The sequence below is a fragment of the Podarcis tiliguerta genome (assembly GCF_965153285.1).
Source record: "Podarcis tiliguerta genome assembly, chromosome: 4".
In the NCBI taxonomy this organism is placed as follows: Eukaryota; Metazoa; Chordata; class Lepidosauria; order Squamata; family Lacertidae; genus Podarcis; species Podarcis tiliguerta.
The window spans coordinates 39,433,128-39,553,713 of record NC_139537.1 but is presented as its reverse complement, the minus strand read 5'-3'; the positions used below and the strand labels follow the sequence as shown (position 1 = coordinate 39,553,713).

The 120,586-nt window shown below is 42.2% G+C and overlaps 4 protein-coding genes and 2 long non-coding RNA genes across 12 annotated transcripts in view; 3 read left to right on the top strand and 3 right to left on the bottom strand.

Annotated features, from left to right (window-relative positions):
* Positions 1–3,161: 3,161 nt before the first annotated feature.
* On the top strand, positions 3,162–18,762 carry MAEL (maelstrom spermatogenic transposon silencer). Of its 3 annotated transcripts, none has more exons than XM_083438550.1 (12): positions 3,162–3,851; positions 5,461–5,544; positions 7,358–7,463; positions 10,950–11,105; positions 11,553–11,594; positions 12,553–12,680; positions 13,248–13,302; positions 13,389–13,530; positions 14,617–14,679; positions 15,616–15,748; positions 16,078–16,159; positions 17,926–18,762. In XM_083438550.1, exons 2-12 carry the CDS (start codon positions 5,461–5,463, stop codon positions 18,027–18,029), a joined length of 1,095 nt encoding a protein of 364 aa, XP_083294676.1. In that variant the 5' UTR covers positions 3,162–3,851; the 3' UTR covers positions 18,030–18,762. The 3 variants fall into 3 exon arrangements, with proteins under 3 accessions (XP_083294676.1, XP_083294674.1, XP_083294675.1); XM_083438548.1 differs by lacking the exon at positions 3,162–3,851 and adding an exon at positions 4,033–4,315; XM_083438549.1 differs by lacking the exon at positions 3,162–3,851 and adding an exon at positions 4,114–4,543.
* Positions 18,763–24,961: 6,199 nt separating this feature from the next.
* Positions 24,962–45,633, bottom strand: GPA33 (glycoprotein A33). Of its 2 annotated transcripts, none has more exons than XM_083439093.1 (7): positions 45,344–45,633; positions 35,224–35,378; positions 33,952–34,165; positions 32,474–32,638; positions 28,311–28,421; positions 26,982–27,105; positions 24,962–25,497 (listed from the first exon to the last, which is right to left on the bottom strand). In XM_083439093.1, exons 1-7 carry the CDS (start codon positions 45,384–45,386, stop codon positions 25,356–25,358), a joined length of 954 nt encoding a protein of 317 aa, XP_083295219.1. In that variant the 5' UTR covers positions 45,387–45,633; the 3' UTR covers positions 24,962–25,355. The 2 variants fall into 2 exon arrangements, with proteins under 2 accessions (XP_083295219.1, XP_083295220.1); XM_083439094.1 differs by having other exon boundaries at positions 34,105–34,165; positions 45,344–45,571.
* Positions 45,634–47,660: 2,027 nt separating this feature from the next.
* STYXL2 (serine/threonine/tyrosine interacting like 2) lies at positions 47,661–62,964 on the top strand. The gene is made up of 6 exons (XM_083438843.1): positions 47,661–47,896; positions 49,625–49,749; positions 53,803–53,897; positions 56,046–56,277; positions 58,239–58,456; positions 59,241–62,964. Exons 2-6 carry the CDS (start codon positions 49,643–49,645, stop codon positions 62,117–62,119), a joined length of 3,531 nt encoding a protein of 1,176 aa, XP_083294969.1. The 5' UTR covers positions 47,661–47,896; positions 49,625–49,642; the 3' UTR covers positions 62,120–62,964.
* LOC310676730 lies at positions 61,995–71,043 on the bottom strand. Its single transcript, XR_014510704.1, has 2 exons — positions 66,165–71,043; positions 61,995–65,972 (listed from the first exon to the last, which is right to left on the bottom strand). It is a non-coding gene; the product is annotated as an uncharacterized lncRNA (long non-coding RNA).
* Positions 71,044–95,562: 24,519 nt separating this feature from the next.
* The window catches only part of POU2F1 (POU class 2 homeobox 1), a 99,452-nt gene continuing 74,428 nt past the window's right edge, over positions 95,563–120,586 (top strand). For 2 of the 4 annotated variants that reach the window (XM_083439245.1, XM_083439239.1), the window contains exon 1: positions 95,900–96,053. In XM_083439245.1, the coding sequence (XP_083295371.1) occupies positions 95,996–96,053 (58 nt within the window). In that variant the 5' untranslated portion in view covers positions 95,900–95,995. Of the gene's footprint in view, positions 96,054–120,586 lie in introns of all 4 variants that reach the window. The other 2 variants (XM_083439236.1, XM_083439244.1) reach the window with 2 other exon arrangements.
* Positions 116,508–120,586, bottom strand: part of LOC310677047 — a 63,363-nt gene continuing 59,284 nt past the window's right edge. The window contains exon 3 of the long non-coding RNA XR_014510895.1: positions 116,508–116,610. This is a non-coding gene — a long non-coding RNA (uncharacterized lncRNA). The remainder of the gene's footprint in view (positions 116,611–120,586) is intronic.

Below are 120,586 nucleotides of genomic sequence, written 5' to 3'. Positions count from 1 at the left end.
TAGTGCAAAACTTCTGGAGGCCTCCAAGCTGGTGAAGGTTGTCTTAGAATGAGTTGAGAAAGAATATCACACTAAATTCAATACCAAAACAAAACTGGGACTTCTGTGAACAAATGGTTTTGAACTGGTGATGCCCTTTTTGTAATAGTGTTCTAGCAATCCGCAAGAGCAAAAGTAATACAGTGCTATCAAAGTGATGCTGCAGACCATAAAAGCTGTTCTTCTGCCCAGTTATTCTTCCTTTCCCCCTAATTTACCAGCTTTAATCTCTATCACTAATTTCTTCTCACTATAGTCATGTTTTTCTCTCCCCCCCCAACATACTGCTGACTCCTGACATCTTTACATGGACACCCGCTATCTGCATAATCAGGCTTCCATATAAGCTGTCTCCATATGTTGCACTTTCCTTTTCTAAAGTTCCCACATGGCAGGAAGCTAAAAAGAAGGATGCAAGGCATCTAAGAATGCGATTCAAAATGTGGGGGAATGATGGCACAGGGTGGCCCAGCATCAACACTTCACCTGCATGTCTGCATAGGGGCATAGGGGCACAAGCAACTTGTCCTTGGCTACGCTCTGTCAGGTATAAGAAAATGGCAGCTTGAGCTGCAAGAAAATGGTAGGGTATACATCCCCTTACTTAAAATCTTCCCCTTGAATCTTTATTTGATTCACTATTTCTTTGTCTTTGTCTGCACATCCCTACAGCTCACACTCTGGATTTACCTTGTAGCAATTTCCATAGAAACTGTGATTTCTATAGCTTTTTGAGACGTGAGGCAGCATTCAACAAATAGTTGCTGCTAAATTGCTTCATTATATTTGCTAAAGGCCAGCATGTCACAAAAAGCACCATTTAATACTGCAGTGACTTCATATTGTTCAGTCAGTTTCTTTAAGACTGCCATACACTATAAAAGCTTTCCTCTGCCAGCACTCCACATTGGAATCTCTCTTTCATCACTAGCACATTCACAACAAATTGCTGCTGAAGCACTTACGGTACTTACTTTGCCTCATGACAAATATTTTTGTTCTTGGCTGAATCTAGTCAATTTATAGTCTGAAGCCTTTCCTTTCCATAAGGCTCAGGAAAGTGGGTACAATCTGTCTGCATGTGTTCATGTGTGCCTGCATGTCTTTTTCCTTCAGGGTTCTTAACATGCTGCTGAGGTAATGAGTCGCAGAGGTGCTTCTGCTTAATGCTGACTACCATGTACTGGTGCAATCCAGGGCTCAGTGGTAGCCATTCTGAGAGCATGGATAGCATCCTTCTCCTGGCAGAGATGCACAGCCTGACAATATTTTCAGAATAGCTGCCGCTGTTACGAAGGGCACAGCAAGCTTTCGAATTTAGATTATCTATTTTAACACCACAATATACAGGATAGGGTTGTAAGTGTTCAATCTCTGCTCCTATCTATCATCAACATATCTGGTTTTGTTATACTTGTATTGATAAGGCACCATCAATGTACACTGCACTTTACAGACCTATTAACAGTAGGTCCTGCCTCCAGAATATTGCAGTCTAAATATAAGTAATACAGTATAGGGTATGATGGGAAACAGCAGAGAAAGAGAAGAGCGGGAGGGATGTGTTGGAATAATAAGGTATAAACTTGAGCAAATGCAGCCCACTATGCATTCTTGGACTTCATTTAATTTAGGGGTGAGTCCTACTGTGCCCAATTCGAATGGGAAACTGCAAAGATATGCACTGGGGGCACTATGTATGACAATTACATTGGCAAATGATGACAAATTAAGAAAACTCATCTGTAACATACCAAGCATAGGTTTTGCATGATGGCCAAAAATATCCTTAGTAAGTGACTCATACCCGGTCTTGCCTCTGTTGTACTTTGTTCTACATAACAGCTTTGTATGATGCCATTACATTGCACCTAACAATTATGGCTTCAGCTTGCACTTTTCTGATGCGCTGAGGCAACTAGCAATGCTAATGCACAACAAGAGATTCTGCAGCATTGGTACAGCTTGAGCCCAACTTGTTAACATTCACCATAAAAAACTGCTGGAAATTCTGACTACGGTGTTCACTATGCAAAGCCCATCTGTACTGTGTGGGTACCGGGTTACAGATAAAAATAAAAACAAGAGTCAGACTAACAGATGTATTGCTGCATAAATTTGCACTGACTAGACTTCCTCCTCACCAGAGACATGAAAGGTTACTTATATAGATATAGATATACTGTAGATATACAGATACACACACACACACACCATAGCTTCCAAGTGTCCCTTATTTGAAGGGACAGTCCCTTATTCCAGCGCCATGTCCCGCTGCTGTCCCTTATTGATGGATGTCCCTTAAATGATGTCCCTTAAATTTCAAAGGAAGCAGCTCCTCTCCCTCCCTCCCTGCCAGCCAGGGAGGAGGGAGGCTCCAACTGTGTTGCTTGGCTGTGTTGCTCACCCAATAAGAAGTCTAAGAACGACTGGGGGGGTGGAGCTTGCATGCCTTGTGTGTGGCTAGTTAATGCAAGCTGAGGGGGTTTTTGAATGCTGGACGCCATTTTGTTGCACGTGCTGCTGCAAAGTTTGCAGTGCAAAGCCAGGCCGGGGAGCCATCTTAAGTTGAGGCTGCATAGGCCTTGTGGTGCATGTGATTCAGATTCTATTCAGTTGAACCTCTGTTTACAAAGTTGGTTGGACAGTGTTCTCGAAGCTACCAGCATGAAGTTTGACCAGACTGCAGGAGGGCAGGAAGATTGGAGTGCCTGGAACAGGTGAGGCTGCAGGTCCCTTATTTTGGCTGCTGGTCCCTTATTTTCAAGGCTGCTGGCCCCTTATTTTCAAATCTGTAAGTTGACAGCTATGACACACACACACACACACACACACACACACGGCTAAAGAACGGAGGAGACGAGTGTAACTAATGGGGCCAAACAGTCTGAAATTCAAGAGTCTGGAGCATTTATGCACAGAGCCAAAACAACAAAATGACCAATGCACAGCAGTAGACCCAGGTAATACTACACTTTGTTTTTCCTGTCTGCGGTTCGCTAAGTGAATATCTATACAGAGTCCCAATTAAAACCAAACTGAATATACTCAAGTTGGACTTTCTGTTACTGTTGAAGTGTGGTTCAAACAAAAGATAACATTGAAGCTCCATTGGCGATCCCGACAGCTTTTTCTTTCTTAAAGAGTAGCCATGGGATCCCCAGTTTGGATCAGGGATTCAAATATTCCCTCCCTGAAGCTATTAGCCACAGAATAGGAAAATCTTCCCCACACCATGGCTGACTGCAGCTTCAGGAGGGAGGCAATAAACATTATTTGCACAGGGGCAAAGAACTAAACTCCCATTCTGGTATCTAAATGTTCTTGAACCACAATCTAACAGACAGCTATTTAATTTTATCCAGCAGAGATGAACTGATAAGAAAAGTTTGTCCAGTTAAAAGTACAAGGAGCCCTCTCAGAAAACAGGGTTGCGATCTTGAAATACAGTTTGCAGGTTCAAACCCAATGAGCCAAGATGACTGAAATAAGAAAGGGTGGGAGGTTACCCTCCAATACCAATAATTCATTCCAGGGACTGTGAATGCATCAGCCCAAATGCATACCTCTCCCTTTTTTTGTATGTTTAATCTTTATTTGGATGGGGATGTATTCTTACTTTTCATTTGACCTCCCCCACCACCCCCACTTGCCAATTTCATAATATGTTTCGATCAAAATAAATATATAGCAGGGCATGCCAGGTCAAACTTAGCAAGCCAAGAAGGTGAACTTGAAGAATTCCATGACTCGCTTGGAGAAATTCACAAGAGGCAAACCTTTGAGGAGCAAACAAGCTCCGAGGCACCGTGGTGAGTATAGGCCTCAGATTATTAGAAAAGCATTTCACCCAACAGCCCCATGAAAACACTCTGCAACTTCCCTGCGAATTAATCTCAAAGACGTGAAAAAAGAAGAATGCGCTTGGCTAACTTCGGGTCACTTTATTTTTTTATCATTCTCATTCCCCTCAGCGAATCCCGGCTTTCCCTCGCCGCCAGCCGCGCGCACGTGGAGGCTCCGTCGTCTGTGCGGCGGGGCCCAAAGGGCGGCGCGGCGTTCGGCCTCTCCTTTATAAGAGGGGAGAAGGGGAAGGAGGCGGACGTGCTGCTCCTCTCTCCTTCGGCCGTTTGCTCCGAGCGCGATGCCTAACCGCAAAGGCGCGCGCAACGCTTATTATTTCTTCGTGCTGGAGAAGCTCCCGGAGCTGAAGCGGCGGGGCCTGGCCGTGACGGGCGTGCGGGATGCTATCCCGTTCTGTTCCGACGACTGGGCGGTGAGCGGGGCGAGCCGAGGCGGGCCTCCTCTCTCTCGCCCTTCTTGGTCGGCGTGGGGAGCCGTGTTAGACCCTCCATGGAGTTGGATAACGTGTTTTTGATTCTCAAGGAGGGAGGGGGACAAGTTGTCGATAGTGGTTACGTATAAGCTGTTTGGGGAATTTAAACCCCCCCATACACACCCCAGCTGAAGAATGAATGCTGTAAAATACTTTAAAAAACCAAATGTGAGGAAAACATTTTCATTAATTAGACCCTTTTTACCTCACTTTTCCTATCAAAGACTCATGGTGGCTTAGAATGAGCAACTTAAAAAAAAAAAAAAAATTGATGCTGACTTCAGTGGAGAGTGACTGGCTACCCTACCACTTAGGTTTGGTTTCAGCCCTCTTTTTAAAAAATGCCTGTTTGTAAAGAAATGGTGGACTCTTGTAAGGTGCATTTCCCAAATGGGTCTTTTTTCCACTGCTAGTCATATGCACAAAGAGGCATCTGCCAAGGTTTGAAAAAGTAGTCATGCCATGCTATTCGCAATAATCCAATAGGTGAAAGATTGGAGAAACTAGAAAGATGACTAAAGTCAGTGCATAGAAATATACAGACTGCAGGTTGCAGATATACAGGTCGCAGACTTCCCAAATCCTTTGAATTCTTGGTATGTGAACAGGGTTTACACCCTTTAGGTACAACAGTCTTGCTTCAGGTTATGCTACAAGCACCCTGGGATATATCCAACTAAGTTGTACTCAGATTAGACCTTTTGGAATCAATGGATTGACATTTCTTAACTGTTGTCCAAGTCTGCTCTGAGTATGGCTAATATCGGATACCACTCATTTACTGGTGTGTGAACCACATTGAATTCTGTAGGCTAGGGCTGTCCTCTAGGCAAGCTTGCAAAGTTCTGAGTGGTGGGAAAGTTGCTGAGCACAATCAACCCAAAGTTAATCACTTTTTAAAGTTAGGCTGACTTCTATGAGAGTTAAGATTGTTCTTAACTTTCCCAGTGGAAGTACTGAGGCTTAAAAGCCTTAACTGACTTCATCGTGTTCAGTATCTTGGTGGTGTAGTGATGGGGGGAATTGCTTTAATTATGGTAGTGAAATAATGGCAAGCCCTTATGTTACACTGGTTTTACTTCAAGATGCTGACTGAGGAACAAAAAGAAAAGTATGCAGAAATGGCTCGTCAACGGAAAGCTAAGAAATCAGAAGTAGCAACAAAAGAGGTGAATGAATGAATCTGGAATAGGGAAAATCAGTTTTATATTTTCAGAGGCAAGTTAGTAATTATATAATTATAGTATAAATTGGAAGAAAATCCCATTATAGTCTGTGGGAACAAAAGAAAAGTAACTTTGATGTGTTTGAAAGAAGGTTCTGAGTGAGCTGGTCAGTCACAGGTGTTGTGATTATAATGAGCCCTTCCAAACAAGCCAGGTAGGTTTTTATGTTGCAGCTGTTCCTGAAATAGGAGGGTTGAATCCTTTGACAAAGTTCACATCCACACTATATATTTGAGACACGTGAGTTCCAGCAAGGAATCCTGAAAATTGTAGCTCTGTGAGGAGTAAAGTACAGTTCCCAGGATTCTTTGGCGGAAATAAATGTGTGGTGTGGATGTGACCTAATAAGCAAACGTAACAATAGAATGCAGGGCTCAACATTTATAATTCAAAAACGTGAGCCTTAAAACTGGTGATTGTGTTGTATGTTACTTTTTCTTCCTTCTTGTAAAAATAGATGGGAAGTCTGAATTGTAAACTTTCTAGTCTTGAAAATTGTGAGTTAATATTTAAATTAGATATATCACAGTGTAACTGAGTTTCAACTATAGATAATCCACAAGAAGATTGTTTTTAGCATATGATGGCGTCCAGTGATGCCTATTTGTTTGCACAACTGAAATCTGCTTGTGAAATAGGACTTCCACTTGTTCTTCTTCCCATTCCCCACAGAACCTGCTCTGGAAAGGTCCAAAATCCAGAGCAGATTTGCACTACACTAACTCCCACCCATACGTTACAATGGAAGGTCTATAGGTGAGGTCAGTTCTTTTTATCTAAAAAAAAAAAAAGTTTAGGGATACTCTCATTTTCAGTCAAGAAAATGACCATTTTATAGTTCAAATTGAGGAAAATAAATACAGTCATACCTCGGGTTAAAGATGCTTCCAGTTAATCTTTTCAGGTTGCGTCCTGCGGCGACCCGGAAGTAACAGAACGGGTTACTTCCAGGTTTCACCACATGAACAGGCGCTCAGAATGACATCACACACAATCGCGGCACGCACAGACGCAGGTTGCATTCTGCTCATGATGTGAACAGGGCTCCAGAACGGATCCCGTTTGCATCCAGAGGTACCACTGTACAGTAAATGGACAGAAGTACAAAGATTCACAGAATATTTAGAGGTCTGTGTCCCCCCCAGCAAAAAAAGTCCTGGGTGAGGTTTCATTCCATCCTACTTGAGAATATATAAGGTTGCTGCTAGGATTGTGTCAAGGTGCCATTTTTGTGAGGGGCAAACTTCATTAGTATTCCATTGTGGTAATTTGGACCCCTGCCGCTGGTGTGGCTGCACATCACCTATGTGAAAGTGGGAGTTCATACAGATGTCACCTCGGTGTAAGCCCAGTACAGTGATACCTCAGGTTAAGTACTTAATTCGTTCTGGAGGTCCATTCTTAACCCGAAACTGTTCCTAACCTGCAGCACCACTTTAGCTAATGGGGCCTCCTGTTGCTGCCGCGCCACCGGAGCCCGATTTCTGTTCTTAACCTGAAGCAAAGTTCTTAACCTGAAGCACTTTTTCTGGGTTAGCGGAGTCTGTAACCTGAAGCATATGTAACCCGAGGTACCACTGTAATGAGGTGACTTCATGGCAGGGGGGTGTATGTTATGTGATTGGCTCATAGTTTGCAGTTCTACAGGGCTAGGAGAGGAAAAGATTAGTCTTAGCAGTTTTAATTGGTTACTACTGTAGTTGCTTTCCCTTCATTCATATATGATTAACTGATGGATTGTCTACACTTTTCATAGCCACCCAGCCAAGTCCCACCACCTCTTCCCACATTTCCTTCCTCACAAACTGAGAAGAGAGTTTCTGCTGCAAACCTCATTGGTCCACTTGGGAAGAGTGATAAAGGTAAATGATAGTTATATTAGTTCACCTGATCTGCCCAACCGCAATGTGTTCATTGTGACTGGAGACTGTACTAGCAGGTCTGCTTTTTTGTTGCTTCCAGGAAAGTGAGTGGTAATTGGGGGGGGGGGGCAAGATATAAGTTGACTACTTATCTCAAGAACCGCCTGTTTCCATGTGAACCTACTTGGATCCTGAGATCATCTTCTAAGGTCCTTCTTTGTCTGTCCTCTCCGTAAGTCCGGAAGGTGGCAACACAAGAGCAAGCCTGTTCTGCAGTGGCTCCCTGTTTATGGAATACTCTCACCAGGGTTGTTCAGCTGGCACCTATATACACCTTTAGGCGTCAGGCAAAAATGTTCCTCTTCAACCATGCCATTGGCTAATCAATGTCCGATACCCTTTTAAATGTGGTGGGGGCTTGGGGAGGATTATTGGTTTGTCATTGTTCTTATTTTTATTGTGTATTTTGTGTTTTTTATATTGTAATTTTGGGACGCGGGTGGCGCTGTGGGTTAAAGCCTCAGTGCCTAGGGCTTGCCGATCGGAAGGTCGGCGGTTTGAATCCCCGCGGCGGGGTGCGCTCCCGGTGTTCGGTCCCAGCGCCTGCCAACCTAGCAGTTTGAAAGCACCCCCGGGTGCAAGTAGATAAATAGGGACCGCTTACTAGCGGGAAGGTAAACGGCGTTTCCGTGTGCGGCTCTGGCTCGCCAGAGCAGCGATGTCACGCTGGCCACGTGACCCGGAAGTGTCTTCGGACAGCGCTGGCCCTTGGCCTCTTTGAGTGAGATGGGCGCACAACCCTAGAGTCTGTCAAGACTGGCCCGTACGGGCAGGGGTACCTTTACCTTTATATTGTAATTTTATGTTGTGAACTGCTCAGATCTATGAATAAAGGGTGGTATGCAGATTCCGTTTTTACTTTTGTAATTAATATTATAATCAGGAGTGTGGAAGTGGGGGAATTGGTCACCAGCTCAGGGGAGGCAAGAATGAATTATAATTATTATCCTTATTATTTATATGCCACCCATGTGACTGGGTTACCCCAGCCATTCTGGGTGGCTTCCAACAAATTATAAAACCATAGGAAAACATACATTAAAAACTTCCCTATACAGGGCGGCCTTCAGATGTCTACTAGTTGTCAGGTAGTTGTTTATTTCCTTGACATCTGATGGGAGGGTGTTCCATAGGGCGGGTGCCACTACTGAGAAGGCCATCAGCCTGGTTCCCTGTAACCTCACTTCTCGCAGTGAGGGAACCGCCAGAAGGTCCTCAGCGCTGGACCTCAGTGTCCAGGCTGAACGATGGGGGCGGAAACATACCAAACCATACAGGACCAAAGCCTGAGTGCAGGACAGAGTTCAAATAAGGAGGAGGTGAAAGTACTGAACCTGGTGGAATAGAGGCAGTGGGTGATAGAGCATTGAGAGTGGGGACTCCAAATAAGAAACTAAAGCTGCTACAGGATTTGATGTTGAAATAAGAAGTTATTGAAGCCCAATGCAATCCTTAAGAGTTGTTGTCTACATGCCTTGATCAAAAAGTTCATTGGAACATTCAGGAGCAGCATTTTGTGTCCATGACATTTTGGTCCTTCTGATGCTTATGGTACAAGCAATTTGCTTTGGTTTGATGGTTATGGTGACCCATGAAGTATCTAGTGGAGCTCTTAACATGGGCAGGTAGTTCTAGTTCTCCCAGATATTCCAAGATATGCATTGTTTTTTAGTGACACTCAACTGCAGCATATTTGTGACAAGGCTCATCATTTTACAAGTAATGTTGCAGTTACTGGCACATGGTGCTGCTTTTAAATCATCCGTTCTTCCCTCTCCAAATGTATAAAACATCCAAAATCTCCTGGTGACTTCTCTGGTAATGCCTGAATGGCTGTCTGCAAGGCACTTTTTTGGTAGTGATTTGTAAGCCACTTTGGAGGATTTCTTTGACTACAGAGCAGGATAAAACATCATTCAGTAACTAAGGGAGTAGCTGAAAGTTTGCTAAGCAGGTTTAGAAGGATTCACCCCCTGTGACTAGCCACCAGTTGATATGTAAAGATGGTATGATTTTGGTTTTTTTGCACTTTTGCAAACTCAGGCTTTCCTCAAGCCTGTGATACTTCTCCTAGTGCATTGGTGGTATAATGTGGGATGCGTAGGGATCCATACAGAACAAATTTAACAGAATGAGTTTTCTTGTATTACATAGGATTCACTGACACATTTAAAGCAATAGATCTAAGATGACACTTTCCAATTCTCTTGATGTCAGCAGTGGCTTTGCGAGTTCTGAGGTTGCATCCCAACATCCCAGACAAGTTTCTCTGATGTTTTTAGGCTCAACTCAGGGGAAATGTAGTCTCTGATCTACCAGAAAACTATCTTTTGAGATGGCCTCCATTGTTACTCAACTGCCAAAAAACATACGTAATTAAACAGATAATGTCTACTACTTTGTGGGGAGTGGACCACTATTGACCACTTTTTCAGTGTAGACACTGTCTTATCTGAGGTTTCTTAACCACTTTTGTATTATAAAGAATGATATTAGCCTTGGTTTTATGATATGAGATTGCTGCATTGTTATAAGCAGACTGTTGTGGCTGTAGCAGGTTGGGGATGGAACACCACATGACAATTCAAAACTTGGCTACATTACCTCTTTAAATCCCGTTTCCCCTCTCAAGGACACTAGTTTGCTACAAGATGCTGGGAATTATAACTCTGTGAGAGATAAACTACAGTGCCCAGAATTCTTTGAGAGGGGAAATGTGCTTCAAAGTTATAATGTGCATGCAGTCCTAGTCCGGTTGAGGGCTGCCTGGAAATTGGAGTTGCAGGTAAGTGACTTAGTTTCATAATTTTTTTTCAGTGCTACAGGTGTACATTTTACTCCAACTACCGTATTTTTCGCCCTATAGGACGCACTTTTTCCCCTCCAAAAATGAAGGGGAAATCTGGGTGCATCCTATGGGGCGAATGCAGGCTTCGCGGACCTCTCCGCAAACAGCAGGAGCGCTCCCGCTGCTTGCGGAGAGGTGCCTGCATGCTGAAGCCTGCGCGCGCTGAGCTCAGTGCGTCCAGGCTTCGCGGACCTCTCCGCTAGCAGCGGGAGCACTCCCGCTGCTGGCGGAGAGCAGCGGAGAGGTGCCTGCATGCTGAAGCCAGCGCGCGCGCTGAGCTCAGCGTGTCCAGTCTTCGCGGACCTCTCCGCTAGCAGCGGGAGCCAGCACTGGGCTCCCACGGCTTGCAGAGAGCTGCCTGTTTGGGGGCTGGGGTCGGGGGAAGCTCGGGCTTCCCCAACCCCGCGCCTGGGGGGGAAATAATTTTTTTCCTTTATTTCCCCCCCAAAAAACTAGGTGCGCCTTATGGGACGGTGCGTCCTATAGGGCGAAAAATACGGTATTTTACTTTTTTGTTATAGTAATAATAAAAAACAAATACTCTCCACTAATATTCTTAATACAAAATCTTGTTTCAGTTGTACTTGAAACCACATTCTTCTACCTGAATATCTTCAGCCATGGAGTTCTACCCTCTCATTGCAAACAACGTTTCCTTCCTTGCGAAATTGGATGTGTGAAGTATTCACTAAAAGACGGCATAATTGCAGAGTTTCATCATTTTTTAGATCCTGGTGAGCTTTTGGAATCAGAAGAGCTGAAATTTGTCTTTCATCTGTGCGGGGGTGGGGGGAGGGAGAAGATATGCAGGATTCTGTTTGTCCAGGACAGTTAATTTGTATGCATTCTTGCACTATGAAAAAATAAAAATGGCTTCATATAGAGGACAAAACCACATTGACAGCATTACTTAATGAAGAAATGAAACTTAACTGGAAACATTCCTTGTGTCAGCAGAAGACATGAACTGTCCAAATCAATATGTTCGTATGTTGTGCATTTTTAATCTCTGTGTTACGAAAGATACATTATAAAGAAATAAAATTGTACTTCTAGACAATTATTTGGACACTGATTTACTATTCTGTAGGAAAGCAGAAAATGGTGTGTTATAGCCATGAAATCCTACAGACAGCTTGGTATTGCATAATAAAGCCTGTGTTCTTTTTGGTTTTTTGCAGGAGAGGTGCCAAGGGGATTTCGCTTTCATTGCCAGACAGCAAGTAGGTATTGGGCAAGAGATGTGGAACCTTTGGATTGGCAGCATTTTTTTATGACCCACATATAGACTTCCAATTATTTTTTAATTATTTTAAAGAACAGTTCTTATGCCAGATATCCTATGGCATTTTATTTGTATCTTGTTTATTATTATTTATACAAAATATTTTTATATCACCCTCATAAAATATCAGAGCAATTTACAACAGTATAAAAACACAAACTATTAAAAGAAAGGCGAAGCAATCTTTAAAAGGACTGGCTACTCATTAAAAAAATTAAAGATTGTATGGGCCTGTTTCCATAACAAAGCTTAGTATGTCTTCCCAAGTAACATGTTGAAGTTATGCTCTTAACCAGACTCATACTCATGCATTCATTTAGGTTTCAGTCATTCGCTTGTGTTTCCAGATAATAAGGGTTAGACATTGCATACACCACCTTGCCCAAATCGTTGGGGATGGAAGATGAAATTAAAGTATCTGGACTGCAGTGTTAGTGGTGTTTGCTGTCTGGTTTGCCCTAATCTCTGGTTCAGTAATATTTTACACAAAGTAGTTCAATTCTTGAATATTAGGCAGTATATTAGCTGCCTTGGGACTGCTGGTAAATGACAGGCATGTAAATAAATAGGATCCTTGGGTAATCATTTACCTTTCTAGACAGCTAGTGAAGTTCAACCATTGACAGGCCTTGACTGACCTGCACTTGGTTCAACCAGACATCTTGGGTCTAACAATCTTCCTTTACATTGGTGATAAACCCTATCCCACAGGGTTGTTGCAATGTTAAAATGCTTGAAAAAAACACAGACAAGTTCTTGAATGATATATTTAGGGGTTTTTAGTAAAACTGATATATTAATCCTGCGAACTGTAACTAAAGTTAAAAGTACAAATGCTTGTGAAATAAGGTGTTTCTTCTGAAAAGCCCTGACAAGGCACTTTGATTTTCTCTTAGGTGATGCTACACATAGGATTCCCCTATCTGGCTTTGAGCTTGTAACTGCAAATCATTCTGTTGTGTTACGTGAGCTATACTCATTTATTCAGCCACGGTGGGGCGCCTGGCCACCTGTGTATTGTAAGGTATAATGTAACATTTTTAGACTTTAATGGCTCTCTGCTTTTCAGAAGAGGTCAGAACAAAAATCTCTACCCACATGCTTCAGTTAGCCTTTTCCCTGGTTAGCTGTGGTGTGGGTGTATAAAAATATAGGTGACCTCACCTCAAGTAAGGTTCGAGTACACAGATGTTTTAACTTTTAAGCTGTCCATTGACAATCTCTATAGCATAAGGGCTTCACATAAAGATTTCCAGTTTTGAGGCCTTTCCTTAAGGATATTTCGTTGGTACAAAGTGGTGTCTACATTCAACCTAAAAGAGCGTATAGTTGTATTCCTGAATTGTTGTTCTCCAAGGCAGACCAAATACCTATGGAGAGTTCTTTTGGCTTTCGTCAGATTATGTATCAAACAGCTGTAGACAGGAAAAATTCCTGTTTCGGTGTTGGAGCAGATACCCTTATCAAGAATAAGTTTTCTCACATATCAGGAAACCTTAGCCATAGAGGTCTTATAATAAGAATATATAGTATAGATTTATTAATTCTGTTTATTTGATTGTATAATGTATACTTAAAACTTCTTTTGCAGTCTTCAGACCAATTTAGGGTCAACTGGTGCCTGCAGCATATGGCTAGAGAAGTGGGTAAGAAAATTTTCCTTTATAACAGGAAATAAGTTAATATTTAGATACAGTCTCTGCCCCTCCTAAAACTTACTTTTTTATAATAGGCACAGTTAATAATCTGGAGAGTCTCTGTGTGGAAGATCTTGTTGTGGAGCTGTATTATCAGAAGCTTCAAAAGGAGCCTTCTAAGGCATGGGTGTGTAACTCCCTGGATGCCTCCATGTGGGATTACTCCAGCAATACTAGGTATAATATATAGCTCTAAAAATCATAATAACTGCTGTACCTACCTGAATCACAGTGACTTGACTACTATGAGATGAGAGTCTGTTATGACCAGGAAAAAATGTGATTGACAGATTCTCCATAGTTGTACATTACACAAAACTATGGCTTAGTGTCTGGGGCAACCCAGTCAGATGGGTGGGGTACAAATAAATTATGGTGCTATAAGCGTGCATGTTGAATGCTAATCTAAAGCCTTGCACTCATTTCAGAAAAGAGTTTGAGACATTAAACTAAGGTTTAGACTCATTGAAATTGATGAATATGCTTGTGTTTGGTTCATTAATTTCCATAGGTCTGCTCTTGAGTAAAATTTAGTTGAAAACACCCATAGAGCTATTTTGAAGTATTTAGTAGTTTTTAAAGTCTAAACAGCCAGATTTTTCTACAATGAAGGTGGGTATCATTGAATGAGGTATTTGCTTCTATAGGCCAAGCAGGATTATGCGAGTTTCAACTGGAACCCTGTGTGGGATAGTGCCTCCACACATTCTAATCCTACCTAGCTTTGAGCAGCCGGCCTCAGAGTTCTACCAAATGTTTCACTTTGCCTATTTCTATTCTCTCTCGCCATGTAAGAAAAAGCTATTGAACATTCTTCACTACTCTCTTCCACAAACCCCCTAGATTGTCCTCTTAAAGCACTTTATCTTGTGATAGTGGGTTGGGAAAATTAATGTTTCTGTCTTGAAGAAGTTTCTAATGCCAAACAGTGGAGTAGATGAAAAAAAAGGTAAGTTGTTTATCTAGAACTTGAAAATGTCTTACTGTTGAAGCATATACAGTGGTACCTCGGGTTACATACACTTCAGGTTACAGACTCCGCTAACCCAGAAATAGTACCTCGGGTTAAGAACTTTGCTTCAGGATGAGAACAGAAATTGTGCTCCGGCGGCGCAGCAGGAGGCCCCATTAGCTAAAGTGGTGCTTCAGGTTAAGAACAATTTCAGGTTAACTACGGACCTCCGGAACGAATTAAGTACTTAACCCGAGGTACCACTGTATTTGAAACTCGACATTCATGATGAAAGTGTTATTTCTACTTAGGTGCAAGTGGCATGAAGAAAACGATGTAGTGTTCTGTGCTCTTGCTACTTGCAAGAAAATTGCGTGAGTATGAAAATACAGTGAATATGTTAGAATGTTTTTGCATCTTAAAACTATTTTGGACATTAGTTTCATATCCAATGTCTGGGGTCATCTTGTCTCTCTTTCAAGTATAACCTGTTGGTTCTTTTGGATATTCTTTAGTAAGCATTTTGTCGGCTCCATTTGAATGAAGGAGCAACTGATGTGATTTTGTGGCACTTCTGCTATTATAGGAAGAAAGGAATTTTAAAGATCCAAATAAAATAAAATATATTTCTTTCTGATTAAGTTTTCCAAGTGTCACTTACTAGACAGATCAGTTGGGAAAAACTTCAGGTTTGCATTGCCACCAAAAAGGTCTCTGAATTTTGAGTATCTTTCATGAGGAAGAATTTTTTTACCTTCCATTTGCAAACTTTGTTGTGGTTTATTTATTTTGGAGGAGGATGTGCCACACATATGCAGAGACCAGTTTTAACGCACACAGACACAAACACATCCAAACTGGTTGCCCGAGGCCTTAACTAGAAGGGGCTTGAGAAGCAGCAACTTGTCTCTGACAACTCAAAAGATCTTCCCCTTTCTGCTGTCTCTGATAGGCTGATACCTGCAGTTTAATAACCTGGGCCTGCAAGTAGTTCTTTGGGAGGTTATAGTCTCTGCTCATGGCAGAGGGGTTCTTCAGGTCCCAGTTTCTGTAGGCTCCTGCTGCTATTCTCTTGGAAGAAGTTGCTAAAAGGAACGGCTTTTTATTGCCTCCTGGCTAATTTTCCTTCTTTAGCTCACCCAAATTGGTTGCGCCCCCACAGTTCAACCACTGCCTCCTATCACAAATTATGTTCCTGTATCCATGGTCTTGGTGCAGTATATTGCCAGTAGTATGTAGTCTTTAAATTTCTGTTCAGCTTGTGGAAATGATAACACATCTTCATGTTGGTGTTTTCTTGTCCAATGTAGATACTGTATCAGCAATTCCTTAGCCAATATGTATTGTGTCCAGCTGACTGCATCTCACTTACCCTTGTGTGAGAAGGACTCCCAAAACGCAGCAAATCCTAAAATGGTGGTTCTGGATGCTGGACGTTTCCAGGTCAGCCTTGTTCATTTAACAGATTTGTTCTTCTATATCTTATCAGTAACATTTCTGGAGTGTACTTGGAAATGTAGGATGAAATCATGATATATGCTCAAAAATAATCATATAATTATTATTTTACAAACACTTTTATTTGACCAATATGTCTGTTTAATTATGTGCAGAATATTAATACATCCATCAATAGGCACATTAGGCAGATATTCCTTATGCACTATATCCATCTTTTCTTTGTATACAAGGGTGTCCTGAAAACCTGGTGAATGAGTCAGTGAAAGACTATCTCTGAATGTGTGGGTGATCTTGTCTTTTTTGCATTACAGAAAATGAGGGCTGCTGAGCGCACTGGAAATGAAAGGTACTTCCAATCTCTTAATGAGGAACAAGGTGCTGCCTCTTGTACTGGTGAGCGATTATCTATGTTGGAAAATTAAACATAATGAAAATGAGTTGCTGTTAGAATCATTACTAGTGTTTCACACCTGTATTTCTGTCAAAGAAAATGTGCCTGTATACTGATAAGTCCAAACACATTATTTGCTGATTCTTTTCTGGAGTTTTGAGTGTTCCTGCTCACTGTAGTCTACCACTAAAATATCTGCATAAAGGAAATGTAATGAAGCTTGTATGTTTAAACAGTCACAGAATTTCTCTGCAGTGATACTGGCTAAAATTTTAAGAAGGCATTCTCCTTGAGTGAGTTGCTCCTCCACTCACGTTATAACTTACTTTTATCATTTATATACTGTCCTTTGTAGACCTCATGTGAGCCAGTGTGGTGTAGTGGTTAAGAGCGGTGGTCTTGTAATCTGGGGAACCGGGTTCGCGTCTCCGCTCCTCCACATACAGCTGCTGGGTGACCTTGGGTCAGTCACACTTCTTTGAAGTCTCTCAGCCCCACTCACCTCACAGAGTGTTTGTTGTGGGGGAGGAAGGGAAAGGAGAATGTTAGCCACTTTGAGACTCCTTAAAAGGGAGTGAAAGGCGGGATATCAAATCCAAACCCTTCTTCTTCTTCTTCATGGCAGGTTCTGCATTGATTTTATTTAGTTGAATATTAAAATCAGTTAAACCATCAAGTTATTTACCTTCCTTGATAACAAGCATATTATGCATAAAGGGCCTGACAAAAGTTGGCATCTAAAACTGTAGGTTTGGCACCAAATGAATTTCCAAGGGAAGTGAATTTCAAAACTGGGGTGTTAAAACTGAGAAGTCTTGCTGTCAAGATACTAGGAGATCTCAAGTTACAGAATTGAGGAGGAAGATTGTCTTTCGGGTAACTTTGTCCTAGGCCTTAAAATTTGACTCAGTAGCTAATGCCAATGTTTAAAGACTGGTGTTACATGGTCCCAAGACCTTGTTGATCACCACAGCAGTTGCAACTTCAAAACTTTCTTCCTTCAAACTTATCAGTAGAGAAGCAAGGCTCTTTCTACCCCCATATTCACACACCCCAATTTTACCTGTTTAATTCTATAGTCTGTGCCATCTGGATACTTGTTGAATGCCATAGTGTACATTAAGTGCTCGACTTGTGGCAGCAAACTTCCTCCATTACGACCAACCACCGTGTAATCCTGTGGTCACAACTGCTGTCTTTTCTTCCTAAAGCAAGGAGCATAAAGTAGACAACTGCTCCCGTTGCCAGAGGCCTGTGAGATGAGCATTCCAAAACAGGTCCCCAAGTGCCAGCTAAGCAGTTGCACTCAATATCGGCACCCATTTCTGTTACAGATCTCTCTGCGGTGCTGCACCTTCAAGACATGGTTGCTTGTACTAGGGCAATCTCCTTTAGCCACATGAAAACACCCACCTTGGCTTAACCCACCTTGGTATCAATCTTGGCTTTAGTACCAAAGATGGAGATTACTAGATGTGGATCACTGTGCCAAGGCTATTTTGATAAAATTTTATCACTTCTCCATGATTATAAAGGCCTCAATCGAAAGCAAGAAACTGTAGGGTTTGCACAGAAGGTAGAGCAAAACCTTGTGATTCCACTTCCCTTACCAGTTTTATAGAAGCCACTTAAACTGTTGTGACTCTCCTGTGAACTTATTTTTTGAAATTTATGATAGAAAATATCTAGCTGTTGGTGTTGAGTGTAAATTAAGATTTAATTATCATGGCTTCTGTGTTATATATTGACATATGCATTGTTTGCTTAGGTCAGCATCCTTCAGGAGTGAAAACAACAGGTGAAACAACTACTAGGCGTGGAAGAGGAATTGCCCGGTTTCTGGAGAGCGTCTCAAAGCAGTCCAGCAGTTAGACATTTGCAGTACAGCGCCTCCCATTCAGAACAGCTCTGCATCTTTGGGAATATAAATACTTTATACCATCTTTGGGAATATAAATACTTTATATTTCCTTGGTCTGTCATGTGTTAAATATTATCTTTAAGTTTTTAAGATAACAAATGTTATTGTGAGTTGTGAAATATTATTTTTTTATGTAGGAATTATTAGGGGAAACTTGAAATAATGAAGTCAGTAGGTTAAGAGATTAGATAATGAAACCAGAAGGGCAACTTTGTGAAATGATGTCTGGATTTTTAAGTTCTGTTGTGCCTTTTCTTTAGAGCAAAGCCTATTTACACCTACTGGTACCTTACTGAAGTAAACCTTTGCTAAGGAACCAGTTGCAATTATGTTTTTTTAATTCTAGGATTTGTTATTCTAGGATTTGGTATGGTACCAATTATATATTGTTTTTGACAGAGGGGCAAGGTTTTGGTATAAAGCCCTTAAATTAGCCAACAATAGAAGCAACATACATTTTTTGGTAAAACTTGCAATCAGGTAATATCTCCCTCACAAAAGAAAAAAACCTATGAAGTTCTATAAAGGTACTACAATGATGTACTTTAAAAGTTGTTTTAAAACCATCTTTTTTCCTTTCTTTTGTGTTATACATACATTCAGTCATTTAGTACAGAAAGCTTCTAAATCTTAACCATGATAGACCAGCTTGTGTGTTTAATTAAACACTTGTTTCCAATTTGATTTGGCATGTTCTGTCTGTATTTTGTGGTTCCGAATGTATGGTATTGTCAAGTGCAGAAAAGGAAAACTCAAGTGCTAAAGTTATTTAAACTGAGATGAAAACAAATTTTAGATTGCATTGTTTGAAGGACTGTCATGCACTGAAGAAACATGTAACTAGAATATAGATCTGTAAAAGTAACTTAGGGGAAACTAGATGTATGAAATGCATCCTTGCTTCCTTGCTGTGATAAGGAATATGCTATTGGTCCAGTGGGAGTGGACATCAAATCCTCTCCCTCTGACCCCCATCCCAATTGCAGACACTGCAATTTCTGATGTCAGATTTGTGCCCTTTCGTTTGCATAGAAACCAGTCTGCTGTGTGTAAAAGGCAGTAGGACACTGTTGCTATAAAAATCACATTGGAAAATGCACAGGTGAATGAACCCCTGTTAATTGTAGAATAAATTACTAAGTTGTGTTGCAGAGTTGATATCTGGATCTGCCACAGAGTCAGGTTTCTGGATTTGCACCTTTTCTGGCTTTTTGCTGGAGATGAGGAGCAGTTTTAGGTTAGGGGGCCATCTGTAAGCCAGTACAGGCCTGCTTCCAAGGCCAGTGAGAGGGTGAGATGTAGATCATTGGTGATACATTTCAGTGATTTCAGCTGTGAACTACAAGCCACAAGAAGCGGTGGTCTGCCCTTTTCTGTTCTGCATCTGTCCTGTAGACCAGGCATGGAGAGCCTTTGGCCTTCTAGAAGTTGTTGAACTACAACTCCTGGTCATGCTTGCTGAGGCTGATGGGATTTGTAATTCCAACAACATCTGAAGGGCCGAACCTTCCCCACCCTTTCTGTAGACAACCATTGCTGGATACTAATTTGGCCTTGTTCAACTGCTGCTGGCTTTTTCTACTTCTCATGGATATTGTAGTTAGAGGACTGCCTGTTATAAATTCTTTCATTCTCACTGTCAAAGTCCAAACAGATGCAATTGCTTCTGTAACTTGTTAAGGTCACAGTTCTTGCAACCCATTCCATTCCTTGCTGCAGTGAGGTTTCCAATGCATTAAAGTGTTTTGGACTAAAGTGGGTGCTGCGGTGCACTCGTGGGTACAGAAATTGGCCTTATATTCTACTACTTTTATCTCTGCAGCACTTGAAGACAGAGTCTCAGGTATTTATTCATGCGCTATCTAGTCACCAGATATATATTTGCAGTATAGTTTCTTCCCTATGTTATCCTTCAGCCACCATGCTTGCTTTGTACTTTTGCTACAAAATGGGATATACAAAGAACAAGTTTGTTGAGGCCCTTTTCTATGAGAGAGAGAGAGAAACGGTAGACACCTGTAGCTTCCTAATTCTTACAGAAGAGTGTTGAATCAAACCAGTAGGGACCTGGCTGCAGTTGGGCATATGCTTGCAGCAGGTGAAGGCTGGTTCAGCTGGTCTCGAGGTATCATGCCACCTCCATTCTGTCATTAGTTGGCCTACACTCACAGCTGTGTAAATAGGGAACGAGGAAGATAATCAGAAACTCCCCTAGCAATCTCTTGAGCAGAAGGCATCATTGTCAGATGAATCTCTGAGGCACCTCACCTCAAAGGGATGTTCCACACAAGAGCTTATACTCCTACATGTATAGATGCCGCAAGCATATAGCAGCTTTTGCTCCAAGGGTTTGCTGTACCAAATGGCAGTCCCTACCACACTTCTTGTACCAGTACTGCTGCTGCTGCCACTACCTAGAAACATCTGGCTTGGGTTAGCTGGGAGGAAGGAAAAGTTAGCTGCCACTATTTTTTTGTGACTTTCTAGTATCAGTAGGGGGTAGGGGTGATATATGAAGCAGGCCTATGTATAGTCTCGATATTTAGCCCCATCACAACTTGTATGAAGTGCTGAGTTTGGGTATCTTCTCAAGTACTGTATCTGATAAGGAGCTTGGGGGGAAATGCTTAGTGTGCCAGCTGTGCCCATTCTTGGAGATTTCTGATCTGGCCACAGTGGCACATGCCTTAGTTACACTCCATTTAGATCACAGTAATGTCCCCTAAATGGGGCTGCCTTTGAAAAGTGCTCAGAAACTTCAACTGGCTCAAAGAGCTTCAGCCAGGGTGTTGACTGGCACTCATAGAGATCACAGTACTCCCTTGTTACAACAGCTGCACTGGCTACCAGTCTGTTTTTGGGCACAATTCAAAGTACTGGTTTTGACCTATAAAGCCCTGGATGACTTAGGTCTAGGCTATCTAAAGGAAACGGGGAGAGGGTTTTCGCAGTGGCTGCTGCCTAGAGAAGCTAGACTGGCTCCCTCCAGGCAAAGACTATTATTCCAGGAGGTCTTTGAGAATTGACTGTTTTTAAAGTGGTCTTGATAGTGTGCTGTACTGGGGGGGAGTGTAACCTGCAAATCAATAGGTTTTTTATATTTAAAAAAATTCCATATATAGCTTAATTACTTTTTTTAAAAAAACTTTAAATGTTAAGCTGTGTGTATCTTATATCTGTATTTGGTCTACTTTTTGTGACCTGCTTTGAGTCCCAGTTCTAGGGGAAAGGTGCAGAATGAATGAATGAATGCACACACATTGATTTCAGGATAAAAACTAGATGGAGCTGTAGTTTGTATCTTTAATAGTAGATACACTGTTTAATTTTTGGGGAACTTTGTCTGGAAACCTCTCCCTAATGCCCTGTGTGTAATGAGGTAAATGAGTCCTTTATCTGTTTTTATACATTCCAGGATTGAGCTGAGGCACAAATTAAGTCCTTGGGCAATAAGGCCTAAGGCCTAAAACGACTCAACTGGGCTGTGAACTAGTCTACGTTGCATAATTATCAGCAGCCAAATGTATAAATAAGCTGGTTCCATGTGCACCTGAAAGCAATTACAGGCAGCATCTTTGCAAACGAGGGAATTTTATTCCTAGCTGATAGCTGAGTGTGACAAACATAGAACTAACTAGCTTGTCATCTGAAGGAAGAGTCTTCTGTACAGCATGACAGCTGGAAACTTATTGAGAGGAGATCTGAGGAGGAAACTTTGGAAAGTGCTCATTTAGACTTTTGATTCAGTGGCTATTGCTTGCCTGCCTGCCTGCAAGGTATTGTCTGCGATATCCATGAAGCCCTGATATCCTGATAATACCCAAGCAGCTAATGAGAGTCGCTTTATAAACTTCTTTAAAGGAGTACAAAGAATGCTATTATTAACTTAACCTTGTATTATCTCTGTTCCCTCACTTTTCCCAAGCTCTGACTTAAACCCTCGCAAGCTATTGTAATTGCCACTTTCAGGCAATTCCACACCCCCAGGACAGCAGGTGAAGCCAGGATGTGAGTTTCTTCCAGATCTCCTTTTAGTGGAGCAGCATGTAGTACCAATTCTCCTGGTTTGTTGTTTTTGTGCATTCGTATGACCATCAAAGTTGTCTGCCCCAGAAAGTTCAAATGAAACAAGCACAATGTCTTTGGGCTGCAATAGAAACCTATTACAGACCAGAAACACACACACACATCCTATCTAGGGGTTGTCCATTTGTGAGGTGAATGCTTCAAAAATTCTGCAGATAATTGTTTGGATTCTTGTTTAATTTGTTTAGAATGCTTGCTTAGTTTATATCCTAACAGGAAACACTTCTGCTCTTCTGTTCTGAGAACTTGGGAGGGTCTCCAGAAGCAGGAAAGTGTGTGTGTCCTGTTTAGAGAGAGCTTCCTTAGTGTAAAAATTAACCTCCCATATCTCATCGGACACTGCCAGTATGACTAAGCTTCCTGGATTTTGTTGGCTAAAGTTGTGCATGAAATTGCGGGTGTGCAGGTACTAGATAACAACACTACGCAATGATGAAAAGGGGCAGAAGGTGTTGATTTTTTAAAAAGTGACTGTGATGAAATATGACAGAACTGCCTTAAATTTGGATCCTGTAAGTCTGGCAGCTTTCCAACTTGAATTCTCCATTGGCATGTCTGCAGCACTGGAAATTACTGTAGGGATATTGACCATGGTCATGTGATGAACTATAAACCATAACTGTCCCAGGGCTCAGTGTTACAAGTGAAGGTGCATTCCAGTTCCAAACCCATGTAATGGCAGCTCCTAAATAAATAATCAGGAATGGTCACTTGTCAGGTCTGAAATACACAGTGGAGGAATGGGTACAACAAGGAAACCTCCAGCCGAATTGTGACCCTAAAAGAAACGACAAGTTCATAAAGGGCAGGACTTTAAGGTGGGAGGGGAAGTTCATTGCCAGGAATTTAGAGGCCTTTCCTTCTCTCCATCTGATGCTACAGGATTGTGTCATCAGATTCTCTTTTCAGTAAGACCCACTTGCATATGTGTTACTGCTTCAGGAACATAAAGCGTTGACATTTTTATATTTGAAATGTTGATTTGGCAGATTTCCTTTTCAGCTTTGTCCAGGTTTTCATTCCTTTTACTGCCGCATGTCATAATAAAGGATTATAAAGTTAGTAAGTGCAGCATCCCGCCCCCCTTGGTATGATTCTGTAAGTCTGTTTTCTGAACTAGCGCTTGGGAAAGAGTGGAGCTAAAATGGAGCAGACAACAAGGCTTGTAATCTTTCTTAGCGACGGCAGGTCCTAAGCATCCTTTGTTGAAATGAAGTTAATGTTTCAGTGCCCCGTTGTGAGGTCTGCTCTTAATTTGTATTTGGCAATTAGGAAAAAAGCATAAATTTACTTACTAACCTGAATAACAAAGATAGCAGCTTTTTGCAGAATTGAGGTATTTAGGCAAGGCCGAGAATAGTGAAGGACTACAGGGAACGCATTGCAAAGCAAGCTGTATGTTGAGAACAGAGTTCTGCGGTAGATGCCAAAATCTATCCACCCACCCAGCCTTTCCAATCCTGACTCATTGCGTCTATTTCAAACTAGGTTAGTTGTTGATCAGATACTGCAATGATACACATCTAACCTCTATATAGCTTCAACTGTTCCTTGCCTAGACCCCACCTCTGTGTGGCCTACAGTTTAGTCACAGTGCACTCTGTTGTCTGCACTATGATGGTGGGACTGGGAGCTTTCCCTGTGTTGTACCTGGTGTGTACTAAAATAAAAAGACTTCTTGCTTTGGGAATTAAGTCCTCAAAGCACCAGAAGTACTGGCATGTTTTTAAAGATTTGCTGAATTTCCCCTCCTTGGCATCCAAAAACAACACACTTGTCACCGAAAAATAGGGTGACTATATTTTGAATATGTAATTTTCAGGATTTTAAAAACTGCTAGAGGATGCACTAGTAAACTAGATTATACATTATCCAGTATGGCTGCAATTATGTAGGCATGTTAACATAATGTAGACTGAGGGACAAGTACTGGACTAGAATGGGGTGGAGAGAAAGCAGCTTCATTCAATGTAATTACTGTTTCCATTTGAGTTCAGCTGTGATAACCAATGCTTTGAGTAGTGGTGAAGTGTCACTTTATTTTATTTTTTAAAAAAATGCAAGTTCAAAAACAGCAAATTTCAAAGAAAATGCATCATTAATAACACATGTACTGAAGATTTTCCAAGCAGCTGAAAATTAATTCCCCTCAGGTGATTTTTTTATTTTTTAAAAACTCGTTAGCAGTATAATTGCACCAGCAGTGACAGTGCTTGTAGCAAGAAATTTTTATATTTTTAAAAATACATTCCAAAATCAGGGGAAGTCTGATCCTTTCCTAACATGTGGGATGACTGCTTTTGTTAGACATTAAGAGTGCAGAGCCATTTTAAAATAAAATAATAGAGATGGGGCATGTGTATGCATTGTCCAAGAAATGTGCATGACAGTCGAATCAAACTCCATAGAGCAGAAACAATAATGCACTGACGGGAATTAGCAGCTTCTGGTTTGAATATTGAGGAAACTACCGTGGTACCTCAGGTTAAGTACTTAATTCGTTCCGGAGGTCCATACTTAACCTGAAACTGTTTTTAACCTGAGGTACCACTTTAGCTAATGGGGCCTCCTGCTGCCGCCGCACCGCCGGAGCACGATTTCTGTTCTCATCCTGAAGCAAAGTTCTTAACCTGAAGCACTATTTCTGGGTTAGCGGAGTCTGTAACCTGAAGTGTACGTAACCTGAGGTACCACTGTATAATATTCCGATAATAGCAACACAGTTATAATGGGTGTTATGTAGATGCTGCACAACAAATAAGTAACAGCTGGTGTCTTAAACTGCTCATCTAAAGGCTCTTGCATCGCAGTGGCCTACTTAGTGAAAAGTGAAATAAAAGATATCCCTGTTTTCCTATATACTGGAAAGTGTCAGTTCACAATAATTCAAATCGCAGCACGTGAAAACTTGAATGGAGTGTATATTGTCAATTTGGCAATATATCAGTTGTCCTGGAGTCCCCCTTCCTTTTCCATTTTAAGGCAACTCTGATGGGCAAATGGGAAAGGAGCTTATGAGTAGATATGCACCAAATGCATATAAGGAAACAAATCAGATTTTGCCTCCACAAACTTGCTGCCTATACTGTCTTGGAAAGCCACATGAGTTAAGGTGAAAGAGAAATATTTAACAACAGTCTTTCTTTTTTTCCTCCCTCAAATGGAAATGCTCATCTCTGGGCCACAGCTTCTTAAACCTCTGGAGACACTCTGGAAATGGGTGGCTGTACTGGGTGGTGCCTGTCTTCCTCTTCTTCCTCCTCGTCCTGAATCTCCTCTTCAGCAGGTCCCCGTATTTTTACCTCAGGTGGATGATAGCCATTTTCTGTCTCCCTAATAATTTGATGCAGAAGAAGATGGATTTTCAATTATTTGCATTTTAACTGATGACTCAGTATTATAGGAAAGAGATGGGGAGTGCAAGCCTGTTGGTTCTCCTTGACCTCTCAGTGGCTTTTGACACTGTCGCTCATGGCATCCTCCTGGAGGGGCCCAAGGAAGTGGGAGTTGCAGGGACCTCCAGAATTGCTACTAGAAAGTAATACTAGGAAATTACTACCCGGCCCCATGGCTTTTGAGGTTTCATGAGTCTCCCTGTGGAGATCTGTGTGCTACCACCATCATGTTATGCTTTGCCCATGTATGTAAAAACAGTAATTCATGAACAAACCTGAAAGTGAGGAGTGAATTGGTTCTTGTTAACAACTTAACTTCAGAGACAGTTGTTTAATAATTTAGTTTGGCAAAGAGGTGTCTCTGACCTACTGGGTAAATTTCCATTTGCTTAAGCTTTCTAGAGCCCCCTCACATATGTTGTTTGTTATGCATACTAAAAAGAGGACTAGCACGATGTAAATGCTAGACACTTTAACATTAAGTCGTGCTACAAATCTGTTTCTGAAGTCAATCTCAAAATATCCTTGTGTGGTTTCCGAGCCAGCTTTCTTTTATTTACTCTCACGATTGCCTAATCTCACAGGAATAACCTCCATTTGGAGAATTCATACGGTATAAATCTCCATTTGCAACATTTCCCCAGCATAATTTCAAAAATGGTAATATAAAATTGGGGCTTGCTGTTATGAAGCAGGAATTCACGAAGAAATGGTAAAGCCACATGCATTTAAACCTAATTGTTTATGTAGCTACCCTCAATGTTATAGTTGGTGGACCAAAAGAAAGTGTGTTTTAAACACCTCCCTGGTAGCAGGTAGGAATGGACATCTTGAGCTGATCCATTTTTCTTGCACACAAGTAGATCAGCAATTCCACTCCCATCAAGTATGTATGAATTTTTAAAGGGAAAACCACCCCCCCACAAAATCTGCAGATTGAAACTGCTTTGGAACTATTTACCAAGGGGTCCAAAGCCTTTCCTCATTCTTTTGTTTAAACCAGAGCTTTTCAAGCTGTGCGTCACAACATATTAATGTGTCGGCTGCAGCGTGTAGGTGTGTCACACAAATGTTCCCCACACTCCTCCTGGGGCTGAAAGGGGTTAGTTCAACCTCCAGTTTGCTAGTAAAATGAATTACTGTGTCACAAAATGATGCATGTTCAGAAAGTGCATCACCAACTTGAAAAGTTTGGAAAGCTCTGGTTTAAACCATTTCTACCTGCTGCTAGCAGCTAGAAACCTCAGCAGTTGCTGTGCTTGTTGGGGAAGTGTTGAGTACAAAGCGATTGGAAGTAGCAGTAACAGGGACATTGTAGGGGGGTAGAGAGAGACGGCTGCCTCAGAGGTGCATGCAGTATGTAATTTCTCCATGCTACTTTTATTCCACACACACCCCCACCTTCTAATGAAAGGCACTCACGTCATCTCATAGTCTTTTTCCTTCCCATTCCTGCAGCAACAACAGTAAGCCACAACAGCAATAATAATGACAACAGCAACAAGCCCACCAACGACTCCACCAAGTAGGGCAAAATTCATGGATGCTGTAGAAGAAAATACTAGCATTAGTCACCTCATAGTTGAGAAACAAAATCTCTTCCTTTGGGGAAGAGCTCTTACTACTGTTCTCCCTCTAGCCTGAGGGTGGCTCTGGCTAAATATAATATGACAAACGAGCAACTTGTGAATGACAAGCCAGGAAGGGGGCTCATCTAGGTTGAATTGGATGGTTTCTGTAGAACAGGATTAGGGAAACTGGCCCTCTTGCTACTGTTGGGGTCAAATGAATAACACAGAGTTATGTGGAAATGGTCACTCAAAACTCCACACACCCCAAGGAAAATTACCAGTTTCTCAGTGCTTCACTGGCAGTAGGGTAGTTTACTACTTAATTGGGGGGGGGGGTTAAACACGTTGGAAATGACAGCTGCCACAAAGAACAACAACAATGGGGGAGAATTGTCAGGGGGGAAATGCAGGGGGGGTTTCTAGGGGGTGAGTGAAAATTTTAAAGACATTTTCTCAGAAAAATGACTGCTCTACTTAAAAGCAGAATAAAAAGGAAGTTAACTTGCCTTTTGTCTAATAAACATGCTGATGAAATGGCACTGATAGAGAAATCTGGTCTTTTTTAAAAAATCATTTTTAAATTCACTGAAATTAATTTTATCTCAAATTCTATTGTATTAGTATCTGAATTACTTAAAATAGGTGGGAAGATGCAAGTTGAAAGGTCGCTTTAAAAGAAACACGGCTAAAATGTCATTTGGCCAGAAAAGTGATAAATAGTAAAGGAGGTGTGTGAGGTATAGATGAATGTCAGTAGACTTGTTTGATCAATATGCTATTACACACATCAAAACCAGGCCTTTTAGGGAAAATAGATAGCTGAGTTTTGATGATCTACCAATGTGGTGCTGTTTTGCTTTGTTTTCAAAAAAGGGGAAGAGCCTAGAGGAAATAGGGGGATGATTTGATGGTCCTATGTAGACACTCCCTAAAAAGGTAGCAAACGAAGCATGGCTATTAGGCAACAAATACCTAGGGTGGAAACATAATCAGAGCCGTACGTCATCACAAAGTCTTGGGCTTATTCTCAACTGCAGCCACATCTAAGCTTTGCAATTAAGCACAGTGAGACTAGTTCTTAAAATGGGACGTGGGGTTGTTTAGGGACTTAAATGCTTTGCCGATCAGACTACAATAGGCATGCTTTCTCCCCCCCCCCCCTTGCATGTTGCAATCTTACGTGGTGTGACATTAACAGTGATGTTGCATGAACTCTCTCCGATAGAGTTTTTGGCAAGGCAGATGTAGTAGCCAGTGTTGTCTATAGAGATGTTCTTCAGCATAAGCACTCCTGATGCAAAAGAGAAGATGCAAAGGGTCATCATTATTTAGCAAGTGCAAACAGAATCAGTGTCTTCAGCCATATTGCGGTTTTAAATCCACCTTATGTGAGGAGTCTTACGGACCCTGGATGATGGTTTCATAGTGACCAGAGCATTGCCCAGGAGCCTCAGCTCTGGCAAGGATCGATTGCAGAGAAGATGCAGGCAAGCCACACGTGTGGTTTTGCTTTACTGCATTTGTCACCATGTGTTCCCAAATGCAGTCCTTTATTCTGTTTTGGCGGACCAGTCAGTACAGGCGGCCATTGCTCCAATTTTATTCTTGCAACAATCCATGAGATGGGTTAAAATGAAAGAGATTGGCTAGCTCACTACTGAAGAGAGATTAGCATCCAGTTTAGTGCACAATGCTGGCTTTCTGATAATGCTTGTGACTGAGTTAGCAGTTCCACATTTCACACCACATAGAAACTAGGCGGGTCGACAGAACAACATGAAACCATGTTTTCATGTGACTGTACCACAATTTTCAATGTTTTATGTACTTTTTCCATGCAACTTGCATTAATCCTAACATGGACACAGATACATGCAAGACTATGCCAGGCCTATCCTCCGCCCTCCATTACGGGCTCCAATTGCAGCAATAACTGGACCCTGCTCTTTAAGTTGCACTTTTCTGATCGATCTTTGTAGATTTCTTGACTGACAATTTAATATATAAACATATGGGCCAGAGTTAAATCTTTATTCTGAAGCAAAATGAGAAAGAAAACAATAAACTAACCAATACCCCTAGAGATGGAGATTATGTCAGTATTTACAATGCCCGACTAGGATCCTATTTTCTGGTGTAGTGATGCCACCTATGGGCAAAACTGGTGAATAACAAGCATGTTTTGCACACATTTTGTTTGCAAATGATCTTGAGCTATTTTAAGGGCTTACTTAATTAGACAATCAAAAGGAAGCATGTTTTGGGGGGTGCAGTCTGCATCCACAAAGGCTAGCTGAAGAGCTATTGAGAAAAATATGTAGGCTACCTATAGCAGAGTACAAAATGAGATCAACAAAGCTTTTAAAAAAACCAAAGGCAGCTGAATTATATATATAAATTATATCACCACACTACCATCACCTCCCCATAAATGCACAACAGATATTACATGGTACACATAAAAGTGTAAGCAGCTGAATAGGCCCTCATGGGCAAGGTGACCCCTCAGTCAAGCTGGTCGCTGGCTGTTATGGACTTTATGTACTAACTGGGCAATTTTGAACTTGACCAAGTTACAAACCTGTAGACTGTGCAGATCTTTGAGGCAAGTATAATATGTGGACAAGATCTCGCTTCTGGTCCCCAATCATAGAGCCGCACCCGGCACCAAGAGCAGCTTCCCAATCAGGAGCAAGGGAAGCCTTATGTAGTGTATTGCAGTAATCCAGTCTTGAAGTTACCAATACCTGGACTATTGTGGCCAGGCCATCCCAGTCATGGAACAGGCAGCTGTCATATTTTAATGTAATTAAAATGGTTCAATTGTTTTGTAGGTTTTAGCTTTATTTGCAATTTTATTTGCACACCACTTAGCTCTTTGATTAAGTGGTTCAAAAATCATCTAAATAAATTAAATACGGTAAATAAATACCAGCTAAAGATGTTAAAATGTACCCCTTGCTACCAAGACCACTAAACCACCAGGGACAAACCTGGATCCAGGAACATGCCTAGGCTTGTTCCTTCAGAAATACAGCCCTCTTCAGAGCAGGTAGTTGGCCAGTTTCTCATGCACCAGAACCATAGATCCGTAGGGCCTCTGTCCTGTCAGAAATTAGGCTCAATTGATTTCCCCTCATCTAACTCATCACTGCATCCAGGTACCAGCTCAGCTCCTGTATAGCCTCTCCTGATTCGGATGTTATGGAGAAATAGAGCTGAATGTCATCAGCTTACTGACAGCATCCTGTCCTAAATTCCTTCGTGACCAGTCCTAATGGCTTCATATAGATCAGAAATAGCATTGGGAATAAAACAGCACCCTCCAGTGTCCTATGGCTTAACTGCCAGGGGCTGAAAAACCATCTGCCAATGCTATTCTTCGCTCTATAAATATGGCTAGAATACTGTAATACTGATACCCAGTATACAGTATATCCAGTATACTGTATACTGAATACTGTAATGTGCCTGATATCCAGGGTCAAAGGTATCAAAAGCCACACATAAATTGCAAAGGAAGCAAGGTCATACTCCCCTTGTCCCATTCTTGATAATGGTCATCCATCAGGCTGACCAAGGCTGATTCAGTCCCGTCCGTGGCCAGGTCTGAACTCAGACCAGAGCTTGATAATCTACCCCATTCAAGAATGACTGTAAGTGCCCCATCATAACCCTCTCGGCCACATTTCCTAAAAAGTAGGCATTAGCAATTGGTCAGTAGTTAGTCCAAAGCAACAGATGGGGACAAGGCTTCATTATGAGTGGCTGCAGGAACCATCCCCTAAAGCAATGAAGCATTAACCATGCTCCCAACCCAACAAGTCTGCTACACTTAATAAACCAAAAACTTCGTGACTTCTAAAGTAGCACTATATGCATTGGCAGCTAAGAAGATCAGGACAAAAGAACTAGATAAAATAATGGTCAATTGCAAAGGTGATTCGGACATTTAAGCTGGCGCATTCTACCTGAGAACCCCTTGCCTTTCTATCGTATGCAACAAATAATTTCTAGGAGATGTGACTGTGGTGCATTGTATTCACAGTGCCTTGTGTTTTTATGGTTATTGTTGCCTTTCTTTTTGTTTCCTTTGTAACTTGGCTAGTGCAATAAAGTTTATGATGATGATGAATAAACCAAGAGGGGCAGAGATCAAGGGGGGACAGAGGGTAGCAAGTATCTTACTGACATCATTAGGCTGCATAAACATCAAGTGATCTCACAGCATCTCATAGGGTAGTGGCGTTGCACACTTCAGCCAGCGCTACATCGGCGCCGGAATCAGCATCCCAACGGGAGCAGGTTTGGTTTGTGCAATGCTGTTCAACATCAAATGCAAACAAATGTTTGTGGTTTCACGTTAAGGAAACAGATATGTTGCCCTCTCTTTCAACAGTGATATAATCTGTTCCAAGACAGATGGGTGTGCTGCAACCTCCCACGTACCCAGCCTGACACATGTAGGCTTAAAAAGTCTGGATCTCTTAATTACTATATAGGAAACCTGGTTGTGTCAGTGCCACAAGGGAGAGCTTGGAACAGGTGCATCAGAGAACTGGAGAGGCCAGAGCATGATAGAGTCCTCCTTACCACCACTTGGCAGGAGGAGGAGAGAGAAGCAACTAGATTGCCCATTAATTACAAGCCCCACTGTGGTTAATGGCCTCATGGTGAACAATTGTCTATGTTCACCCTACATTAACTAATGTATGTTTTCGAAGTAATGATTTTAATCATTGTGAGAGAAGAACCAGGCAGTGAGCATGATTCTGGATTCATTGCAATCGAGCTAGCACTAATTTTCAAGGTCTGCTGGTAGAATTAGGGGCCTGCCTCTTGCTGAAATGAAGGTCACAAGAGTGCCACTTTTGCCTTGCTGCATCCAGAATTTATTACAGTAAACTCCCAATTTATGTGGGGGTTACGTTCCAAGGCACCACGCATTTAAGTGAAATTGTGTATATTTGAAGCACCATTGAAAAAGCCTGCAATTACCCCATTTTGCCCCCACCATGTTCCACTCCTTTTTGTTTTTGAGTCAATTCTGGGTTCAGTGCATGTGTGCGGTCACACACATGTGCCTAAAACGGTTGCTGCCGTTGAATGAAATCAGGAATGAAGAAAATGGCAGAGATGACCAGTGAGAGAAGGAAAACATTAGAATGGACAAGGGAAGATCGCATCTACACTGTGCTTGCTAGATAACACTTTAAGGACTAAATTAAAATGATGGTTTTTCATTCCTCTTTTTACATTAATAATCCTCAAAATATTTGCATGCGTTTAAAAACTGAATACAGAAAACTGGTTTTCACAAAGTACCGACATCTCACCGCTTACCTGGCATTACTGTTCCTACGAGTGCTCGTTGTTTGTTTTCTGGATTGTAGCTTTGCCAGGAATATTCGGGTTTGGGGAATCCTTCGATAGAATTGCAGGTCAAGTTAATGTTTTGTCCGTATTCTGTGGTCCCTATAATATTGCAGTCTGGCTTGGATGGAGACACTAGATAGGGGGAAAGAATAACTTGAGCAAATTCAGCAACATAAGAATGGAAGCTGTTGTGTTGAGGAGAGCCTAAAACATGTTCTGTCTTCAGATCCCATCACCAGCAGTAATGCATGCTGACCTTCACAAACAACACTGACCCGTTACAGTTTTATTCCAAAATCTGTACATCTTCACAATTTTCTTTAGGCACATAGACTGACTGGGTGGGGCAATAGCTTAGCAGAAGTGCACATGCGCTGCAGAAGGTATCAAGTTCATACCTCAACTACTTCAATTTAAGGATCAATAGCAAGGCATGAGAAATATAAAAATTATTATTTATTGAATTTATACAGTGCCCTTCATCCAATGATCATGGGTCAGTTTGCAACAAGATGAAATTAGACATTTGAATTCCTGGAGAAATGCTGTCAGAACACGTGGGTAGTGTTATCTGCTATAGAACAACTTCCAACCTTCCTCACTTCTTCATATTCCCATTGAGTGAAAACTTGGTTAAAATATACGGTTGTCTTCACCATTCTTTCCATTAGTACAGTGGAACCTCAATTTTTGAACATAATCCGTTCCGGGAGACTGTTCGACTTCTGAAACATTTGAAACGCAATACGGAAGCCTCAATACAAAAGGGAAACTCAAAACGGAAGCCATGTGGCATGTTCGGCTTCCGAAAATCATTCAAAAACTGAAGCAGTTACTTTCAGGTTTTTGACGTTCAAAAGCTGAAACGTTCAGCTTCCAAGACGATAAAAAACTGAGGTTCCACTGTAATGAATACTGACAGTGTTATTTTTATAGAAAAAGAGGTGCCAGAACTCACCATGAATGCCTCCCTTTTTCCCTTACAATAGCAATGGTGCCCACCTGAGAGGTGCCAGAACTGAGTTCTGGTGAGTTCCAGGTGGGGAAAAAAGCCATGAGTACCAAGTCTAAGATCATCTATGGCAGGTATCTTCAACCTTTTCAGAACCAGGATCCATTTTTAACATGCATTTGGGGACCCATTTCTTAATCTTTTACCATATATTTGCATGTGGCAGTGCTCCTATCATGACTCACCTTGGATTAGGCTACAGTCCACTAGTGGGTCGTGATCCACCAGCTGAAGACCAGTGATCTATGGCACAAACACTACATGATAGCATCATCTAGAACAAATGTGCATGGCTGCCTTATGTTGCAGTGGAGCACAGTTTTAGTGATCCGATTACGCCCTGATCGTTGCAAGCAGCACTTCCTGCTTGCTGTGCGCTGCTACTGAACTAAGGTGTGAGACTGGTATGCATACAAAGGGCAGAATGCCTTACCAAGGACCAAAAGTTCCATTGTTGAATGTGTCAAGGGAGGATCATCGCGAAGACGGACTGAGCATTTATAGGTACCATTGTCATTCAAGGTCACCTGACTGAGGATGATGCCAATGTCATGATTATTTGTATTGCTAGAGAAGTTCACCCGACCTTCATAACCAGCCCTAATCCATGTTCCACCATCATCAAGGTACCGGTTAATAAATTCTGCCTAACAATAAGAGAAGAGTATCAGTTTAAAAGACTTAATTACTGTGGCTCAAATCTTTTGTTTGTCACTATAGTATTTTTAACCACGAAATGAACCAACAAAACACAAGGAGGCCCAACCTATCCCTATCTCCTGAATTGTCTCATTGCTGAGGCAATTCAGTAGTAAAAATATATATTAAAAAATGCATTATAGTAGGGGAAGAAATCACTTTTAAGTGTATACATTAGTCAAGAGCTGCATACAAATATATGTTCATGATGATGAATTTTCATGAACAAAGCAAACACAAACTGTTGGAAAAATTTGGAGAACTGAATTTAAGATTGGAAAAAATGAGAAAGTGAGCAAACTGAAATTGACAGGTCCTTCCATCCCTACCTCTCAACCCTCAAGAAATACATTTTATGTACATGGTTGTCAGCAGCAGGGAAGATATGATCAGAAACTTATCTTCCATGAGCTTAAAGTTGTTTTAGGGGCCAAGACAATCTGCTGCATTGCCTCCAAACAATCAGTCAAACCAAATCCTTTCCTTTGGAGCCTTAAACATTAGTAGGCAATGCTCCCAGTGCACAATATTCTTATTCAGTGAGACTTGCCTCCATGTAGTCATGCACAGACCTGGGGTACTGGACGTTTAGTTGGGAGTTAACTCCGCTGAACACAGGCAGACTTGCTTTTGAACCATCTGAAGCAGTACTGCTCATCCTGCTCACAGTGAATTGAACTGGATAGGCCCTCGGGGATATGGGCCCCCATCTGGAGCCACCAGTTGCCATGCATGATTGGTGGCCTCTGTCAAGTGCTGGATCAAAGCCAAAGTGACAGCCTGATGTTATGTGACACAAGACTAAAGATCTGGAATTAAAACAAAATTCAGGCTACCATCTGGCCCCATCCTCTTGCAGCCAAGACCAAAGGAACCCTTGAAAGGCTGCTCACTGACAGAGGTCAAAGAGGCTCCTCTGGTGTCTTGGCGCACCTGTTTCTTAACAGAGTGCCATTTTCTCCCAGACACTCATGCGTATCATATGCCTTGCACCATGGCTGCCCACCTCTTCTGGCATTTTCATCCAAGCAACAACGTCCCCCTTAGCTGGAGTAACAACAGAGCTTTCGTAGGTACACGGTAGGGTGATATTATCTCCTTTCTTCACTCTTACTTGCTTCTGAGGTGTGTTTACGGAGAGGGCGTGAGCAGCTGCCACAACTAAAAAGAGAAAGAGAGGTCAGAAGGTCCACTGTTATCTTTGTCACTTTGACTGGAAAGCCAGTATGCATAAGTTAGGACTCCCTACTAAGATATTGCACACATCTGCATTCCACATCTGTATCTGCCTTCTGTAAGAAACGCGCTTTCTCGCCTGCTCTAGGACAGGGTTGGAGAAACATTTTCCAGCCCAAAGGCTGCATCCCCTTAGGACATAGGTAGGTAGGGCAATCAATGTGACCTTTGTACAGTAGGTTACCTTCCAGCTGCACAAAAACCAGAGCTTTCTACATCTACATCCACACCCACATTCCTCCATCCAGGCAAGGAAGAAGCATGAGTTCTTTCCAGTATTAATAGACTACAGACAATCACAAAGTGGTTTGCAGAACAATCAGTAAAACAATTAATAAAATAATAGTAGTCTGTGCATAGTGGCGCTGTGGGTTAAACCACAAAGCCTAGGATTTGCCGGCCGGAAGGTCGGCGGTTCAAATCCCCGCAACGGGGTGAGCTCCCATTGCTCTGTCCCAGCTCCTGCCAACCTAGCAGTTCGAAAGCACATCAAAGTGCAAGTAGATAAATAGGTACCGCTCCGGCGGGAAGGTAAATGGCATTTCCGTGCGCTGCTCTGGTTCGCCAGAAGCAGCTTAGTCATGCTGGCCACAGGACCCAGAAGCTGTACGCCAGCTCCCTCGGCCAATAAAGCAAGATGAGCGCCACAATCCTAGAGTCAGTCACGACTGGATCTAATGGTCAGGTGTTCCTTTACCTTTAGTCTGTGCATATCACATCAGTTTATACAGTAAAACACAACATGGGGTGAGAAAGGATCTGGCAGAGCATCTGTGACTTCTCAGATATCTTATTTGTCCCTCCCCCACCCCCACTGGCTTCCATGAGGCTGAGTTCTGTGACTCATTCAGGGATGTACAGGGGGACAAGGTCCTTTGAACATAAAGTTTTTATTGTCACCACACCCAGCTGACACATAATGCAGTTCCACTTTTTTTGCCTGCAACTAGTATGATAAGGGATGGCAGGTGGGGGGTTCCATCCACTGTCCCCCATAATTCAGTTTGCACACATAAAACTTATTGACAGTAAGAGCAGCTTGACAACAGCTTGACCACCACCTACCTCTGAATTTTCTGCAACGAGCAAGTGATTAAGCTAGATGGCCCATGAGGCTCCCTACAACTCTATGATTCTATCTATTTGCATATTATCTTATATCTTACATCCCTGAGGCACCTGTCCAACTTCCTGGACAGTCCTCCTATCTGTGGAAAAAGCTAGCTTGCTGTTGGTGGCCAGGGCTCTCAGATCCTCTCTCAGCTCAGGGAGCAAACAAGTGTGCCCACAAGGCTTTTTTTTCCCTGGCAGTGTACATTATTATGTTCTGAGGTAACTCAATTGTGCTGGAGAAACCGGTTCCTCCAGGGGTGGGTTCATAATCAGGTCATAAGACCAGCATTCAGAGAGAGAAAAGAGTAAGGCGGAGAGAAAAAGTGAGAGAGCCCAACCCTTTTAGAGAAACTGCAGAGGAATGTCTCACTCAGAAAATTCCGTCCCCCACACACTGAAATTTAAGTTGTTTCTATAAAAATTCATATATGCCAAGAACCTATTGGAAAGCTGTATTTGTTCTGTAACCAAGGTAACCTGGGAACCCCTTGAACTTCTCCCACCTAATGGGGGATTTAGCTGAGCTTAAAGAGAAGGGGCTCAAGGACTAAGGAATTACTCCCAGTGTTTTTATTTAAAGCACATTTAAAAGACACCCCTCCCCCCCAAAAAAAAAAAATCCTGGGGAAATGTAGTTTACCCCTCACAGAACTACAATTCCCAATACCCTTACATTACAGTTCCCAGAATTCTTTGGTTTAAATGTCTATGGCACTGGATTTTTCTCAAGTCTAGAGACCAGAAATTAAAACAAAACTAAGGCTACAATTCTACGTCCACCCCAGTTCCTCTCCAAATCTGCTGCCAGAGACAAGTGTCTAATGATAGGGCTGGCCCTGCTTCCATAGGATCCAAATCCCAATACAACACCGAGGATATATAAATCATGGTGGGAGAGCCATATGGAATCTGGGGAGTACCTGGTTTAAGGTAGCAGGTGATGAGAAAGGCCCCTGCCTGAGACCCTGGGGAACTGCTAACGGCCCATCACAATTCTATCTGGGCTAGATGGACAAATAGTCTGTCCTGGTTTACAGCCACTTCCAGTGTTTTTCTTGCGCTGTGAATAGGGATGTAGGAGAAATCAGATTCAGTTCTCATTTAAAGGCAAGCTTATCTAATTCACACTTTCTGAACGCAAACCAAACACAGCATCTTTTTTTAAAAAAAAACATAAGCATATTACAGTAAATGACGACACATTTGTAATACAGTTATCATTTGAATTTTGCAATGCAAATCAAGTAATGGGTAGAAAAATACATACACATAGACACACAATGTACACACACACACATATATGTATGTATGTATGTATGTATACACAGAGAGAAAGAGAAATGCATATATCAGTGAAAATAAAAAAATGAATTCTATTAGAAGAAATAGCTTTGCAACGAAGTGTATATATTAGGCAAAATTGCATAAAAATGTGTATAATAGGAGAAATTTAAATTAAATGCAGATGGATTTTCTTGAGGACTTAAAAAAAAAACTTCAAACTGATGTGGAAATGTGGAGCACTGATTGTAAAAATGAAAAACTGAGAGAAAGCAAAATTGACCCATTGCTAGGCATGAAGGCCTCACCCTCTGGTATCCCATTCCCCCCCCCCAAGCATTCTGCTTGACTTGAGGTAGCTTATTTTCAGGGAGAGAGAAAAGCTTTTCCTGGCAGAGCCATGGAGGGCTAGATTTAGACATTCATGGTTGCAATGGCAAAATATTAAAATGTTGTTGTGCTCTCTATCCTCAACTCATCTGTAACTGAGAGCTTTCTAAACTGCCTTCCCCCACTAAGCTCAGAACGTGAGTAGCTTAGGGCTCCAGCATGTAACTTGCATTACTACCTGGCAACTGTGACACCCTCTCCAGAGGGCTAGTTATTTAGCAGTGGGAATCTTTTTGGCACTTTATTTGTTTGCCATTCTTTTAGGCCACCCTTGATTAATTACATAGGAATTGCAGGGCAGTTTCCAGCATACATATAAAACAACATAGTATATCAGACAACCACACGATTTTGGTTATCCTATCGAGATGGGAAAATGGGGAAAACTATTGAAAACAGATTTAAAATTCACCATGTGCTATCTCATAAAAGAAAACTTTATGAAAATGATCCACAGATGGTACCTGACCCCAAGCAAATTAGCCAAAATAAATAAAAATAACAGTAATAAGTGTTGGAGATGTAAACAAAATGAAGGAACATTATTCCACATGTGGTGGACATGTCCACAAATGTAAAAATTTGGGGACATGATTTATGAAGAACTAAAGAAAATCCTAAAACATACATTTTTAAAGAAAGCTGAAGCTTTTCTATTAGGCATTTTAATTATAAGCATCTCAAATGAATATAAAAGAGTGTTTCTTTACGCGACAACAGCAGCTAGAATATCAATAGCAAAATACTGGAAAAGTGAGTTAATATCAACAAAATACAAGTGGCAATTGAAGTTGTGCAACTACCTTGAACTAGCCAAAATGACAGAACTAATAAGAAACCACTCAGGCGACAATGTAAAAAAAGGAATGGGTTTGCTTCAAAAACTACAGTACTTGACTAAATATGGTTCCAAAAATAATACTTGGTTGTGCTTATATTAATTTCACAGAAATAATGGGGGGAAATGATTTAAATAAAGGAATACAGATTATTGGTAACTAATGAGAAGTGTTGAAGCTGCAAAGGGATAGAGGGAAGTCAATTAACTTATCAGGGATTCAAACAAGTTTAATGGAACAGAAGGAAAGTGATTGTAAGGAAAGAAAGCAAAGAAGAAATATTAATGCAATTTATTTCTGGGAGCCTTTTGTATAGAATATTCAAATTACAGTTTGTATCCTTTGAACAATTGTGTGTATCTTTTTAATTCTTTTTTCCTTTTTTCTCTTATTTGTATTTTTTCTTTTATTTTTTTCTCTCTTTTTTCTTTTTGTGTATTTGGGTGTAACTTTTAATATATTATTTTCTCTGTAACTTTCAAAAATGCAATATTTTTTTATAAAAACAACAACATAGTATATCATATAATACAACACAATGCAATATTTAAACCATCGCCCGCAAAGAGGGGCAATTCAGAATATACCAGGCGTTGGAGGCACCCAGTGAGATTTATCCAGTGCTATTTTTCTAGAAAAAGAGGTGCTGAAACTCACCATGAATGCCTCCCTTTTTCTCTTATAATGGCAATGATGCCCACCAAAGAGGGGCCATAACTCAGTTTCGTCAAATTCTGGCTGAAAAAAGCCCTGAATTTATCCAAAAGCCTAAGAGAACAAGTGTGTTTTAACCATCCATTGGAACTACACTAAATTTGTGTCCATTGAGCCTCTAGCACAATGGTTCTCAACCTGTGGGTCCCCATATATTGTTGGACTACAACTCCCATCATCCGTGACCACTGGTCATGCTGGCTAGGAATTATGGGAGTTGTAATCCAACAACATCTGGGGACCCACAGGTTGAGAAACACTGCTCTAGTGGGAGGTTATTCTAGTCAGGGTGCCACTACAGAGAAGGCCCTTACACATCACTTCGGAAGACAGGCGAACTAATAATCATATACTGGATGATTCACCAGTGTTGAAGCAATGATAGTTCAACATCAACTTCGTTGGACTGGTCATGTTGTGCAGATGCCTGATTATCGTCTTCCAAAGAAGCTACTCTATTCCAAACTTAAAATTGGAAAGCGTAATGCTGGCGGTCAACAAAAGAGGTTTAAAGACTGTCTCAAGGCAAATCTAAAAAAATATAGTATAAACACCGACAACTGGGAAAACTGGCCTGCAAGCATACAGTTGGAGAACAGCCTTTACCAAAGGTGTCATGGACTTTGAAGACACTCGGACTCAGGACGCAAGGGAGAAACTTGCTAAGAGGAAGGCACGCTTGGCAAATCCACACCATGATCAACTCCCACCCGGGAACCAATGTCCCCACTGTGTAAGGACATGTGGATCCAGAATTGGCCTCCACTGTCACTTACGGACTCATTGTTAAAACTGTGTTTATGGAAGACAATCTTACTCAGCTGTGAGTGATCGCAGAAGAAGAAGAAGAAGAAGAAGAAGAAGAAGAAGAAGAAGAAGAAGACAGGGAAGGCCACACTGGAAGGAACAACAAGGAAGCAAAAGCCTACACAGAGTCTTGCAGTAATAAGTCCAAGCAGTCATCACAAGGGCACTCAACAGTTTGGAGTGGCAACAGTGAAGTTGGCAGCCCTTAATGAAGTCATGCATTTGACATAGCTGATGAGGTAATTGCCAGAAGCAACTTTTGATGAGGTGCTTTGGAAAGCCTGGGCTGCCCTGTGTTTTGTGAAAGGCTTTCCTAATCAGATTTCTATATCTAGTTTGCTTGGCAACAGGCAGGCAATGGGTTAATTTCCTAGGTGCCTTTTCTTTTATCTGTTCTGTTGTGCTGACACTCCCTGACTGGCTTGTAATCCAGTTTCAACATGGGAAGATCCTCGAGAACAAAGCATAATCGCTGCATTTTTCGCTGGGCTTTGACAACTCCCTGTTTTGTTCCATCCTGGCATGCTTCCTTCTGCATCCATTGTATTTCTTTCTCTTTTCTTCCTGTGATGTTCATCACATCGCTAACTGTCAATGCTTTTTTAAAAAAAATAAAAAGCCCTCCGTTGAACAAGCAAGTTAAAATAGGCTAAAAATATGAAATAAATTGGTTTTGGAAACTGATCAAATCGTTTTAAGACCAGCAAATGCAGATACAGAACTTTAACAAAATTCCACAAATATGGGGGGTGGGGGGTGCCCTATACAATTAAAAGCTTAAAATATTAAGCTTATTTTATAAATTCCCATGGATGGGTCTAGGGCAGGCATAGGCAAACTCCGGCCCTCCTGACCACTGGTCCTGTTAGCTAGGGACAATGGGAATTGTAGTGCCAAAACATCTGGAGGGGCGGAGTTTGCCTATGCCTGATCTAGGGATACCCAGGAAAAAGAGGACTGAAAAAAGGCTTTTTTGCTAGCATGATGAGTTATCAAGGCATTATGGACAAATAAAAGTAATGGAGCTCTAATATAATTCTTTTTAAAAGAAAAACAGTTTTTGGGAGGGAAGAGCAGGAAAGATGGGATGCTTAACCCTTTCCCTGCCTGCGTTATCTCTACTACAAATCCTCCCCACGTAGACTTCCTTATCCTGTCAGATGGGCGGGATACAATAAATAAAAATTATTATAACTATTATGTCTAGAACAGGTTTATATTTTTTTTCTTCTATTGAGGGTCACATTCCCTTGGGGATGTTCTTTTGGTCGCTACATGCTGGTGGCAGGTAGGAAAAGCCAAAAGGCAGGTGATGAGAGCCAAAAATGAGTGGAGTTTACTGCAGGATTGTATGGATCGTTTGCTCCCAGTGAGAAGCGGTCCAGAAAGCAAGAGTAGCCTCACCTGCAGCATCCAGAGAGCCCTGTGAAATGTGTGTGCCTGCTATAGGTAAAGGTAAAGGTACCCCTGCCCGTACGGGTCAGTCGTGTCCGACTCTGGGGTTGTGCGCTCATCTCACTTAAGAGGCCGGGAGCCAGCGCTGTCCGAAGACACTTCCGGGTCACGTGGCCAGCGTGACAAAGCTTCTCTGGCGAGCCAGCACCAGCGCAGCACACGGAAACGCCGTTTACCTTCCCGCTATAAAGCGGTACCTATTTATCTACTTGCACTTAGGGGTGCTTTCGAACTGCTAGGTGGGCAGGAGCTGGGACCGAAAGACAAGAGTTCACCCCACCACGGGGATTCGAACCGCCAACCATACAATCGGCAAGTCCTAGGCACTGAGGTTTTACCCACAGCGCCACCCGTGTCCCTGTGTGCCTGCTATAGTTTCCCCTATATGTCACCCACTCTCCTTGCCCTTCCAGTTTCTCTATTCAAAATCCTCTCCTCCCAGAGCTGTTCTTCTTTTGGAAGAAGGTCTTCACAACTTTGTTACATACCTTTGCACAAAATGCGAATTTGGGGCTATGATCGGGCAAGTGGAAGCATGCTCATATTCGTTTGAGGATCAGCAGGATGATACAAGAGAGAGAGAGCACTAGAAGTGTGTACCAGTCATAAACGGATGTCTTTCATGAGAACTTTAAACAGAAACTTTGTACTAATTTAAATATTTTTCCCCTGTAATTCTAGAAGGAAATCCATCATCAAGAGAGAGTCAATAGACAGTCAGAAACCGTGTGCCAGGAATCCAGGGAGGCATGTCCATTCAGGGGTGTTCTTTCTGCTCCCACTCTCCATCAGCTCTCTATCTGGCCCTTGGGATTCTCCCCAGACCATACCCCCCTTCCCAGCCACATCCCCTTTCATCAGACCACAACCCTTCTCTGAGTTCTTTCGTCTGGCTGAAACTAGGACAATTGATTCTTGTTTGCCTGGATAAACAAGAGCAGGGGTGTGGGAATGGGCATAGAAACTAGCCTACTGTACAAAGGTAACTTTCACGTTTGCTGCCATTCCCACTTTGGCCTTCCTCTGCCCACCACCGGCCTGTGGCTCTGAGAAGACTGCCCAGAAGGACTGTGATATTTGGGCTGAAAATAGTTCCCCACCCCTGGCATGGGACCTACAATGGAGGACCCTACAAAAGGCAGGGCCCTTGATCACACAGAGAATAGCCTGTATCATACACAGAAAGCTATTGCATGGATGTCTGTAGAGGCAGAGGCAGCAGGTACGGACAGTTTCTGGGTGGATGGGGCCACGTTGCTGCTGTGTAAGCATATGAACTTTGCTCTGTTTGCTTACGACATTTTTATGCTGCCCTTCCTGCAAGGAGATCAGAGCAGCATACGTGAATTCCTGCCCTCCATTTTGTTGCCTCAACAATACTATAAGGCAGGTTATGATGAGAAGGCTTGGCTCGCCAAAGCTCACTTGGCAAGCTTCGGGGGATTTATGCCAGCTCGCCCCTGTGTCAAACATCCAAACTGCTGCAGTAAGCTACCTATTTGACTCTTTCAAATCATCAGTTCAACAGTTTTAGTATCAGAGTTCAATGAGTAGTTTTTAAAAGTTACAACAGAACACAGGAGAAATACTTCAGCTAGTTGTTAAAACTCGAACAGAAAGAAAATGTTTAAAAAGTGAAAATGTGATTCAGTTTGGGGGGAAATGGTGTTTTATCACTTGATTATCGCAAGTTTCTCACATTCAGGTTATGGTGTTTGCTCCAATTATCACATAACTCAAGGGTTCGTGATCTACTTCTGTCTTACATTCTAGGTAAATCCACTCTTTGTGTCTTAAGAAGGCGCCCAGCAGGCACAAATCCCACAGTTAACATGGAGTTCATTTATTATGAAAGGTGTACCTGTTGAATTCTAAATTATCACAGTTTCTCTGTAACTTATTTTGTACTGTATGTCTTCATCCACGGATGGTGAGGCAAGCATTTCAAGCAAGAGTGCTCAAATATGCAAGCGCTCTGTTTGAATCAATGTGAGCAAAATCAACGCAAGCATATAACCTGCCTGAGTTCTGCCCCCTTCCCTCCCCACCCATCTGAACCAATCCACAAAGCAAAAAAAACAAAAATCCTACTTCGGGAGGAGATGGTGGCAGGACCTCACTCCCACCCCAGTTCCATGAGAAATATATTTTTCTACCAGGGGCAGTATAATCGTATCCCAAGATCTTTGGGAGGAAAAGATGCCCCATGCATTGCTGCTAGCTAGTCCATAGCCCCTTTCCCCAAGATAAGGGTTTTTCTGCCTTATCAGTAGCAGATTGCACAGAAAAGTGCTGTTCAGGTCATAGCCCATGTGCCGCCAAGGTATCTAATCCTGAATGAAATGAGAGTATGCAACACTGTCCCATCCATCACTTATTCTTTTCTCTCTCTTTTTAATGCTGATCACTTTTGTGACAAATAGCCACACAAAGAGGTGTGAGCTTGCATCCTGTATTACTGTGGATTCTTTTTAATCTATTCTACTGGGGAGCAGGGAATGGAGAAACAATGTTTGGCATCTCTGGATAAAGGATCTCGCGTACGGATTCTGAAGTCTTAGGGATCCTCTATGAATTAGAGCAATACAATACTGAGCTAAGTGGACCAATGTCCTCACTCTATATAAGGAAGCTTCATATGCTTAGGATTTCTCCACTTAACCTAAGTGGAGAGACTTCGTTCATTTAAGAAAACCATTTCAGAATGTTCCTTTCCTCATGTCAGTGCACTGCAAACAACTTAGGATAATTAAAATCTTGGCAGAGCAGTGTGCCAGGGCAGCCTTCCTGCTTCTGTGTTTCTGTTTTAATCCAATGCTAGATGAACAGTCTGGCACTGCTGTTGCATTCTGGTAGCCCACAGCATTAAGGGAATAATTTAAATGAAACATTAAAAAGTCAACATTTATAAACTGGTATGGTCCTAGGTCCTGTGCTGCTTAACCCTGGAAATATCACAAAGGTACCCATAACACTGCTTCTTCATCCATATTCTACGCAGCCGGGGACAAAATACATAGGGGTGCCAATGGGGGGGGGGGATAACATTTTCTCAACAGCAACAAAGAGTATGAGTACAGGGTCAGTGCAGTATCCCAGTATCAGAAAGACTTTATGGGAGACACTTAGATCCTGCACAACAGATTGGTATCTACTATAAATTTGTTGGACTGCAAGGCCTGAGATTTGTACGATGAAATATCCATGGGCACCAAATATCTACTGACAGAGTCACCCTTCTCCGTGTCCATCGCACTAGCATACCACTGGTAGGCAAAAAGCACTACTCACCTGCACTGAGTATAAACCATGTTACTTCCTTGTTCGCCATCATGGTGTGCTTTCTCCCTCACCCAAGCAAATATCCAGGTAATGAAAGATAGATCTGAAGTTTGAGGGAAGGACAACCTGCCTTCCTGGACTGTCTCCCCTCTTCTGTGCTGTATGTGCTGTTTCTGCTTCCTTCCCCTTTCACCCTTGCTCACCTTCCCGCCCCTTCAAACTAGGAGGGCAGGCTGTGTTCTTATCTTTTCCCTTTCAAGCTGAAGGAAACTACCCTGCCTGTTTAATTGACCCTATCCGCACCTAAGCAAACAACCTATCTTTCCTGATCCCTTCTGACAGACGGGTACACAAAGGAAGCAATAACGTATCACAAACGCCCAGGTGAAAGTGCCCATGCAAGTACCATGAGAAAAATATTGTGGTAAGAAGACCACACTGCTGCTGCTGCAGGCACTACAATTTTTATGGTGATTATTCAAGAGTGCTGCTTGCTTCAGCCATTAAAGACATCAAGACTAGATGTTATCTGTGGCAGCCTAGCCTAATTTCTATTCATTCTGCTAACCTGACAGATGTGCTACAATATTTTGTTTATTCAGCACTGTTTTCATGTTGTGTGCTGTTAAAACACTTTCCACTTTCTCCACCCACTGTGCTGCAATTTACTGTCTAGGGTACATTTATAGCTAAAGCTCAGAAAATCACTATTATGTTTCTGGCGTCCTGGCTTTCCTTAATTTTCCTCAGGCACCACCTGTAGTTGCCTGAAACAGGGGCCAAAGGGTTGTGTTACCTCTCACAAACCCTTGAGAGATCACTCTGTTGTTGCTATCATATATTTCTGCTTCACTCACATACAAGAGTACCAGAAATGTGTCCCTTTCACAATACATAGAAAGTTGAACTTTGGCGTAAGTTTGGAACACATTCTGTGTACACACAAGACATCACAGCTATTAGAAAATTCCGGGTATGGAGTATTTTTGTGTTCATTGTTTGAAACTGAGGGCACTTCCAAACTGTCTTTATTTTTAGGTAAGATTCTATCCATACAGAAAATTCAGGTTACAAAATTTAAGCAGGTTTGGAGTTCCTGCACCCATTTTACCATTACATCTTTGACTTCTTCGTCTTTTAGGTGCCAATATAATAATAATTTATACATTTTAGACAGATTTTTTATTATTAGAGAGGAGTACTTTATCTAGTTCAAAAATTATCTTGTCAAACCCATTTTCCATTTTATCTTGTTTAAAAATTCCATTGAGTTGATGATATTGCAGCCAACTTACACCAATATGTTTTAATGTGTCATAGTCCTTTAGTCTTAGTTGGTTATCTCATTCGTCTAAGACTGTACTTTTGGGATAAGGAAAGTGACATGTTCCAGTACCAACCCAGTAGGGTAGCCTAGTAAATCTGGTGTTCCCATCCTATTTCTGTCTCTCTCTGTTGCCCCCACCTACTAATGTGGCACCTAGGGCAAGGGGTGTGGGTAGGAATGGGTAGGAAATGGGTAGGAATTGGTAGGAAAAGCTTAGCAGAAATGACTATGCCTTGCTGTTGTAACTGACTGCATTGCAAAGAAAGAGGAAACTCGTGGTAATAAGTCAGGTTAAGAAATCACTGAGAGTAGCCGAAAGATAATGCCTTATAAGGTACTAGGAAGGTTTCTGGGTGACTTGGAATCACGAGGAAAAATGGAGAACAGTTAGAAAACTATTGAGCATGCTGAAAAGGGCTATGAATTTTGGTCAAACCACCCCTGGTGGAGCTACAGCTAATCAGCATGATCATGGGATGTATGTAATGGAGGGGGTACGTATCAAGGGGGAAATAAGAAATAGGCGGCCCGGGAAGTCTGTAAACTGCAGTCTCCTAACCAACAGGAGAATGTAGGAGGGAAATTCGGACTGACTATAGGGTATAAAGTACCTTTAATGTACTTTATGGGAGCCTCCCTCTTTACAGGACAAGCTGGGGAGTTGCACATGCAGCGCTGTTTTGATGATAAACATTTGGTTTTGCCTGATCTCGGTGTCAGACTCCTTCTTACCATGCAGCAATTGATTTCCTCTGGGGAAGATCCCTGGGGCAAATTTGTCCAAAAGGGAGAAAGGGATGGGGAAACGGGATGACAAGGACTAACTAAAATTCTGAGGCAAGGAGGAAGCTTCCTTTCTGACCTCTGAACAGACACGGCTTAGGCGCCCAATAAAAACAAATAGCATGATTGCCCTTCATATATTTGGCCTATTCCCCAGCCAAGTGAGGTCCCTCGATGGGTGGGGATAGAGTTAAAAAGCCCTGCACTTCTCTCTCGCCAACCTGACAGCCAGTGCCTGGAAGTGCTATTATTAGAAGGCTGATAAAATTTGAGGCTGACAGTTGTCCTGCCCCTTTGGGAAGAAATCACAGCGAGGGAAGGAGGGCAGCGGCCCTTGTCCTGACTGTGATCCCGGCGGCCTAATTCCCTGCTCTTTTTTTGACTGGGTGCTTCACTTTACTGCTAACAAGGAACATTAAACTGTCAGGAGACGTACCCTCCCAGCAGAACCGGTAAGTTGCTGTGGGGCTTTCATAGCTTCTTGCTTCGTTTGGTCTTGCTGGGTCATTGTGTGGTGTCAACAACTGCCACCGCCACCCTGCCTGCGGAGGCCTAGCTGCATTCCTGACATCTGAGACAAGCTGCAAGGGGGGCGAGAAAGGGGACTGTGTAAGGGAAGAGGCATCTTCCCTCGCGGCCTGAAATGGAGCAGGTATTTTTGTTGCACATGGATCACACATCTCCCCTGTATGGAGAAGCCTCAGGAAACAAGTGCTGCCTCTCTAGACTCCGTCCTAACAACCCAAGAGCAGGATCCCAGGGGTGCTGTGGGGTGGGGGACAAAGTGCGGTGGTAAGGCTTATAGGTCCACTCAGAAAATTGAATTGCAAAATAATAATAAAAAACCTCTAGCCCTACTTTATTCTGAGCTGCAATCTTAGTTGGGGGAGAGTCCCACTAAACACAACTGGAGTTACTTCTGAGTAGACATAGGGCTGCACTGTTAAGAGCATTTATTGTTATTTATTTTTATACTTCATAATAGCTATTACCTATGTGAACATTCACACTTTAAAAAAAAGCAAAAGGATTTTGCTTTTAGAAGGCACTTTTAATGCATATGCCTATTCCACTAATCAGGGACCATTGGTTTAGGGCTGGATGTGATGGCCCTCACTTACCCCTCTGTGTGTGTATTGGACCTGTGTATATCTTTGGGCCTACATGGCCCTGGATTGCTCTCCCCCGAGAGGCAGCCAGCTCAGTTTCGCCAAGTGGGGTGGAGGCAGGCAGACTGCTGGGGACTGTGAACCCAGGGATATTAACACAGACCTTCCAAATGTCCCTATTTTCCAGGGACGTACCTGGTTTAGAGAAGCCATCCCAGATTCTGATTTGGTCCTGGAATGTCTCACATTTCCTTAAGATGTCTCTATTTTCATTGGAGAAATGTTGGAGGGTATGGAGTTATCCGACCCCTGAGCTGTCCGAAGGCAATCCTGTACAGTGGTACCTCTGGATGTGAACAGGATCCGTTCCGGAGCCCCATTCACATCCTGAAGTGAATGCAACTCGCGTCTGCGCTTGCACGGGTCGCGATTCGCTGCTTCCATGCATGTGCGTGACATCATTTTGAGCGTCTGCACATGCATGAGTGGCAAAACCCGGAAGTAACGCGTTCTGTTACTTCCGGGTCGCCGCAGAGCGAAGCAACCTGAAGCAACTTCAACCCGAAGTATGACTGTATAGGGAAGTTTTCTTTAATGTTTGCTGTTTCGTTATGTTTTTATATATGTTGGAAGCTGCCCAGAGTGGGTGGGGCAACCCCGTAAGATGTGTGGGGTATATATAGAAAAATTATCATTCTGGATTGGGACATCCCCATTTTCATCAGAGAAATGTTGGAGGGTATGTTAACAGTTTCTCTAACTTCCATTAATATAGTGCTTCCAAAGCTTCTTGCCTCCTTTCCAGTGGGTGGTATTGCTTTATGGCAAACATCTCTTTGGAAGAGAGGCCTAGGGTTTAAAGTCGTGTGGAATCAAATGTTTGATCTCAATTGCTTGGGGTGGTTCGTCGTGGAAAGGAAACCTCTCATACTTCACATTCTCAGTAACACACAAACCCCCTTTCTGAACCACACTGATCTGCTTTTTGTAGCTTGGCAGATGGGTTTGCTCGATGTGCCTCTGCCTTTTAGTACGTTCTGAACCTCCTAATCCCACCCTCCCCAATTCCAGCGTGTTCCCACAGCAACTATGGCAAGTGGTATGGATTCAGATGGTGAGCAGGTGGTGCCCGATGGAGAAGGCCCTGATGTGAAAGCCGTGCAGGCCCACTATCTTCGCAGTCCCTCTCCCAGCCGGTGAGTCTTTTGCCAAGTAGGCCTCTATATCCCTCTGATCACACGGAACAAATGCCAGACATTTTCTAGCCTTCCCCCTTCCTTTTTAAAAATTACCTTACGCTAACCCTGTGCATTATCCAAACCCCGAGCAAGGCAGAATTTAAAGAGTTCTTTCTTATTTCTTTTAGAAGCCAGGGTGGAGAGCTCATGCATTATTTAGCTAATCTAATTGGGTCAACTGAGGTTTTCCACAAATTCAAGTGTTATTGGGGGAAAGCATTATCAAAGTTAAGTGAGGCAGCACAGAGGAAACAGAGCCCACCCAAGCTGCCATCATTTGCATCAGTCTTTTCACAGTTCTTTGATTTGTTTGGATTCAAGTGTTTGATTCAATTGATTGTACAAATTTGGAATCTTATGTGAAGCAGGATTTCTGGGTCTTGCATAGAGGCATGCCCAGTATTCCCAGTTAGAAAGCAATAGTCAGCCCCTATCTATTTTTGAGGTTTTCTTTATCAAGCATGTTTTAGTCTGCAAGAGAGAGCCTTTTTCAATGCCCCAAACCTGTGTGATCTTGCCTTTTTCTCATTCAAAGGCATCGCTCAGTAGATCTCGACCCAGTGTGTGGCAACTGTTGGTGCGGGGGGGGGGGAGAGTGAATTCCTTACTAGGGATCATTCATTAAGAAAGGAATTAAAAATACAGCTGTTGATACCATAATGCTGTTTTGCAAAGCTACGGCATGTCTGCACTTGAAATACTGTGTGCCGTTCTGGTCGCCTCACCTCAAAAAGGATATTGTAGAGCCATCAAAGGTTCAGAAAAGAGCAACCGAAGTGGTCGAGGGAATTTGAGCGAGTCCTCTAGGTGGAAAGGTTGCAGCATTTGGAATTTTTTAATCTCTGAGAAAGGAAGCAAGGAGGCCATGAGCAAAAGCATGGTCCAGTCTATATGAGCGTCTCAGTAGAGCCTATTAATGAACATTTGTACACTTAAAGACGTAGTCGCAAGTAACCCTCACCCTATGCATTCACTGAACATGTAAAAGGGGCTCCTGTTTTCTGGCGTGTTCTTAGTTCCATTCCTTAGGGATATTAAAGGATAAATCAGGCTCTGTAGGCTGATTCATTTTTTCTTTTATCTGTTTCTGTTCCCATGGCTGATGATGAGACTGAGTGCTGCTAGCCAAACCATCTGTCTTTCCTGTAGCTTAGATACACTTGGCCAAGTTCTGTTTTTTCTTTGCATATGGCTCATTTGCATGTACAGTGTTAGTATGCCCTAAACTTACTTGCAATTGCTTTTTTAAAAAAGTTCCATAGTGGTTTGAATATGTACGTGAGGGCAGTCACTTTGACGCTAGATGTTATTGGGGTGATCTGTGCTTTCTCTTTACCATGCTGCTAGATTATTCTTTGGGGAGGAGCAAAAGGGGGAAAGACCACCCACTCTCTTAGAGACACACAAATCTATTTTGTGATTAAACAACTTAACAGTTAAATTCTATTCATATCTACTCAGATTGTTGTGTTCAATGGAATTTACTCTCAGCCAGTTCAATATGCCTAAATCAGGGATGGGGAAAGTTTGGTCTTCCAACTGTTGCTGGATTACAACTTCCATCATTCCTGACCATTGATTATGATGACTGACGCTGATGGGAGGAGAGTCCCATAACATCTGAAGGGCTATATATTCCCTAAATTATTGTGCCTGGTTTTCAACAGGTGTTTTATTTTTCCTCCTGTAAAATATTGGAGGAATTCATGGTTTAAGCAACTCAAAATGCTTTTAACTAACATTTTTGTTGTTGTCAGCACAGAGAGGCTTTTTATACCAGCCTGTTGCTCTTCACTATGGATCCAGCAGTCCTCAATAGAGATGGAAGGGCTCTCTGTTTGTTTCTTCACTTGCTCCAATACAACAGAGCTTCCAAACCCAAAACTCCTGTTCTTAGTGTTGCCGCTTTTCCCCTGCCACTGGCTGTGTACACCATACCTTTAAAGCTCATTTGAGCCACATTCTTTCCTTCCAAAAATTCTGGGCACTAGTTTGTTAAGGGTTTCTGGGAATTGTTACTCTGTGAGGGGTAGACTACAGTGCCCAGAATGTGCTTTGATGTGCTTTAAAGATACACAGCCATTAAAGGTTTCATGCTTTCTACAAATGGCATGTCAATTAGGAATTTGCCAGAGATAGTTTTCATATCCTTCGGTTGTAGAACAACCTTTTCCAACCTGGTGCCCATCAGATGTTTTGGTCTACAACTCCCATCAGTGCCGACCGGCTTGATCATTGCAGAACGACAGCTTGGTGGCTTCCTTCACACATCCATGAGCAGAAAGCTAATTGGATTCTCTGCATCAACACCTCAAACAGGTGGCTTTGAAAGTAGCACTATCAGTGGAGCAAAACATTGTCTCTGCTTCAGTTTCAGCATACTCAAGAAGGCAAGGGATCTCTTATAAGTATGAGTGCTACTTGTATGTTTGCTTGTAATTCTGGCAGCACAACACTTTGCAGTCCCTTAATTACAGATCTTCGTTTAAGTTGAGGAGGCGTAACTCAAACTGACATTCTCTGGTGCTATAAAGAAAAAAGCATCTTTGTGCTGCAGGGTGTATTGTAGAGGATGGTGTGTCTAGATTTTAAGGGTGAAATTCAAAATTGCACTATGTTGATTGTTCTGCCAGGGCAAGCTATCCTGATGGAACAATCAAGTGCTGTTCTGGGGGTTCTCTTGACCATTCATAGCCAATTTTGGGGGACACAGAAGAAGGAGAGAGGGGAACCCTGTTGTACAAACTGAAGTCCTAACACTGGCTTCTGCTGCTGGGATGCATGAGTTGAATTCTGCCCAAAGTAATCGATTTCTAGGCAAAATGGCAGCCTTAACGTTAAAAGGGCTGAAGTGGGGGGGGGGGGACTTTGTTTACCTTTGACAGAGGCAATGAAAGGGCAATGCTCACACTTGCTACATAAACACCAGAGCTCCATTCCTGCTCTTTCCCCAGCCAGTCCCTCCAGCTTAATATGCATTAGCTAAAGCCCCAGCTCTCTAGTGCTTTGTACACTTGACCCCTAGACATCACAGGCTTCTCCTGGCCTTCTCCACTGCCACTGCCTTGGGAAGCTGGCTGCCCATATAACGTTTCATGGTCGGTTGCTATGGAGACCAATTTTGATTAATGCAGCTGTCAGGCAACCCTCTGTTTACAACAGTCGGAGACATCTGGACTATCATCCACCCTCTAGTGGAGGAAAAGGAAACATCTTCCTCTTCTGTAAAAAGAGACACAGGACTCCGTAACTTTACCACAGTGGTAACTAGAGTGTCACTAGAGGGCAGGGGGATTCGTGGCCTAATGCTTGGTCATTGCTCCTTGCTCTGTGCTCCCCTTTATCTCCAGGGGAGAGATGTGGGCTGATAAACCCCAGAGTCAAAGGGAGACAGCAGTGCATCATTTATTTGCCTCTGAGCTGCCTTTGAGCTGATACCGGGTTCAACAAGTTCCTCATCCCCACCTGCATTACTGGACATCAAAGAATGTTACAAGCATTATATTACAAAATCTGGGTATCACTACAGTATCTACTATGAGAGCATTCTTGCTCTTCATTTTGGAATAGGGAATGGGAGACAGTAGATTAGTTTATACAAACATTTTTTGTTTTTGCTGGGAAATGCTTTTCCCCCACCGATTACTCCAGTTTACAAATGTGCCTCCATATGGTAAAATCAACATACAACAAAGGGAAATGTAGCGCTAGTTTTCTGTAGATGAATTTTATGTTATAGTATCTTAATGCAGCACTTTTGGGAAGAGGAACACATTGATGAGAATGAATAATAAAAGAAGCATTATGGGGAAATTTAAACTTGTTTTGACATTTTTTCAATTGCTTGTGTGTATGCAAACATGGGCCATCTCCCAGCGTCACCCCCTTCCTGTTCTGTACAGTCTCCCCTCACCCTCAGGCTGCTCTGTTTTGAAATAGTTGTGGAGGCTGTCAAAGGTGAGTCAAATAACTTGTAGAAGCTTGCCTCACATCATTGTCATTTATTAACAGATATTCGTTGTTATCGGATACAGACACTGAGAGCATCTTCATGGAGCCCATCCATCTGTCATCTGCTGTGGCTGCTAAACAGATCATCAACGAAGGTAGGAGGCAGAAAGAAAAGGCAATGAAGACAGTGGGTTTATGAGTAAGGGGAGGCTGGTGAGTAGGTGCCCTCACTTTTGAATAGAGGAATAGACTAGATGATTTCTGGTCCCTCCCTCTCAACTCAATTATCTTATAATATCTGGAGACCATTTATAGAACCTCTGCTGATTAAGGTTACTTCCATGATCACAGTGTATTTTTTAACTGCTGTCCTTGTGCACTCACTTTTTACAGAGATTCCATATGACATCATCTTTATCATCATCATCATTACCACGCCTTCTTCCCTGACAGGGACTCAATCACAGATATCAATACTGATCACTATTCCATTTCTGTGTTTTCCTGTATTGTTCTCATATCTTTATTAATATGTTTTGGGTAGCGTTGTTTAATTTAAAACATTTGCCATTCCAGCCTATCTAGTGTGTGAACTGGCAAAGTGTCACTGAAGCTTCGCTGGGCTACTGTACCTTGAATTAGAAGGTTTCTTCACCTTTGCCTCTAAATGCTTCCTATTTAGCAGGACGATTGCCCCTTAATTAGTCATCTCCCATTCAGCTGGGGAGAGAGGACTTTAATTACTGGTTCCCTCTAATACAAAAAGAATAATGAATAAAGATCAATAATTAAACCTTCCTACCATAAGGTATAGGAGCCAGCTAGTGAAGAGGCAATGCATTAGTAATGCTACTGCCAAAATGAACAAGAAGCAATCGGAGGCAAAAGACGCAAGGATAAACCTTCCTAGTACAGTTGCTGAGGACCTTTGCTGAACAGCCCTTACTTCTAAGTTAAATATTGTAGAAGAACCCTGGCCATGGGGTTGGGTATTGTTGTATATTTAATGCTATACTAAGTAGCACATGGATTTACCATTTAAATTCTATTTGGTGAATTCTACTCATTGTTATAATCAAGTGCCTTAAGAAGGCTAAATGGCCTTGTATGAAAGCTACCCTAGTGCCACGCAACCCCTCTTGATATGTCTCTCTTTTACATTTTGCTAAACAAGACTCTAGGGGTTTTTCCTTTTGAATTCAGTAGTGGTGCATCACAGTGCACTCTGCAACTGTAGATGAAGTGTTTGCCCTAAAAGCTAGCCAGGCTGCTTTCTGCCTTCCATTCATTATTGGAATGAGATTCTACTTAACTCTATATTGAAATACTAATACAGTAGAATGCTATGATACAGTATTTTATTCATTCTATAACATTTGTATACCCATGTGACTGAGTTCTCTGGGCAGTTTATGGACTATTAAAAATACAAACTAAAGTTCAACATTTGCACGGCACTAAAACCAGTGATGAATGTATAAATAAACACCAATGTGGCAGCTAAAACAATGGGAAACCAGCAAAGGGAATAACTTGGCGAAAAGTTCTAAAAGCACAAAACAGGTGTCTCCATTATAATTAAAAGGTCCGGGAGAACAAAATATATGTCCAGCTGGTACCTAAAACACCATAGCATGGCATCAGGTGAGCCTCTTGTGGAAAGGCATTCCATACAGGAGGCAAAGTCACTGAAAATCCCTTTCCTTGTCTCACTTCATTAGGTGGGGAAATCTGGAGAAAGGTCTCAAATGAAGATCACAAGGCTTAGGCTTACCAAGATCCCATCAATATGATTTCAATATTCAATAGTCCATCAAGATTATAGCTTGAGCATTGATGTGCACATAGCTCAGATCAAGGGCCCAGGCACTTTGAGAAGATCCATACCATGCACATTCAATGCACATTTAAAGCACATGGCTTTCCACCAGAGAATCCTAAGAACTGTAGTTTCACCCTCACAGAGCTACAATTCCCAGCACAATTCCCTGCACAATGACAGTTTCCAGGATTCTTTGGGAGGAGCCACATGCTTTAAATGTGCACTGAATGTGCTTTAAATGAGTGGTGTGAATCTGCCCTTCGTTGAACACTCATTGCGAAGCATGTCAAAGGTAAAGGGGACCCCTGACTGTTAGGTCCAGTTGCAGAGGACTCTGGGGTTGCAGCACTCATCTCGCTTTACTGGCCGAGGGAGCCGGTGTACAGCTTCTGGATCATGTGGCCAGCATGACTAAGCTGCCTTACTATTGTCAAAGGTAAACAGGTGCAATTTTGAAAATGTAAGTGTTGTTTCATTCCAGAGTTGAAGACAAAGGAGGTGAAAGCAGATTCTGGGTGTCCAGGGATGCTCGAATCTGCAGAGCAGCTACTGGTGGAAGACTTGTACAATCGGGTTAAGGAAAAGATAGATGATACCAGCTTGTTCAACACACCATGTGTCATGGATTTGCAGAGGGCACTTGTGAAAGACCGTCTTGAGTCTCCAAAGGATGCCGTTGATGAAGTCTGGCCAAATGTCTTCATAGCAGAAAAGTGAGTAGGAAGACTGTTTAACTTTGATTATCATTCCTAGAGTTGGACTTCTCACACTTTATTGGAGAAGATCAATAATCCTAGGTGAAAAATTAAAATCTTTCAAATGTCCCATCCCAAGATAAACTTATGTAAAGAATACCACTATAAAGGCAGAAACTGTTATAGACATACCTCATGTTGTGTCTGCTTCAGGTTGCATGTTTTCGTCTTGTGTCCCGTGGCAACCCCGGAAGTACCAGAATGGGTTACTTCTGGGTTTTGCCGCATGCGCAGAAGCGCTAAATAGCGTCGTGCGTGTGTGCCGACGCAGCGCTTCAGCTTACGTCAGTTCCGTGTTATGAATGGGCCTCCAGAATGGATCCCATCCGTAATGCAAGGTTCCACTGTATAGGGTGAATATTATATCCTGATCTCCTTCCTGCATTCCTGCGAATGACACAACGCATTCTTGATTTGAATGCAGTCAAGGAGATTGTACATACACCAGTGGTGGGAGATCAAAAACCCCTAAACCAAATTAATGAGGGAAGTCAGTTTCTTAGTCAACTAGTTGATGCTGTTTCTATTGCATTGGGGAATTGGCATCTCACATAATTGCTGGAATCTGAAAGTTTAAATTGGACAAGTGAAGATTCCTTTCCCTCCATCAGGCCAGAATTGTACTTTGCAGCCAAGGTGCAGCTGCCACTGAAACAGGCTATCTGATGTCTCTTCCTTCTATCACCTTCATAACATTTAGTTATGCAGAACTTGTAACATGGCATTATGACTTTTCACTTCCTTTTTCCACCTAATTGGCTGCCATTTGCGGGGGTGGGAAAAAATATAACATGATGGCATCACACCACGCATTTTGCATTATTAAACGATGCCAGAGGAAAATGCACAGCCATTACTTTCAGAGGTCGAAAGGTGCTGACCATATTATGTAGTTCCAGCCTCCACTTGCCATGCCCTGATTCTCTCTGATTCATAGTATGAATAAAGCCTGCTTTAAGAAGAAGACCAGCCAATGTACAAATAGCAGCTGCTGTCAACGCTGTTTTAAACAAAAGAGCATGAATTATAAATAAGGTCTTCTAATTTCTGAGCCATTTTTGTTCATGAAAAAAGCTTTTCCCCCAATGGTTGCTTGTCACAGTTTCCAAATGTCAAATCACAGTGATTATGACACAATTTGGTATATGAGTCTTTTAACATTTGCAGCCATCATATTTCCTTAACCCAGTTATTTCAAAATCCTAGTACATATTGGAACGAAGGCCTTATGAGATATCTTGATGGTGTTGCACTGGGAGAATTATTTATGTGCCTTGCAGATGATTTGCTCCCTGAATTTGCCACAGTGCCCAGGGCAACAATAGTAAACATTTTAGCAGTGGCGCATTTATGATCACAGTGATGAAGTACAGCAACTTTCTAAATACCCTAACTGGTTGGTGGCTCAGCTACCCAGAAGGCAATCTCATTCCAAATGAGCATGGCCACTCATTACAGTCAGCAAGGGAGGCTCTCCTGTATGACCAATCAATGGTGGGGGCGTGGCTTGGTGAAACATTGGCGATGGCTGCTATAGTGTTCCCACCTAAATTATGTAACTTCCTTCCTCAAGAGGTCTGTTTATTTCCCTTTCTCTTGACTATCCATTGCCTGGTTGTGACATTAGCACCTATGGGTAAGGTGTTTGCACTGAGCAATGGTTTGTCTTAGCATTGCATGCAAATGTGGCCATTGTAACCTTTTGTGTTCGACCAGATAGTTAACACACATTGTGAACATGCTCGGCACTTACAATACTATTTTAATCACCTGTGGGGTAGATCATTCATATTGCCAGTCTGCACAATCTTGCAGAGTTCCTCATCAACTCAAGCCATTTTTCTATTGCTGGCCTTAGGCTAGTTTTCAAATACTCAAGAAAGTAGACAGAATCTAACCTCTCTTCCTTTGTCTTAAAGGAGTGTTGCAGTGAATAAAAGTCGCCTAAAGAGACTAGGAATTACTCATGTGCTTAATGCTGCTCATGGCACTGGTGTGTATACAGGACCAGACTTCTACAATGGCATGAACATCCAGTATTTAGGCATTGAGGTGGATGATTTCCCAGATATGGACATCTCTAAACATTTCCGTGAGGCTGCAGAGTTCCTTGATGAAGCACTACTAACCTACAGAGGTATGTAGGGCAAACTGCACAACTTCTCATTTTCAGCTTCTGTTGGTTCATATTATCATTTGAGAAGTAGATATTAGGGCCCCTCATACACACTAATGAAGTTCCTTCTGCTCTTCAGACTGTGTTTTTAGTGTTTCTACCATGGCAGTGTTAACCATTTAGGAAAATGAAAATAAATATGCACATTGGGTTGAAGCCAACTATGTCATCTCAGAGTGGGCTTGTTGAAAGCAACAGACATGACTAACTTAAGTCCATTTTAAAGTTTCTCCTCTGAGTATGGGTACCACCTTTATAATTTATATACATATAATAATGGAAAACATGTTTAATATGGTGAGGGGCAAATTCTTCCCAGGTTTTGGAGCATCGTTGTTCTTCTATGGATTTGCACCAAGCTTCACACCAAGTTTCACTGGTGTCACTTAACTGAGAGTAAGCCAGGCTGAGCTCAATAAGAATTGCTTTGGATTAGAATGGATTACAGCATATGTTTGCTGCTATGCTTAAAATGTTTTGAGATTTCTGTGATGAAATATATAAATTATTTATTTAACTTAATTTACAGTACCATGTTCCCAGTTTAGGTATTAATGATAAATTAAATCAAGACTAATGATGACACAACCCACCCACCCCCACCAATTATTTATTTGATCCAGAAACTGTTTCAGAAATAGACTATTGCATACTTCCCAAATCCAGTGTCCTCCAAATGCTGTTGAACGACAGTTCCCAGTATTCCTCTGGCAGTAGTTAACCACCTATATAATTTTACTTCTAGGAAAAGTCTTGGTCAGCAGTGAAATGGGAATCAGCCGCTCAGCAGTGCTGGTAGCTGCTTATCTGATGATCTTTCATCATATGACAATCTTAGAAGCCTTGATGACTATACGCAAGAAGCGCGCCATATATCCCAATGATGGCTTCCTGAAACAGCTTCGGGAGCTCAATGAAAAGCTATTGGAGGAACGAGAAGAGGAAGGTGAAGAGGATTCTGATGATGACACAACCAGTAGCCAGAGTTCTGTTGTCAGAGCTGGAAGCTCTTCCTTGATGTCTGGGAGAGAAGATTCTGGGAGTATCATGGGAGCCAAAGTCCACTCTATCATGGTGGAAGAAGAAGACACAACAAGCCTCCTGGGAAGTGTAATGAGTACCTCCTCTATGGGAAAATCGAGCTTGGTTTCCAAGCAGCCTACTCTTATCAGTGAAGAAGAAGAGGAACAACTCTATGAAGAATGGAGGAAGAAGCAAGGCTTGCCTGCAAAGGAACTTTCAAACAAGGATGGAGAAAGCAAACCCTCAGACCTTACGTTTCAGGTACAGGAGGAATCTGAGGCGGATATGAGTCAGATGATCCAAGAGTGGCAGTCCAAAAATGAAAAGTACCAAATGGAAAGCTACTTGTTTCCCAAGGAGGAGGATGGAGGTTCTAGAATGGGAGAAAGGCCATGCTCTGAAAATGATGTAAGTGAAACAGAAAGTGTGAGTAGCCAAGAGATCAGAATCTTGAAACAACAGCTAGAAGCAAGTGGCATTAACAGAATGAGGAGAGGGCGTACAGATTCCATGTCTACAGAAAGCAGCTGGGATATGTGGAATGAGAGGATGATGGAGATAGAGAAGGAAGCTTCTCGAAAATATCATTCCAAAACTAAATGTGGTCGTGAGAATCCAAGGCCTGACAATGGAAGAAATGGGAGGGATATGGATGAGGAAAGTATATTATCTGATACTAGCTCATTTTATAATTTCTGTCAAAAAAACAAAGACAAGCTTACTGCCTTAGAAAGGTGGAAAATCAAGAGAATTCAGTTTGGATTTCACAAAAGAGACTCAGAGGCCTCTGAGAAATCAAAGGATGAAGATGGCAGCCAACAAAATAAAGAGGCTATGGAAGAGGAGAAGAACTTGTCAGATATCAACCTGACAGCTTACCAAGCCTGGAAGGCTAAACATCAGAAGAAGGTAGGCAATGAGAATAAGGATGATATTGTGGAGCTTGCTAAAGGTGAAGATTCTGCTTCTTCCAGAAGAAAGCAGAGGCGAATGGAGTTACTTGAACACTCAAAGAAAGTTCTGGAAGAAAGTCAGTCTCTCTGCAGCTGGGAGGCAGAGAGTACAATGAGTGGAAGCATCCCTTTGTCGGCCTTTTTGCCATCAACAGCTTCCATAAATGGTGCACAGGATTCTGCCTCAGTATTGAGCATGCAGACCAATCGCTCATCTGTCTCTCAGGCTAGAGGCAGTAGTGGGGCAATGTCAAACCATTCAGTAGCTACAGGTATTCCCAACCTTCCTGTTGGCCCAGAAGACACTATATCTATAGCCAGTATTCAGAATTGGATTGCCAATGTTGTTAGTGAAACTATTGCTCAGAAACAAAATGAGATCCTAATGTTGTCCCGCCCATCATCGGTATTAGCTTCAAGTGTTAAATCAGTTGATGATGACAAGGCATCTCTGCTTGGTGCACAAAGTGGCTTATCACTACCTAGTTCACTATTTCACCAGCAGGGCAACCAATATGCTGACACTCAGTCCATGCTGTCTTGTAACACCTCAATGAGTGGAAGGACAGGAGGATCCAGCTCAAGCAGGAAAGTGACACAAACAAGCAAGCCTCTTTACAGCCTCTTTGCCGATGAGGTTGACTTGAAGAAACTTAACAGAAAGGAAAGGGAGATGCAAACAGAGATGAGAGAGAAAATGTCAGATTACCAGACCGAGAAGGTTATCAGTGACAATAAACGTAGCACTTTATTTAAGAAGAAGAAGATCAAGGAAGAGGATGAGGATGAGAAGGCAGAAAATTATGCAGAAAATGTAATTGGTGGCCTTAGGTACCCTTTAGAAGCTCACAACGACAGGAGTGACACAGCATCTTCTTTCTCAGGCCAGTTTGCCAGAGCAGGTGCTATAAGGTCGGAGGTAGAAAAGAATGTAAGTAAGTGGCTCAGTGGCTTGAAAACAGAAGAAAAGTCCTCATACCAGGACTTCTCTGATGCTAGTGGAGAAAAATACAGGAGATCATCATTCAGAGAGGTGGACACTGAGGCTTCAAGCTATAATTTTTCCAGATCTCAAAGAGAAGAAATTGATCGCTCTTCAACCTTTCAGTGCAAAGATGACTTGCAGAGAACCTCCTCACGATTTTCCTCTGCCTCTGCACAAGAAGATAAGGCAGCTCGCACATTTACACGGTCCAAATTCAGTGAGACAAGTTCCAGAGAAGAAAGTCCAGAGCCATGTTTTTTCAGGAGGACACCAGAACCATCCTGCAGCTCAGAATCGCCTGAACCACCCACCAGGAATCGGATCAGGTCACATCGCTTGGAAGAGCGCGAAGAGGAGTCAAGTTCAGACACGTCTGAGTTTGGAGCCAAGAGAAAGTTCACCCAGAGCTTTTCAAAGTCTGAGGATAATGCAGAGAAAGAAGAAAAGGTAGAAGAAAGAAAAGAGTGTTATGCATCAAGGCAGTTATTCAGACACAGGCAAAGCATGCGCAAGGAGGAGGAGGAAGAAATGGATGATGATGCCATAATTGCTGCCTGGAGGAATCGGCAAGAAGAAACTACGGCGAAGCTCCGCCGAAGAAGAGAGGAGCGGAGTGATAGAGAACAAAGTCATGCCAGCTCCATGTCTCCCCCTCCCATTTGAAAGAAAACTTCCACAGTCCCTACGAGAAACCAAGACTAAAATGCCCCTCAGTTTCATCAACCTCCATTGCATTTCCTATCACCCTTCCCAGAACAGAGCACTGCATTAATCCTACAGGTATTCTCTTATCTTCAATTCTCAACCTGAGATGAAGATACTAATGACAGCGGCTCTTCCCAAGAAAAAGGGATTGTGTCCATAGTCAATTATTGGTGTGCAGAAATGCATCAAGTTGTTTCTGAGACAATTTCTTCAACAAAACAGTAAACATAATTAACAATAATAATCAAAAGAAACAACAGAGGCTCAGCTAATTTGCTTCAGATATTCATTTGATTCTGTTTACTGCAATCATTGAAGAGTCACTCTGGGTTTTGTTTTTTTTCTTTCCACTTCATCATGATTAGAATTGGAACAAAATCAGCAGCCTTTGCCACTAGTTTGAAAACGTAGCTGCTCTTACAGCATATATGCCCTGTTCCCTTGTGGATAGTACAATTGAACTTATATTATTCCTTTCCTTCTAAATCCCAAACCACAGAGCCTTTTCTTTCTCTTGTGTGTATCAATAGAAGGGAAACTACTGAGAGAATAAATGTAATGTTTGTTCCCATGACAACTTGTAACTGAGCAAAATATCAATCATTGGTCACATGGGGAGATCTTGTTTAAAGGTTTTAATTTTGTTTGCTATAAAGGAGACTACACTAGATAGAACAAATTACCTGTAGAACAAAACATCAGGCCCAGCCTTAGAAAACATATGCTACAGTGGTGATTATCCCTTTTAAATGTAAATCCAGGATATATATTGGTGTGTGCACATTAAAGGGAAGAGAGTCACATCTGTTTGTTTGCCATGGATCATGGAATCATAGAATTGTAGTGTTGAAAGGGACCCCAAGGGTCATGTAGTCCAACCCCCTGCAATGCAGGAATCTCAGCTAAAGCGTCCACGACAGTTGGTCATTCAACCTCTGTTTAAAAACCTCCAAGGAAGGAGAGTCCACAACCTCAGGAAGGAGACCATTCCACTGTCAAACAGCTTTTACTGTCAGAAGGTTTCTCCTGATGTTTAGTCAGAATCTCCTCTCTTGTAACTTGAAGCCATTGGTTTGGGCCCCACCTTCTGTATCAGAAGAAAAAAAGCTTGCTCCGTCTTCCATGTGACAGGCCTTGAGATATTTGACGATGGCTACCATATCCTCTCAGTCTCCTCTTTTCCTGGCTAAACATACCCAACTCCCTCAACCATTCCTCATAAAGCTTGGTTTCCAGATGCTTGGTCATCTTGGTCGCCCTTCTCCTTGCCATAAATTCACCCCACCCAGCCTATTCTTTGTCCAGAATGTCCTTCTACTTCATCTTGCTCCTCAGACCTTCCCCCTACCCTGCATAAATCAGGAGCAGCCAGACCTGACACCATCTTCAGCTTCTTCTCTACATCCATAAGAATGAGCTGGTAATAAAGTAATAAAATGGCAGAGGCCTGAGGTGATAGAATTGACTGCATCATTTCAAATGTTGGGAGGGGAAGAGAAAAATATTTTTGAAAGCTCCTCTATATTAACAATGCACTGCAATCAGAAAACTGATGTGCTATGGGGCGGTATTTGCAGGAAGCTTAGTACATGGGAAAGCAATTTTTAAAGAATAGCATACCCCATCAGCAACCTAACGTAGGGTAGTCCAGGGCAGATTCAGATTTGATGGGGCTTTTGGCAACGTGGCCTCCCCAGGCCCCTGACTGCCGGCTTACCTGGCCACAGCAGGTGACTGTGGGCCTCTATTTAACATTCTCCACTATGCCCCTCACATAGCATTGTTCTGGGACATCATGGGAAATGGGAAGTGCTGGTTTGTCAATCAGGCAGGCTGGGCCAGCCCAGGAGGAATCCCTGCCACAGTGCTAGGGCACCAGCTTTTGGCATCAGGCCTGGTGCCATCCAAAATTACCTCAGGATTCTGTTACCTCAGGATTCTACTGCATGTGTAGACTAGACCTGAAATCCCAAGTCCAAAACGCCTTTGCTTTCCCCAGATAAAAATGGCACTCCTTTCCACCACCTATTTCTATCTAACCAGTGTTTTGAGTTGGTTTCAGGTAATTATGACTGTCCATCATTTTTAAAATAAGAGGCTTGTTTTTAGACAAAAGGGTGTTTGATTCTTTTTAAATGGGCAAAGTTGATTCAGCCGCATCTGCCTTTTTCGCGTGCTCTCACCTCCCTCTGCTCTCTTTAGAAACAAGGTTTAAGTCCATCTACTTTCATATTTTCAAACAAAACTCATGAAAGGGCCATAAATACCATGACTCGTTAAAATGAAAGCTGTTTTCTCTTCCTCCCATGAGACTGCTTCCTGCGAGAATGGTAGAGAGAGTTCAATTCTTTGAAGAATTCTTCTTCTGTTCAACTAGCTGCAACTGAAAGCTCTCTTCTGGGCTTTGTTCCTTGCATCATCTTGACCAGGCTTTGCCATAGCTCTTCTTTTTCTCTCTGTTGCTTCTGCAAGTGTGAAGGAGGATCAGCGCTGGATAAGGAAAATGGCTTCGTTTGCACATTCTCAGAAAGCTTTTACGGAGGGGTGGGTGGAGAGTGCCATATATGAAAGGCTTCCTCCCCTCTAATATAGAAAGTTGAAATTGCTATATCTTCTTTAGCATGCCAGAGGCACAAAATGAAGGTTAACGAACTCTGGGACAACCAACTAAAAGGTGTAATCAAGAGATGACATTTATTCCTGTCCTTAATTGGATATTGGCTCTGATAAGCTCCCTTCTTGCCTGGGTCATCCCAGGGATAAATCTTTGCAGGACCAAGGCCAGGTATTAGGGAGCGGGGCTTGCATTTTAAACTTACCTAATTCACAGTTTCCAAAACAATACATGAATTGATCCTTTGGAATCGGCAACTCTCCAAACTTTCCAGTGCAACCAATTGGCCCCAACCAATGTGCACACAAAAGGGAGAGGTGTACATAAAATGGTGAAAATAACATACAAAATGCATTATTTTGGGGAAAGGTCTGTGCAAAATGTGTATATTTTTCAAAATTGCATACAAAAATGTGTTTATTGGGAGAAATGTACACCAAAATGCCGACAAATTTCATAAAGATTTTTTAACAAAATTTTTGCAAACTGGTGCAGAGATGTGGCAAACTCAACATAAGATTAGAGAGATGAGAAAATGACAGATTTGTTCATCCCTACCAGAGACAGGTGGGACCATGCCCAAATCTACATAACTGCAAATATTATTGCACAGGTCTGGGTTTGATAGTGTCACAGTTGCTGGTGGTGAAGTCTTAAATGAATTCATTTTACCTTGGTAAAAATCAAATAAAACATGGGGTAGGGATGGAACTTTCCTGCTCTGGAGGACCTATGTGAATGGGCAGTAGGGGGCAGTACTTACTTTGCATCACCCTAAAAAAGGAGCTAGAGTTCTGGGCAGCAAAAAAAACCTTTTACCCACAAAAACAAGTCTTTTTGCATCAAAATAACAGACTGTCAACAAGCCTGAAGAGTCTTCCAGTGACTTTATGGGAAAGCCACTCATTCATTGAACAAATCCAAGAAGAGTAATTTTTCACCACCATTATATCAGCCCAATGATTGGTCTTTAAGGAATTAACTGATTGTAGCCCATGCTTCCTGTTTGCCTTATAAAAACCTCATTATCCAGTAACTGGGGATCTTTTCCCCCTTGAAGCAATAACCACTTGAAACCAAGATGAAGGTTAAAAGGCCTCACCTTTTTTGCCAGGATGAGACCTTAGTTCTCGCAACAAGCAGATGAGACCCTGGGGGAGAGGTTGCATCAGGTACAATCTGCTCCCATGCCGGTCACTTGAAACAAAAGAGGCAGGCAAGGGTGGAATAGGCAGCAGAGCCTCTGAAGTTGATCTTGAGTGAGGGATGGGGAACTTGTGGCCCTTCAGAGGTTAGACCCCATCTTCTATTAGCTTAGACAACATAGCCAATGGTAAGGAGTTGGGGTCTAATAACATCTGAAGGGTCACAGGTTTCCCCATCCCTCACTCAAGATCAGCTTCAGAAGCTCTGTTCTGCCCTTGTGTGTCATCCAACAGGTGCAATGAGACAGGGTCTTTTAGGTACTGATGCTGACATACTGGAAAATTATCCTTAGGGAGATCTGCCAGGCATCTCTCTCCTTGTTAAGTATCTGTTAGGATGCTTTACAGATTTACTGGGGAGTAAGACACCGTAAACACATTCGGCCTTGCTTCTAAGCAGACAGCCTTAGGACTGCTGAACTCTTTTTAACTGCAGCTTTCTACTGTTCTTCATGTCAGCTGTTTTAATATGTGCCTTTTAATATTGCTTTATTTGATGCATTTTTTGTTAATTTTGAATGCAGCTTTGAGTGTTTTAAAAAACAATAGAAGGGGAGGAAAAACTTAGAAGGGGAGTAAAATAACCAATCGTAAGTACAAGGCTTTTTCTTTCTTCTGCTGAAGTCTGACTTAAATACTCATTTTTGCTATTCTGACTGTGTATTTGTCATATATTGTCCTTTTTAATTGTAGTCCTGCTAATATTTTGTTTCTATTTGTCTGCACTAAAACAACATTCCTCATGATGCAGGAATGCCCTTTCATTACAGTTTAGAAAACAAGTAGCATGTAAAAACATCAACAAATTAATCAGATCAACAAATAACTAATATTTATTTATTGTATGCTATAAAACAGAGCATATACCGTAGTTTAAACTGGCTTGATTGTGATTTTGGTGGAGAAATGCCGCAAAGGATTACAGAGAAAACAGCCTGTTTTCACAGCGCTGTATGCCTTTCTCCAGCTGTTTAACATATTTTCAAAGCATTTGAGAAACAGCTTGAAGAGAGTCCGATAACACTAGCCACAGAAAGTAACCAAGTTCAAGGTTTTTTAGTGCAGCTGCTAACAGCAAAAATAGGGCTTCACAGAAATGTTTCATGCAGCACCAATTTTGTTTGGGCAAAATTTCAGTGTCAAAATGCATGACAAGGGGTCATGCCAACACTTTGGGAAGTGGAACAGTTTTTCCACTTGGTTTTTTGTTTTGTTTTTAAATTTCACAAAGCTTTCTAAATAGTACCCAGTGATCACAACACATATCCCTGTCGGTTTCAATGGGACTACAGAATATAAGGGATTTTATCCCTCTGTTTGTCAGAGCCAGGACTTGAACTTCTTTGTCTGCAACCGCAGACTGTGACTCAACCTTGACTTTATCCCACACTGGCGTATTATCATTGACACCATCAAAATTATTTATTTATTTAATATACCTCTATCCCTGAAGACACTTGCACCTTCACAGACAACAGAATTATCCCCAAGCTGCATACCTGATCCTTCAGGAGGTGTGCTGCTCTGTCCAATACATGTTGCAAACCTCTATGTAGTTCAGCTGTTTCCAGCTAACAGTACTTTAATCTTGTCTTAAGTTTCAGTTTCTGTTGGTTTGCCCTCATCCATCCTAAAATGGCCTCTGGGTGCCTGTTAAAAGTTTCCGTAGCCTAATTGGGATTAGTAGGTAGAAACAATGAATTGAGCTCGGTGTGCAGCTGTGTGCTGGTGAGACCTTGGCTTGTGGACGACATCTCCCAATACATTATTACATAATAATTCTATGCCCTGCATTATTTCCATGTGGCAGGAGGATGAGGAAAGATGCAGTATTCTTGGGGTCTCAGCCTGTGACAAGCAGCTGTCACTTGTGCATGTGAGAAACGTTATAGCAAGACAAGCAACCGCCATCAGATACAGATACCTTGTTCCATTATACTGCGCAGTCAATTTCATTCTTCTTTCCCAGTCAGCGCACTGACTGATGGGAAACAGAGGGATTTAGTTAAACTGCAATATCTCCATGCACCATAAGGGTATTTCTAAAATCTATTTTGACATAGCTATTGTAGTTAATTTCCAAATCGCTGGCTTTTCTCCTCTAATGATCCTTTCTGGCCAGAGTTCCCAAATGTGATTTGAAATCCCATCTCTGCGTGTCTAAGGAAAGATTGATTGTAAAACATTTATATGCCAGTTCTGTAAATCTCCAACACTGTGGAAGATACAAGCCCTGACGTGTGTTGCAGCGGCTAGGGCAGTGCACTCTGCCCTCTCCACCTTGGTGGATAAGCCCAGCTTGCAGAATAAAGTGCAAATTAGCTGGAGCCCAAAAATTTCTTCACTAGGTGGCTAGGCATCTCACAGAGTCATATGGAATCACCATATATGGAAGAAAGGGTGGGGATTCAGTGAAGAAGATAAATAACCCTTGGAGGCAGGGGGCAGCTGCCCCCCCCCATTAAGTAAATAAATAAAAATTCTTTCCCCCCCCCCAATAAATCCTAGCTACTCCCATGCTTGGAGGATTTCTTAATCCAGTCAGCCGATGGATATAGAAGGTCTACCTCAAAGTTCAGAAGGGCCTAAGTGGAATTCAGTTTTCTAAGATTTGTGATCTCCTTTTCCTGCTAGCTCAGTTGGTAGGACATGAGACTCTTAATCTCAAGGTCATGCGTTTGAGTTCCATGTTGGGCAAAAGGATTCCTGCATTTCAGGGGGTTGGACTAGATGACCCTTGTGGTCCCCTCCAACTCTACAATGCTATGATCCTGAAAGAGGAGAGAGAAATTTATCAGTCAAAATGATTCTGTACCAGTAACTGTCTCCCAGCATTGTCTTGAATGAATGAATTTTATTCTTTAGGTCACAGACCAGTTCCAGCCCACATGCAATATCAATACCAAGGAACTCATAAAACAAGACAGGGATACATTTGAATTTGCAATTAGGTGTAACGGGGACAATACAGATATAGCAACAGTTAAAAATATATAAATTAAAACTTAGTCATTGTTTTATAGCTCAGTTTGTGATGTGTTGTTGTTTAGAGACCTGTTTAGAGCAGCTGTCATTGTAATGCTATAGGCAGGGCCAGTTCCACTTCTGGGGTGGAGGGGGCTCAGCATATTGCCTTCAGAAGGCCCCTTCCTACATCAATGGGACTTCCCATGAGTCCTGGCTAGGTTCCTAGGCAGTGGCACAGCCAGCAGCAGTTCTGTGAATCTTAGAGCTCCCATTTATTTATTTTGTTATTACTAAACTGGGGTAATGTCAAAAACTGTCATGCTACCGTGGGGCTCATTAGAGGAAAGGGAAAGGGGGCTGCAGGAGCTGAGGCAGGTGCTGGGTCCCTGGCAGCTGCCCAAGAATATCAGGTGCTAAATCTGACCTGGCATATTGCTGCCCATATGATTCTATAATTGCTCTCAGCTTTAATATCCTACACTGCCTTTATTATGAACTCCTGAGAATGGATAAATCCAGTCAGCAGAAGGAAGCTGATGGGATTCTTTAGAGACTAGCAAGACATAACTGGAATTTTGTTTTATAAGAGTTGGTATCTCCTTTTCAGCTCTTTCTCATACCTCTCAACTGTCCCGATTTAACCAGGGCATCCTGTTTTGGGGGGCTGTGCGCTCACATAAAATCACAGTTCCAAAACACTGTGTTTTGGGGCACTGTGCTTTTGTACGGGTCACGTGACTCACGCTGGAGCGTGGCCCCAAAAGATGCACATCCTGGTTTTTCTCTGGGACATGTTGGAGGGTATGCTCTCTGTTATAAGAATGTTTAGGTCTTATATATATATAATAAATGTTCATATATGTACCAAGCAAACACATATATAAATATATGAAGCACATGTCTGAAACCCATGGGAAAAGTCCTAAAGCCATTTTGACTCTTTCAGTCACCTCAAATATTTCTTTGCAAGGTTGAAGGAAATGCAGAAACCTCCCCATTGTCTCTGTCCTCACAAATCCTGCCTTAAGAGCACATTTAAGGTGTGAATAGAGTAAGCCTATGACCTGGCTCAGTAATTAAGTATTATCATTACAAAAAAATGGCCAGACTCCCCAGGTAATCCAGTCAAGTGACCATAAACAGGTAACCTGGCAGACAGGGTAAAAACGCACTCAGATTTCTGTTGTAGACCACCTTTTCTGTGATGTAGGTATGATGTATCTGGGGGGTGGTCTTGGACTCTAGGGTGGGCAATTTAAAATGTCTATATAAAGGCAGGCACACCTTTGTACTGGGTCCTCCTCCTCTCTCCTGCGTGTGGGGAAGCACCCTGTTGCAACAGGCTTACTAGCTGCTTTGCTTCTCAATATTCTCTGGTTGGTCTCTGTTATTTTTTCCTACTGATAGAGAACCTACAAAGGACTCTAAATGGGCTCTTGGGTACCCCATAAGGGAAAAGGAGCAGTTTTTTTTACTTATATCACTCTCTATCAAGAAAGGCTAACTACAACAAAAGTAGCACCAAGTAGATGCATCTTGGGGAGAACCAATTTGTTTCTTCTGCTTGTTATATGAGCTGTAATGTGTTAGAAACATGTGCTGCAATAATATATTATTTAAACTCTGACAATATTAACTTACGTGCTACAGCTAGAGAGCGGGTTGCACAGTCTGATTGTCAACAATAATAAACATTTGTCGGTCTGTTTTAATTAGCCATACATTTAGTCATAAAACCTATCACATTTGTTTACATATGTTTTATTACCTGTTTTTGCACCACGGGGAATCAAACTGTCAAACAGATGAACCTTGCTCTGTTTGAGGTTGTTTTGGTAGTGTGATATTTGTGGAATCACAACAGTAAATGAGGAAGAACCACACATCACCTCCAAATCATTGGGCCCCAAACTGGAACAGATGCACCTGGTGGCTGAGGAAGACAGTTGGTTTGCTTCTTTTCTTCTGTTCTGTGACAATTATTTTTTAAAAAAAAAATACCTACCTGTTACTGGAATGGAATTTTGTAAGTATTATGATATAGATTGTTGTTGTTTAGTTGTTTAGTGGTGTCCGACTCTTCGTGACCCCATGGACCAGAGCACGCCAGGCCCTCCTGTCTTCCACTGCCTCCCGCAGTTTGGTCAAACTCATGCTGGTAGCTTCGAGAACACTATCCAACCATCCTGTCCTCTGTTGTCCCCTTCTCCTTGTGCCCTCCATCTTTCCCAACATCAGGGTCTTTTCCAGGGAGTCTTCTCTTCTCATGAGGTGGCCAAAGTATTGGAGCCTCAGCTTCATGATCTGTCCTTCCAGTGAGCACTCAGGTATATGGATACAGAACACTAAATTAGATTGATAGAGCAATGCTATATGTATATCTAATCAGAAGCAAGGCCCACTGAGCTCACTCCCAGGTAAGTATATAGGATTGCACTCTGTCAGCTAGTCCCTGTTGTGATTGATGAGGACTTGATTTGGACTTTGAGATAGGATTTTTAAAAAGACAGGCTACTGAGGCAAACATTGTCATTTATAACTATATTAGGTAGTGTACAGCTAGGATCATAAGAAAAAAACCAGAAAATTGCTATACCGATTTTAAATAGAGAGAGTCTTCCCCATATTGACATAGAAAAGATGTTTGCTGGCATTTCAGATGACAATTCTGGGGCAAGTCTATTGATTCTGAACTAAGTATTCTATTGGGCAGGTACAGTTTTTGCTTTCCCCAATCACCATGTATACTCTTACTACACCTTTTTTTACTATCCCTGAAGGAGTGCAAAAGGCACTAGTGGAACGTGTGGTAAAATCTAATGAGGAAACTGCCACTTACCTTCACACATCCTTCAGACTGAATGGCTTTTCATGTCATTCTTCAATTCCCAGTAGTGAGGTGGATTTTGAAACCTGGAAGCTGCTAATACAACAGCTACTGGTGGACTGAGAATTGCCATCAGTAAGAGGGCAAAAGAAAATTAATAGAAAGTCTTTCCCTTCCAGCTTTGAGTGTAGCCTTCAGTGAAGGGAAATGTGACGGCAGTAGACTGTTTGTCAGCACATAACTTTCTTTCCAGTGCTAATGAACAATGTGCCCAATTTCTACAGACATTCCAAAAGTCTGTGGAAAACCCCTTAGAGAATCTGAGGAGATTAAACAGTTGCCGGAGAAAAGTGTTAGAAAACGTACTTGTGGATGCCAGCAAATTCTGATGTGCAGCTGATAAAGCAATTTATTCATGGAGGTTTAGGTGATTGTGAAGCTCCATCTAAGACCTGCTCAGACAGTCATTCTGCTTCTAGGGTGTCATTTTCACACAGCTGCTCTATAAGCTTCTACAATATGAGGAAGGAAATGGAGCCATTGGGGGGGGGCACACAAAGCAAACCAAGCAGCTCATGTCAAACTGCAGAGTGGTGATAGCTAACGTTTTTCAGCTGGAGGGGGCTGCATCACCTGGGCTGTGCACATTGTGTACACCAGTGCCTGAGGATCACACAGATCCACTTTTTCGTGTGTGATTTTTAGCATGTTTGTCCATCACACTAGTGGTGGTGCTTGAGGGGATGTATTTGCACTGTGGTGTTTCCACCTCCTACCCTGAAATTAGTACATCCCCAACCTCCCATGGTGGGTATACATGCAGGTATTTGTTTATGAGTGCATATGGCCATTTATTATGTTTTAGGTACAAGTTTTCCACTGTACCAAACTTGCACCCAGGAAAACAGCACCACACCCACAAACCCGGCCACACAATGTGCTTCAGTACATACACAGTTGGGTGACATGTGATTTTCTGTTGGATTTATTTTCCTTGTTTCATCATCCACAAATCAAGTAAATCCATATTTTGGGGGGGGGGTGTCTTCCCCTAGTATGAGGAAATTATGTGCACAACATGAAAAAATGCACTCATAAGCACTCGAAATTGCTTTGTGTACACAGCCCTGTTACAACCCTTCCATGTGGCTGTGGCCTAAAAGTATGGAAGCAGGAAGCTGTGGGCAATTTGTTGAAGAAAATCAACACAAATGGAAAATAACATGGCTCAAATTGATGTTACTGCAATATAAATGGATATCTCTTCTAAGAAGGGGAAGCATCTGCCTAGGCAAAATGATTCTCAAGGTATCCTCAGCTGCTAAAGGATCTGCTTATCTTAATGCATGGGTCTTCTATGGCTCAGTCGGTAAAGCATGAGACTTAATCTCAGGGTCGTGGGTTTGAACCCCACTTTGGGCGAAATATTCCTGACTTGCAGGGACTAGATAACCCTTGTGGTCTCTTCCAACTCTACAATTCTATGGGGAAAAACAGCCTAAAGTGAGGTAAATTAGTTGTGCAATACAAATCTGGTAAAAAAGAAGTTAGTTTCCAAAAACTCTGAAAACTGACACTGAGAGGTGATACTGAAGAATTTATTTTGGAATAACTCAGGTGTTAACTAGCAAGTGAGCCATCTTGGGTCTGGATCTTCATAGATAGAGCTGCATGCAACTGTTAATAGATATTATTATTATTATTTTCATTTCTGTGCTGCTTTATATTTTTAATGGGGGGAGGAAATTTAAGGTGGTTTACAACACATTGAACCATAAAATAAAACAATCCAGAATTTAATGCTACTGAAGAAAGTCAAATATAAAGTATACATTCAAAGAAACGTAATTAACAGGAAGCTAAAATATTATCTTGCAGATTTCAAGATAAAGCGTTACTAAAAGAAGTCAAATATAAAATGTACATTTAAAACAGCATAATTGGCAAGAATAAAATATTATCAAAAGCTTAGAACATGGCGGCGGCGGCTGCTGCTGCTGCTAATGGTGGTTCATGGCAGGTGGCAGCTGTGGAAACTCAGGCTCAGTCACCTGGGTCTGCACTAGGAGACAGCCAAAATACAGGATCCCAGGTAACCTGCATAACAGACATTTTACAGGAAACATATAAAACACACAAAAGAAAATCCAACTGAAAAAGTACGGCAGAGGATAGGGGGAGATGGTCAAGAAGTTCTTATTTGGGATATATCATTATTACTTTTAGAGTGGAACCTACAAGAGGCAAACAGGTTTTGCCCTGGTGTGTTCATTAAGACCAGCATCTGAACCTGTTATTGTGCAGGCAGTTAAAGGATAGCTGTGAACAAACTGCAGGCATGCATTTCCTGAAGAGATTGCAGACTGGTGCTTGAGGCTGGTATTTCTCAAATTGTGGAGTGGGGCCTCCGAACCACAGCCACTCTCTGGTATTACAGCAGCATTGTGGTTGGGCAGAAGCTTAAGAAGCAGCTGCCCCCATCTGCAATGAGTAAATAAGATTGTGAGGAAGTGGGAGTTGGTTGAGCAACAAGCCCGTCACATGCAAACCTGGAAGAGGAGAAGGGACAGCAGGAGAACGAATGGGAGTCAATGCCAAATACGGTATGTAGGAAGGTAGAGAAAGTACAGGGAGGCCAGGGGGATAGATGATCTGAAGGAGAGGGAAAGAGGAAGCCCCCAGGGCTGCTGCCCTCTGACCCTTCAGCTTCACGCTCACAGGCCTCCTTCATCCCTGCCTGGGGAAGAGCCAGGAAGCCTCCCCTCTCTGGGAGGAAAGAGCCGCTGGAGGCGGCACTGAAGCACATTGGAAAGAGATAAAATATTCATTTTTCAAGTAATGATAATAAACTGGGAATAGGGAAGCAGGGAATAGGAGAGGGAAGCTGTTGTGGGAGGGAAGACGGTTGAAAGAAACTTGCAGTTTTGGGTGGGAATAGGATACAAATTCATTGCACAAGGAGAAGAGGAGAAAATGACAGGAGATTAGTGGAAGTACTTTGAGAGGCATGAAGAAAGGAAGAAAAAGGTATAAAATGCAGAGCCTTCTCCACTAAGAGCCTGTAGATGGGGAGATTTGGCTTAAAACTGGGAGGCTGAATCATGATACCTGCAGAGTCAGTGTCTGTATTTAGTTTGAGTGCTGAACTATGGAACTCCCTGTCCCTATGACAAAGAATTCAGCAATTTCCATATTAAATATTAACAGAAGATAATGTCAGTAATTGCCTGCTGATAATGTCAAACTCCCACGCTGTCTGCTGTCATTTTGTGCTTGGCTCTGCCTCCATAACACCATTTTGTGACTGGTGAGTTTCAGTACTTCTTAGCCTTCTCAGGTGGGCCTTGTGAGCAGAAAGATTTGGAACCTCTGCTTTAAACTGATGCACACTGGCACAGAAAAGGTTGCAAACGCACACGCGCACACACACACTTATGAAATAATTGTAAGATGAAAAGATGCAAGCAAACATTACTTCCAGATGAGGTAAAAGATGTTTCTGGAACTGTCAGGTTGTTGCCAGGATAGAAGATACAGAGATCCAATGGGGTCGTGGGTAAAACTCAGATTACCAAGACAGTTACTATATTTTGCAACAGAATCACTGAGCAGCTGCAGCATGCGAGTTCTCAATACTGCATTGCCTAAAAGGTGTGAGATTGCAAAAGGGGAGGTTATAGAGAGGTGGTGGACAGGAATCTTTTCAGGAAGAACGCTTTTCGTTTACCCTGAACAGAAGACATTTTGCTCAGGCTTCCTTGATCTAAGTAATTCAATATCCTTTATTTGAAGTGTGGACAATAACAAATGGAAGTGGAGAAGGAAAATGGACCTAAAAGAGTGTTTACCACCCTCAATAGGAAATCAGCAATTCTATATAATTCCACAAGGACTGACAAATGCTCTGGCAATCATCCAAAAGATGGTGGAAAGTGTTGTGAAAAACATTACTCTCAACAAAGTCACATAATTCTTGAATGACAATAATATTTTCAGACCATTTAGGACAACGCACTTCAGTGTTTAAAGCTGTCAGTTGAGTTTAGACTCCCAGTTCCTAAATGCAAGCTGTTCCAAACAACTTGCTATTTTACAGGAGAGTCTATGATCTGAACCTGACAAATGACCAGCTTTGAAGGATTAGCCAAGAACCATGAAATCCAAGAACATTCCTGGGATTTTCAAGACATTGTAGAACAGAAGCATGGAAGGAGTTGTCAAGAACTAAGAGAACAATAGGCTAATGAATGTCAGAAAGCATTTGCAGCCATGAAAAAGTGCTGACAACTGCACCTGTCAGGGCCTGCTGATTGGAAGCTTCCATATATATTACATACAGATGCCAATTTGACAGCACTGTATCAAGAAGAAAGAGGGAAATGCAGTGTGATTGCATATGCTGGTCAAGGATTTTTATGTTATTTATTTATTCATTTGACTTCTAAACCAACCTTCATCAAAAAATGGATTCCAGGGTGGTTTGCAAACCTTATACTGTATATGGTAGATATACATATTTACCATCAAATATAAGGCAGGCAAATTGCACGGCTTACTTGCTGACCTCGTGATTTTGACATTTAGTATGAAAGCATACTAAAGTAACAAGAATATGTTTCAGAAGTGTTATCAAGAAGTAATCCTGAAACGGTGGCCTTAAGACAGCTACTATCCAATACATGCATGGCTGTGTGCCAGAAACATTCAGCTCATGTTTTGGCACAGCCTCGTGGTGAATGGACCGAGTGATATTCGGTATTATATATGGAGATGCCTTTGAAGACAGTTCCAGAATGACATCTGATGGTGAAACTAGTGCTAAGATTACTGATGGGTACCAGGAAGCTTGGGCATATTACACTGGGTCTCATTCACTGCACCAGTTTCTTTCCAGGTGCAGATTTTAACCTATAGAATCTTACATTACTTGGGACCCCAGAACCTGAATCAACACCTCTTCCCATATGAGCCTGTGTAGGTACTAAGGTCACCTATAGAGTTCCTTCACTAAATGCCCCCTCCTGCGAAGTATTCAGGGCCTTTTCAGTGGTAGCTCCCTGTTTGTGAAATGCTCTCCCTTAAAAGGCTCACCCGGTACCCACTTTAACATATTTCTGTTGCCAGGCTAAACCTTTTCTTTTCTTCCAGACCTTTTAAGAAGCTTGACCTTTTTTTATTACCTAGTGCTTTAATATCATCAGTTTTGGAATGCTGTCTCCACACCTCCCTTATTGTCCTTTTCACACCTGACAGTGACCTTCTTTTCCCCACACTTTTGGAATGCAATTTTAATTCCCCTGCCTCGTTTTTATGTGGTGCTCTTATGACTATGAACTTTTAGTTCCTTATGTTATCTGTATTTAAATTTTAATGGCTTTATTTAAAATTAAATTGGTTAATGGCTTTTTTTTAATTTTTTTATTTTTTTTGCAAACTGCCCTGGGAATATGATTGATGGGCAGTATCAAAATACTTATAAATAAATAAAACCCTCCCTTCAAAAGCAAATTGCAAACTAACACAAGCTCCACTAGGTGGCTAAGCAAGCCATATATAGTTAGAATTACTGTGGAGGAAGAAATGGCAGGAATTCAAGGACAAGGCATTTGCCCTCTTCCTTTCTAGAATTACTGAATCCAGTCAGTCCTATAGTGTAGTAGCAGATAGGAGCAGGCTGAAGTTGCAGGACCTTGGATAGCTCCATGTAGACAACTTGCTCTACTGATGTCTGGAGCTTAAGTAAATCCTTTTCTTCCTCTTGGGCCAGACTACCCCGCCCAGTCTCCACCCCCTTCCTGAACATTGGAGAGTCTTAAAGGGCTAGGCCTTTGGCAGTCTGTTGCCTCTCTGTCAGTTGTGTGTTGCCAGTATGAGCTTGCACAGGAAATAAGGAGCCTCTCGTTGGGGGGGGGCAGGACTTTGTTGGGGGGGGAGGGCAGAACCAACGTGATTGGTCAGTTAAGTATTCCTATTGTTTTACTTGATCTAAGGGTGGGGGGGCAGTTGCTCCTCTCTGCCCCCCTTGGCTACACCCCTGGTCCCTGGTGTAAAGGTGGCTGATTTCTCAGGTGAGTCTGGCTCAGCAGGTGATGCCTCCAGTGGTCCCAGTCTGAAGGTCTAAGACTTGAGGCTCAGTGTCAAGGCCTGAGTCTAGCTTCAGTACCTCTGTGGCTTGCACCACAGGCCTTCCTAATTCAGTTGGTTCCCCGCCTCCCTGTCCTGGCTGCTGCTCAGGGTTATGGTTATGGCACAATCACATTTAGCAGGAAGTCATGTTTTGTTTGTTGCTATGTTATGTATGTTTGTGTTTTCGTATTGTAAACTGCCTTGTGGCCCTTGGATGAAGGGTGATATAGAAATTTAATAAACGAATAAAATAAAATGTCATACTGAAGATTGTGGCCACTTCCAGGCCAATCAATTGCACCATTGCCCTGATTTCACAAGGACGTTAGGCGATTTTGGCTGTTTATTGAGCATTTGTTATGACATTTTATGGTGCTGCATCATGCAATTATTATCCCACACTTTCCGGTGCATTTTTCCATCCTTTTCTTTATTGGAAAAGATCAAACTGGTGATCAAAGGGAGCAAGTTTGTTGTGCAGGAGCAACAAATCAACTTTAATTGCGGAACCAGTGTGAGATTGAATCCCACCCCAAAACAGTGATCGTCTGGAAGTACTGTACCTTATATATTCAGAGACAACATTGTGTTCAGGGTGACTGTGACCCAGGACTAAGGGGGAGCAATTGCTAAGGAGCCCTGAACTGACAAAAAGCAATTGACATCAGTGCCTATTGTGGTCCTAAACACAGAAGAGCACTCCAGGTGATGGGAGCATCAGAACACTGCTTTTGCTCCTCAGGCCATCCCTACAAAAAGTACCTGCTCACACTGCAGCATGAAGGCACATCCTGCCTAGAGACTGCCCTGAATTTCGAATGGCATATCATACACTTGTAAAATTCAGTCATGTTTTGGTTGTAAGCCTGAGAACAGAGACCATCTTCCTTTCAGAGTCCAGCCTGACCATGACTCCAGGTCAACCTCATCTGAGGAAGCCTAGTGGGACTTACAGAAACCTTCTGGGCAACTGGGAACACTTAAGAACTTGCAGTTTCAGGGGAGAAATCCAATGTTACCCAGCCCCAAGGACACTTTGTCTGCCTCCCTCAACTCTGTACATGGACTCATGCCTCAGCCCCAGATTCTCCCCCTTTATTCCAAGGCTCTTAGGAGCTGAGGTGGCGTTGGGTCCAGTAAGAAGTACAGAGCCGGCAGAAGAGTGTTCATCTGGAAGCAGATAGCTTCACTATTAGAGATCTATTTGGGGAGAAGCCAGACAAGAATTTAGGTGTGTATGGGACACAGCAGATAGCCTAGATGGAGATGGTCTAGGGAATCAGCAATGGATATTAGGCCTCTCTGGGAGCCCTTTTGGCTAAAGGGTAGGGCAAAAATTCCTCAAATAAATACCTGTAGGGCAATGAAGGGTGTGAATAATTCTTTCATAGCAGTAATTTTGCCAGGTGGGCAAAATGCTAACTCAGTTATAGCATCCCACAGATGAGGGATGTTCCTAGAATGTTCAAGCTTGATACTGGGCTATGATAAATACTTTGCCAACATACAATTTGTTGTGAATTTTGGGTCAATCACAGCACTAACACTGATATCACATTCTTGGCACATTGTGAAAGCAACATAGTCCTTCTGCATGTGGAGTTCAGATCCAATGATAGTTAAAATGACTCAATAGCCACTATAAGTTCCCCCCACCCACCCACCTAACAAGTATTAACAGGCTTTTGGGGTGTAATAATATTTTCATTTAAGCCTCACACAACATTCAGGAATATGAGTGGCAGAATTAGCATAATTTTTTTTATTTCCTTCTCCTTTCCTCTTGCATTTCAAAATTCACTTCTGCTTCCCCACTCTTTGAAACTGAATGACTTTAAGTTCAGTTAAGCCATGAAAGTGAAAACAACATGTTATCAATGTGCTTCTCATTTCTTATTCCACATTGTCAGACTGGCAGGTTTTGGGTGACTGGTCTATAATTATAATACATCACAATCACTAAATTATACAGGATCAATTCTCATGAGATCCTTTCAATTCAACTTTAGATAGTTGTTCTGCCTGTCAAATGTGAAGGTATATGCACGAATTTTTCACCACATTTCACTTCAGAATGCATGCAAACTACTTCCTTGTGAAGTTTTAAGAGACAGCATAGACTAGCTCACATCCATATTTTCCAGTTTTACTGATTCTTAAGCCTTCTTGTACTCAGTACTACTCTTCTAGTTTTCTTCCTTTCTGCAGACAAGAAGCTTCTGAATCAACACATTCTGCATGCCAGTGCAGCTGTACTGTCTGCTCTACCCAAAGGAATTAATATGCAAGGTAAAGAGAAACAGAAGTAATTGCTGGACAACAGGCATGTATTGCTGTTTGCACATTCTCCATGCCATTAAGATGTAGCAGCCATAGCGTAAAAAATCAGCCTTGGACAATTATGTCCTGCCTGACAAAGATGTCACAAACACAGAGTATATCCCAAGACCATGTGTTCAGTAGAGGTGTCCCAGAGTGCAGAAGGAGTCAATTTTTAATTCGGTGTGCATTACTGTTTGCGGTGGGAAAAGGTTTCTGGCATTTTCCTGCACTCTTCTTCTTGTGGTTTTACAGATTACTGAAAAGTACAGTATGCCTAAAGCTTAAGAATCACTATCTTATTATCCCCCCCCCCCAAAAAAAAACCTCCTTCCCTGATGCAGCCCCATGATTACTCAAAACAAGATCCAGAGGGGGAAATGGTGTTCAATTAGGTAGGAAGAAAACTGAAGAGAATAAAAGGAGCAGAGCCAGCAAATTGCTTGAGATAACAATCTTTCCTTTCTGTAACTAAGAGGATTAGCTGAACTTTCCATGTGGCACCAAAGTAGACAATAAGCAACAGTGACTTTCCCTCCTGCTGGCATTTGTACACTCAGAAGTCTCATTTTCTTAATGATACACTCTCTCAGCACTTGCTGACTCTGGAAAACTTGGGAATAAACATTATTGGTTACCTTTCCTTCCTTTCCCCCACTCCCACCCCTTTCTTGTAGATTTATGAGTAAAATGGAAAAGAACAGAGAAAACCATGGACCAAGCAGCAGGCATTGTTTGTCCTTTTCAGGAAAATGCTCCATTTTGATATTGAAGAAGAGAGGGGTGGTTCTATTAAGGGTTGTTTGCTGTCCACTGTTTCACTAATCTGCTCAGATTGCACTCCTATGGTTACTTACAGCCAGGCCAGCCTTCAAATGGATGCTTTATCTGCAGCGGAGAAAAAGGGAACACCGTGAAGGGAGCTTTAGCATCAGATTCCAGCTGAAAGTCTATTAGTAATGCACACAGTTATAGTTCCTGACATATCCTTTGGTCATGGAGGACACCAAGTGCACTTCCGGACATTTTTGCTATCTTTGGGTAGGATTTAATCACAAGCAAATTCAGGTTGCACAATGAAAGTGGATTAGTGCTCTTGAACAACAAGCCCTCTTGTCACGCAATCTCCCCACAGACAAATTGGAATGAATGCTCAATGAAAAGCATAGGTGCCAACTCCCTGGGGCCCTGGGTACCCAAGCACCCAGAAAATTCCCCAAAAAGTGGATGGGCACTGTTAACGGAGAAATCATCTGAGGGCTCCCTTGGACAAAAAAACAAGGACACCAGCCAGGAATACCAGAGCAAAACAGTAGCCAGTAGGCTTGGTCTTTATTGAAGACTGTCACGACAGGACTCCCACATGCCACCAGGTGAAACAAGATGGAAACCCCATACAAAAGAGAACCCAAACTTTTATCAGCTGCTAATTCCCATGTCCTTCTAGGACTTGCGGATCAGAAGGTCGGCAATTCGAATCCCCGCGACAGGGTGAGCTCCTGTTGCTCAGTCCCTGCTCCTGCCAACCTAGCAGTTCGAAAGCACATCAAAGTGCAAGTAGATAAATAGGTACCGCTCCGGCAGGAAGGTAAACGGCATTTCCGTGCGCTGCTCTGGTTCGCCAGAAGCGTCTTAGTCATGCTAGCCACATGACTCAGAAGCTGTCTGCAGACAAACACCAGCTCCCTTGGCCAGTAAAGTGAGATGAGCGCCACCACCCCAGAGTTGGTCATGACTGGACTTAATGGTCAGGCGTCCCTTTACCTTTAATCCCCATGTTACACACACCCCAAACTACATCATTAATACATCATGGTCACATCATGAAAGGGGAGGTCTGGTGGCAGTAATTTGAGTATCCTGGATCCTGCCATTCCTCCCCTTGCCCTCCAACACACACCCATCAAGTGAAATATTTACATTTCCCTGTTTCCCAGCCAAGTTAATCATACCCTTTTGTCTTCACCTGGGTTTGTTATTTATGGAATGGCTACCTGTCTGGCACTCAGGTATCAGGATGCCAGGGATTATCACTTAGGCAGAAGGGCTGCTGAGTAGCTGAGCTCACATGCCTATATGAATTTCTGAAGTTTTCCCAGTGAGCCAGTACATAGATGAAATTATCAGTGAATTGTTACATTTGGTATTGTGCAGCAGATGCCCTTTGAATAGATAGGAAGACACTGTGATGAAGTATTTTGTGGGGACAAATCACAAAAGTGTGCTGATTTTGGTAGTGGGCTGCATGTGCATGGTATCTGCTGGAGGGGCAACCCCCATACATAAATTCCTGCGACAGCACCCACAATTTTTGGTGCCTGAGCCATGCACGCTGCATGGCACCCACAGCCCCTGGCACCCACGGAGCTGGCACTCCTGATGAAAAGCCAGTGTCTAACCTCCCCACAAACATTGTGCAAACAAATGTTCAATAAACAGGTTGTCTGGAAGCCACTCGCTCAGGCTAAATTTAAACAGAACTTTAAACCTGGCTATCAGACCTTTGTTTCAGACAGCAAGGAAAATGTTGGGTCTGAGAGACCTAATTTGTTTGACTGAGAAAAAAGAAGGAAATGAAAACGGCAGAAGGCAGAAAGAATAAATGTAAGCGTATGCTGGTGGGACTTTAACAAAACAGATGCAAGCTTTCTGCCACGTTTCACAGCCTATCCATAGAAGAACAAACAGGTATGAGAACTGCTTTCCTGGATCGGGCCAAAGGCCCACCTAAGTCTGTCATGCAGAGCCACCCACCTATGAGACAAGTTAAGGCAACCAGCTCAAGCAGCAGGTTCCTGAGGCAGTGGATTCCAGTGTCAATCCTTCTACACACACACCCATTCCTAATGTAGTTTTCTCCTGACCCCTTCTTCTCTGCCGGGGAGGAGGATGCCATTTTGGGGTCCATCTCAGGTGCCAAAATGTCAAGAGGCTCCCAGGAAGCTCACAAACATGGCATGAGGAACAGTTGCTTGTTTTTCTAATGATATGGTAATGAGGATTTGTCCTACTGAACCGATTCCTTTGCCCTCCTGTACATTTGTCTAATCCTTCTAAAGAGTCAACAGGGATAGGAGTTTCTATCACAGATGGTTGGGATGAATTTCACAAGCTGCGGAAGCCATTGCATGAAGAAGTATGTCCTTGTATTTGGTCCATATTTACCGTGAGCCTGATTAAATGTATCACCCAGGGGTCCAACTATTCTGAAAGAAAGCCATTTCTCTCTCTTTATTCTCTCTAGATTGCTAATAATTTTGCAAATGTGTCCCCTAATTCTCCTCTTACTCTCCCTTCCCCTGCAAATTTAAAAATAAATAAATGGTGTCTTTAAGTGGGTAGGCGGTATAGTAAAAAGATGCAGGGCAGGAAGAGGAGGCTTACAGCAAGGTTCGCCCTGTCTCTCCTATCCAGCCCATTTTCTGCTCAGTCTTGATGCTGTCTCCGCCATGTTCTATTTATAGTTTTTACTACCATTTCTTGAACATTAAAAAAAAATCTTTGAAAATTTGCATGTAGATAACACAGGAAGAGTGCAATCCTACACTTGTCGACTTAGAATTAAGTCTCAAGGAGTTCCGTAGGACTTACTCTCATGCACTGCATATTTCATTTAGACAGGTATTCCTGTTGCTGAATTTGCTTGGGTTTCTTGGCCAAAGTGTTTGAGATTTATTCTTCTTTTATGCAAAATACACTGATGAGATTGATCGATTGATCAATAGCCCCTTATGATGAAATCCAACTCTTGCTGACTTACAAGCACGTCCAACTGTGTTCAGTGGAGCTAAATGTGTTTACCGTTGCAGCCGTAACCTGTGTGGTTTCCTTTGATATAACAAACATTTGTGTAGTTGGGCAGAAGGGAGAAAAAGGTCTGTAACACAAGTATCCCTCCAAAGGTCTGCGGAATAAAGGGCATGACAAAAGTAAGCATTTTGAGACAAAAGGATAAGGTGGTCTTGTAACTCAAAAGCAAGTGATGTCCAGCTCTAGGGTGAGCGATGGCTTTGTGCCCATCCTCTTTTAAAGAGACATGGAATGGGACTGGAATGGAAGAGAGTAGGCTTTGAACAATACCCCGAGCCACTCCAAGAGTTGAGGCGAAAGGGTGAAGGATACCGTATCCAATTGAAATTACAGAGGAATTTGAGATAGGAAGAATGTAATTACCCAATTGGAATCTAAACTGTGAAATTAAAAAGAAATATTCAAGGATGAAGGGGCAAAGAGAATCCTTAATCTCCACCCAGGGTAGGCTGTGTGCCAGAGAAGCAAAGAACCTGAACTGGAATAAAAGTGGAGAAAGAGGATAAAGGCAGATTTCAAAGGCACCCCAAATCCAGCTGTGTATTTGTTTCACAACCCACTCCTGTTTCAGGAAAGTGATTTTTGTGTCCTTGTTCAGTTCTAAAAGAGTTTTGTTAACAGGTGAAGATAAAACAAAAGCATTTGTAGTAGCTCAAAACACCAGAGCCCACATGAAATGCAGAGGCCCATGCTGCTTGAATTAAATGCTGTTGTTTAAAGCCCTTGCATAGTGAATCAAGCAGAATTCAGTTAATTTAACAATTGCTCTCTCCTACCCTGCTTCTTCCTTTCCCTATCAGGGCCAATCTATGTGCATGGGTGTCCACAGAAATGAAGGGGAAGGAATAGGTCTATGATTCGTAACTACAGGATGTTGACGTGACTATTTGCAGTCATCAAACCTCAAAACTACATGACAAACTATATCATTTTTAGTTTGACCCTCAGATAATAATTCTGTAGCGCAAACGATATTTGGGTTTCATGAACAAGGTTTGGAGATAGGTTGCAAAGAAATGCACTATACCTTTTATAGAGATCAACTGATATGTGCAGGAAATAATGTGAATTACAAATAGAAAACATGGTTTAAAATCAGTATTTGGGGTGATTTACATTGTTCTAAATCTATCTATCATAGAGAGAAATATATGCATCCTATTTTCTGCTATTCTAACAGCAGAATGCTAATTATAACGTATTAGGATGACAAGAACAAAATGTCAGCGTCGTAAGATTCCCTGACAGTTGGGGGAGCTGCCAAGTGGGAGACCAAATATGAAGACTGTAGGAAGTGTGATAACAGAGACAAAGGGAGGGGGATGTTGGTAAGAAAGGAAGAAATTGGTAAGAAGTGGCTCTGAACTGAAACTACAGCAAACAAGGCAAGGACTGCTGAGAAAACTTAGTTGCCATGGGATAAGCAGAGAGGTCCTCTTATGGACTGGCAACTGGTTAACGAAAGCAAAGAGTAGCAATCGATGGACAGTTCTCCCAGCTGAGTGATGTAAACAGTAGGGCTCAAACAGTGGGGCTCTGGTAGGGCTCAAACTCACATCTTCCTGCTTCCCAGCCCTATGCCCTAATGCATATTGCTGCCGCCTATGTGTAGCTGTGGTTCTCCTTGTGTTTTCTTGAACCCTGTTTTCCCCTGCTTGTCAAAAGTGTCTTTCCCTCCTTCAGAGGATGATGCAATCTAGTCCGGGGGGGGGGGGACTGCCCACCTGCCTACACCTGTTGCCTTATAAGTGACAGACTTGGTTGAGCCAAAAGGGCTTTGCAAGACCATGGACTGAACTAACACTGTGCTGAATTCAATCCAAGCACGCCAGCTGTGCTGATTTATGAACTGGGATGCCCATCTAATTTCTTGCTTTTTTTTTTTTTTTTTTACTGTATGTCAGTCAAGTATTGCCTGCAGTATAGAAGAAGAGAATATATATTTGATGCAAGGCTCCCTGGAGCTTTGCACTGTCCAAGAGTGTAGATACACTATGATGAGTATCTTTAGAGAAGAAACAATTTATTTCCTGTAAGAGTTTTTCTCTAAAGATATAATAGGCCACTATTCATGCTATCATCTCCACGCAGTATTCAGTGTTCTATTATTTTACATTCCTATTCATAGGGGATTAATTTCATATTGTACTTGGGGAGAACTTGTCTTGCACATATTGTTATGGTCTTGTGTTCTGTGTTTTATAGGCCAGCGTTATCGGAAAGATGCTGCTTTCTGAAGAGCTTTTTTCTGGTTGGCAATTGTATTTCAAGATGTATTTAAAATATGAAAATATGTTTCCATACAGACATGTACAACCAGTGTAGTGCTGTGGTTGCAGGAATGCCCTTACAGGTTGGAAGCCCAGGTTAAAATCTTTTCACATATATAAAGATTCCTTAATGGTCCAGCACAAGCTAATGTCAATTAACTTTGCAGGGCTTTTCAGAGGCTAAAATGATGCTCTGGCCTCATTGGAGGAATGGTAGGATGCAAATAACAAGTGGTACCTGAAACAAAATACGCAATGTGGGGTACTCCTGTTCAGATGCTGGGCAGCGAGACGTGCTCTTTACCAGGATACTGCATTCCATTCCAGTTCTCTGTATTGTTTTTCCCCTCCCAACACATGCTTTCTGCAGCCACCAAAATAAGCTCAATCCTCATTGGCCTGTTATGAATTCCCCACTACACCTTTTAAGCCCCACCCCAATAAACTTTATTTATTTATGTATGCAATCTTGAGATTCCCTAAAACCTGACGATGCCTCCTCCTTCTGTGTGGATGGTGCTGTTTTGTCAATTAAATAATCTGCACTTGGAGTCAGTTATTACTGTACAGGCTTTTTCATCTCTGACGTAAAACAGTGATAAATGGAATGGAGCGACTGACCTTACTCTTTTCTGTAGAAACAATGCAGTAACTAATCTCTCCACCTTCACATCGCACAAACCTCTGCATTCCCCCAAAGCACGTACAAAAATAAACGGGGTGGAAATGCAGTAGGTACACAAGGAAGGAAGTGGCATGAGTGAATGCTACACGCATGTAAATATAGGGATGCCTAAGCAGGTGGAGGCTGAAATCTTGTACCTATTTACCTGTGAGTAAGTTCCACTGAGGACACGGGTGGTGCTGTGGTCTAAACCATGAAGCCTAGGGCTTGCCAATCGGAAGGTTGGCAGTTTGAATCCCTGCAACGGAGTGAGCTCCCATTGCTCGGTCCCTGCTCCTGCCAACCTAGCAGTTTGAAAGCACATCAAAGTGCAAGTAGATAAATAGGTACCGCTCCGGCAAGAAGGTAAACGGCGTTTCTGTGCGCTGCTCTGGTTCGCCAGAAGCAGCTTAGTCGTGCTGGCCACATGACCCAGAAGCTGTCTGCAGATAAATGCCGGCTCCCTCGGCCATTAAAGCGAGATGAGTGCCGCAGTTCCACTGAACTTACTTCTGAGTAGATATATACAGTATACAGATAGGAGTGCAGTGTTATTTTTGTCACAGCCCAGTGAATTACCTTGAAACCAGTGATGGTGGGCATATGTGGGCTGTTGGTGTTTGCTGCACAGGACTGACATTGGTCCAGAACAAGGTGTCCTGCCACTAGAGACAGGAGGAGTGTTTTCAATCTATAATGCCTTCTGCAGTTATAATTTCTAGGAATCAGAGCTAGGCTGTGAACCAGGAAAGTCCTGGGATCAAATCTTGATTTGCCTTCCACTTTAGAGAAGACTCTAGTAAGATACCGTACATACTGAAAGAGGAGTTAAAAGGGAGAATCAGGAGCACATTCTTTAAAGATACATCCTGCATTAGTATTGCACATGTTCAAGCGAACATGAAGAACGTAACAAGAATAGCCACACAGGATTGTATACAAGGCTCATATACCATAGCATCTTATTTCCCAAAGTGTCCAGCCAGATGCTTCTAGCCATCATGACTAGCAGACGCACACTTATTCTCCATGAATCTGCCTAATCTAAACTGATGGTCACCTTGCTGCAGCAAAAGCCATAAATTAATTAGGCATTGTGTGAAAAAGCTGTTTCTTCTGTCAGAATCTATTGCCTATTAACATAGTTAGAGATAACCCCTAAATTCTAGTATTGTGAGGGGGATAAACTTTTTTCTTTGCACTTTCTCTACTCCATATATACTCTTATAAAACTTAGTTGTTTTTGCCCGCACTAAAAAACCCATTGAAGAGAATGCATTCTTCCAATGGCTTGAGCATTTTGATTCATCTTTCCTGAACTTTTTCCAGCTCTATGATACTAGGCAGATAGAACTCTGCATAATATTCCAAATGTGACCATACCAGAGAGATATGTGTTACAAGATTGGCCACTTATTATTGAGTCCTTTCCTTAAAATCTCTTAACCTCTACCTCCTGCTGCACACTAAGTAGGGCAGTGATGGACCTGGGTGTCTCAAATTCCAGTGGCACCTGTGCAATGCTAAAATCTGCCCCCCCCCCCACCTCTCACCTTCCAATGGTGGTGCCTGCTGCGATGCCACAGAAACTCTGCACCCGGTGTGACCGCACAAGATGCACTCCCCTAGAACCGCCTATAAGGTGGGGGATACACACGCACAATATATATAATTAATTAAATTTATATACTGGTCTTCATCTGAGGATCACAGGGAGGTTTATACAGTGGGACATTGGTTTAAGAACAGCTTAGTTTATGAACAACTTGGATTAAGAACGCTGCAAACCCGGAAGTAGGTGTTTTGGTTTGTGAACTTTGCCTTGGAATAAGAACATGTTTCGCTTCCTGTTGAGTGTGTTCCATTTCTAAATCAAACCCCCTGCTGTTATGGGATAGCACACCTTGGTTTAAGAATGCTTTGGTTTAAGAACGGACTTCCAGAGCGGATTAAATTCGTAAACCAAGGTACCACTGTACAGTGGTACCTCAGGTTAAGAACTTAATTCATTCTGGAAGTCCAATCTTAACCTGAAACTGTTCTTAACCTGTTCTCATCCTGAAGCAAAGTTCTTAACCCAAAGTACTATTTCTGGGTTAGCGGAGTCTGTAACCTGAAGCATCTGTAACCTGAAGCGTCTGTAACCCGAGGTACCACTGTAGTATAAAAACACATAACAAACTAAACAACGCCCCCCTCCCCAATATAAAAGACCATAGATTGTTTAATTAGCCCAAGGACTGGGTGAAAAGGAATGTTTTGGCCTGGTACCTAAATATATGTAATGAAGGCCTCAGGCAAGCCTCCTCACAAGCAGGGAGCCACTGCAGAAAATGCCCGTTCTTGTGTTGCCACTCTCCTTCTTGCATTGCTCTTCTCCTTCCCAAGTTGCCTCTGTCCGCCAAGTGTGTGGACTTATTTACTCTTTAGGCAGCAGAGCCAAGAGCAACTATTGGATTTCTCCATATGATATCATTAAATATGATCCTTCTGGAGGAGAAAACTAAGGGGCAGAGGGCAGAGAGGTTCTTTTGTTTTCCAGACATAGCTAGTATATATATTTTTTAATCCTTGAATATCTTCCATTACACGGGTAACAGTGACAGCTGTACACAGGAGGCAATGTAGACAAGCAATGCTTTACCACTGCTGTTATTTCACATCATCAGTCCCCTCAAACAAAGACACATCGGCTTGAAAACCAAGTCTTCATGCAGGGAAAATGCCACGTTTTACTTTATTTTCAAAGAATTGTCCTGCAAATGCTTCCTTGATTAGATGGGAAGAAATAAGCTGTCCAGGATTACTATTCCTCTCTTGCAGATGTTGTGTGCACAAAAACTGAAAGGGGTCTGTAAATTGAAAACCTGTTATTATCTCTACATTTTAGATGTGCATTGAGGCTAAAATATAGGGCTTACAACATGCCTATGACATAGTTCCACATGTATTTATTTTGTCCTCCACTTTAGTAAAAAAAAAGGTCCCGAGAGTGGCTTACAAAGATCATTAGTAAGACAGACCATCTTCTTTGGCTTACAATGCTAAAAATATTGTCAAACAAGGGGGAAGGGGTGGGGGAAGCAATCTCAGAAACCAATTCTTAAAAGTTACAGTTCCTACTTAATGACAAGCTAAAATGGATCAGTCCATATAGCAATGATGATAATTGAAGGATGCGGCAGCTGGCATCTCAGCAGAGGTGATGGCAGGCTAGCCCTGCTTCGCTCCCCTCCTTCTGCTCTACAGCCTGGCGAAGAGCATCTTGCCCATGCAGCTGTGGCAAGTTAAAGGCTATAGGGGCTACCAAACAACGTAGTCCAGCACTGTTATCCACATAGTGCAGATCTGTGTGTAGCTGCTGTGGAGAATGGTACTGAGTCTGAGAGGTAGTCCTTTACAACAACCCTATTTTTTTTAAAGTCTGAGGCAGAGTCAAGAGACTCAGTTTAGCTTTGCTATCCCTTCTATGGTGTTCACCAGGACTACTAAACTACTGGTGGATCCAGATCATAATTGGAGGACTTCCTCTGCATTCCATCCCCTGAGGTGAGGAAGAGCAGCTAGTGCCTTAGCTCCTTTTAGTGGTACCAAGAATACTGAATTCCATTTCTAGTAAGATCTGTTTGGCCCTTCGGTAACAGGTAAAATGTTGTTTTTTTCCAGGGGGCTTTTGAGGTGATTACTGGCTATAACACTGCTGTTGTGCTGTCATTCTTTAAAGTTTTCCCTTGTTGCATTGGTATCAGGGCCAGATTTATGTATAGGCTAAGTAGGCTGGAGCCTAGGGCCTCTAAATCTAGGGGGCCTCACCAGCCTGCCTGCTCCCCAGCAGGCAGTCTCCCCTCTCTCAAAATTGCAAAACCAATACTTTATGCGAGGGCAGGGCAACTCGGGCCCAGCAACTATAAGATTCAGGGCTAGCCAGTGGGGCCCAATTTGAAGCTCTGGGGCCCAACTTCAAATATTAGAGATAGAAATACAATCCATCTAGGGGCCTCTTAGGAGTGGCCTGCGGGGCCCCATTTGGCCGAATTGCCCCAATTGCCTTAAGGCCAGCCCTGAAGAGACGCTGCAGGGGTTGGGCTGACAAGCGCTGCCACTTCTAGGTCCCTGGTATCACTATTCAGAGCACAGACTCAAGGACTTATTATGGAAATAAAGGGGGGGAATAAAGGGGGGCACTTATTGGAAATCATTTTTGTCACCTCTCAACACCTCTCCTCCCTCAAAACCCCAAGACAATGAGCCTTTGAACTGCTAATGGAGAAAGCTCACAAACTGTATCCCGTCTGGTTTCTGTTGGCAAGACTTGTTGCATTGTTGCAAGAAAGTGTCAAAATTGAATCCCCTTGTAGTCGACCGAGCTGATGGACCTTTGAAAATCACATAAAATCAATGCCATAACCATTGGGGGTGGGGCTATGGCCAAAGAAAAGAGGCTGACGACGGAACAGGAGGGCCCCTGCCCATATCTGGACACAAGCCGCTTCTTCAGGGTTCGGCCCAAGTGCAAGGGCCCTTTCTTCATGCACACAAACACACGTCCTTTGACACAATCCCAATTCACGGCAGTCTTGCACAAAGTCATAGCGGCCTGTGGAGTTGACACCCAAGAATATTCCGGGCACTGCTTCCGTATTGGGGCTGCCACTTCAGCGGCAGTCCAGGGATGGGACCCCACTCGCATCAAGACATTGGGGCGCTGGCCCTCGGCAGCTTACAAAAGCTACATTCGTCCCGGCTCCTCCTCCTTAACACTTGCAATTTAATTTTCTTACAGGTTTGCCCACCACAAAGATCTGGGTTGTGGGGCACAGCATTGTCCATTGGGCGGCAAATATGGCTGGCATATTCAGGGCGAATGGAGTGCATCTGACACCATTTGGTAATGACCTCTGGTTGCACGACTTCCGACAAGTCCTCAGGGACTGGTTAGACAGCAAGGTTTGATGGCAGAGCATGGGTGATTGTTCCTCGGTTGTGGGACTCTTGGCGGGGAGGCCCTTAGGGGCCTCGGGTGGAGGTTTTAGGCCTTGGCAAGGTATCCTTTATCATCAAGTCGGGGGGATGCATTCATGCTCCCTTCCTATGCGGCAGAGTGTGCAGGGCCTGTTAAAGGGCAAACCAGGAGTCCCTGGCCCTAGAGTGGCGGCATGTAGGTCAGACTCCTGGGACGAGGTTAGTAGAAGGGCATGCTGTGTAAGTTTGTGCTTTACAGTCCCCTCTCACTGCACCTCATCAGCCTGCATATCCTCAGCTAGACGGGCTGAGAGGGTTACCTGCCAAGGCCTGTGCCAAGTTTCCCATTTCTGAAGCTCAATTAAGTTGTGGCCAGCTTGAACCCATACTCTGGTCTCTTGTCTTTGGGGGAAAGGGTAGGCACCACAGACTGGGTTTAGCGCATGTGCCGGCAAATAGTTTTATTGTTCTTTAGCTGGCGGGTACTTAAGGTGTTAGGAACTTGATAACTGGGGCAAGTTGATGAACTTGCGTAACCTCACGACTCCCCTTCCTCCTTGTGACATGATGATGATGTATCAGCAACGTATCAATGATGGCTCTGGAAATGTATTCTGGGTAGGGAGGGAAGGTCTTCAAAGAGCTTGTAACCCATGTTCAGGGTTCTTACTCTGTGCGCAGACCTGTTGCACAACAATAAAGATTGTGGTCTACTGCTGTTTTGCTCCTATATTTGGCTGGAACTTCCTTCTTCTGCTAACCACAGAGACTTGCAGGGACTTTCGCCCTGACAAGCTGGGCTGTTGAGTATCTTCACACCCCAAAATTTTCCATCTTAGAATCTAGAGCCAGCAGGCCCAGAGTCAACAGCCAGCTGCACAGCCGTCCCCAGCTCAAGGGTCAGGTCAGTAGTGGTACATGCTGCACTTTAATCAGTGGGAGAGTGTGAGTGGGGCAGATAGACTAGGCAAGCGAGCTCTCCCAAGTCTCTTCCATTCCTTCCCTCCTCCTTGGCTTGAACAGAGCATAGCAAGCACATGTGACTGGCACTGGCCTCACTCCTCTATCTTTCACACTTCACAGAGCCCTGTTGGTGCCTGCAGCATGCACTGCAGATTGCCCACAGGCAGAGAGAGGCCTTGGGGATCAAGGAAGGCAGCAGTGAGAAGGGAACCTCAGAGGGATCCAGAACTACCTGTAGAAGGCAGGAGGCCAGGCTGCAGGTTGATAACTGGCCCTCATCCTGACTCTGATGTTAATGGGAAAGGGGAGACCAGGCTCCAAACTAACAATCTTTTGCAGAAAATGGAAGAACTGGAATCTGTGTTTAGGCTGCATTTTTGGACCCGTGTGCTAGGTCATTTTCACAAGGTCAGCAAAGCCTTCCAAAAATCAGATCTGTTATTGAGTTCTTGTGCAAGTTTGTACAGTTCACTTCTGGATTTTTAAAGGAAAATCCAAGATGATTTGTATGAGCTTGAGAAACAAGCAAAAGCCACCTTGCCAGATGTCAACTACAAAAAACAAAGAGACAAAGAGTGAGGGGACGGCAAAGAAATGACAGAAGTGCACCTGATGCCTTAGATGCACTTTCTTCAAGAGATGCGTTTAGGATAAAATCCTTTATTCCTTTAGAAGATACACTTGAAGCCAATTTAAAAAGAAGAAGCACTATGTACAGTGATGTTGCACAACTGTTTGCCATTTTTGCTAATTTGACAGCATCTAAGCAAGAAATTAAGCAAGGTGTTGAACAGTTGATGGAAGCATACCCAGAAGATATTGACCTGAAACCTATTGATGCACTTTTGCACTTTCACCTGTACGTGACACAAAGCCATAGGCCTACAGCAGAGCATTCTCTGTCTCATACAGACCTTTATCAAATTATATATAAGGACAAAATTCATATGGGCTTTCCTAATGTGGAAGCAATCTTGCAGCTATTTCTTAGCCTTGTGGCCACTAACTGCTCAGGAGAGAGGAGTTTTTCAGGATTCAAAAGAATTAAAAGTGATTTAAGGGTCACAATGTTTCAAGAGAGGTTGTCTGCACTGAGCATTGTGTACATTGAAAGTGACAAACTTAGACAAACAAATTTTGATTAAGTTTTGGGTGATTTTGCTATGAGGAAGGCTAGGAAAAAACATTTTAGCCTTCCTGTATTTGATGGTTGTAGTTTACTTCTTAATATACATTTTAAAACTGACTTTTTAAATGACAACATAAAGTAGATTCTAAAAGTGCCACACTGTCAGGTAATTATGGTCATATTATTTACACTTCCTAGGCAATATAATTTGTAAACTCAATGTGTGGTGTGTGTTTTTAAGAATAACATTACAACTTAATTTTCCTAAAAATTTTCCTAAAAATTCCACAAAAGGTTTACAAAATGCAGTTATTGCAAAAGTTTTTCAGTGTTAATTTTATGCATTTTTTAAAATCACCATGGTACAGTGGTACCTCGGGTTACGTACTTAATTTGTTCCGGAGGTCTGTTCTTAACCTGAAGCACCACTTTAGCTAATGGGGCCTCCTACTGCTGCCACGCCGCTGCTGCCCAATTTCTGTTCTTATCCTGAAGCAAAGTTCTTAACCCGAGGTACTATTTCTGGGTTAGTGGAGTCTGTAACCTGAAGCATATGTAATCTGAGGTACCACTTTTTAACAATAACATCTTATGTCCTTTAGAGGAGAAATTGAGAACTGCAGAATTTTAAATATCCATCATCATCCTTGGCTTCACTCAATTTTGTTCATAACACTCTTCCATTTTCTTCTAGTCATGAGGGTGGGGGGTTGGGAGGGGCCTCACAAGTGGAATAGCCTAGGGCCTCTCTTCATCTAAATCCGGCCCTGGTTGGTATTTATAGGATACTTGCTGTTTGTTTAAATTTTTTTTTTAAATTAAAAACAGCCTTGTGGATCTTTATTTATTTTTTATTAAAGGCATTTTCACACTGCCTTCAGCCAAAAGGCTCTGAAAGTGGCTTACAGATCAGTTACTTTAAAACACAGTTTACTTTAACACAGTTCCTGACCTCAAGAATATAATCTAAAATACATGACACAAAAGGAAAGCGAGATGGAGGGAGGAGGAAAAAAACTAAACTCAAACACCAGTTCTCAAATACGTGGTCGTTGTAACAACCAGGTCAATTGGGGTGAAAACTATTCACTGCAAGGAGACAAAGGAAGCTAGTCTCTCAGTAGAATCCATTTTTTGTGGTTAGAAAAGTGGGATGTTTCATTATGTTTTGTTATTTGTATGTGTGAGTTTTTGTTTTCCATTGGCTTTGTAAAATTGTTGCGGCGGGGATTATATATAATAAAATCGTATTTCAAAAATTTCCATTCTAGAAATAGTTTAATAATATTTTTTAACATATACGCACTTTTATGTGGAGGTAAACTCTGCTCAATGCACCGGGACTTACTTCCGAGAAAACGTGCATGGAAATAAAACACGCAGAGGATTGGGCTGCACGTGTTGGAATTGCAGAACGGGGCAGGCGCGCAGGACTACGCCAGGCTTCCCCGTCTGCTCCCAGGAGGCGGAAGAGGGAGCAAAGTGCGAATAATGACCATAATAAATCCCTTAGCTCAGATTTCCCCGCAGGTGAGCGCTCAGTTCGTGGGATGCGGGCGAGCGCAGACTACTAAGGGGAGGCGGCCCTGCTTAACATGCGCGGGGCGCGCTTTTCCTGTGGACAACAATAAGCCTTTTGGAGATGCCCCCCAAGCGCGCAGCCTGCTAGCCTGCCCCTGTCACCACGAAGGCTGCTGCCACCCGCTCGGGTCCCAAACCGGCGAAGAGCGGGAAAAGGCGGCAGCAGCACCCGAGCGGCTCCCTCCGCCCCGCACACATAGCGGGCGCCTCTCAGCGAAGCGAGGGAAGGAGGCGCTCATGCGCACGGGCCGCGTAAAGGCTGCGAGGCCGAGGGAGGGGAGCCGCCGCTGCCGCGCGTGCGCAGAGGGCGCCGCGAGTGGGGAGGGGGCCCCTGCCGAGGAGGCAAACGAGCAAGGGAGGGTTTATCGGGCGGCCGATTTTGATTAAAATATTCAAAATGGCGGACGGAGGAGCAGCGAGTCAAGATGAGAGTTCGGCGGCGGCGGTGGCGGCAGGTAATCATTACTGCATTTTACATATTCATATTCATACTCGCACACGCGGGCGCCCCCCCCTCCGCCGCCCGCCTTCCCCGCTTAGCATAATTTATTAGTACTCAGGATTATTATAATTAACGGCACAGGAGGGAGCTGGGGGGTGGCCGCCGTGCGGGGGAAAAGCGAGAGGCGCACGGAGGGACACGCGGGCACCGGGGGACGGGGGGCAACGGGCAGGGTCCCCCACCAGCACCACCACCCTCGCCCTGAGGAGCCCTGCTCGGGCAGCTAGGCCGGGCACCGCCGCCGCCGCCACCACGAAGCCGCTTTACATATTCATATAGACTGTATAATAGGGGTAGCGGCGGAAAAGCGAGGCGGGGGGGGGGCTTCGTCATAATGACCGGGGTGTGGAGGGAGGGGGGGTGTCGGCGGTTGGGAAGAAGGGACGGAGCGGCGGGCGCGCAGCACCTTCCCCCTCAGCCTCCTCACCGGTCCCCGGGTGCAACCGCACCCCCCGGCCCCTCTGGTGTCGCATTGGACGGGGAGGGAGGGGGCGGAGGAGGGAGAAGTCGTGCATTTATTCATTTCTATTTTCTTAGCGCCTCGGCTCCCGCCCTGCAACGGCCCCCCCCCTCCGCCCCTTTCCCAAGGCAGCCCTGTTTCCCCCAGAGGCCGAGGCCTGCGCGCCAAACAAGGGGTGTTTGGGGTTACTCTCGGGGTAGGGCTGCCTGGCCTAAGGGGAGGGAGAGGGGCGACAGTGGGGGCTTCCTCCTTCCGCGTGTGTGTGTAAGAAAGAGAGAGTGCGCGTGCAAATTGGGAGTGTGTGTGGTGTGTGTCTGTGTGCCCCCTACAGGAAATCTATAAGGGGCGGCTTGTCTCCCCCCCCCCCCACCCGGAGGTGTCTGGGGCTGCCCTGACAAATCTTCGCCTGCCCTTCTGCGAGGTGGAGGGAGCCCTTGAATGGCTTGCACCGGATCATAGCGGCGGGGGTGGGATGGGGGGGGGGTGCGGCGGCAGAGGAGGAGGGAGACGACACTTGACAATGCCTTGTCTCCCGTCCCCGTTTTATTATTATTATTATTATGGGGTGGCCGGGTCAGGGTTCCGGGGTGGCCGGCTGGCCGCGAGCGGACTGTGGCTGCTTTCTAATTCTCCCTCCCTCCTCCTCCCCCCAACCCCGTCTCTGGTCTCCTTCTCTCTCATTTGAATAATGTCTAATTCGGGGAGGTTTATATTATTGAAATGGCCGCCCGGCTTTCCCCGCCTCTCATGTTTAGTAATTCAGGCCTTTAATAACAGCCACTCAGAGCCCAATGCCGTGTTTATATTTTACATTCGCCCCATGTGCTTTTGTGGTTCAATATGATTCTTCTTTCTCGCTCTCTGGCTTTTTTACATTTTCTTGGCAACGAGCAGGGCCTTGAGATCAAACCCAGGCTGTATGGAGGGGAGGGAGGAAAGCTAGGCCCGGACTCCTTTGGCAGGCGCTTAGGCCTCACTCTCTGCTGCTTGATTTATTTACTAATAACCAAAATGCCCCCTCTCAGCCCCGACAGCAAAAACAAAACCCCCCTGGGGCATGAGCAGCATCAGATCTGCTCACAGCTCCTCTCTCTCTCTTTCTCTCTCCCCCCCTTCATGCCTCAAATATAAGGGGCTTATTTTTAATTTATAGCAACAACAGGACTTTATAAGCTGCTCCTTATAGAGCAGTGGAGTTGGGGGGGGGGCTTTCTTCTCCCTTTGTCCTGATTGACTTTTTCATGTAGAAAAGAACAGTTTCTCACTTACAGTTTGAGGGACTGAAAACTGCATCTCCCTGAAATTAGCAATTCAGTTACTTGTAATAAATATAGTATGTATTATCAAGCATTGATAGAATAGGTGACAGTCTAGACACTACAACCCACATTATAAATTATGTGCAGTAATCTGAGGTGTTATTAGAAATAACTTCCATTTTGATATTTAGGATCTGAATGATGTGGACAGAATATGTTGGGTATATAATTCTGTTGTCTCCTTTTAAGCTAGTAGATGTGTATTAAAGCTAAAAATGATTATGAGTGGTGAAAAAAGAGTGATTGAAAAAGGAAGAATATTCCTTATACTTCATGAAACTAGGAACACTTTTTTAGTTAAAACAAACATTTCAATTCAGCACAATGCCTAGTAAGTTACAGTAGCTCTCTCCCTAATTATTTTAAAGGTGGTATCTATTAATATAGTGCTAGCACACTTGACAGATTTATGTAGGCCTCATTAGTGACCATTCTCTTCAATCTGTGCAGAAAAATAACATGACAGCAGGATATTTTACAGTATCTATGTCTGATTAATATTGAACAGTCCTTGAAGCATGACTATGAGCTACATATACAGGCACAGTTTGTATTTTTGTAAATTTCATTTTCATTTTATTTTATTTTAAAGTAATTGGTCTTCTGCCTTTTTCACCCTTACAAAGTTTTCCCTTTCATGGTGCTGGCCAGACAAAAATGTAATATGATTTTATACCTTAGAAGCATATGTTTCTGCACCTATTTAAAAAGATGTGGTCCAGCTGATGATGTCACTAGCCAGAGGACAAGGTGCAGTTAATTTGATTTATTGACCTGGAGCTAGGTGTAGTGGTGAAGCCTTCTCATAGGGAAACCATTTATCTGAAGACAATTTCCTTTCTAGCTACAATTCAACCACTGCTGTGGCCATAGATATTTTATCCTGAATGATAAAAAATATATATCGCATCTTATGAACAAAATTTTATTGCAGCTGACAATATAATAATTTTTAAAGGATGTTTTGCTAACTGCAAATTCTGGTGTGTAAGGGAAGAGTTGGAGTTTTATAAACCCAGGAGCCTACTAGCTTCTCAATTTTTGGACTAAAACTGATAATTCTGTCTTCCTTTACTTTGTCTTAGTTTTTTTTAATTACTACTAAGTAAGGCCCCTTACTATAATTTACCTGGAATGGGCTGTAGATCTAATATTGTCATTTTACTAGGATGTTTTCTCCAGCTGTGGCGCAAGTTTTGTTTCTCAGCAGCCATTGATTCTGATATCAGGTTAAATTGAAGTTCCATTATGCTGTTTGTATGTAGCTTGTGGGGGAAAAACATTTGGTCTCCCCCTCAATCCAGAGTGGCTCATGTATTATTCTGTTCTCTCTCATGGCTCTTAGGTTGCTTGAATGAAACTGAAATAGTGTTCTAAGCTGTTGTAATCACCTGTGGTTGTAATCACCTGTGGTCTTTAACTCAAGATTTATCAAAAGTTTTGTTGGCTCATGCTGCTGCTGCTTAGTAACTCTGGCATTAATAGGGCTCCTGGTATGGCTGGTGCTATTAATAGTAAAAGGTAAAGGGACCCCTGACTATTAGGTTCAGTTGTGACCGACTCTGGGGTTGCGGTGCTCATCTCGCTTTATTGGCCGAGGGAGCTGGCGTACAGCTTCCGGGTCATGTGTCCAGCATGACTAAGCTGCTTCTGGCAAACCAGAGCAGCACACGGAAACGCCATTTACGTTCCTGCCGGAGCGGTACTTATTTATCTACTTGCACTTTGACATGCTTTCGAACTGCTAGGTTGGCAGGAGGAGGGACCGAGCAACAGGAGCTCACCCCGTCGCGGGGATTCAAACCGCTGACCTTCTGATCGGCAAGTCCTAGGCTCTGAGGTTTAACCCACAGCGCCACCCGCGTCCCTGATATTAATAGTAGAAAGTGTTAATTGTGCATGGGTCGACTGGAAGAGAATCTTCCTGTGCACCTACTATGCAGTATCCATAGACTAAACACTATCGCCTCAATTTTCTGGTTCTTGTGATAGTCTAATATTTGCTTTTCTATATAACGTCTGTTTGGGGTCTTATTTTAATTGTTAAGACTATGAGTTTATTTGGTCCGCTTGGAGAGAAGTCATATATGCTGGGTAAAAGTTGTAAAACAGTTTGCTTGTCATAATTGCAATGCAAAATCATAGGAGAACTCTGACCAATCTTTTAAAAAACTGGGGTGTAGTTGGGCCATGCTAGCTTTACCATGGTTCCACATTATATTATGTAATTGTCTGGGTAACAGTCCTTTCTCATTACACTTACATTATGCAGTCAAGCTAGCATGCTATGGTTTAATTCAAAATAACTATACTTTGCCATGCATAGCTTTGGCTATGGTGTTTTAAGCCAATATTGATATTTTCTGCAGCAATTTAAAAGGCACCAGAGGGCCCTTAACTTTGCTCTTTGTGCAGTTGAACCTGAATTCAGGGCATTTCTTAAAGTAAAACTTGTGAAGAGTTACAGAGGATGGAGTTGTCTGATTCAGCAGTGGCCTCCATTGCATCCTATTTTACTGCTGGGTGACTGTAGCCCATATCATGTAGTGCTTGTCTTTGCACAATGAAGGGGGGGTATCTGGCTGTTCCTGGGTTTATTCTGGCTCTTTCATGCCAGGCAATCTTTGAGGCAGTCAGAAACATAGCAGGATAAGCAGAGGATCTCTCTCATCTCTCTCTATGCAACTGGCTCATACCAGAAACATACAGAGAGGTTTACTCCCACAGTCCATGTGCTGCTGAAATTGTAAGTAAGAGTTACTGCTGCTTCCTTTTGTGCATGCTGTTGTACACCAGTGACGCTTGAAGTCAGTGTGCTTGCCTCTATTTGAGATTTTCACCCAGTTTAGGAAGCCCTGCCACTCCAGCTTTTTTCAGTGTTACTTTGGACTCTTGAGACAAACAATAGCATTGGAGACCTGTGTTGACATTTTGCACTGTTATGGTAACTAAGGTTGTAATCCTAGATCCATTTATGTGGGAATAAGGCAGATTGAATTTAAGTCAGAGTAAACATGTTGAAGATTACATTGTAAATCTCTATATTTATATTAGCAAGAGAGAGCCAGTGTGGTGTAGTGGTTAAGGGTGGTAGACTCGTAATCTGGTGAACCGGGTTCGCATCTCCACTCCTCCACATGCAGCTGCTGGGTGACCTTGGGCCAGTCACACTTCTTTGAAGTCTCTCAGCCCCACTCACCTCACAGAGTGTTTGTTGTGGGGGAGGAAGGGAAAGGAGACTCCTGAAGGGGAGTGAAAGGCGGGATATCAAATCCAAACTCTTCTTCTTCTTCTTTTAATTGCTTATACTTTAGGGAATCAGCTGAACAGTGAACTCTGAGTAGAATTGAAGTAAAGTGTTGGTGAGGGCAGATAGTTCTTAGGTTCAGTGTGTAGGAATGACAATTTGGGTCCAGTAAAAGATAGCTGAGGTTGCAGTATTCTGGTCTGTACATCACATTGGGACATGTGATGTACAGTGGTACCTCGGGTTACATACGCTTCAGGTTACATACGCTTCAGATTACAGACTCCGCTAACCCAGAAATAGTACCTCGGGTTAAGAACTTTGCTTCAGGATGAGAACAGAAATCGTGCTCCGGCGGCGTGGCGGCAGCAGGAGGCCCCATTAGCTAAAGTGGTGCTTCAGGTTAAGAACACTTTCATGTTAAGAACGGACCTCCGGAACAAGTTAAGTACTTAACCTGAGGTACCACTGTAGATATATAGGTACCGCTCCGGCAGGAAGGTACGACTGTACAAAGTATAAGGCAAAATTAGTGATCTTTGAGTATTGGAGGTAATGGGGTTTATGGCAGACTTTAATTCTACCCTAGTTTGCACTTTAAATATCAGTGAACAAATGTTAGCATATGACTCCCCCCCCCCCCAATCACCGCGTTTGATTTAAGTCTTCTGTTTCCTCCTTTTACATGGACTGAAATATTGACAACTTAGAGTCATCAGCTTCTCTTTACTACAACGCTTAATGTAAAGTTTCGTAACTTTAGGTAGCAGCAACAAAAACCGTACAATGAATTAACAGTGAAATGTGGATAATATGTTTCTGCTCTTTTTCTAAAAAGAAGTTTGCTATTGGCCCACATCCCCAATGTTACCATTTTCATACAATGAGCAGTTAAATAGGCCATGGGATAAGGTAAAGGTGGTGTAAACTGCTATACAGTGGTACCTCGGGTTACATACGCTTCAGGTTACATACGCTTCAGGTTACAAACTCTGCTAACCCAGAAATATTACCTCGGGTTAAGAACTTTGCTTCAGGATGAGAACAGAAATCGTGCAGCAGAGGCGCAGCAGCAGTGGGAGGCCCCATTAGCTAAAGTGGTGCTTCAGGTTAAGAACAGTTTCAGGTTAAGAACGGACCTCCAGAACAAATTAAGTACTTAACCCGAGGTACCACTGTATTTAAGAAGGAGCAAAAGCAAGTTATTAATTGCTTATTCACACAACTACATATTTGACCAACTGCTGTACTTGCTGCTGCCTTACAGTAATTTTTCCTAAACAGCTGTGGGATTTTTTTTAAAGGCTGCAACCATAAGGACAGGAAACACATTTCAAAAATGCATCATTGTCCATCAACCCAGCTTCACTGTCCAAGTATTGCAACATGCCCTTTAGAAACTCTTGTCCAGCCTTACTACCTTGCAAGTTATAGTGGTACCTCTAGTTACGAACTTAATTTGTTCTGGAGGTCCATTCTTAACCTGAAACTGTTCTTAACTAGAGGCGTGCTTTCGCTAATGGGACCTCTTGCTGTTGCTGTGCTGCCGGCACATGATTTCCGTTCTCATCCTGGGGCAAAGTTCTCAACTCGGGGTAACTCTTCCAGGTTAGCAGAGTTTTTAACCTGAAGCGTTTGTAACCTGAAGTGTTTGTATTATGATTATTATTATTGTGAGTGAGCCCCTAAAAGTTACTAGCCTTAAAAAGAATTCTTCCATTCTTTTCTATGATTAAAAATCAGACTAGAGTTTTTGTTTGTTTTGCAGCTATACTAGAAACACAACTGGCAGGGAGAAGAGATAAGGAGCAATGTTTACCTGCTACAGCCTGTTTGTTGTTTGTGCCGGGTGCACAGAAAAGGGCTTTGCCTCCTGTGTGTCCGTCATAGGAAGCTGGCAGTTGTGTCATGGGTCACTTCATTCCTCTGTGACCAGGACAGAAGCTGAGTGGACTGGCAAAGATAAAACAGAATGCACTGTTTCTCCTTTGCCATGCCGCTCAGCTTCTGTTCTGACTGCTGAAGAAGAGAAAGTATTTCCTCCACAGCCAGGATGAACACTGGGTAGGCTGGCAAAGGAGGGACAGAGTAATTTATCTTTCCTTTGACAACCAGCGTTAGAAACTAGATATATAAGTTAAGTGGCAGGGTTACAGCCACCAAAATGGAATGTCTAGTTGCCATTTTGGGGCTAGATGGCTTGAAAGTCGTATTTTTCAGTACGACCTTTTGGTTCCTGAAAGTCATTCTGATTGTGCAGGCAAAATATCATTGGTAGACTTCTAAAGGATGTGTTGTTAGTGTGTGAACTGGGAAGAGCCAAGGATCCCTAGGCATGCACCTCCAGATGGTGTAGACGTTAGGCGCCATCATTGCACCCGGGCATCTTCACTTGGTCGCAAGTGGCCGATAGCCAGGTGCAAAATTCATCTGGCACATGGCAAATTTTGAACGCTGTTGACAACCTGCTGCTGTGGAGGAAGGGGCTTTCCTTCATGGGTAACATGGAAGCTGAGCGAAATGGTGAAGGAAGGATAGAGTATTCTGGTCATCATAAAACAGCCAATGGATGTGAAATTCCCAAGTGCCCATGGCAACCAACCGAATGCTTAAATACAAGGCTGTTTTGTTGTCTCATTAGATATCTCATTTAAGTCTTAAGATTAGGAAAAAAACCTTAAATACTACTTTAAATATAAAAGTTTCAGAAACAAGGAACCAAGTAAAAAGCATCATTATGTTCAATTCTACTTGCTAAAGCTTTTCACATTAGAGGTAATTTCAGAACAGTAAAACTGGGCAACCAGCAGCAGTTTGGAAGTTGCAGCATTTATTAAAATGATAATAGTTGTATAAAGTCAAATATGCAAGTTGCTTTGACTCTGCTACTCGTAGCATCTTTCCTGATGTACTTCTTTCTGCTTGATATTTCACCAACTCCTGCAGTAACACATACACATAAGAGAGGAAGACTTCTTTGGAGTCAGTATCTCCAGATCACCCACAGAGGTGGGCACGCATATTTTCTTTCAACATTTTGCTCTTTATTTTTTTAGAATATTGGAACAACTGTTAATGGTGTTGCGTTCTGGTTCCCCACACTGTGTTTTCAGTAGGTAGCACACACTGTATTTAATGTGAGATAGCCACAGGCTTTCCATCCCTGTTTTATACTGATGCTATCTATATGTTGTTGAATTCCATTTCCATTAACCCTAGATGGCATGGCAAATTGTCAGGGATGATGGGGGATGTAGGCCACCAACATATATAAAGCCACAATAACTCTACTCCTTGTACAGAAAGTGAGAGATGGGTTTATGTGATGAATGAGTAGCTTGGCTAGAGATGAAGTTCATGCTTGATTGTGACAGCCAAGGGCTTCTCAATAGGAATGATGGTCCTTGGAAGGTTGACTTCTTTAACATAGTTTAATTTTATTAACTGACAAGCTTTGCTTACAACAAACTAAACTCTTGCTTTTTACAAACCATAAAGAAAAGGAAGACAGGAGCTCCAGTTTCTTTCATTGTCATAATATTTAATGGGAATTACAGAAAAATATATTCTCTTATCTTAGACCTCTCCCTGTATCACTCCCAAACTATTCCCTCAAAGGAACAATACAAAGTTAAACAATTTGATTATTTATTTGTTAAATTTGTATATATATCTTCATCTGAAGATCACAAGGCGGCTTACAGCAATAACAAACCAATAGCCCCTCACAAAGCAGCACATTTAAAAAGCCATAGAATGTTAATCAGCCAAAGCGCTGGTTATAGAAAAAAAAATTTGTCTGGCACCTGAAGATACGTAATGAAGGCGGCAGGCGAGCCTCCCCAGGAAGAGCATTCCACAAATGGGTAGCCACTGCAGAAAAGGCCCATTGTCATGTTGCCACTCTCCACAGACCTCTTGTGGCACACAAAGAAGGGCCTTAGATTATGCTTGCTGGGCCCTTATCAGTTCATATGAGGAGGTCCTTGAGTTATTAACATCCTGAACCATTTAAGGCTTTATAGGTCAAACCAGCACTTGCAATTTTTAGAGTGGGAAGGTAGAAGGCAAGGAAATTGGGGGGGGGGGTGTAGTGTTCAGAGCAAAATAATTCTCCTTAGAATGATGGTAGTATCCAAAGAGGAGTAGCAATGGAATGATAATATGAAGAAAAATAAGATTGCAGTCCCTAGGGTAAATGAAAATGCCTAAAATGAAAATGAAAAATCAGTATAATGTACATTGTTGAAATGACATCAGAATGATGTCCAGAATACAATGACAGCATGATCTAAGTGCAGAAGATAAAATAACAAAGTAGAGAGTCTCCCACAGAAGACTGACAGTCTCCCACAGAAGACTGACAGTGTCCAGTATGAAATAGTATGGGATTATCCCATGGGTATTTCATGAAGAGTACAGTGACAACCAGCTCATTGCTCTTCCACCCATCTCACTTGAACTTCACTGTGGGGACAGGTACTTCCCTCTGCAGACTTCTTTTCTATGACAGTTCTAATATTCAATTCTCATGTCTTTCTCCTTTAACTGTTTTTTCAATCCTCTGCTGTACAACTACCTTTCCCTGTAGCAGGGATGGGGGGGGCAGGGGGTTGCTCCACCGAGGAAGATGTCTCCTACAACATCTTTCCCAGTATTTTATTTTTTTTTTAGTTTGTTTATAAGATTTACATCCCACCCCTCATCACATATGATCTTGGAGCAAGTCACAAGACACAGTACGCAAAGAAAGCCAAATAGAATACACTTTAAAATGCATCAGTCTTCCATCTATTAAATATATCAATCTGACTAGTTGGTTAACTAGTGCACTTGCAGAAACTTGGGCACATAAAGGCTCTGCCAAACAGCCTGGTGGAAGAGGAGAGTCTTAGCTGGGGCTGAAAAAGACTCAAGGTTGGTGCCAGTCAAAGCCTGGAGACGAGAGTGCTCCATAGCTGGGGTACTGTTGCTGAGACAACCCCCCTAGTGAGCCTCAGGCCTCCTGATCTTTTCCAACAACAATAAAACAAACAAGGGTCTGAGATGTATTTTGTTTTTATTAAATAATTAAACTTAATTTTAGAAATATATCAGATGACATTGTAACATAAAAGCTAAAGGTAAAGAACCCCGACAGTTAAGTCCAGTCGCAGACGACTCTGGGGTTGCGGTGCTCATCTCGCTTTAAAGGCCGAGGGAGCTGGTGTTTGTCTGCAGACAGTTTTTCCAGGTCATGTGGCCAGCATGACTAAGCTGCTTCTGGCGCAACAGAACACCGAAACCAGAGCAGCGCACAGAAATGCCAATTTCCTTCCTGCCAGAGTGGTACCTATTTATCTACTTGCACTGTTTTGGTGTGCTTTTGTACTGCTAGGTTGGCAGGAGCTGGGACTGAGCAACAGGAGCTCACCCCGTTGCAGGAATTCAAACTGCCGACCTTCTGATTGGCAATCTCAAGAGGCTCAGTGGTTTAGAGCACAGCGTACAATTTTAACTATTCTCATGAATGTGTGAGTTATTTCAGGCTCAAATAGACCTTAAACCTGTACAGTTTTATTTTTTGTAAAAAAATTACTTCAAAATCAATTTATTTTATAACCGCAAAAAAAACCCTTATTTTTAAAACATAACAAGTACATGGTTAGCCCATCCTACAAAACAAGTGTGATACATGTGTTAGTTGTGGTTTGCGCGCTATGGCTTATTGAATCTACTGGGAATAAAATGACAAAAATTCACTTTGAATGGTCAGTGACCCTTTTCTGTGTCAATACCATTTTTATACCTTATTTTGAAAGAGACCACAATTAACTTTATTTTGATACCAAAATAAGCCCAATTGGTTGAAAAATAAGCGAAACAGGAGGTTTCCCCCCCTAAACTGACACAGAAATTGCATTAGCCCAAATCGCACGAATAGCCACATGAAAATTGGATTTAAATTTTTTCCCCCCTGTGCCCAATTTTGGACCAAAAAAATCTTAAAAAATAAATTTGAGGTTATCTCATAGGTATCTACACATAATTTTTTAAAAAGAAAATATGAGTCGTGAGAGCACATGGCACCAGGTGATGTGGCGTGGAATGACCCTCTGGAACTGCTTATATTTCCATAACTGGGAACATAAATCCCTGTTTCAGAAACTCTTTAAACTGATTTTTTCTTGTACTATCATGAAGACTCAAGATTAGTTACCTAGTCAAATTCTCAAGCACCCTAGGAGATAATAGCCAGAGAGATGGCAGCTTGCCCAGGAATTTTGATTTCCCATGTTCAAATGAGATTTCTGATTCACTGCCCTATGCTAGTTCAGTGAATTGAGTAAATGAATAATATGGTGCTAGGAATATGAATGTGATTTCTAAAACTAGTCCTTGCTTAGCTATTTGATTGTAGATAATTGAAATAATTGTTCAGTGACTGCTTTGTAGATAATTTTATAGATTGCTTTGTAGATTTTTTGTAGTTAATTTTCAAGTTAACTTTGCATTACAGCAAAAAATGAATATTCTTCCCCACCCCAAATCCCCAATAATTTTTTTTAAGAAACTGATTTCTTATTTGCCAGTCCACCTAAGAAGATATGTACCTATGGGACCGCCTCTCCTGGTATGCCCCACGGAGGACCTTAAGGTCCATATATAGCAACACCCTAGAGATCCCGGGTCCTAAGGAAGTTAGATTAGCCTCAACCAGAGCCCAAGACCTTCTCAACACTGGCTCTGCCCTGGTGGAATGCTCTGTTTCATGAGACCAGGGCCCTGTGGGATCTGATTTCTTTCCACAGGGCCTGTAAGACAGAGTTGTTCCACCTGGCCTTTGGCTTAGAATCAGTTTGATTCCCTCCCCCTCTTTCTTTTTTTTTCCTCCTATGAACAGACTGCATCCTAATGTTTTAATGTTGTATCTTAATCTTTTAAATTGTTTTTTAATCAACTTGTTTTTATTATTGGTTGTTAGCCGCCCTGAGCCCAGTCTTGGCTGAGGAGGGCGGGATATAAATAAAAAATTATTTATTTATTTATTTATTTATTTATTATTATTATTATTATTATTGTGTGTGTTTTCTGGATGCATATATCTTGCTGGATGAACAAACATAGGTATCAAGTGGATGTACATCTAATGTACATTTTATTTAAACAGCATTTAAATGTGAATGCTGTCTATCTGTATTATTTTTTTTAATCGGACCTGTGGCTATTCATCCCTACCAACATCATAGTTCAAGTAGTTGCATTAAATATTCAGACTGAAAATGGGTCAAGATCACAAACATAGGGTGGGGTTCAAGGAAATGTACAGTTAGTCCTATGCAGCCAAGGGGGCTTTTGTTTCTTAAACACAGCAAACTCAGAATCCTCAAAAACAGTTTGTGATACAGCATTGGGAGAGGGGGAGAGTCTGGTGTTGAATGATAAAGAAGTAAAAAAATTCCACTGGGCATCTTCAAGTTTTTGAGTATGTATGTCTAAAATAGTTCTTTGGATTTTGGCACCCTTCTATGGAAGGTTTTCACTAGACCAAATTAGCTTCTGTGTAATTTGTATAAGGAAAATTACATGGTTTACATCTACCTACAGCTCTTGGTATTTTAATATGAAAATAGATCCTCTGGTTTGGTAAATCAAATCATTGACTTTAATTTCTTTAACCTTCAGGTATAATAAATACATTTTCACCTTGGCCGTTTAGTACATTGTATGGTAGCATTCCGCTTTTCTTCTTTCTATCACTGTCACATATTATGTGTGAGAACTACATGGAAACCATTTTGGCTGTTGGTGCTACAATTGTATGGAACTAATGGTTAATAACAATCTTACAGTAATAATTAATAGAAAATAGTAATACAAATCAACATTATTTTAAAGTAAAAATTGGTAAAATAATTGGTTTCTTGATCTGTGTGGCAATAGAAAAAGTGTGAATTTTGCTGGAATGCTGGATTTTATTGATGCAGATTAGTGGGAATGTAGCCATGTATATATTGCTGTATTCTACTCACCATAGCAAAGGTTTAGGATCAGAGTTTTCCTTCTTTTAGATGGGCTACCTTCCCAGGTGGACAAACCCCATCTGCACCTCACTTCCCTCCATAGCACATGTGGAAACTGCCTTCTTGACTGTTGTATTCACTATGATCTTGTCCATTCAATCCACTGGAGCCTGTCTTCACATGCAGGGGAAGTCCCTAACTCACCAAGGCTTTGAGACCCATTGGTTACGCTCACCTGGTTTAGCTGGCCAGTTGAAGCTATTTTCCAGGCTATGGCTGCTGTCACATGCTTGCAGCTTCCAGGAGCCACAGGTGAGAGCTGAGTGGGGATGAAAGGTGGACAAACTATCTCAGAAGGAGCACTATGTGTCTCCCATCAGAGGTACTACACCTCGCCTAACACTCCATACACCCTGATATTAAACCTCTGCTGCCTTGCAGAGATATCTTCGGCAGAAGAAAAGACTAATGAGTAAACCCTACACAAATCTGAAGTGAGGTCCTTAAGATAGTTGGATGGTGCCTTGTATGCCTCTTTCGGCAACTCCTGCAGCCAAGCTGGTGCCAAACATATTGCTCTGCTTTCCTTTGGACCATATCAGCGAAGCCGAGAGGGAGGTTTTTTTCGTCTGGCAGTCCAGAATTGTCATACACACTGCCCAGGAAATCACTTTGGTGCTACTAACACAGCAGTTTGATTTCACTTCTGGAGGCGCACTCCATTGTCTCTCAAGACAGACGGATGCTAACAACAATATTCGCCATAGTGAAGGTAAACTATGGCATAAGGATTTTAGAGTATGTTGAGGCAAGGGAGAGCAGACTTAGAAGACCTACTTTACAAAAGTAAACTTAATACATACTTCTTTTCACCAGATATATCTAGTAGAAGTTGTCCTACCTTAGGCTCTAAATCTAGGCAATTTAAATTGTTTTTCTATTCAAAGAAGAGATGCCAACTACTTTCATGAAACTGTGAACATTAGTTTAGCTAATACAATTTTTTTCTTTTTAAAAAAGAAAGTACTTGACCGTTTGAGTCTTAGAGACCATACAACCAACATTCCTATTTATTATGCTTCCTTTAATTGCAATGGTCATTTTTTCCAGAAAGTGATTTATTTAGTTAAGTTTGTATTAAATGGAACACTTTTGACAGAAAACTTTTAGGGGAATTTCTTGTTAAAATGGTGGCAACAACTTTCAGATTACATGGAACTCTGTTGTGAGCTTCACAGGACTCACAATTTACAACAGATAAAAATAGTTTGCGGTTGAAAAGAAGAAACATGGCTAGTGCCCAGATCTCAAAGGGTGTTTTCAGCAACTAAATCTCAAATTACTCTCTCCTGTCTCTCATTGGAAACCACTTTTTGAAACAGGGCATTTTCCAAAGTAGATTGTGATATAGTATGGGTTGGATGTTCAAAGAAAAAACAAAGGCCCTTAAGATGCTAATTTAAAAATGAGAACATACAATTAAAAGGCTAGTTCTTTAGATCCCCTCTATCACATAGTAGCAAAACCAGAATTAAATTTAGAAAGTTCATGGTAAAGAGTCAATGGAGGCCAGGTTCGGTGATCATAGTGTGCCCTCTCAGAACAAAGTTTTATTTTTCAGAGTTGTACAGGAGTCTGTGGTTTTTTTCCACAGCTGAGTTGCCTATAACAAAAGAAGGCAGCAATGTAGAATTTTTTCTAAAAGATCTCATTGCACAAATGTTTGAGGAGAAAATGCACAATCAACAGAATTATGTGATGTATCTGTTCCTGCACTGTACAACTTTAGTCTGCAGGTTGGGGAATCAAATGTTTAATAGTTTCCCCTCTTTACAAGAAAGGAAGCTATCTGCTTGTGTGAATCTAGTATGTCATAGAGAAGGCTTCTAGATTAGCCATATTCCTGATCCCATGTTGTTGAGCTGTGGTAGTTTTTGGCCCAGTTTTCATGTTACATTGAACCATAGTTCCTATTAAACACACCAGGTTAGTGTTGGGAAATATTCAAATGTTGGATTCTTCCACCTGCAGTACAGATACAGATATATTATTAAAGCTGCTGATTGTCTATAGAAGCCTTAAAGAGAGTGGTGGGCTACATATATCTGTAGTAAGATTAGTAATAGTCATGGTTTTGGACATCTACAGAGCTTTAAAAATACACTTCATTGGAAAGGCGGTTTTGTTTCCTTCACTGCTAAAGAATTGCACTCTTCAATACCGGGAGCTTTATTGAAACACTATAAATGCTTGCCTTTTTTGTATGCTGAATTGTATATAATGAATGTGCATTATGTTATGTGCGTTGAAGCAGTACAGTAGATACACTGAATATTCTGAAAAGGCTTTTACAAGACCTTAAAGTAGCAAATATACATGAAAATGTGACCTATGGATCAGTAGTTAAATGAAGGGGGTGGGCAGGAAGTGTTAGCCGAGTGCTTGGATCAATGTAGGGAGGAAGAAAAACTGTGTCCAAAGGACCTCTAATGGAGCCTTGGGCTAATTTGACAATACTTAGCTTACTAGCTTAGAGCCATTTCTTGATTAAAATAGGAAGTGTGCCCCCACCCCCACCCTGTTCTCACTATGTGTTGAAATTACCTACAATAAGAAGTTCAGGAAAGTTCACTCTACCTTCACGACTGTTGCAGAATAATGGCTGACAGATGCATAGAATTTCCAGTTTATTCTGAGCTATCAGTGCCAACCCATGTTGGATCGACTTAGCACATGTTAAATAGGTGTGGCACAGTTCTCCATCATGCACACACACTATTTGGGTGTCCTTAGAATACCTACCAGAACCATCTAAGCAAACTCAAGGTGAAAGCTTCAAAGTCTCAAGTAGGTGATCTCATTCTAAATTAAAGGATAATTTGATGTTTTGTTTACCTCTCATCTTTTATCCAATGACAGCATTGAAAAGATGAAGTCACCTACTTTCATTCTAAAACATAAGAGCCAGAAGGAGAAATACAATTTTCCTAGTTGTAAACACTTAACTTTCCCTGTGCATTTGGGGGTCATAACTAATCCCAAATAGTTATGAAAATATTAAAATGTTTTCTCCTAATTGGTGTACTTCACTTTCCATATAAGGAGGGTCATTAGATCTGTAGTGTTCCAGCTTCCTCTGCCTAACCCCCCCCCCCAATACATTCCAGTAAAATGGGTTTGGAATTGGATGCTAAAGATTATTTTAAAGAACCAGGTATTTACTTGCCTCTTTAGAGAAGGCATTCCACAAGGTTGATGCCACAACCAGAAAGTCCCTGCTTGCTGTAAATGCCTGTCATACTTAAATCAATGAGGGAATCTGGCACCGCAGGTGTTGGATGAAGCAGCTAATGAACAACATAGGAAGAAGTTGGCCCTTAAGTTACTTAGAGCCCAAGCACCCTAGGATTTTAAAGGAACAGAACTTGAACATTCAGTTGGTCCTGAAAATGAATAGGTCATCAGTGGAGATTGAGTATCAGTAGAGTGATGCATCCTGACCAGTGTTACAAACTCAAATATATAAGCTAGGTGCCAAATGGCTCCTTAAACCAAAGTTACAGTCACCAAAACGGAATGTCTAGTTATCCTTTTGGGGCATGACGGCTTATTTTTCAAATGATGGACTGACTGAGATTGAATGTCAGTTGAACATCAGGCTAGTTCAGATGACAACCTTGTGAGGTTAAGAAATTTAAGAATTTAAAGAAGAAAAGTCACTTTATCCTACCTATTTTTCTTAATTGTGACACGGACCATTAATAAGTAAGAATATTATTGACAACTATGAGCAGGACAGTGGGGTGTGGTAAGTGGAGGCAAGCTACAACAGTTAAGATCACTGCTCCTGCACAGGAAAAGCATTTTGGTTCCTGAAATTTCATTCTGATTGTGCAGATAAAATATAACTGATAGAATGCCACAGGATGTGCTATTAGTGTGTGAAAAGAGTCGAGATCCAATGATCCCCAGGCATGCATCTTCAGATGGTGATGTCATGCGCCATCCTAGCACCCCCAGCATCTTCCCTTTGTCACGAGTGGCCAGTGGTCAGGTGCAAAATGCGCCTGGTGCCTAGCTAATTTCGAACACTGATTCTCACAGTCCAGTTCCATCCAGCTGGCTTGGTGGTAGTATTTTGCATCAAATGAAGGTTTTGGACATTTTTAGGGCAGGCAGTCCATATAGGCTTGTATTCATAGTACAGTGGTACCTCTGGATGCGAACGGGATCCGTTCCGGAGCACCGTTCGCATCCTGAAGCGAATGCAACCCACGTGCGTGGGTCACAATTCACCGCATGCATGTGACGTCATTTTGAGCGTCTGCGCGAGCGGCGAAACCCGGAAGTAACACGTTCTGTTACTTCCAGGTCGTCACGGAGCGCAGCCCGAAAACACGCAACCCGAAACTACTTCAACCCGAGGTATGACTGTAATACTGAGGGGGAAATTCTGTCAGCACAATGGTTTATCCTTGTGCAATTGAATATTCTCCCATTTTACTCCTCCCCCCATGCATTCCTAATAGCTAAAAGAGTTTTGCTTGCCCAATTATTTAGTTGCATACTACCAAAAGAGTGCATTAAAGTAATCTAGTTTTATGGTTACTAATGGGTTAATGCATATGGCCAGATTTGTCTTCTATAGGAAAGGACACAGCTTGCATATTAGTCAGCACCCAAAAGCAGAGTATGATCAGGAAGAACCTTTGAGTTGAAAGTTTGAGTCTTCAAGGGAAATACAATTTAATCTAAGGCAAGGTATGCCACCATTCCCACATCACCAACGTTCTAATGGTACTTTGTAACTTGGATTAAGCTTCAACTTGTTCACCTGCAAAAACAGTTCAGGATTGCGGCTGAGATAGTTGAATACTGGAAAGACCTGTAGTAGCTGCTTTTCTAGGTGAATAGGACCAGGGGTAATAAATACCTTTGTTATTGATAGAAAGTGATACATCTCCAGGCAGCAACAATTTCTTGTTGAACCTTTATTAGTAATACAGTTATACCTTGGCTTACAGACGCTTTAGGTTGCGTGTTTTCGGGTTGCACACCTGAACGGTTTACTTCTGGGTTTTGGTACTCGTGCATGCACAGAAGCGCTAAATTGCGCTTTGCGCATGCATAGAAGCGCCGACTCGCACGTGTGCAGATCTGCTCACGGATCACGTTTGCAACCCGAGTGTCCACTGTATCCATTCTGTTTGTTTAACTGCATGCTCTGTTCTAGTTCCCTTTTAAAGGTTTCAAAATGTTGCTTACATTTTTGATGTAGGTAATATACTTTTGGGTATGGGACAAAATAAAAGGAAAAACATTCAAAGTAACTATTTGATGTTGAATGTATTTACTTAATGAGGTTGTACTTCTAACCATGTTACTATGGTGTATTTCGTGATTTATTCTTCCCCAATGCACTTTAGCATAATTCTGTAACTGCATAAATTATATATTGGGATGCTCAGAAAAACTGGTCCCATGAATGACATCTTTGGTTGCTTAAGTGATACAATTTTTTTGTTTCTGTATTCAATATGTGTAATTAAAAATAAAGAAAAACTTCACCATAGTCCAGCCTTTCTTAACCTTGGGTTCCCAGATGTTGTTGGACTACAACTGCCAGCATTCCTGACCACTGGTCATGCTGACTAGGAATGATGGGAGTTGTAGTCCAACATCATCATTCTAGGAACCCAAGGTTGAGAGAGGCTTCCATAGTCAAATATTTTAACTTACAGTATATTTAGAGTGATATTTTTTTTTTGTCCTCCAGGTGGCACTACATTTTTTCTTTATTTCCTAGTGACTGAAGTGAGAATTTTCTGAAGGGAGATTATTTAAATATAGTATTCCTAAAATTCATGTATTGCAAGGCAGTATTTGAAACCAGCTACTTTCCTAGCAATGTTAAAATGTGTAGACATGTTCAGGTTGGTCTAAGAATAAAAATGAACCCATTTATTTGTTTATTGAATTTCTATCCCGCCCTTCCTCCTAAAGGAGCTGTAGGTGGTAAACAGACAATTTAAAAATAAAAGCAAAGCAAAAACATTCTAAAAACAATTACAATAAAAAACACCTAAAAGCAGTTACAGTTTGAAAATGTATGTGAAAAGAAGCCAAGAAGAATAAACTTCCTAAGATTGTTAATAATACTGGGTTTCATTTCTGTCTGCTGTCTTATCTAATGTGAATCAGAACAATTCATGCAACCTCACTGTAGGATCAAGTGCGTTTTGATCCTATTTTGGCATCATGAAGGGCTAGCAGTGCATGGAGCAGAACTGAGTTTTCAAAGCAAAATTCTCTGTTCTTTTCTCTTTTGTCTTCCAGTTCTTTTTTTCCAGTCTACCAAGGTCCAGTAGTTCAAACTATGGGAAAAAGAGACCTTTTTATGAACAAATTCTCTCTGACCCCCAATTAGGCTGCTGTACTAGTTTTTCTTCTGAATCTGCCCAGATATCTTAGTGCATGGTTTCTGTTGCTGTCTTTGGTTTGTACAACAGATTGCAGTGTTTTCCTTGTATCTTTCTATTGTAGTTCCTTCTTCAAAACTGTTAAAACTAATATTCCGCATCTTGATGAAAATTGCAGTTACTGTATAGTACTGAATATTCCTTTGATAGGCTGGTTACTTTTTAAAATAAAAAATGTTACCTTCATAGTTTTGAGGAATGGCTAATGAAAAATACAGCTGGAATTGAACGTGATGCCTCAAGACCAGTTTACCATAAGGTGATACCATCATAATATATTGGCTGGGGTGGGGGGTAGCAGGCAAATACTGAATTCTTTGCAGTTTAAACATGGTTGGGTTTATCCGTGTTTCCCATTCCAGCTCTAAAAATGCCTATATACATTGTAGAAAGTTTTAGGGTTTTAGTGAATATATTTCTTATTCCCGATATAGCCAGTGCTATTTTTCTAGAAAAAGAGGTGCCGGAACTCGCTTATGAACACCTCCCTCATTCTCTTAGAATGGCAGTGGCACCCACCTGAGAGGTGCCAGAACTGAGTTCTGGCTGGAAAAAAATCCCTGGATATAGCAATTATTTCATCTGGTTCGTGTATTTTTGTGTCATGTCAGAAAATATAACCTCAAAAGCCCTTATAAGCAGCAGTATGGGGGAAATCCAAAGCCCTGAAGCATGTTTCTCTTTTTTCTGTAACTGCTGAGAAGTGTGCCATATCTATGGTGCCTAAATGTGGGTGGCCTGATTTGCATACTATGCAAATAGGAGGATCTAATTATGCAGGAGAATTTCTACATTAGCATACTTAATCTGTTTAATTTTCAACAGCTGCCTTATCATTGGAAATTAAGGAAAGTACAAGGTAATGTTTCTTACCTGTTCTTCAATCTGCCAAGGCCATAGGCAACCTGCCCCTAGATTTTTGATTGCTTGAAGCCCTGGGCAGATCACAATTTAAGCATGATGGACACTTGATAAATTGGCATGGAAGTGGTCGAAAAGGTCCTGTTCTGGTAAGGAAAAAGCTGGTGTAGGTATCAAAGTTGTTGGAGGTCAGAGAATCACTTGAAAAGTTGGGAATTAATTTCTAATGCAAAGTGTAGCAAGCCTCAGACCATCCATTGTTCACCTGACTGTCTGTTCAAACCAGAATTGACTAAGAAATTTCCCAGGTAGAGCTATGGAGGGGTAGGGATAGATTGGTAAGAATGACTTAATGTATTGTAAACCACTTGAGATCCCCCCCCCCTTTAAAATATAAATTGGTATAGAAATGAAAATGATAATAGTAGTAGTAGTAATAACAATATAATCCACTGGGGGGAAATGGCGTTTAGTCATTCCATTGTAGTGACTGTGACCTAGGTTTAAGGTGCCATAGAGATCCTCAAATAAATAAATTAAAAATAATGACCTAATGAAGTATCTAGCACTTTCTAATTTGAACTTTTTAATTTTGCATTTAGGATGTGACTTCTGTACAGCTCTAGTGTCCATGTGAACACACATTGACTTGGATGCAAGTGTGACTTTTATTTTTCGCAGCCTTCTGCACCCTTCCAGAAGTTGTGGGACATTTTAGAATGGTGTGGGAGGATGGGCTGCAGATGAAGGGCAACACAGTGGGAGGCAACAAACTATGAAAGCCAATTTCTTTGTTTTCCAAAAGTTATCTCCAGCCATAAAGATAGGAAGCTTCTGTTAACTGTAAACAAGTTCTTTAACCATTTTCCCCCAGGGTGTGAATGGCAACAAAGGTTTTGGCAGTGCCTTTTCTGCATACACTTCATCTGTTCACCATTACTCCATTGTGTCCTAGGCTAAACGAGATCCAAATGCAATTGATAAGATTTTTTTTAAACTGCAGCATGGGGTGGGCATCAGGAGCAGTGCCATGGGGCAGATAAGGGGTGTAAACCTTAATTCCTGCACATTCCCAATGAACCTTCCCATCCTCCCCCAATTGCTGTTGTCAACTTGTTGTTGACATTTTCCTGTAAGCCTCTGAATTGGCTTGCGAGAAAAAAACTCAGGGATGTATTGTGGGGATTCCTTGGATCACAAGTTATGCCAGGGCACAGTTGGAAAGTCCTTGGGGAAAGCAGATTTGGGCCTTGGATCTGTTTACTATCCTTGTATGCCCCAGTTTTTTTCTTTCTGTGTTATCCCTGAAGAATGGCAACAAAAAAACTATTTGCTTTTTTTTTTTTTTTTTTTTTTACATTATGTGTAACAGGCATAGGCAAATTCGGCCCTCTGGATGTTTTGGGACTACAACTCCCATCATCTCTAGCTAACAGGACCAGTGGTCAGGGATGATGGGAATAGTAGTCTCAAAACATCTGGAGGGCCATGTTTGCCTATTCCTGATGTATATAACATGTTGATATGGTCTAAGGAATGATGGCTTAGCAGATGGGTAGTGGTTGAATGAAGCAAGGTTCGGTTGCCGTTCCTAATTTATCTTTGCAGCGCCTCTAGTCAGGAGCAGAATTGTTCTTCTGTTTTTGTTCCTCTGGGTGGCATCTGTCTTCAGGAAAAATGTCCTTACAGCAAAGCATTGATTGCTGAACTGTGGCTGGTTTTTTTCCTCTGACTGCTGTAGTGAATTAACTACAAGAGATGTTCTAATATTGGTAGCTTTCTACTTCTCTGCAACACTATTCTTCCTGTTGCTTGGTTGTTTGGAATTAGAAACTGATGGTTTTATTTGCATTATAGCTTATAGCACATGCTTTGTTCTAGAATCTTTTGAATATAGAACTTTAATTTAGCTATCGCAGCTAATAATCATTGATAAATCTGTTCCATGAAATTATCTAATCCCCATTTAAAACTCTGTAAATGTGAATTCCATAAGTGTGCATTATATGAAAAAATGTGTTATTTTGTCTGCTTTCTATCTATTGCCAATCAATTTCAATAGATCAGTGTGCAGGAAGCTAAAGTGATTCTTCTGTTCATTTATATATATATTTCTTTATCCTTTAAAATATTTTTTTATTCTAGTAGAGTGGTGGTTCTCAAAACTTTTCTGCAACTGCCCATTTTAGTCAAGGTAGATGACTAGAGGCGGTTTTGGTGGCAGATGTTGAAGCATTCTAGAAGTCCCAACATAACTAGAAGGTTGCAGGAAGTTATCACTAATTAATACTTGGTCCCTCTACTGCATCTGGTAGCACGGCCTCTGTAGCTGTAGAAATATATATATATGAAAAGGAGATGTTCAACATGTCAAAGGCAAAAAGGCAAGTAAATTTTCCTGGTTTTAGGTGTTTTTTTAAAAAAATGCTCCCTTGGGACAAATGCCTTTAGAATTTCCTCTTCTTTTACTCTGAAAAATTCTGTGCCATGGAAGTTGGGCGTGAAAACCAGGCATTCTTTCTCAAAGTAATAAAACGGTTCTTCAGGTCAGAAAGGCCACAGAGTCTATCATGGTGTCCAATAGACTTTGAACATACTCTTCCTTCTGCTTTTCATTTTCTGCTGTATAAGTAGGTTTCTTTGAAGTTTACCCTCCTAGTGCATATTATTTTAGCCAGTGTGTTAAGTCTCTCCAAGCTTTATTCTTCCTTTCGAGCCTTAGAACTGCTTTTGCATTGTGCTGACCTTGATTGACACTGCATTTGTGGAAGCTAATAAGCTAGATTTCAGAAACATTGGCCTGCCCTTCAAGTTGAAGGTCAGCTGCTGTGAAATAAATGCCCACCATATTATAGACAGGAAAGAAATATGAGAGGAGGGCAGTTCTTCCTGTATGTCACTTGGTGAGAGTTCAAAAAAGAAATTCATACTTAATATTTGATTGCAAGATCTGACTTCTTAATCTATAATTTGAACTTGCACTAACCAGGGAGCTCTGGGTGGATAGCATGACTCACTAAAATATGGAATGCTGTGACTGGGGTCCAGACAACCACAAGTTCTGCAAGCTCAAGGGAGCTTTGGTTTTGTCATCTTTCAGTCAATCCTAATGCCATAATGCAGAGGAAATGATGAGGAAATACACAAGCCAGCTTTTGCTAGGGTGTGCACTGGTGTTCAGAAGTGTTGTGTGTGTCAAATCTTACTGGTTGTTATAATAAAAAACAAAACCAATACAAAGAATAAAGCCGGGAAGGCAATAAAACAGGTGCAGCAGTTATAGTAAAAACAAACAGCACCACCAGCAGGATAAAATCACTTTCCTATGTGAAACCTTAAGCCTCATGACTTAGGTTGATGCATTTATAACATCTATTTTGCCTACCTCTTTTCTGTATAAAGTTCTGGAATTCCCAAACTAGTACATAAGTCAGTAACTATAATAGAAGAAAAGATTGCATCTTCCTGAAAGCTCAGCAAGTTGTTTTGGAAAATAGCAAATATATATTGTCTTGATCTGTTGGGGGTGTAACTTTCAAGCTAGGTCAAGTAATGTTCTTCTTGGTAGAATGCTGATATGTATCTGGAAGTTTTTCAGTGAAGGATTAATATCATGTTTCTGTTCAGCCATATTCCTAATTTCCAGAGGATTGAAATTTTACAGCAAAACAAAAAAAGAGTCTTGTGTTATCTTAAAGACTTACACATTTATTATGGCATAAACCCCCACAGTCAAGTCATTTCACTTCACCAGATGCATGAAGTATAATCTGAGTTATTGTAAGAATTATTTTGGCTCTTCACTGGTCATAAGAGTAAAGAGAAGTAATACGTTAGCCAAATCAGACTGCATTATTGTCAAATACTTTGAGGAGGAACCATAGCTCATTTGTAGAGCACAATGGTAGGTAATGGAAAAGATACGTGCCTGAGACCCTGGAGAGCCACTATTAAGAATAGATTCGCAACATGGGTGGATGGACAAATGGTATAAGACACCAGATGTTTGTATAGTATGACTAATAAGCTTTTAGTGCTTTAAATCTAGTTCTCACCAATGGCTCCAGGTATGCCCCTCCCACAAGTTTCTTTTGGGATATAAGACTTTTCCTCCTCC

Excerpts from the sequence above, each read along its gene's own strand:
- MAEL (XM_083438548.1), top strand. The coding sequence starts at position 4,184 with ATGCCTAACCGCAAAGGCGCGCGCAACGCTTATTATTTCTTCGTGCTG. Across the intron at positions 11,106-11,552 it reads TCATCATTTTTTAGATCCTG|GAGAGGTGCCAAGGGGATTT; the intron begins GTGAGCTTTTGG and ends GGTTTTTTGCAG. Across the intron at positions 13,303-13,388 it reads GCATATGGCTAGAGAAGTGG|GCACAGTTAATAATCTGGAG; the intron begins GTAAGAAAATTT and ends TTTTTATAATAG.
- STYXL2 (XM_083438843.1), top strand. The coding sequence starts at position 49,643 with ATGGCAAGTGGTATGGATTCAGATGGTGAGCAGGTGGTGCCCGATGGA. Across the intron at positions 49,750-53,802 it reads CGCAGTCCCTCTCCCAGCCG|ATATTCGTTGTTATCGGATA; the intron begins GTGAGTCTTTTG and ends ATTTATTAACAG. Across the intron at positions 56,278-58,238 it reads AATGTCTTCATAGCAGAAAA|GAGTGTTGCAGTGAATAAAA; the intron begins GTGAGTAGGAAG and ends TTTGTCTTAAAG.
- GPA33 (XM_083439093.1), bottom strand. The coding sequence starts at position 45,386 with ATGATGGCGAACAAGGAAGTAACATGGTTTATACTCAGTGCAG. Across the intron at positions 34,166-35,223 it reads GGATGAAAATGCCAGAAGAG|GCAGAATTTATTAACCGGTA; the intron begins GTGGGCAGCCAT and ends TCTTATTGTTAG. Across the intron at positions 28,422-32,473 it reads CGTAGGAACAGTAATGCCAG|GAGTGCTTATGCTGAAGAAC; the intron begins GTAAGCGGTGAG and ends CTTTTGCATCAG.